We start from the raw sequence: 141,384 nt of genomic DNA, 5'->3' as shown, positions 1-141,384 counted from the left end.
TGAAGTGTTGGGGTGTATTATATGGGACAAAAGGGTGTAAGGTGATACCCTTTTTTTTTTTAAGTGTAACACAATTACATATCACAGTCACGAACATTCAAAAAGAAAAGATGGTTTAAAGAAGGCTGCTTCCAAGAATTACAGAATAAGTTCCTCTAACACAGAGCTCCACTGTAGAGCGAACACAGTGGAGGAGTTCAGTGGAGAAAAGGTACGGCTCTGTTGTCTAATCTTCCCACATTATGGCAGACTCAAAAGTATATAAGACGACAGTTTGAGATGCGCCTTCACGGCAAAAAAGAATTAATTTCGTGCAGACACCTTTTGTCAAGCAAGGAACGCAGTCTTTACCATTCAGTAACTATGTGGTTCACCGGGGCTCACATGTTTTTATTCGTTTCTTTCAGCGGCATTAATGATAAATAAACAGTTCGGGACAGGGGGAAGTACATAAAATGACACAAAAAGAGGAGCACAAGCATACATTACCATTTGCACTCGCCACGAACTACACCCTCCCCACGTTGCACCGTTCGGGAACAAATGTATTTCTATAAGTATACCTGTATCTTTATTCCGGAATTCTTTTTTGCCATTTCTACAGAAGTATCTCAGGGATATCCCGTTGCATAAAAGATAAATGTATCTCAGTACTTTTTGGAGTATCTCTGCCGAACCCTGCTTTTAGGAGGTCCCCATGTTGGGTGACAACTGGCCAAAAAAAGTCAAAGTTGTTATAGTTAACCTTTACGTATACCTAGGAACCGGTAATTCTCAGAATTCAAATAGAAACTTCTATTCTTTAATATTGTTACCTTGCATAAAGTGAGTCATTTTCTATACCTTTAATGCTGAGAATAAATTAAAATACAAATTCTTGAATAATTGCTACATGACGCGAGTCTAATTCACCAGCAGAAAAAAGGAAATGCATAGACGGCACACCTCTACAGGGTGTTCCCAAGCACTATTCCCTCGTAGAAAAGTAGTATAAATAAGACAATAAAAAAAGTGAATTGAAACTTCACAAAAGTGTCTTTAGGTCGTGCATGTATCATACCCAAATCCTGTGAGTAGGTGTCCTTGAAAAATTCAAGAAAGGAAAGACGCGTTATTTTATAAGCACGTTGAGAAAAGAAACACACCGTCTGGTTGACATTGCTACTCATAGTCGGTACCACGCTCACTTGGATTTGCTTTCGGGGGCTCATCTCAAAAAAGGCTTTCAAGCTTTTGTTTCGTCTGGTACCACGGAACATGTGGTATTGTAGAAGATGTTGAGTTTTTCTCTTTTTGTCAATTTTCCCAAGAACCGGCACTCATAAAACTTGAGTATGATAGATGCAACACCAAGACACCTATGTGAAAAGTTTAATTTCACTGCATTCATTTGCGTATTCGTATGGCTTATTATGCCTGAATATTGCTCGAGAGCACCCTGCTAGGACATATTTTAAATTTCTCGGCGGTACATGAGGCATGTTTTGTGGACACTGTGAGTTCATCCCCTGAACGTTTTGTGGATATCCACAATTGTTCAGACGGCATGTCTCTAGGATGTTCCTTGGATGTGTCTCAGTATACAAGACACGTCCTGTGGAGATCGGTAATTCATCGTCTCAACGTTTTGTGGATGTCCACCCCCAGGCAACAGACAGGTCCTGGGATATGCTCTGGACATAAATTGAACGTTTGTTGACATAGCCTGGGCGTGTAATATTTTGCAGGGGATATTTGCTGGATGCCGATTAGATGCAACATGGTTGTCAGGGAAGCGACGATCACGAGCTTCCACCGTACTCACATCACCATACTCGGCTACTTATCGTCACTTGCGAACGACGAGTTTATTTGGCGGCGTGAATACGGTGGAAGCTCGTGGCCATCGCTTCCCAGATGCACCGTGTTACATCTAACGGACCTCAAGAATCCCCTTCAATCGCCTGTTACACTTAGCGTCCTCACCCTACCCTTTCCATAGTCCCCTTCCCCCTTCCTGATTCGATGGCTTTATCAAGAGATCGTGATGTACCCATTCTTTCAATGAATGCGCTTCCGCACTCATCGATCCGTTCCTTCAATAAATACGCTCTCTCACCCACTCGCCCATTGCAAATCCTGGTCGTGACGTTACGAGCAAAAACCTAAAACAAATTGTATCTTGCACGCGCGTTCGTCAACGCTTTATTCTGGTTATTTATTTCGAATCTTTCATACGGGGAAGGCGTGCTCGTGTGGCGCGTGGAACACCAGTCCCTGCATTCTCCTTGATGCTTGGGTAAAATAGCAAATGGTCTCGGGTCAAGGGGCTTTATGCGCCGGGAGTCTGCCTGCTGCGAGCGTCCAATGTGAAACAGGTGCTTCGAAGAAATGACGTCAGGTGCCTGCCATCTACAGGGTGTCACAAAAGAAAATTTGCAGGGTTTTTTTAAGCTCAAAAATAAACTAGGCATCGCTGAACGCTCATTCTCCGCCCAAAGGTAGAGCTAGAGGTCACAACCAGATGCCAAAGTTTCAGCCCGATTCGATACCTTAATCAAAAGCTATAAGTGATTTTATGAAAATTTCAATGGGAAAATGGCGGCCGACGGAGTTTTCGAATACATGGGGCTCTATGGCGCCAGGAACTGAAAACGGGCAAAAAGGGGCTCCATTTTCCATTGAAATTTTCAGAAAATCACTTATAACTTTTGAATAAGGTATTGCATCTGGCTGAAACTTGGGCATCTGGTTGTGATCTCTAACTCTACCTCTGGTCGGAGAATGAGCAATCGGCGATGCCTAATTTACTTTTGCAATATAAAAAAAAAAAAAAAAAAAAGATTTTTTTTTGTTTTTTTTTTTTTGTAACACTTTGTACAATGCGGTCACCGTCACAAATAAGGCTTGGGATCTCGCACTTGCTTCCCGTTTTTTGTTTGTTTTTTTCGTATTTTTTGGGAAAGATGTACAGCTCACCGATACGCCGTACTCGGGGACCATCCCGGAGAGGCCACCGTTCATGCATCAAGACGTAGGCAAGGCAGGCGAGGCCAGAAACGACCGGCCGCTTGGTACTGCTGCGGCACTGCTGAAACTTCCTCTTCTGCTACACTCGGAGATAGCTTTATGTAACTATGCCGCCTAAAGCCCTTTGATAAAATTCACATTTCGCTTATACCGCCAACCATTGTTGCGCAAACGTGCAAGACACGTGCCGCAACCGAGTTCGTGTTGCGCTGCCATTTGCTTCCAACGACCGCACAAGGACGGGCTTTGTACATTGGCATATATGACGTTACTTGTCAAACACGAACACATCAAAGGACTTTAAAGGTGGGCGGTCAAAGCTATGAGCGCACGGCCTACTCTGTGCTTACGACCACACCATCTGGAAACACTCCAGCACGTACCTCTCGGAGGGCCGAGTTTCAGCGGCGCCTCGTGGCGGGCCTGGAACTCGGTATTTTTTGTTCGTTTTTTTCGCGCTCCACCAGGTTGTGTTGGCAACTATGGTGTTGGCGGCGCGCGGGCGCAGCCAACACCATAGTTTGGTGTTGGCTGCGCCCGCGCAGCCATTTGGTGTTGGCTGCGCGAACTAAAAAAAAAAAGCAAACTAATTAAGGAATTGGAACCTTTCAGTATGCTTTACATAGAGAAAAACATCTTAGAAAGTTAACGCGCTTGAAACCAGAAAGCGAGATCAGCCGGTACGCACCCACGGATAACAGAAGAACCCGACGAGGTAGAAGGACCGAGTTCTTGTGCCGCCTAGTGAAAACGCCTGTCACTAGGCGGCACTAAAACTCGGCCCTCAGCCGGCAGCAAGCTCTTCCATAGGGAGCGCTCAGATGCCGTGGTCGTAAGTATAGAGCTGGTCGTGGTTATAACACCTTTTCAAGGAACACTTGACCCCAAAGGCAACAAACCGTTTTCCAGCCCAGTCAGCCCAGTCACTGGGTTTGAGGCTGGACTCGCTGGACTCTCACCGGCGTCTTTGCTAACCCTAACCGAGTGGACTGTTTTTTTTCGACAGGCAGAGCCTGTGTAGACTTAGTTTCAAACACTCCTGGCGGCTAAATTCTCGTCGTTTCCAGCTGTATGTTGTGTTTTATGGTGTGTATATTTTCCCGAGAACATTGAGAAAGCACTGTACCACATTAAAAAAAAAAACGCATCTCCACGTGGTGAATGATGTTGATTGGGGCGAAGCTCTGGTGGTGTTTGTCTGCGTAGACGCTGAGCCGCAGCATGCCGAGCCTTTCGTTCGTTTTCATCCATGCCACGCTGCGGTCAAATGCTCAAATGCGTATAGGAAGTATTCACTGGCGGCCATAGTTGTGTGCGCGACTGCTGAGCGCGTGCTGATGGCGAGCTTTCACAGTTCTTTTGTAACGTGCATTTCGCACCCTCAAGATTGCCGGTCTTAGCAGCCTATTAATGTGGGCTCGTTCTGAGCATGCGCTCTAAAGAACGGCGGTAGGACGTGTTTCTTCGCTGCTCCCAAATTTTCAACCTAGCGCTCGCTTCACTATCCTACGGGACCCCTGCGGTTCCGGCCCTGGCCTCGGGCCACCCCTGCCCGGGTGGTGACCCACCACAACCACCACTGGATGCCTCCAGTGCCGAAATAACCACCATAAACCAGCAGCAGCAGCCACCCCGAGCCCACTGCACCTATAATGACAGAAGACTGGAAGGGACCTCGCACCCGCAGCACGTAAGCCTTCCACCATCCTGTGGACAACCACAGAGGATATCATCATCGGTTATGGAGCATACCCTTAATGTTCTTGCGACCATAATTGAGAGGAACCCGGCATTTCTTGTGGCACTGAACCAGCTTGTCGCGCAGTTCATGCCACCTCCGCAACCTGAGAGCAGCCCACCTCCACAGACGCGGCAACATATCCCACGACTGCGATGTTCATCGAGAAGCAGAAATGAAAGGTCCCGCTCTCCTAGATCAGCGCCTGGACAAAACGACACGATGCCTACTCAAGGTCACCGGCAAATCCAAGATGGCGACCATTCCACTCCGGCCCACCTGCCGGCACAAGATGGCGGCTGGCCCTCGCAAGGAACGCCCCAAGACAGCACGTCGGGGAGTAATGGCGGCTCATCTACAAAACACGGGATGGAACAGCCCGGCCTGCGGAATGCTGAAGATATAGACTTCGAAGAATGGTCACTCCTGGGTGCAACACCTAAGAAAAGAAGGTGGAATCCATTAGCTACAGAAACCGCGGGAAGGTCAACACCCACCTCACATCCAACGCATACTGTCGTGCTGCGCTCCGTTGGAAAGAAAGAGGTGAACTCTTTCACTAGAAAAGAAATACAAGAAGCAGTCAAGAAGGTTGGAATACAAAATCTAGACGGCTATGCCGTCCATCGCAATGAAAAAGCGAACACAATCGCCATTACAACACGGGACCCTCTCATGCTGGAGAAACTTCTGCAAGTGAAAGAAATAAGGAAAGGCGAGGATACACACGCACTACAGCCGTACAAAGCTTTGGCGGGAAACCAATGCCGGGGAGTTATTTACCTCCTGGGCCAAGGAAACACGGTGACGCCTGAATCACTACAGGCCGACATCACCTGCAAGGGTCGAAAAATTGCATCAGCGAGGCCCATTGGGACAAATGGCAACACCGTTCTAGTGACATTCGAAGGCAAGATTCTTCCGAAGAAAGTGACCTACATGTGTGAGGTCCTAAATGTCCGCGAGTATCGCCCGCGTCCGTTGGTGTGTTTTCGTTGTCACACGATCGGACACAAAATGGATGTATGCCCACGAAGCGCTGCGCGCTGTGGAACGTGCGGCTCTGAGCACGATGCTATGGAAACATGCTCACGGAGCCCACAGTGCGTGAATTGCAGCGGAGCTCACCTGGCCACGAGCAATGACTGCCCGAAAAGAGCAATCCCAGAACGGCGCAACAAGCGGCCAAGGGCCAGACAAGAACAAGGAAAGGGTAAGCTCCCGCCTCCCGAAGCACATATGGCACCACCGATGCTGCAAAGTGGTGGGACATCGTATGCAGCGGTAACCGCAGCAACTTCCGAGCCAGTAGCAACACCTGCTCACCAACAGGAACAACACGACATCACGCTACAAACCTTGCAAGCTCAGCAAGCAAGTTTTGCACGAATGGAGAAACAATTGGCCGCGCTCACGGCGGCAATACACAGGCTCATTGACACACATAATGATAAATATTAATACACAAAACATATCCGGAACCACTCAAAAGACACCATCCACACGTACACAGAACAAACGCTGCTCAAACACTTCACCGTGGATCCTACAATGGAACTGTGGAGGGTTGCAACAAAAGCTACCAGAACTTAAAGTTCGTCTGCAAAAACTTAAAAACCGCGCACCCGACATTATCCTCCTTCAGGAAGCTAATGTCAATAACATCAGAGTACGGGGATACAAAACATTCATATATCCAAGTATTCAGAGACAAACAAATAACTACGGCATCGTAGCCACACTAATTAAGAAAACACATCCACACACGCAATTCGATTCCGAGTCTGCGTGTTCAGGCGACCGTGAGGTCGTCTCTACACAGGTCAAGCTCGGTGACACTGTAATTACAATCCACAACATATACACACGGCCGTCCGTGGGCCCCAACGAGGCCGATTGGATCGAGGGACTCGTAACACCTGGACAACATACCATCCTGGCCGGTGATTTCAATGCTCGTCACACTGCGTGGGGGTACCCAGACGAGAACGCCCGCGGAAGGAACATCAAGAAAGCCTGTGCCACAGCCAAGCTCAAGCTATGCAACAACCCCTGCGTTCCCACCCGGTTGGCCCAGTCCACCAGCCAAAATGACACGTCACCCGACCTAACGTGGGCATCCCCGAGATTGAGACTTCAATGGCAGGTCCAGTCAGATCCCATGGGTAGCGATCACCTGCCCATTTATCTCAAACTCGGCATCCGTACTTCCCCAAGACGGCGAGTAACCCTCACCAAGTGGGACAACTACCGCACGGCGATGAGCCGGCACAGTGACATTCCATTCACCGAGAGAATTCAGCGCGCCTTGAAAGAAGCACGCACGGAATACCAGGTGAAAGAAGACACTCCTCCGCCAGATCTTCACCTGACCAACCTATGGGACAACCGTTTAGCCTCCCTCCAGCACTACAGAGTCCGACGGTCACTGACCAACAAGATCCGCCTCAATCAAGCTACAGCCGAAGCTAAGAAGTATACAATAGAGCTCTGCCGAACAACATGGCGTGGCCTGTGTGACTCTTTCAACTACAGAACGGGCTACTACAAAGTATGGCACGCATACAAAGGCCTTTCCGGGAAAACGAAAACACGAAACACGGGAAGCAACCTTGCCCTCCGCCTCAAAATAAGCGAAGAACGACTGGCAGATGAAGCGGAAGAACATTTTTTCCCACAGCAACCCAACCCTCCGCCAACCGAAACTTACACTCGACAGCCTATCTTGCACGAACAGCCAGCAGACGCACCATTTACTCTTGCGGAGCTTGTTGACGCTCTTAGCTCGGCGAGCGCGAAGTCCGCGCCTGGCCCAGACAAAATCACTGTTACGGCGCTCCGGAACCTTCCCACAGACGCCATGGAAGAACTCTTAGAAACTTTTAACAAGATATGGTCCGAAGGGGAAATTCCCGCTGATTGGAAACGATCGACCGTGATTCCCATCCCGAAGGCCGGCGAAACACCACACACGGTCGCTAACCTTAGGCCTATCTCCCTCACCTCTAATCTGTGCAAGGTCATGGAACGTATGGTCACCACTCGCCTTTCATGGATCCTCGAGACCTCCAAAGCATTCCACCCCACACAAACTGGCTTCAGACCACACATGTCAACACAAGATAGCCTCCTCATGATACACTACCACATGTATGAGCGACGGCTATTCAAGAGTCAACCCCGCACACTTGTCGCCATCGACCTACGGAAGGCGTTTGACTCTGTTCCCCATCACACCGTGGTAGATGCTGCTAAGAAGCTCGGGATCCAAGGACGCCTTCTGAACTTCATTAAGACGTTCCTGCAGGATCGTACCTACCAAATAATGATCGGCAACACAAAAGGAAAATGGAAGCCCAACAACGTTGGAGTACCACAGGGTGCGGTCCTGTCGCCGCTACTCTTCAATATTGTAATGACGGATCTCGCTCGAGCCCTGGATAATGTCCCACAAGTTCTGCACACCATCTACGCGGACGATATCACCCTATGGACTACGGCCGGGGGAGCTGAACAACAGCAGCACTACATGCAGCGAGCATTGAATATTGTCACCACCTTTGCCTGCACCACTGGAATGGAAATATCTAAAGATAAAACTACCTACATGGTCATCCCAAGCAGGCGCAGGAAATCTAGCATCAACATCAAACTTCATCTCGACGGAGATCCTATCACACCATCTAACAACGTGAAGATCCTGGGTGTCCCCTTTAACCAGAACGGGGGCGCCACTACATGGATTAAGCAAGTCAAAGGACAATGGAAGAAAGGTCTTGAACTCCTCAAAGCCATCTCCAGCAAGTCTTGGGGGGCACAAGAAGAACTACTACGCCGCCTAGTCCGAGCCCTGCTCATATCCAAAGTGGTTTATGGTATCAATTATCTTCGATTAACGCGTGCACAGGAAGCGACCTTAGTTACAATGAACCGAGCAGCGATGCGAATTGTCACTGGCCTGCCCCGCTTCACCACCGTGGAACAGCTCGAACGTGCAGCGCAAATGAATACCATCCAAGAAATCGCACAAGAGATGGCCATCAGCCAGGAGCGCCGACTGGCGCGCACACCCCATGGACGAGTCATTCTCGAAAACAGCGGGAGAAGTCACCTAGCGAAAGGCCCACTAATGCCCATCACACCTCCCCCGTGGGACACAGAACTGGTCACCTCAATCAAACCTACTCCCAAGCACCAAGGAATCGACAACTCGGGACGTCGCGGCACACAGGTCAAAATGCATCTCGCAGAAATTGGCTCCCTCAAAGTGAACGTTGAGGTGTTTTACACCGATGCGGCTCGCGACGAGAGTGGCCGCACAGCCATCGCCTGGCATTCCACCACCAGGAAAGAAACCCAGCAACAACTAGCCGCACGCACGCGAAGCGCTTCCGCCGCAGAGCTACTCGCAATACAGATGGCAGTCCATGCATCGACGACAACACGCCAGGCAGGAATCACTGAATCTCGAATCTACACGGACTCGCAAGAAGCATTACGCGAACTTAGACGCTCAGACGCTTGCAACACCACAGTCACAAAAATTCGAACGCTGGTCCGCCAAGCGAAACCACTACAGACAATCACGGTCTCGTGGATTCCGGGCCACGCGAGCATCCCGGGGAACGAGCGGGCGGACGGGGCCGCGAGGGCGCAGCTACAAGCAGAAAAATTGCCCTCAAAAGGTCTCGTCTTCTCGCCCGTTCAACGGGACGAGCAAGAGGAAGACGACTTCGACATCTTCGAAGTCAAACGAGAAGAAAGAATTGCAAGAAAGGCAAGACTCGCCGCCCTGCTGCCACATAATCCCCATCCGATCCCTCGCGGATTTCCGCGCTGGGAAAAGGTGGCTCTCCACCGTATACAAACGCTGACGATGATGACCCCCGTGTGGAGAGCCAGGATACACCGTCCAGCTGACACCCAAGATATCGGACCAAACCCGAACTGCGTGTGCTGCAAAGTCCCTGCAACGTGCCAACATGGATTGTAGGGGGACCTCGCGGGAGCGGACTGCCGTCATCGCAGACCTCCCAAGCCACTTACGCCCTACCTCCTTTGAGGAATGGACCCAGCCGGCCACGACTGAGGAGGTGGAACTCAAGCTTATATACTCATCCGTCATAACATTCCTCCGATCCTCCGGGGTCAGGACTTTCATTTGACATAATCACCCCATTTCCCTCTTCCCTTACCCCCGCCCACCTCGAGGCCTTATCAGCCAGAGGGCGGTTTCATTAAAGACGTGTTTAATCAATCATGCGCTCTAAACAGCACCCACGAATATGGCGCCCAGTGAATACTCCTTACATAACCACGTTCCATACCACATATTCTCTTTCTGACATCGATGAAAACGAACGTAAGGCTCGGCATGCTGTGGCTCACTGTCTACGCAGACAAGCACCACCAGAGCTTCGCCCCAATCAACATCATTCACCACGTGGAGATGCAATTGGTGTTGTTGTTGTTGTTTTGCCCTACACGAGCACGGGAGCACGTGCTCACGTGCTCGTGAGCACGAGCACCCGACGCCGGACATCAGACGGACATACGGACATGGCTAGCCCCTAAAATGCTTCGCCCCTAAAAAGTTTTTTTTTTTTTTTTTTTTTTTTTTTTTTTGGGGGGGGGGGGGGGGGAACCTCCTTACAGGGTGACAGAACGAATGCAGCTAAAATGTTACTTGTCTTTTTTTATTATTATTACGATAAGTTTCGACGGTTTCGCTCGATTAGCCGCGTGTCAAGCGACAAAGCGCTTAGTTGTCGCAAATAATTTACAACAGAAGATAGCCGAAATGAAAATCATGCATTTTTCGCGATCACAAATAACGTGTTTACCGATGGACAGGACACGGACATACAATTTAGCAAGTGTTAACATTTGAACAATATATTGTACGTAGTACCTCACGATGCAGCGTTATCTAAAAATAATTTATTTGACAAAAAATTTCGAACAACACAGTCACCGCCGACGACAACTTGACGATCGGACGGAATCCAAGCTGACTTCGTTTTGGGACACGTTCTGGGGAGAGCTTGCTTTTTTTCACATTAGCACCAAGGTAAAGGAACGGGTGCGACTGACTCCAACCCGAACAACTATTTTTGGCTATGACTGAGAAGGACTGTACGCGGATTATCTCTGGGAGGGGGGGGGAGAACAGTTGTCATTGTTCTCAAAATCGCGTCGAGGGCCATTCGACGTGCTTGCCCTTAAAGCGCCGTTCACACTCTTGCGACCGAGTAAGACCTAGAGAGACGAGACCGGTTTTTAATCCTTTTACGACTTCTTAGCACCGGATAATAATAATAATAATAATAATAATAATAATAATAATAATAATAATAATAATAATAATAGTGCCTTTATTTTTTCCAACAAAAACAATGTTGAAAAGGTGACTTGGGAAAAAAGCTGTAGAAACAGCTTGACGAGCCCCAAACCACCTACACCAGCAGTCGCGATGCAGGCACTAAAGATTTATACAAAATTGAAACATGACATGTGTACTACATGTTTGAACAACTTTACAAAGAAAGAACTGACGCTAAACAAGATAAGTAGCATATTGATACAGTTTACACAATAGTGAATACACACACAGAACGTTAAACACCACTGAAATAAACGCGAAAGAAACCATCGATTCAAAAGATTTTAGCGCTTATCACGGACAATTTGGCTCGAAATAAACATTTCTCGTAAGATGCTCACCGATATATTGCTAAGCTCAATGCCTTGCCCACTAAGCTGGTTAAGGGTAGAGGGCAAAGTATATTTTAAACTTTGGTGGCCGTAGTTTGTTCTAAAAAAGGGTACTTCCCAAGGTTCTTTAATTCGTGTTGGGTACCTATAAATTTTATCTGTTAGCTTCGCTAAGTTTTTAAGGTGACATTGGGATAAATTTGTTTCTATTTTATACCTTGCACATAAACGATATTTATATAAATCAAAAATTTTCATCACACCAATCTTACAAAAAAGATCATCGGTTGGATGTTCTAGTGGCACATTAGAGATACTTTTTAATATCTTTTTTTGTAGCATAAAGATTTTGTGGAGGTTGGTATAGGTAGTAGTGCCCCATATGAGTTGACCATAATTTAAATGTGAATAAAATAATGAATTATATAATATTAACTTTGTTCTAAGTGGTAGGATGTGTTTATGACGGTATAGAATACCGACGATGCTAGATAACTTTGATACGATATGATTAATATGGTCGTCCCATAACAAGTTTTCTTGAAAAATAACGCCCAAAGTTTTAAACACGGGAACAATTTCTATTTGAGAAGAATTTATAAAAATATCCTTGGTAATATTAATATGTTTATTCTTAGGTCGGAATATAACTGCCTTTGTCTTACCGGCGTTTATTTTTAATGCATTATGTCTACTCCATCTATTAAGCTTTTCTAGTGTTTCGTTCGCGTTATCAATGAGCTCCGACACATCATTACCATCAAACAATAGGCTTGCATCATCTGCATAAATAAAAAATTGAGTTGAGTGACTAATATTTACGATATCATTTATATATACATTGAATAAGAATGGCCCGAGAATGCTTCCCTGCGGAACCCCCGATTCAATCGGTTTTATTTCAGATGAGTGCCCGTTTATATGAACATACTGTCTGCGGGAAGATAAATATGAACGTAGAAGTTTTGATACATGACCACGGAATCCATACATATCTAATTTCTTTAGTAGCAAATTATGATCTAGATAGTCGAAAGCTTTAGTGAAATCTACAAATAAGCCGAGAGTGAGTTTCTTTTGTTCAAAATTTCTAAGTATATATTCTTTTTGCGCAAGGAGAGCAAGTTCTGTGGATCGATGCTTTCGAAAACCAAACTGCGACGAGCTAATCAAGTCATGATTATCAGCAAATGTTGTCATTCGAAGTAGTATAACCTTTTCCAAACCCTTAGAGAAAACAGGAAGGATTGAAACAGGTCGATAATTGCCCAGTTCGTTTTTATTTCCTTTTTTATATAACACTGTTACCTTCGCTAGTTGCATTTGACAAGGAAACACACCGTTTATGAAACAGAGATTGAATATGTGTGCTAAGGGAAGAGAAATAAGATAAATTACGTATTTAACTGGTTTGATCTGCAATCCATCGGAGTCGCAACTTCGGCTATTTTTTAGTACATTAAAGACAGATATTACCTCTGAAGCCGTAACAGGCATAAGAAACATAGATTCATTATTTCGAGCATTAATATATTTGCAAGCATCTGACTCTGGACGTTCTTTAACTAGATTTACATAATAGTCATTAAACGCATTTGACAATGCTTGTCCTGACAGCTCTTGATCATTGTGGCTGATCTTTAAAACTTGCTTCGTGGCGCACGAACGACCCAACACAGAGTTTAGTTTTTTCCACATAACGTCGACTCTGTTATTACAAGAAAGAAAAAAAGTCACAAAAATAAATTTTCTTAGCATTTTGGAGTTCTTTGTTTAATTGGTTTCGATAACGTTTAAATACTATTAGTTGTTCCATTGATTTTGTTTTTACAAATTTTTGATACAACGCGTTTTTAGTACAAATTTTTGTGCGCAATTGTTTTGTAATCCACGGTTTACGACTTTTCCTATGGGTGCTTAATTTTTTATATGGAAAGCAGCTTTCATATATTTTTTGAATTTGTTCAAGAACAAATCATATGCTTTATCTGCGTTCGTTTCATGAAGGACATCGTCCCAATCCACACAAGATAGTTTTTGTCTGAATTCGTTCATGCTATCAGGCGTTATATTTTGAAACTGTATAGCTAACTGATCATTATATTTTATCTTTATTGTTTGATTTTTCTTTATACACAAAAATATACCCAAGTGATCGCTTATATCAACTATCACTACGCCAGATTTGATATATGATGTATCGTAGCTTGTAATGAATAGATCTAATAATGTCGATGATTCCGTTGTAATTCTTGTAGCAGTATTTATCATATTTTCACATCCATTTTATTTAATTAACGCATCAAATTGTAATTTACATGTCGTATCAAGTAGCATATTAACATTAAAATCGCCTCCCAAAATTACGTTGCATTTATTTTCATTCGCGAACTCAAAAAAAGACTCTAAGTAAGCAAAAAAGGAAGACAAGTTCCCACTTGGTGGGCGATAACAGACAGCTATAATGCTCTCTCCTATCAGTAAAGACAGCATCTCGTAGTCATTGTGAACGCAGCAACAATCAGATAGCATCTCACAGGAAATGTCAGCCTTTACTATTAGGGCAACGCCCCCGCCACGACATTCTATGCGGTTTAAAAAGTAACTGTTGTACATTGGTAGATTTAAAACGTTAGTATTGTCCGTGAACCACGTCTCTGAAAGCATAATTATATCAAACGAAAATTCGAACTGATCAAAGAATAACTCAAGCTCATCTGTTTTATTTCGCGCTGATCGAGCGTTCAGATGAAAGCATTTAAGAGAATCGATATACTCGTTTCCTAAAAAAGATTTCACATTCGAAGGAAGAAAATAATCACTGGACATAAAGTTCCGTTTATTCAACACACTATCCGTGCCATCCATTAAAAAAAAAAAAAAAAGACTAACATCTTAAAACTGAGTGCGTGTCACATGAGGCATCACACCAGCTTCTCTAAGTCATCCAAAGACCTGATCACGTGCACTTGCTCGCGATCCTTCTTGCGCACAAGGACGTGGCCATTTTTGTACCAGACGTACCGATAGTTCGTTGTTTTGGCCCATTCTTTTGTCTCCCAAAGAAGGGCTCGGTCTTGTTTGGTGAGATTTTCTTGAATGTAAGCATCGTCTTTTGATTTCCTTAGAATCTGCCGTTTACTGAGCCATTCATCTCTGATTGTCTGATGAGCGAAGCGAACAATGATGCCTGGTATTTTATCTGCTCGAGATGATAAGCGATGGATAGCGGCCACTTCGTTGAGATCTAAGTCTGGCACTTCAAGTTTTTTTGCAACCTCATTCACTTTGGCAAGCAAATCCTCGTTGTCAGGCTTAGGAATTCCGTGAATTTCTAGATTTTGTTTTCGGCTTCGCCGTTCCAGTTCGTTCACTTCCTGCCTAAGCCTTTTTATTTCCCCGCCGGAGTCTGTTTGTTCCAGAGTTTCTACTCGTTTCTTCAGAAGTTTTGTCTCTCTTTTCTGCTCAGCAAGGTCCTTGAGCACTTCGTCGTACTTGTCCGACATTACCTGCATCGATCTTTCTATGCCACTCACGGTTTCTTTTAGGCACATTAAACTATCTAGTTTTCTATTGATGGAGGCCAACATGACAGCTAAGTTAAGTTCGCATTCCTCCTTGGCACCCTGACTTTCACCTCGGGATTTTACAACTTTGCACGTTGGGCACCGCCATATCTTACGTAAGGCACTGGCTTTTGCCCTAAAAGTCGCTTCGGAGATGCCGGAGCAGGGACTGAGGTGATACGCGTATCCGCAATCCAAGCATGTTAACCCTGAATCAATATCTGACACTTCCCTATTACACTTTGGACAAATATCAGCCATGCTTCAGCTATTGAAAGTAGACAGTGTCAGCAGCGGCAGCAGCGGCATGCACCAGCAAGGTATGGACGTAGTAAAAAAAATTAGCCAACCTGCAACGATAGCAGTCACGATAAGTCTTGCAGTTCGGTGCGCTGCCGCCACTGCTGTGAGCCGCACAAGGGGGAAGCAGTTCTTTTTCACTTCAGCGGCTAGTGACGCAGTCTTGTGACGTGGACCAACCGCAGCCTGTCGACGAGAGCACTTGCAGAGGCGATCGCTGCACTTTTTTGACGTTGATGAACGGCCCGTGCTCCCTGTATGACGAGGCCTGCAACGATAGCAGTCACGATAAGTCTTGCAGTTCGGTGCGCAGCCGCCACTGCGCAGCGCACCGGATGCGCTGCAGCGCGGAGCTGGTCCTAAGAGATCGCAAGAGGCTTAAAACCCGGTCTGGTCTCTCTCGGTCGTACTCGGTTGCAAGAGTGTGAACGGGCCTTTAAGGTCCGTTCACAATCTTGCAACCGAGTACGACCGGGAGAGACCAGACCGGGTTTTAAGCCTCTTGCGATGTCCTAGAACCGGATGCGCCGCTACGGGGCTGGTCCTAAGACGTCGTAAGAGGCTTAAAAACCGGTCTGGTCTCTCTCGGTCGTACTCGGTTGCAAGAGTGTGCACGGGCTTAAATGTTGAGCAGAAACGCTTGAATGGCAGGCAGTTACCAGCCCTATTTCTCACAGTGGGAGATAACACAGAAAGAGTATGCAGTATGCATCAGAAAAATTAAGTGGAAACTTTCAAAAAGAACCAGAAAACATCGAATGCAAAGCCGCCAAACATGGGCAGAGAATCGCGCTGAGCGGGTTTCCATAGTCCAAGAGAGGCAAAACATTTCTAGCTGATAAGGGCGCGAGAGTAGCACCAGCCGTCTCAGCATCAGCAACATGGCGGCGGCTTAGGAGCGTTTTTTGGAAAAATGTATAAAGCTACCGTTAAAAAAAAAAAAAATGGGTGGGCTGTGATACCACGACGTGCCGAGTCTGGTGAAATGAAACGCACCTATCGAATGTAACAAATTTATTTGTAAGTCGTGGAACTAATTGACATAACTATAATATGCATGCGAGGCATGTCACAAAATGGCGGCGTGGGTGACGTCATCTCATCGTCGGATGTGATATAATTACCTTGTTGGGTGCATATAACTTGAACGGTGGAGATGTCTCCATGATTCTTTCACCATCATGACTTCATGAGTTCTATCTATGTTCGACATTTCGGACAGAGAACTCAACTGTCAATTTTTGGCTCAGGTTTCAGCTTTCACGCGGAATGAGTCACACAGTATTGTTACAAGTTACATGTTAGCACATATTGTGGAGAGTATGTCTATTCAACTTTGAAATGATACCAGAAACAAATCAATCGAACGACACGTCTGCTATTCTTGGGGACAACTTTTCTTGGCAAGGAGGCCAAAGCTATGGCATAAGGCTATGTGTACCCGTGCGCACGTGCGCATTGAGCGCCGATCACAGCTGTGTTTGCGCGATCTTCACTTCTTCGTCAAACTGTACCGAGCGAGCACTCAGACGGGCTCATCGAAAACGCCGTTTCACCTCGCGCCTGCGCGGGAGGGGAGTGAATGGGCGTGTTTCAAACGAGTGAGGCATCAGTAGCTACATTACATGACAACAACTGCTTTAAAGTTTTCACTAACCAGTCGGTTGTTATAGTGAGGTATCTTTCGTTTCACAATATGTCCAAACATACACCCCTTCGGGTGGGTCGTCACATCAATAAGCCTAAGCTCTTGTTCTACCGCGAGATACGCTGAACCATAGCCTCCTCTATAGACATTTTCATTTTAGTAGTTGCCTCACCGGCGGATAGAGGGCGCTGACGCACTCGGCGCCATTAGGTTGCTTCAATTTGATTGGTTTCGGTTTCAACTTGAAAGCGGCTATGTTGCTGTTTTACGTTGTTTTTGCTTAATTTTGTGATACGAATACTTTCCTTGTACCACACAACCAATGAAACAGCGGCATTGAACCACTTTGTGGTCTGCGAGGTGTATTGTAGCCTAAATTTCGGGCTTTGTTTTACCAAATCCTTTGATGTATCTGATTATGGTCGGCTGCGAAACGCCTGACTGATGTGCAGGAGAGATTACCATCATCTACGGCCGTATCCGATGATACCAATTTCCAGAAAAAACAAACTAATGAAGAAACTAACACGTGAACGTAAAGAAGCATATCGACAGCTTGACTAGGAATGTGCTGAATCGGCCAGAACAGATGAACTCGCAAGTTTACTACACACTGTTTGGTTTTCGTGGGCACCCAACCTTTAATGAAATTCGCAGACTAAAAACGTATCCTGTAATGAGGCAGATAATTGATATAGGGAGTATTCACTGGACGCCATATTTGTAAGTGCTGTTTAGAGCGCATGCTCAGATCGAGCTTACATCAATAGACTGCTAAGACCGGCACTCTTGATGGTGCGGAATGCACGTTGCAAAAGAACTGCGGAAGCTCGCCATCAGCACGCGCTCAGCATTCGCGCACACAGCTATGGCCGCCAGTGAATGCTCTCTATAAACAAGTAGTATCGTCTCGATCTCTTTTTTTATTATTATTATTCAGTACTCGAGCATGTTTTGACAGGCCGAGTAGGAAGTTCCTTAAATTATCAACCCTGCTAAAGTATTCATAAGCAGCATTTCGCGATATTGGCCCTAGAAAATAAATTATTTTTATATGAACATCTGCTTACTCAAGATATAAGTGACAGGCCCGTCAAATTTGTCTTCCGTAAATTTTGCCATATAAAATTGAAGGGCGCAGGAGGAGAAATACCTCGGAAAGTTTGGCTGAATCCTAGCACCACTTTGCGGACATGTGTGAACAAACATTTATTTGTTTGTACATATTCGCTTTGTAAATTTCGGCGTCGCCAGCCACCAAAAGTAAATCTCTATTCGCCATCGACAATTCTTACATATTGCGGATTTCAGACACTGGCAATAGTTAAAACAGCATACATAAAAACAAACAATCTAAAATGCGGTTTTTAGATTGTTTGCAATCATATTTGCAATCTAAAATGCGGTTTTGGTTCGGCGCATGCGCCGAACCAAAACCGCATTTTAGATTGCAAATATAAACGACGTTATTTCTTTGTGCACGCTATTCTAAAGCTCGCTACTGTTAAGTTGTGTGTGGCAGTTTCTTACGCGGAAAGTCCCAACCTATGCGTTAAAATAAATGAAGTTGATGGAACTGGTTATCTGAATATAATCAATAAATCACTTAAATGACTGTCGAAATGGGAGCGAGCATGGTATACAATTTCTTATACTTCATAAGTAACCGACCAACCGAATTTTTACGTAGCAACAAAGATTGAGAGCCTCATACACATGTAGATGTGATGTTATGAACAAACAAATCGCCTGATGTTGACGTACCATTACTTCTAGCCACAGATAAAATACAAGCTAAACGTTCGTTGTCTATCTCCTCCGCATGTTTCCTCTTATAATAAAAAAAAAAACTGTTTTCGATATATTATGAATACAAAGAACGATGCTTTCAGGAAATACAGATAGTCTCCTTGCGCTGACTATTCTTAACGCCTTCCGATTCTAGATGCGCGATATAAATATACGCGCTTTTTACTGAGAATGTTCCGCCACTACTAGTAAACAAACCTCAGTTGTCATAAGGACCTTTCAACCCTTGTGATTTCTTAGTCGTCGAGTAGACGTATCGGACTACAGTTTCCTAAGTAAGGCCAAAAAAAAGCGCGGTGAAACGCGACGAAAAACACGAATACAACGCATCCGCTAAGGCGCGGAGGGGAGAGCGGAGCAGCAAGTTGAAGCAACCTAATGGCTGCCGCGTCACGTGATTCCAAGATGGCAGCGCCCATGCGGGGGAGGATGAAACAGTCCATACTGACAAAGCCTGGCAGATCGCCACGAGAAGCGGCCGCCGAAAGTGAAAAGGTAGAGCGGCAGACAATGGATGAGAGGAGAGCCATGTAACGGGCGCCCCGCTGCGGCGACACGCCGAAACACACTTCTCCCGAGCGATGGAATGTCCGCTCGTGCTCCTCGCGTTCCTCGAGCTACCGCTTGTTTTCTCGTCGGGTTCGAAAACCATCCCACGCAGCACGAGAACGTTCTGAGAACATTCCGGGAATGTTCGAAAGAACATAGGCAACATTCTTGGAATGTTGCAAGTTTACGGAAGGACATTCTATCAACGATGTCACCAGGGGCGGATGCAGGAATTTCCTGAGGGGGGTCAGGTGTTAGTCAGCGTACCATATGTTTAGGAACCCCCTACCCCTCTTCCTTGTTTCACGCCCTAAATTTTACACATGTAAAAAACAAGAGGGGGGTCAGGACATCCGGACCCCCCCTCTAAATCCGCCCCTGGATGTCACAATGTTTCGCAGGCACTTATCGCCACATTTGGGGAATGTTTTCTGAGGGACATTCTTAGAACGTCCTGAGAATGACATAAAACATTACCAGGGCGTTCAATCAACATTCCAATATCCTAACAAGGTTCTAAGAACGTTCTCAGAACATCAGAAGAACTTCTGTCTGTAACTCGATGAGCATCGTACCGGCGTGCGGTCGTGTATCACTACTGCGTGGTGAACGTTAAAGACCCCAGGCTAGCGGTTGTACCGCACTGGCTAAATTGCTTATCTACAGCTGAGCTGAGACATCAGACGCCTACTAAGGCAGACTAACTTCCGGCTGTATCAACACACACACAACAATTTGCTTTTGCTGTAACTTTCTTGAAATATTGCAAATTTATGCCAGGGACTTCCTTTCAATCTCCTCAGAAAGTGGCGTGGGTACGTCGCTACACCCAGGGTACAATCTATGAGGACTACTTACAAAGATTCTACAATTACGGCTTGCTTAGACTACAGCCCCAATGAGCCCCACTACATATGTGGATGTAATAAACCTCCTCACAGGGCGATATTATTTGGTCGAAACCAGCGGCGTAGACCTTCCATATGGGATTTAATTTCCCGTGTATTTTGTCAATAAAGGCAACGTGGTCGTTATTTTGTTTACATGCCGCTACTAGAAGCTCGTTACATGGCACGTAAACAGCATTTCGGTAAGGCCCGGGCCCGGGGGGGAAAGGGGGGGGGGGGGGATTGCGCTTATGGTCGAAACAGATTTTTAGAAGGCGCAAGCACAAGCTAGCCGTTTTCCCAGCGCACCAGCCTGAGCACGTACTAATGACAGTTAACTCCTACCTGTCACTTGTACACTTCTTTCATTCAAAATATGCTGTATACATAACCGATTACTCACTCCGAGCTTAAAGGGACACTGAAGTCATTTTTCAAAAAGGTCGTTCTTGACCTTATATTGTTTAAAAGGTGTTAGTTCCCGCATATACCAAGTCCTATGTCACAAAACCGCCTATTCATCTCAGGGCAATAGAAAAACATGTGGACTCTTTTTTCTCGCGGACTACATTGTGTAGACCAATGAAAGCCCTACAATACGTGCAGCTTCCACATGATTTTATTATAACTCGTTTCGAAGAGAGTCTGATACGTACGCATTCGGATAAGGCTCCTCTTTTTCTCCGCGGGTGAAGCCATCGCTTGCAACTCGCCGACAAGCGCGCTTCGTCGACCACTTCACTCGGAAGAAAATTCTTCCCAAAAATGGCGTGTTGCGATCTTTGAACACGCTTTTAACGAGGAAATGAGCTACGCACGATTGTGATTACGGGTGTGTTGTCATGCTTAGAGCGTCTAGATTGAGTTGTCACCACAAAACGACGAGCTCAGAATTGACTTCAGTGCCCTTTTAAAACTGATCCAAAACTCCGTTTCTTTTTCTTTTTTTTTTCTTTCTTTTTTTTTTTTGGGGGGGGGGGGGGGGGGCGGGGAGGGGGGGGAAGATTTTTAAGGATACTATTCTCTCATTCTGTCTCGTGCACCGGGGGTCCACCCATGTCAAATTGACCTCCGAGAAGGGGGGAGGGGGGGGGGGGGTCGACTTTGTTTGAGGGGAGAAGGGGGCGGCCACCCACATCGTCCCCCTCCCCTCCTTGGATCCGCCCCTGCTTATTCTAAGTTTCCAGAAACTCCAATTAATTTAGATATTTTTGGCACAAAGTGACACATAGTGGATGGTGTTTCGAACCACAGCTTGCGTGAGAGCTCCGTAAAGTTGGCTTCACCTGCGAAACTTCTAGGAAAGTTCGCAAGCGAACGTTCCAAGAATGTTGCGCATATGAATGTTCGAAAAGGAACGTTCCGAGAACATTGTCCATACGAAAGTTCGCCAACGAACGTTCCTAGATTGTTGAGCAGCTTACTTAGTAGGGAATGTTCGCATACGAACGTTCTTAGAACGTTCCCGAATGGCGTCTTAACATTCCTTCAACATTTAGAACATCCAGGGAATGTTCGCACAACATTGAGTGATTCTTGGGATGTTTCGGGTCCTCGGCGCTGCAAAAGCTGTCCGCTAAATACCATGTTCCCCCTGCAGCACATGCTTTAGTGGCGACCTCTCGAGCCATCGACACGGAGTGCGGCAGCCGTGAGCGCTCGCTGTGCTCACTACCCCTCCTCTAGTTCACGGCCACTCAAGCCAGGACCATGGACGTCATGAAGGAGGTTATTTTTTGCTTGTTTTTGTAATTTTTATTCGCCTATAACTTTTAAAATAAAGCGAAATTTGAGAAGTTTCATTAAGTTACTACGTTCAGTGCGCTCAGGTTCGGTGCAAATTAAAAACCAGTTAAAAGTCGTTCCAGGGCCCTGCTTCTGTCGAAACATACAAAAAAAAAAGCTTTTAATATTTCTTATCGAAAAGGTTAGTCAGCCAAGACCTCTTAACACATGTATGGTTTTTCTTTATTCAAGAGGCCCGGCCGCGATGTTGAAAGAACCCGGATTTTGCCCCGAAGCATTCGATGAGTCGAATTATTCGAAAACTCGAATACAAGTGTGAAAATCGAATAGAACTATTCGGACAATCACTATTCGATTCGCTTTCGAAACTAGAATATTAGCACACTTCAACTTTTTACTAAACGGTGTAAGCTGCTTTTCTCACGGCTTCTCTGAAAGGCAGGCATACTACAGCACCCCTTCTTTCAGCAGGACAATGCAACACCACGTTAATGGATCCGCTGACGCTAAAACAATTACCAGTGATGGAAGCGGCATTTGACTTTTTGTAGCAGGCAAAATGTTGAAATGGAGCAGGTATTGACCCTTTTGCAGCAGATGCAAACATATGTAAACGTATCAAAAGAAAAAAAAAAGGAAATGGCAATTAAAAAAATTACACCATCTTCCCGAGGGGAACCATGGGGTGATGCGCGGATCGTTATTAACGGTGTTATTAACGGTGTTAGTAACGTTGTTGAACTTCACGGTCCCGAACCTCAGGTTCTGCTGCTCAACGTTCACGAACCAACGCGGCTTCCCGTTCTCGAAGGTCGGGTTCCGCCGCTCGCTTCGTACGTTTACGTTGAACTTCACGGTCCCGAACCTCAGGTTCTGCTGCTCGACGTTCTCGAACCGCCGCTGCTTAACGTTGTCGTAGTCCAGCATCCGCCGCTCGACGTTGACGAATGGACGCCGCTTCTCGTTGCCGTAGTTCAGGGTCTGCCGCTCGCTTCAAGCGTTTGCGCTCAGCGTCGCGTGCCCTTCGCTGCGCAGCTTTGTCTTCAGTGTACGTAGCGTTGCTGTTAGTTTGTGGGGTGGTGCTGACGCTTGCTTGCACCAACCCACTTACTGACAGGACTGTTGCTTCCATCACACTTCATCGGAAGAACGGAGTGAAGTGGAGTCAACAGCGGGTGAACTGAACGCGCGCAGCGCGCTACCGCTGCTTATATTCACACTTGAAGGAGAGGAGACTAGAGGAGGAAAGTTGCGCATGCGCGCGCAATGTGAGTAGAAGCGAACGCACGCGAAGTGCACCCCTATTGAAAAATCTCATTTGTATGAGAAATTTCTTGTGTCCAATAAACACATATGAACCACACAAGAAATATAAGAACGTATAAGAATCATATAAGAGCCATATAAGAACTATATAAGAGCTATATAGAAGATATCAGAACATATAAGAACCATATAAGAAACTTGTAAGAAGTTTCTTATAAGTTGCTTATATGGTTCTTATATATCTTATTTAGTTCTTATATACTTCTTATATACGATTCTTGTGTGGTTATTATACGTTCTTATATATCTTGCATGATTCATATGCGTTTATGGGACACGAGAAATTTCTCCTACAAATGGATTTTTCGGTAGGGACGCAGCTGGTAGAGAGAGAGAGAGGAGAGAGTAACGCGCAGCTGTTGGAGAGAGGGAAGGAGGAGAGTTGCGCATGCGTAGTGTGAGTGCGGGCTACGACGCCGCGGGACATAGACCCGAGCAAGAGACGCTCCGCATCTAAAAGTACGAAATGGACACATAACTTTCTTTTTGGAAATAAGGCTCTGGTTGTGCTTTAAAACTGACTCCCCAAACTCAGCAAGAATTGGAGCTGGGGAACTACCTTCACTACCACAGTCATTTAAACAGAAGTCTGCATTTTTTTTTCTTTTTAGTGAATGAATTACCTGCTTCATCGAGCAAACCGGCGTTATCAGCTCCTGACTCCGCGCCAAACGGCACCTAAAATCCCCGTCCCATGGAGTAAAGCTTGTAGTACATACGTAGCAACGAATTGATGGATAAACTCGTATTTGCTGACGCGCAGCATGGTTCCAAGGAACGCCACCCCATAGAGAAGCCCTCTCCATGGTGCAGCGGCCCGGCCCCCGGCCGCTTCTAAGAGGGAGAGAGTGGCCGGGCTCTGGCAAAGCGGCCGTGGCAGCCTACGCAGAGGTTGCTCGACCGGTCTCAGCGCGGCGCGCAGCTGGTGGGAATCATAGTTATTATAATGTACGCTAGAGGTTCAAGCGGCGCTAGTGTGCTGACGTAAATTGAAGCAGACAGCAACCGTCGAAAATGGACTTCCGCTAATGCATTTCTATGGGAAAAATTGAGTGCATTTTCTCCTGGCGCTCAATCATAAGAGTAAATATCCCGAATAATTCGTGCGTATTAGGTAGCTTGGAACATTTCTCAGTCAGGCCGACGAAATAATTGGGTCAGTCACGGCGTTTTTCTTTCAAATTCATCACATTAAAAACGGTGCTAAAACGGCTTCGTACGTGTATTTATGTACACTGTCGGACACTGTTAGCGCGAAAACAACGTCAGTGTTTTTCAGCATGAAACATATACGTGTCAAACGAACGGAGCTCATCTGGAAGCCAAGAAAGACGGCAAGAACTACGCAGTAACACTGGATCAGTAAATACCCGTGCATGTACGATCAAAATAAATTGAAGGCCACGTAATATATTCGGATTTTAAATAAGTAAGTACTGCTTTATTATTTCTGCTCTGTGCGAATTTCTATGTTCAAAATGTTACCCGCACGCTCGAAATCTTTGAGAACAAGTGCCCGATAAAAGCTACCCGGCGGAGAGAACAATACTTTATTCTTTACGTTTTGTATGTTTTTATCCGCTCATGCACGACGGGGTCGTTTTCATATAATGACAGGACTGGCATATGATCAATATATAAGCGTCACCGTAATGCTGGCGGGTTTTGAACACACTCTGTATTCCTTTGGAATGTAATTTGGCTTTGAATAGCCGCTTATTTTTACAAGCCCGCTGCGGAACACACGTTTGGGACGGCTGTATCTCAAACGTCCTATTCGCATTTGAACATTGCACATTTCGACCCATTCTCATTTGGTCCTTCTCATTTGAACCTTCTCATAAGATCCGAATCGTGTTGTTCGCAACTGGACCCATTCTCATTTTGCCCGTTCGTGCTACGACCGAATGGCACTAGTTCGGCATGCTTCTAACGTCGTTATGCCTTCGCGGCTTTGTTGATGAGCCTTACCTTGCTTGGGCCCCCAACGTATACCATCAGATATATGTTATGTGTAGAGGTACGCACTGAGAATCGTACATTGTCGCCTACTTCGCTTCCTCTAAGCAAACGAGAAAAAAAAAAGCGATGAACATTCAATTTGGAATCTTTGTTTGAACAGAAATAGCACACATAATATAGCAGTGCTTCTCAACCACTGATGTTTCGCGGACGCCTTGTAGAAAGGCGGAGATGATGGAGGACCCCGTTCGGAGTGAGGGGAATAGAAAGGTATAGGTTAATCATTCTAATGATTTAATAAATGAATATAACTACTTCCTAGTGCGAAGTACACTTATCTCAATGACATACACATGAGACTACTCTCCCGAAAATTGGAACGTTTGTTCTCAACGTGAAGAAAGACAACTAATATTGCCGTGCCGGACTGATGAGACAGGGCTTCGCGGACCCTTAGGTTGTCTTCGCAGACCCCTATTGAGAACCATTGCATTATATAGAAGAGGTGGCATGGTCCCAAGTCGAGACACCTCAAACAACGTGACATTTCGGAATATGATCTGGCTGCGATAAATAGTTGGTCCGTTTTATTATCAGCTCGTAGTTTTTCACGACCACCTCGACGCACTGTTAAAATCCTTAGCAGAGAGAGTATGCCCGTAGTGTGGCACACACACACGCACACACACAAATTATATCAATGTAATAATATTACCCTTAAAAACGATTTTGGTATAGAAAGAGTCAAGTGCGACGGGTCAAAGCGAGATATTTTTGAAAATGGCTGTTTTGAAAATGGCGAAACGAGGACGGGCCCAAATGAGGCCGGTTGGAATGCAAAAGACGAAACGGGAAAGGACCAAATGCGACAGGTCCAAGAGCGATCTTTTTGAGAACGGTTGTTTTAAGAAAAGCCAAGTGAGAAGGCCAAACGAGAACGAGCTCAAATGATAACCACCGTTTGGGGCTGAAATGTAGTGAAGTTAAACATCGTTCACTGATGAAGAAAAATGCGCTAACTAAAACAATTACACTTTTACAATGTTAATCAAGGTGCATACTATTCGGTACGACCCAAATAACCAAAGTGTTCCGTGTTATTTTCCGGCGAACAGACAAAATGCACGCGCGTTTTCCCATAGGAATGCACAGGAGCACCGCAAAAGGAGACTGGTTGCTGTCTGCTTCAATTTGCGTCACGGAAGTCGCATTGACACTAGCGCCAGTTGAACCTCTAGCGTACATTATAATAACTCTATGGTGGGAATACGCTACGTATACGAATGCTTTCGCATTCCAACATGATAGCAGACTTAAATGGCCTTGTAGTTGCTGTTGTTTTCGCCAACGTTTTTGAAAGTTAGAGCAACATAATTTCCGAACCGATCGCGCTAACCCCCGCGTCAGCCACTGCTCCTAACACACCGATGCCAACCGGTGAAGCTCGACGCAGGCGCGCCTGTGCGAGGCGGTTGACGCGAGCAGCGCGCATAGTATCATGACATGGAGGCATGTGGTCTCCATGTCGTTGAACATTAGTGTCGACCATTGTTATTATTATTATTCCTTATTGAAGCTCATCCTGGAGCAGGTGTGCCGCAATTATGAGCAAAAATGGCATTTTGGTGCGACATGTAGCAGACGCGTTCACGGCGCAATAGACCGATCTCACCAGCTAGTTTACGCCACCGCTGCCGACATGCATCGTGGGAGCTGTAGTCTTTCTGCGCGCGTGACAACCCTGCTGGAGGTCTGCGCGAGCAGAGCACGACGCGGCATGAGCTCTCTCGTGAACTGGCGTCTGCCTCCTACGAACTAGGTAGTTATGGCGGCGTTCTCGCATGCGTGGAACGCTTGGTGAGATCGGTCTATTGGGCGCGACGCTTCCATCGAGGATTTTACAAAAGAAAAAAAATATTGGAAAAATAGTAGAGCACCATACTATTTGCCACTTTGTATCGTTGAAATGTAGGAGTCGTTGGAGATACTCCAAGGAAACGTTGAAACGGTTCAGGAATAATGCCGCACACAACCTCACGCAAAAAAAAACAAAAAAAAAAAAAACACGCAAGATTGCATTTGATATAAGGCTGTACCACTGGCCAACTGCACGTGACTCGTGACAGTTGCGAGACTCGTCAAGAAATTTCCTCGTGCGTAGCAATTTTTTTGGGGAAAACAGTCTTACGAACCGGGAAAAGCTGGTATCAGAACGGCCAGGGCGGGACTTATAATTGTAAATGTTTTCCGCAATGCTTTGGCTGCGCGCGCGTGCTTGAGGTGTACAGGACTTCGAAGCATTGTCGAGGGTAAAAAGCCCGCGCTGGAGACGGGACATATGAGGCACCTCCCCGACCCTCCTACCTTGCCAGCGACTATAGCAGCTCTAATGGAGCATTTGTATGCAAACAAACGCACCACTGCATAATGTGCATCCATTTTATTCGCTTTACACTGTTCTATATGGACCGAAACATCAATACATGGTTAACGAAGATTAACGTAAAGATTTCCATTCCAGCTTATTAAAGTACCGTCTTCAATACCACTCTCTCTGTAGTGATGGGCACTCGGCAAGCGACGCTTTCTATGACATATGCGTGCAAGCTTGAAGAAGACTTGGATGAGATAGGAACTGAAACAGCAATGCAAATAAACCCTCCATTTGAATACACCACACAGAAAACAGAACGAAAGAACGAGACTGTTGCACAAAAACCCGATGTAAAAAACTTAATAAGGCTAAAGTTTAGTTTTTTTTTTGTTTTGTTTAGGAAACAAGTGGAAGCCAGCGACACTTTTAGTTCTTTGAGGACTCTTTGTTGAGCCTCAGTTAGTATGTTATTTGCTACTGTTTCGCGAGAGTGCTGTAGCCTAGGTGTTTACACGGTACACCGTTATATAGCACACTGTATTCTCCTCCAAACTGCCAGTGCAGCGAAAGCTACGATCACGTCCTCCTTGCCTTGAATGTGCCACTGCTGAAAGTGTCCTCGACCACTGAGTGAACCAGTCAAAGCTATGACCTTGTGCTTGTAGCATGGCACCATGCCGAATGTGCGAGCTTAGAATATTAACAACAATCAGCAAAGCAAATCCAAGTAATTAAGAATGTCCCGAAAACGGTCACCGGAATATGAACACATCTGAGATTGCGAGTCCCGTCCGGCACATAGCTAAAGATTAGTCACTCAAACAAGAAAACATCTGCAGGAAATCTAAGTAAAATACAGCAAATCCTAGAACAACAAAAACAAAAAAATTCTGGTTGGCACTGACAGGACGGCAGACTGCATTGAGAAAAAGCTTAACTCACATTGCAACTCAACTGTCCAAGCAGCATAGCGTCTATGGTGCTTTGAAAATGTGACATTCCAAGCCTATAAGGCAATAATCATAAAAAGGTGTATTGGCATAACTGCTAAACCTAACTGCAACTTTAACAAAAAATTCACGTTCCTCAAAAGATGTGCGGTTGGTGCAAAGCGCGAGAAAACTACGATAATGCAAACCAGTCTGGCTTAAACCTACCCCAACACATTCCTACAAAAAATAATAAAAACAAAAGTTAGAACATTAGAGGTAAATTTTATCCAAACTTTCCAGAATAACACGCATCAGACTGTGGTCCGTGTACCTCTTTTGTCCATATCTTTAACATGGTATTTGAACAATAAATCCATACCTGCTAGCCCCAGTTGAAACAGTTCAAACTTTTGGGACCTTGCCCGCTTGAATAAAACCTTAAAACACATGCCCATAAACATTTAACAAATACTACAATTTGTACCATAATCCGCACAGATCAGTGAATAAATACAAGAGTGACATTGTATCTGTACTAATATGCAAAGTGCATATCCACCAAAAAAAGAAAAAAAAAAAAACATTCTCTCTTACATCTTAAATGTGAAGCAACGTGCAAAAATTCTGGGACTGGGTTCAAGTGTCCAGGATTCTTAGATATACAAAACCGAAACACATTCTCCTTCAGAACGTGCCCTTCCTCGACACACTGAAGCACTCGTCAAAGCATTTCTGGAAACTGATCTTTGCAATGACCTTTAGTTCAACCAGCCGATGTGTCTATTCTTTTTCTGCACTCGAAAACAGAAGACCCTGAAGGCCATGGGCTCTGGAAACAGCTGGAAGTCGCAGGCTGCGAGGTCATGTGAGTAATTTGGGTGTTGGAGGGCATATTGCCCTCCAACACCCAACTAACGTTCTCGCCTTGTTCAGACAAGGACGTAAGAAACCAGGAACGACCTGTGAGGGAGCCGTCACTGGTAGCCCGCCACGTTCGCCATCTTCTTTTTCTTGCCGTCCCTGAACCGTCAAGACTGTTTAAAGGCTTTTGAATGACTATATGTATTCGTCATAAGTAGGGTGTGCATTTTCCGGTTTTAACCGAAAAACACCGATAAACATCCGTCGGTGACTAAAATATAAAATCGGTTAGAACCGAAAAACACCAGTGGTTTGATATTTTCGCCCTGGTTAAAACCGAAAAACACCGGTCGTTGCTAGTTTCCGACCTAGCGAAACCCTTTCCCCGTAGAGGTTCGTCAAACATGTTATCTCGTGGATCCTGCATTCTTCCAGTGTTTATACATGGCTTGCAGGTGGCGTCAGTCCGCCCTCCTTTCTGGGGTCAAAAGCGTCTAGTGAACGCAGTGGAAGCTAAGCTCTCAATGCCTTTCCCCTATTGTGTCTCCCATGGCCCCCTTTTGTGGAAAAATTGACGCAGTGGAGGGTAGGCTCTCACGTGCCTTTTCCTCATTGTGTCTGGCCAAGTGATGTTGGTGCAAGCCATGTATTCAGAGGTTGCAGTGGTTCCTGGAAGACACTGCCAACGTCCGTGTCGTACAGGACCGTGCGTTTTCATAATTGCGGGTTGCGAACCGCAAGGAACGTGCTGCCATGAGGGCAGCACGTTCGTTGCGTGTAGTAGATGCAAGCATGAAAGTATGCTTGCATCGACCATAATAACCAAGTGTGAGAAATAGTTTCTTCCAAGAGAAGAAGTGTATGAACTATGTGAATAAAATTGGAACTCCCTGTCTCTGATCAATCGCCTTTTTTTCACCGATAATCACCGATTTTAGCCTCGTCGTGAGACGTTCCACCGAAATACGCCGGTGTTTTGAAAATAAATAAACACCGAAAAACATCCGCCGATTTTTCTCACAAATAAACACCGGAAAGTACACACCCTAGTCATAAGCCTCCTTCAATATGTTGTAAATTTCTGATGCATTTCTCCTTAAACAAACGCAAAGTTTAATGTTAATATGCTATTCAATAAATTATATTTTTTAGTAGTCACAGAGCAGCTCTCAACACCCGATGTACCGTAGTGACTGTGTGACCTAAAATCACATCTTTGTACAAGGGGAGTTATGTCGTAATCTAAATAAAAAGATTACCGTGGACGTGCATACACAAGTGTTGCCTTGGAACCCAGTCCTAGAACTTTAGGATCCTACATCACTTATTCATCAGATGTCACTTTGTTTAACAAAGTTCATGTTTAGGAGAAAAACCCATAAACCATAGAGATCTTCCATAAACTCCTGCTATACAACAGCAAAGGCAGCCCTTTAAAATAATAAGAGGCAAACTGAATCTCACAATACCATATTTGGCATTACATTTCTTTTTTTAACTGACAGCAAACGATTTTTAAGTAAGCAATCAAAAGAGAATTACTCTCTATATTGCTACATGCCTGTCCAAAAAAAAACACTGAACAAAGATCTTTGGTAAACCAATGCCAAATAAATGATCAATAAAGATTAAGCTCATACAGTGCCTATCTAGTGTACAAGAAAAATACGAATTGGAGCAGTACAAACACTAACAACTTAAAAAGAACCACCTATTGAAACAAAAATGTAACCCATCCATTGCAAATTTATGTACCATCATCTTACACTATACTTCGCACATATATTTGTGGCCCAACAGCATATTCCTAGCAAGCCACGAAGCACTACTGTGAAACTCAAGGATTCATGAGTAGGAAAACACTGTTTAATATTTACGACCGATGCATTGGCACAATGCACGTCGTGTTAAAACACAAAAAAGTGTATGATGGTTGCATTGATAAAAAAAAAAAAGCTACATGTCCCAGGCATCCTACTAATGCCCACTTTTACACAAAAACACACTTCGTGTTAACTTTGGAGGACACATTTCTTGGGTGAAAATTAAAACCCCATTCCGCAAAAACCTCTTTCCGCGAAAAAAAAATAAATTCCTTAGATAGTTTGCACCCAGTGTATAGTTCATAGTCGCCAATTTCAGCTGAGGGCGAGGGAAACAGTGCAACTATGACCCTGCTTTACTGTTCTGTTGAAACAGAAAACGAAAGCCCGGAACCAATGACCTCGTGTATGGGCCAATGCGCTGTTTACAAACAAGCCGACACGAGGTGTGGGCACTGCACATGCCTGGGAACCAGATTCGTGTGAAGTAGAGCGTCTGCACATGTGCCCTGCCAATACACGTTTGCAAGTACAAGCTCAGGGCACCGCCATCTTGCTTAATTGGAGTGCGCTTGGGCACGGCCATTATCGGATTATGGCCGCGCCCAAGCGTACCACAGGTGAGCACGATGGCCGGCGCCCTGACGCCATACTTACAAACGTGCACAGCAGCGCCACCGCAGCAGCCCGACGTCAGGGCTGCATGTTGGTGTATAGTCTGCAAGGCACGAAATATCAACATTTAGAAAAAAAAGGTTGTGTATAATCCGCACAGCATCAAACATGAAGCTTTAGAAGAAAAAATAAAACGAACCGTGTATAGTGTGCACCTGTGTATAGTTTGCGCAGCACAAAATATGAACCTTTAAACATGTATAGTCCGCGGACTATACACCAGAAAATACGGTAGTGTACAATACAACTCTTCACAAACCTACATTCCTCAAGAGTAGGCAACACATACATGACGGACGTAAATTACCCTTTCGTAACCCACGCACTTCTCTCCTCAAAAACACGCACACCGGCAGCCCAAGCAACCCCGACTCAACAGATACAACCACCCTCACACTCTTTGGCTCCGTCGGAGCGACTGCTCCCAACTCGCCCATCGCCCATCATTCACTCCAGCCACAAAAAGGCACCTCGCGCGATCCACACATGCAAACTTACACCCTCCTAGAGTGGAGCGAGGCAGTCGGAGATGGCGGCTTGCTGTACAGGAATATCGACCCCATCACCAGGCCGGCACCGACCACAAATTTGCCCGTGAGCTGGAACTCAAAGGCGTACACTGACACCACGCACGAGAGGACGATGGCAAGCGAGGTGGCAAAGCCCTTGAGGATGTTGTCCGCATACTTCACCACCACCGCGACGAGCAGCCCCCCCAGGGCCTGGAGCAGTATGACCGTCCAGATGAGAGCGTTGTAGCCGTGGAAGAAACCCCGCGTGTGCACCTCCTCGTAGTCGCTCACGAGCGTCGTCAAGAGTCCGAAGGGCACCGCAAACGTGCTGAGCTGTACGTTGCGCATCCAAACGGACACGTCGCTGCCCTTCAGGATCTTCTCGAAGTACACGCCCGCGAAGCCAGAAAGGCAGCAGGCGGCCACGATAGCGAGGAAGCCGACCATCGGGCGCTGGACGTGGCCTGAAGGGTTTGGGGCGGGAGCGCCGAGTTGGGCCAGCTGCACGAGCGCGACGCCGGCGAAGAGGACGAACAGCGCCGCCCACTGTGTTTTGGAGATCTTCTTCTGGAGGAGGGCAAGCGAGAAGACCGCCGTGGTCAGGATCTTCAGCTGGTACGTCACCTGCGGGCGGCGAAGAGGCGCAGTTGAAGGGTCATGGTCTGGTCTAATGGAGTCGAGGGTTTGTCTCGTACAACGTGGATCTCTGAAAAGCTCTTCGGATTAAATGAAAAATGCCGAACGAAGTCCCCAGATGGTCAGTCCGGGCACCTTGCAGCCAGGTGAAGTGCGACAACACCAGATAGAAACAAAAAAGCACTATTTGAGCCGATATAAAATTAGAAGAATAAATAGCTGAAATCAAGAGGCAAAATATTTCTACTGAAGGGAGGAGCAATATACAGTGTGTTTCATGACACTCGAGCTACAAGTCTACAGCAAATCCCGTGCGCTGCAAAGAAAAAAAGGTTTGATGTCACACTTATCACTGCCAAGGTAACTATTTATAGAGATGTACAGCATTCATACTTATTAAGCATTTAATTATTTTATACTTTTTTCACGATTATCCTTCTTAACACTTACACACATTAATACATAGTTTCAATTACAAGCATAATTGACATTGACAGAAACCACAAAATAAATCGCTTTTATAAATAATTGTCTCATGCAGCACTTTTTCGCATCCCTTTGATAAAACCAATTTGACTGAAATGCTGAGGTGCCAGTTTCCTCTTGGCCACACCTTAAAGGGGCAGTGCAACGATTTTCAGGCTTTGGCCAATTAATTGTGGGAATTAACCTATGTCACCTATGGAACAAAGGACAGAAAACCCTTTTTTCTCGTGTGCCCTAATTTCAATTTTAGAAAACAAAATAAATTGAAGGTCAGGGTACCCCTCAAATCTCGCACCGTTTTTTGAATGACCTCACTGATAGTACCACCCGCTTTTCCCATTGGGTTCTGCCTTCAGGGCCCCCGGAGTTCCTTCACTCAGCGGCTGCAGACTATTCAAGGTTTGGTTAGCCGCCGAACCTGCTTAGCATTGGCAAGGGCCACCGTAAGCGATCGTGGCAAAAAAGGTTTGCCGCGGAGTCAACCGGGAGGATAGTGGCGGAAAGGGAATGGTTGATATTTATTTATTCATCAATACTACTAATCCTTACTGGAGGATTTTCGTAGGGTGGTACAAAACAAAGATGTATAGCCATAGTAGAGATAAAACAGTTATACCGAGGGTAACATATATGAAACGTGAATGGAGTAGATGAGACATGGTATTTTCACATCATGAGTACTTCGACATCATTCATGAACTGTGTTAGCGAGCTACCGCAGAGAACGTGCCAGGGCAAACTGTTCCATTCCTGGACTCCGAGCGGAAAAAAGTGAAAATTTAAAGCAATTTTTTTTAGGTTTGAACTCCCCGAATAATTAATTCCCCATGGTTTGAACGGGTTTCTTTTCCATCGTAGGGAATAAGGTACTTGGATTTTTTTACTTTAGTCAAGTTTTTGGCTATTTGGTAAATTAGTTTCAATCTTGTAAGTTTAGCTCTTTATCCTAATTGCTGCTCGCCGAGCACTCCACACAGCTCTCCACATAGAGGGCGACTAAAGTATGCGAGAAGCGTACTTTAGTCGCCCTCTCCTCTTATGCACAATTTTGTTAGCCCTTTTTTGGTCACTGCGTCTATGCGCATGCCCCAGTCCAGATCACTTGTGAACAAGACACCCAGGTACTTGAACTCGTGCAAGTTTTGTATAGTGTTTCCGTTGATGTTATAAAAATGATTCAGTATGTTTTTCTTTCTACTCATGGAAATGGCTACTGTTTTGTCTGAGTTAATAAGCATCTGCCATTCTTCACACCAGTCCGAGATCTTGTCCAACGCGCTTTGTAATTTTAAGTGGTCCGAAGAATTTGCTATTTCAGAATATATCATACAATCGTCAGCAAAGAGTCTAATGTTGATGTCAATGTACAGTTATGTCATTAATATAGAGCAGGAAGAGAAGCAGGTAAAGTACTGAACCCTGAGGTACTCCGGAACAGACGGTCTTATCAGCTGAGCTATTTCCGTTAATTTCCACGAATTGAGATTGCCAGAGAGGTAGTCCTTAATCCAATTTACAACTTGTCCGTCGCCTAAGATTTTCGTTAACTTGAAAAGTAGTTTATTGTGGGAGACTCTGTCGAATGCTTTTGGCAGGCTTTCCGTTGATTTCCGTCGGACAGCGCCGCAAGAACTTGCGCACTCCCCAGGCATCGCACCCACGACCGCCATACGGTGCTGCAGATTGGAAAATAATCTGTATTTTCCTGCGCGACTACACAGCGGAATTGCAGTATGTTACAGGGGAAGGTGGGACGATTTCTCTCACTTGTGCCAATATATGCAATTTAAAGAAACACAAGCCGCAAATCCTTTTAAAGTCAGAATTGTTGCACTGCTTTCTTTAGGCTGGACTTCATAGAGCAAAAAATGTGACGAATCTTGTTCAGCGGCGGTGGCTGTTGTGTTGCGCGCAACGTGAGCGAGGTGCTGGACGAAGTTCGTCGGTTGCAAACAAAGTGCAACAAACACAACGCACGCAACAAAAGCAAAGAAAAACCGCCGATCATACCCACTCAACAGCCTGGATGAAGACCCCACCCAAGTTCAAATGCTACTGCAATACTATAATATTGTTGCTCACTCAGCCAGATACTTGACACACGTGCACAAAATGCCATGATCTAAAAATTGGCAGCGATCTTTACCTTTAAAATCCTATGATGTATGAAATGCATTTTAGGAAATTGGTGAGAGAATTGGCATGCCACGAGACGTATATTTTTCTGCCAAATCTAGCGGCAAAACTAAATGGTTGTTTAGGTCACGTAGCGCTGATTTCCCTCGCTAAACCTAGTAAGGAAACTGGATTAGTGTCTAGGTCACAAGACATAAATTTTGCCGCTAAATTTAGCGGGTAACTAAGTTGGTGTATATGTCATGTGATGCCAATTTCCCGCTAAATTTAGCGGGGAAACTGGATTGATGTTTTGACCACAAAACGTGAATTTTCCCGCTAAATTTAGCGGGGAAACAGTTCACGCATAGGTCATGTGCCATCAATTTCCCCAAGGTGTATGGGTCATATGACGTCAGGTGATGCCATTTTCCCACCAAATTTGGGGGGGGAAATTGAATTGGTGTATAGGTCCAGTGACATCAATTTTTCCGCTAAATTTGGCCAATAAACTGAATTCGTGCGTCTCGTAATGTCGATTTCCCCGCTAAATTTAGCGAGAAATGCACGGACAGACGGACAAAAAAATTTTGGGATTGGGTGGGGGGGGGGGGGGAAGGTAGAGTTAAAGAGCACTGCACGCTTTAAAAACTAAATACAAAGCCCAGCTGTTACTTTAGGGCATCGATGCCCTTCCTAAAAATTGACCTCAATATAGACTGCCACGTAGCATAGCTCATTCAGCCACAAATGGAATGTTTTAATACTATCTGTTACACACTTTCGAAATCATTTCCGTTTACTCTAGAATGCTACAACAAGCACTAGGCTTTGTCTAGAAATATTTGGTTGTGTCGTAGTATCCAGAAACATTTGATTGCATAATGAAAATGTAAGAGATGGATTTATAGACCCCACGGCAAGGCTTACGCGAGTTATACAAAAATGACTGCTTTTAAAACAAAGCATGACTGAATTTTATTTTCAACTGCATCATGATACAACCTTAGAAACAAAGGTAGAGGTTCCACCTCATTGGACTTTAGCCTCACGATATGCAGTAAAAATCTTGTTCGACCAATATCTAGAGACGACAGCTTTTGTATTAGCAAAAATTACAATATTTCAAATATTTTCAGACTTAATGTGAGAAAACAACAAAAAAATCTGCAACTTGACGTAACGGGAGCCTTTGCAGCTGATGACCAAAAAAATAAACGATAAAAGCGGTAAAAAAATTGTACACGATCATCCCAATAATCAATTAGAAGCTATCGCGCAATCGATAGATTTTTTATGTCGGACAGCGAACCACGCTCATGATGTCACTGCTGATCGACGTCATCGCTTCACACCGTGACATTGCGTGATCATCTGACGCCTGTGTTGGCACGTTGCCGCCACGTGGTGCATCTGGGTTGCCAGCGTCGCCTCCGATGTCAGGTGTCGCATCCGGTGCCGCATCCGGGTTTGCCGCTCGGGGAGCCGGCAAGGGGTGAGTAGGCTTACCTGTAACGTCAGACATCATGTGCCTGCTGCATGAAAAAAAAAGTTCCTGTCCTTGCCAGAATCGAATCGACGATTGTTTGTTTTTTAATCGGACGCTCTAACCGCTGAGCTATTGGGGCGGCTCAATTTCCTGATCATTACAAGCGCTAGGAATTCGCATCAGCGCCAAAACTGTGTCATATGAAAAGTTGGCTACATTTTTGACAATAACAGACCCTGTTAACTGAAGTGTGGCTCATTGCAGGTGCTAGGAATTTGCGTCGGCACCAAAACTGTTTAATTTTAAATGCTGGCTAAATCCTTGACAATGGCAAAGACTGTGTTAACCGAAGTGTGGCAGTAGCGACATCTGTTGTAGATGGTTTCCTTATGCCATCTCTTGGCAAGAAGTTCAACTAAAGATTAGGCTGCTGTGGCATCTATTGCAAATAAAAAAAAAAAGTTAATGGCAATTTTTGTATTTTTACACTTGAGATTATACTCCCACGATGCACGAACGTTTGAACCATTGAGGCAATGTCTCAAGTTCAGAGTTTGAATTTTATTCGAGTTCACACCAGGTTTCTTAGGATAGTCTGTTTTTGTCCAAACCCATATCACCACCATTGATTTGGGGCAAAGATATAGCCTGATGTCTTCGTTAAGCTTTAGTTCGAGAGTGCAATTTCCATACGGTTTCGGCTGCATCACACCAAGGCTGATGGCGAGCACAGACACGATTACAATGAAGACCACAATCATGAGAGACCCGAGAACTTGCCAACTTCATTCCATAATGACATTGTCTGCGAGCGATTCAGAGAACTACCGTATTTACTCGAGTAATAGCCGCACTATTTATGAACAAGGCCCTTGTGTCTACTTTTCTGAAAGGCACATATACAGCCAATCATTGTATTGCTCATAAATAACATAGCGAATAACCAGATGGAGAACACTATTCTCCATACAAATGCAACCTTCAAAGATGATATTTTCACGCAAAGACGTTATCTCTGTCCTGTAAACCGCCAGAATCATGCTGTCGATTGCGGTGATTGGCAATCTGCGTGCTCCGCAGAAAAGCAAACCCTCAGATTTTCTTCATAAACAGTACGGCTATCACTCGAGTAAATACGGTATATAAGCAAACATAGACTCGGGCAGGCAGGTATAGGGCTCGTCAAGTGGTTTCCTGTAAGACCCGCTTTAGGTGGGGCAACTTTCCCAGCAATTTCGGTGTTGCTGGTGAGTTGTTCCCTAGCTTTTCCTAAAGCAACATGAATATCTCGGATCGCGTCAGGGTTGAAACGGACGAGCAACTCGGACGGCTCGAAGATTTTTGAAGTGGCAGCAGCCAATCAGGGATGCAATATTTTCTCGTGACACCCCGTGCCGGTGATGATGACAACTAAAGACTTGGTTCTGGTTTGAAAATGATAGTCTTTGGGAATAAACTATTTCAGAAAGATGGGTTAGTAATCTCAACACCATCTAAAAGTATAAAAACGTGCTTATAACGCGTAACTGTGTGTCTACATAGTGCAAGGAAAATCAAATCAAATGATGATATGGCAAATTGTAGCAACTGGTTGCTGCACGTGTACGCGGGCGGCCCATGTTGCTGCTGCTGCGACGTCAAGTTGCTGGGAGAAATAGCCCTGTCTAAAGCGCGCCAAATAAGAAAAGCAATATCAATAAACTTGTTTCTGAGTGTTTTTCTTTTAGACGTTCCCTACCACTACATTTACTGCTCTCGTTACAGGTTGGTCGTAAAATAGTTTTGCAAGCAGGTCTGAGGCAAACGGTGAATGACTGACATGCAAAGCAGTTCCCAGTACTACTAAATGTATATAAAAAAAGAGTGTGATATTCCATTTTCATGCACATGTTTGGCGGCGTCATGATGGTCACTAAAAAAATTTAGATTTCAAATGCCAGCATCTATCACAATTTTTTTTTTCCAGCATCAGTTGGAATTACGAAAAATAAACCCTATTAAATGGTCTCAATAGAATCTCTATGCAAAATAGAAAATTCAATTCTTCTAGAGCCACCTTGTAAGGCTCATTTAGCTAGATATAATGGGCCAATTCTACTTTAAATTTCATTAGAGTATTATCAAGAAATATCTTATAGGAGGCATTCCAGAAAAGGTTCAGGTAAAATTTATCGCTCATTTTGCATGACCGATCTAGACCAGGGTCAAAATTACACTGAATACCTCGTAACAATGATCAATCTCTTCTAGTCAGATATCGTCTGCCCAATGCTATCCCAAAAACTTCAAATACATCTATGAAGCAAGAGTGTTCCGCAAATTCATTTATCTTCAACAGATGGCGCAAAACTAGCTGTGACATGAACGTTTTTGCAACAGATGGCGCAGCAGCCCAATCTTTAGTTGAACTTTCTACCAAAGAATGGTGTTAGGCTCACCATAGATTAAACACTCTACGTCACACGTTGCTACTGCCACACCTCAGTTAACATGGTCTTTGCTATTGTCAAGAATGTAGCCAACCCTCCAACTTTTGAAATGAAATTGTTTTGGCGCCGAAGCGAATTCCTAGCGCCCGTAATGACGAGCAAGTCGAGCCGCCTCGTTGTCTTCTTTCCAGGCTGCAGGTACATGGTGTCTGATATCACAAATAAGCCCAGTCGCTCCCAACCGGCTCCTTGGCGGCAACCCGGATGCGGCACTTGGCGTCGGAGGCGACACAGGCAACCCGGATGCAACACCCGGCGGCAGCGTGCCTCACGAGCACGACAACACCCCCCCCCCTGGTGCCGAATGCGCTACCTTGCGCCGACACAGGCGTCATGTGACTATGAGTATCTGACGTCACGAGGTCAAGCGATGACCTTGATCAGCGACAATGTTACAAGGGGCAACCGATGACCGACATCGATGACTGATCAATTTTCAATGATGCAGTACCTGTTGATCGATTGTTGGGGCAATCGTGTACGCCTTTCATACATATTAATGTATAGACCTTTTAAGTTTATTCTCGTCTCCAGCCACGTAGTTGATAAATCTGGTATGCGGGTGAAAAAAAAGCAAACCATAACAACCTTTAACAAGTAAAACAATTGATAGACAGTTGCGGTTAAAACATGAGCTTCTCCCAGAGGCGTGGCGAGAGCAAAATGACGATTTCCCGCACACAGGAAGGTCCGCGATTCAAGATGGCGGCACCAACGTAGAATCATGAAATAAATTATTAATATAATTTAACTATTTGTCAATTAATTATGTTACCTGGCAAGTGGCAGCATCAAGGTGTGTAGCACCTACATAAAGCAGGTTGTTCTGGATGTTGTAGACAAGAGAAGGTATGGCCACCTGCACAGATCACAGAGAAACCCACACGCTAGAACTTAAAATATTCACTGCCAAGCCAAGTAGAAAAAGATGCACACGAATCGCTCCCGAACTATCTAAGAAAATGACCTACTTCACAAGATAAAACGAAAAATAAAAACAAAGCCAAAATCGCAAAAATAAAAACTGAGACTGAAGCTTCCTTGTAATTTGTGTCAAGTAGCAGCTTCTATCAAGAACTGCTGCCAGCGCCAAGTCCTAAATATCTCATCTTCTCGCCAACAATGAAACTAATGAGATATTTTTACAATCTCCATGTAATTGAGTTTTTGTACCTGGAAACCTGAGAGATTTTCAACAGTGTAAAAAAGTTTCCATGACCATTGGAACAGCTGGTTATCCATAAAATAAAAGCTAATACTGTTTTTGATTTAGCGACAAGAGGCATCCAGGTAAAGGATGCCTCTTGTAAACTATGCACGATGACAGATGTGTGGAGCACAGATATGCAACGAGCGAGCCGCTCTATCAGCACTATTTTATCTAAAATAATGTAGATGATATGAAACGGTTGAAGTTAAAAAAGATGTAATGCTTTGACTAAATAGCCCATTTTTTGGCAAATAGAAAAGGTAGATATTCATTTTCTTATACTTACCAAATCTAAACCTATTCGTTCCTTCTTGCGTGAATTGAAACATGGTGGCGCCCATGCGAAAATATCTCTTTAAGGGAGTACTACATTAATTACTTGAGCTACCCCAACTAACTATATTTTCAGAATCACCAGCCGTTACCCTTTCCAGTATGCTTAGTATAGCAAAATTCACAATAGTTATTGTGAAATTGGCACATGAAATTGATGCCAAAACCAACATTCACATATGCCCATGCTTTTCAGTGCCGTTACCTCAGGGGAAGGCAGGCCTGCAGGTCTAGTGGGCATTCTAAAAATGGACTATGCTGAGCATTTTTTTCGTGCTGCTGCACTTTGCTTTGTGCTGCTGCGCAGGTGCTGAAGCGACCTTCCAAAGCATTCATCTGACACCACGAAATGGACTGTAATCAGTTGGGAACAAAGTCTACTGTCCAAAGAGTGAACCCCTGCCTTCCCCTGAAGTCACTTTTTTACTGTTGCCAATAGAGACTTTCCCTTTGAAAAACATAGTGAGGACCAAAATTGTAAATACAATAACCTCGCAAAAAAAATTTAATGTGACCCAATATTTGCGTTACTATTTCAGTGATGTGTGTTAGCCTGAACTATACCCAAAGTTTTCTAAAACCAGAAGCATTTCGTTCGCGCTGAAAGACACAGTGGAGAAAGAGCTGGAAAAGCAGGTTGGTCTGGGGGTGACTGAGCCAATTTCGAACAGTCCTTTTGCCTCACCAATTGTACCGGTGGTAAAGAAAGATGGCAGCGTACGCATCAGCGGGAATTATAAAGCATTGTTAAACCCCTGCTTAAACATTGACAGCTATCCCTTACCCAAGATTGAAGAAATCTTTGCGACTTTCTCGGGAGGACAAGTGTTCTCCAAGATTGACTTGAGTAGAGCATACCAGCAAGTGGTAATGGACAAGGTTTCCAGCGAGTACTTCACCCTCAATACGAACAAAGGACTGTTCGTGGTAAATCGCCTCGCATTCGGGGTTGCGTCAGCGCCCGCGATCAAAAGGTGATGGACAACATGTTAAAGGGACTGGAAGGGGTAATATGCTACCTAGATGACATTCTGGTCATGGGGCAGAATGAAAGAGAAGACCTTGAGAACCTAGATTCGCTACTAACCCGGCTGCATGAAAGGGGAGTGCGAATTAAGACAGAGAAGTGTGAATTTTTAAAACCGGAATCGCTGTTTCTGGGTCACGTGATCAGTAAGCGTGGAATACTATCAGCAACACCTGAGAAGGTGAAGGCCGTGCTAGAAGTTCCCGTCCCAATCGATAAAAAGCAGCTGAGAACGTTAACGGGCATGGTGAATATACTACGGAAAATTTCTGCCGGAGTTATCAACAGTAATATTCCCATTGAATCAGCTGCTCTGCAAGAATGTGCCACGGGATTGGAATGAACAGTGCGATCTGGCATTTAAGAAAGTGAAAGAGTTCCTTGTAAAAGTGCCGGTGTTGGCACGTTATGATCTGGAAGCCCAGCTCGAGGTAGCGTGTGATGCTTCATCACATGGGTTGGGTGCTGTCTTGGCAAAAGTGGAAAAAGATGGGTCCAAAAGGCCGATCGTCTTTGCATCGCGCACACTACCACCAAGTAAACGGAACTACAGTCAGTTGGAGCGAAGTTCCATTACTACATTTATGGCAGACAGTTCGGATTGGTAACTGATCACAAGCCTTTACAGACGATTCTCGGTCCAAAGAGAGGGATACCAAGCATTGCTGCAGCTCGTTTGCAGAGGTGGGCAATTACGCTGTCGGCGTACCGTTACAATCTTGTTTACGTTCAGGTGACAACCATGTAGAAGCAGACTGCTTGTCGCGTTTGCCACTTCCCGTGAGTTACAAAAAGACCACAACAAAGTAACCTCTTGTTATGCACTTCGGTGGAAAACCTTTCCAATAACAAGCTCGGATATCGTGAGAGAAACTTCACGAGACCCGACCGTACGACAGGTACTTCACTTGCTTACGGAACAATGGCCCGAGCGCGTTACGGATGAAGGGATGAAGCCTTTTGTTTCGAAAAGACTGGAGCTGTCAGTGAACCAAGGATGTTATTTTGAGGAATGCGTACTGCGCTCTTTACAGAAGAGAATCCTGGACGAGCTGCACGACGGACATCCCAGCGTGGTGCGGATGAAGGGAGTAGTGCCCTAGCATAGACACTTTCCGATGATCCAGCTATCAAAGGGGGCGGCACCCTAGCATAGACACGTGTCGATCATCTAGCTTTTTGTTTATCGGAATACCAACAGCACATTTAGTGTGTTTAACAAATTTTCTGGCAAATCAGAGATTATGAGGAAAACGCCAGAGTACCCTTTTCTTTTTTTTATTTACGATATTGAAATGAAATTTTTCCAGTTTACGGCACCTAATCTTCTTTTTATATGTCTGGTGTTAGATTTAATATAGCTTATTTTTTAGGTTCTCAATGCTATATACATGCAGAAAAAGGTGTGTTCTTGTACACACGTGAGGCATGGCAACACACTTGCTAGCAAACGTTTCTTAAATTTTTCCTAAATATAATAAATATACATTCTAGCCAAAGCTAGATTGTAGTTGCATTCTACATATTCTAAGGTACATGCATGCCAAATTTGGTTGTGAAAGGAAAATATGAAGAACATAAATTCTTGCACACAAACTCTGAAGATGCCCCCAAAATGACACAAAAAAATGTGTTTGAATGTTACCAGAGCTGTGCAGCTATACTCTTTCGCAGTGCAGAAAATAATTTTTTTTGTTCACAAATTTCCGTAAGAAACTGAAGCTAGAGAAGACTGTGATGGGGAGGAGATGGCTAGGCGTACTTGTAAACGTAAATGTGAAGGCGGGCGACATCACAACTTGAAGAACCATGCAGAGAAAAATGGCTCAAATTCATGTCGTTCTGGGTTGCCTGGAGGTCTTCTATTTGATCAATTTCATGATCATAACCGACACTAATTATTTTATACATAACATATAATAATTCAAAAATAGTAAAATACCATTAAACCAAAAATCGCAATTCCTGCAAAATATTGCCGTATTTCAACCCAAACTCTCCTCGAACACTTCCGCTTCTGAACAAGGTGGCGAATTTTTGTAGCATTTGGAGGATCAAATCCGTGCGCTGCCTTCGGGGAATGGTCGCTTATAGCACTGTAAGACAAAATTCACTCTTATGATTAAAGGATGAAGCGTAAAAAATTTGAAAATATGCTCGAACCAGAAGTGTGCCAAAGCTATCCTACAGGTGGTGCCACCGAGTTTGTTGCCAAGCAAAGAAGGTGCAAATACAGTATAGCCTCAACATTTTCAGAGCTGATGAATAGAATTGTTGTAGCCAGAAGCCTTGAAGCAGTAACAGCTTAGCGGGATACCTCCGAAGCATTATTCCTGATGATTAAAGGGATTGTCCGGTCGAAACCGTACATACCTAAGTTGTTGCGCTCGTTACGTCTAAGGAGCCTCCATATAGAAAAATGTCATTTTTATTTAGATATATGATGTCCCACTTTTAATTAAACCTTTCATGAGCGTGTGTATGAATCTACACCCTGAATTTCGCCAGTGTCAATGGTTGACGTCCGTAGCTGCTGTGCGACGTCACAAAACACAAAGGATGATCGGATGGTTGGGATAACAAGCGTTGGTCAATAGATGTCTTGCATTTTGGTTTGAATTATATCGCCTCCTAGGCTGTACCCTACTGAAATATTTCTTGTAATTCAGTTTCCAAGCATGTGCAAAAAAGTAGCACCTTTCAGCAGGATATTACTCGAAAACAGCCATTAGCTTCGAGCAAACGTATGCTGTTTCGTGCATACAGAAATGCGATGGCCACCAATCGGACAAGGAGCGCTTGCAAAGAGAAAGACGCAGATTTTTCCTCTGAAGCGGCATCTTTGTTCAGATATCAGCGGATCCACTGGATCGGTGATACGGCTGCGGGTCATCCCCTGGGAAGCGATGCCCGCGAGTTGAAGGCAAACAGCAAATTGTTCAAAATGCATGTAACATTTCTAGATCACCACTTGACTCTGGCGAGCTTGGTGAATCATAGCCACGCTCCATTTTCACACGCGTGTCACACAGAATCAGGCAACACGCATTCTAAATATAACTTTTGACTGTCTCAAAATTGCCTAGCTGCTGGCTTCGGTTTCGCTGCATAATCAAACCGATTGATCCGATTAGGGTGAGGAGTGGGTGGACGTAGTTACATATCATTGGCACAGCATCACACCACATCTTACGAGCCTTCTGTCAACTTCCAGCTCAGCTCATAGCTCTCTTCTGTGAAATGATTGCTGCATAAGCGGGATCTTGACGGGAACCATTGCTCCCTACGCATGGCGATGATCCATTATGCCCATCGCTACACATTTCGCAGATCGCAGGTGCTGCTTGGTGGTTGTGGCACCCAATCGTGCAACAAAATCTCACCTATCCATGAAACAAGTCGAGCACAACAACAAAATCTAAGCATGCTGCGGAATTCATTTGAAGGCAAACGACGAGACAAAAGTGCTCACTTTGCGTTATGTGACGTCGGAGCTTCAATGTTACCAACGAAAGCACCGTTTATGCTAGGGTGTGATTGGAGCAGTTTAAAATTCAATTTCTCATGCAGAGGGGCATATAAAATTCAGATATTGCACGGATGATGCGTTTCGAGGCCATAAAAATTATATTCAGTTGTTTTCTGAAACACAAAATTTGACTGGATAATTTCTTTAAGATAGCACATTTTTTAGCATGAAAGTCACACCAGTGAAATTTTTCTAAATAGCAGATTTGAATAGAAGGATCTCTCGACGAACGAGATAGCACAATGAACATAAACAGGCAAGTTGGACGACGGTGCTACCCACGAATGTTTCAGGATTCATACAGGTTTTGAGGAAAAAACTTCTAGGATTTTCAGAGACCTCCAAGGCCTTGTACCTGGTAGTTCATAATAGCTCGCCTTCTTTAACGCACTTTAAATGCTTTTTTTTTTAGAGCGCAGCTCTTAGGCGCTCGTTCCAGTGTTTTGCGGCGTCGGTGTTGCCGTAACCGAAGGATGAGGGGGAGGGTACAGATGAGGAAGGAGGCGTGTTTTCCGTACACTTTCCTCCTCCTATATACAGGGTGTTTCATGAAAGGTGGATAAATTCAATATTGCGAAAACTATGCGTCGCGAAAAAAAAAAAAGGCTTGTGTCGTTTTGGTCCTGGGCCAGGGGCCTATTCATGAAAATTATTAAAGTCCGGGATAATTAGATTGTTAACTATTTTTGTGTAATCAACTTTTTTAATGTTGTGTTTAAGGGCATGGTTTCAATCAGAAAATTGCTCAGCATCATCGAAAATCACTAAATCAACAAACTGCAGAACAATAGAAGGCACACGAAGCATTTTACAGCTTTCGGAAAAACTGCTCAAATTCTACGGGTTTTTAAGTTTCGGTTTGCAATCGGAGCGCATCTCGGTCCGGACGGTACTGCGCCCCGTGGAGAAATGGTGCAACCAACCTCTGCTGTGCTGTCCTCGCGCAACGTAGCAGAGGCTGGTGGCACAAGGACAGAAATAGAAAACAGTAGAGCAATATCGCTCAGAGGCGGGTTATCTATTACGATATGTGGCACATAGACGCTGCTTCACCTTGAGCGTGTCGAAGGGCTGCAGCACTACAGTGCGATGCAAAGCGGTCCGCCACTTCTGGAAGCTACCTTCGTCCAAGCGGACCATGACCAAGCAAGTGATGAGCTTGATGACCTCTGCCATGATGACCGCTGTGCTCGAGATGAACAGATCCTTCTGTGTGCGAGCCATTCGCATCGTCAGGTTGAGCGCTGCATTCTGGACTGTCAGCGTCACTAATGAGGCGTATTTCAGCATGCTTTGAGTTCCTGTAAGACCAAAGATAATAAAAATCTAGTAGTATATACATTTCTCAGGAGAACTCAGGGTTGCGTAAGCTACGCCCGCTTCTCACATATTAGAGAACTATAAATGTTTATTCTAAAAGTAATTTTTTTTTCTTTTTCAGCTTTTTTTAGATTTGTGCAAGTTTTCAGGATTCTGAGGTACAGCGCGAGTTAGCACGAATGTACTCGTCTGTGTTTCGTCCTCTCTGTTTTATACTTCTTGTTATCTAGTACATCGTACCAACACGCTCGTTAGGAATATAACGAACAAACACTTACCAGTTTTGCTCGTTTTTTTTTTTTTTTTTTTCTTTAATGAGTGGTTGTTACTGAAACAACCCGTGTGGTATGAAGTGCTTATATTGAGCACCAAGTTAGGTGATAAAATTTTATGTCAATCACTACCTCGTACAAACAAACGAAAAGGTGAAAAGCGCAGATGCCGTGTTCGTATTAGCTGTTGTCACGCCGTAGACACCTTTGGCGGTTTCATCGTGTGGGCGGGGTCTTTAGGGACGGCCGAAAGACCCATATTGACTTCCAGAAGCCACTAAAACAATCATCTGTGATACTCACCGCTTTTGAGCTGCTCCGCGATCATTGTGTTTGGTCCTATGTGGAGAATCTCTTCTTTGTTAGTTGGCGACATGGCTGAGCTGTTCTCGGTGGTATCGCCTTCACGGTATTCCCAGCCAGGTAGCTAGTTAATTACCGGTGACTTTAATCAACCGATATACTTGTAGCCTAAGGCTAAACATTGTTTACGAATCCGAAGTTGCATGACGAGAATACATCGCAAACGTGGCGAGCGATTGACGAATGTGACAGGTGGCAGGTGGCGATGTTCTTGGAAGTATGTTGAATCCGGTGTTTACCGTGGCATTAAGATCGTACGTAAACAGTAACCCGTACGGTTACTTCCCGAAATCTACAACGCTAACCACTGTGAGCTCAGTACCTGTTCCCTGGCAAACTCCGGTCCACGTGTACCGCCTAAAAATCTGTCCACCACAACTTTTCGAGCGCAAGCTGTACAAAAAAGAAACTAACATCGCCCCTTCGGATTTTCCGAGAATTAATGTGAGGCCCTCTTGTGGGCATTATGAAAATGGTAAATACAGACGAAATTATTTCGCTGACAAAATTATTATGATCATAAAGTTTCAATAAAACTATATTTTGCTAATTTGTGCTTGGTATAATATTTGTTTTACGTTCGTTATTAGTGAAATCTAGCCCCAACTCCAGCAACAATGGTAACATTTTGCTTTCTTTTTTGTGCATGGCAATGCAAAGCGTAACCTGCCGACTGCCGTAGCAAGCGTAACCAAGCACTGGCGCTCAGTATCTCAGTGGAACACGTGCGTAAGGAAGTTTGCCTATTTAAGCTCCACATTTATTGGCTGCCAGCCTTCTAAACTCCTGCACACTGAAAGACGGAAGGGCCATGTCATACTGTAAAAGTTTCGGTAAGCACAGTCCCAAGATTCGTGTTGCTCGTATCGGCGAGCCTCTCGGGAAAGTCACTCCAATGCCGGGTGCTGATACGGGGCTTTGGAATGAATGAACTCATCTTTCTTTCACACCCAATTTGTCCGGATATTTGTTTCATACCGAGTTTGTGTTCTTCCTATTTTTCCTTCTCGACTTTTAGGAAAAGACCGTGTGATATTCGTCACGAAAGAAGACCACGAAACTCCGAGCACGGTGACTCTACCTGAAGACCCCGAAGACGAGCGCGCCGGTATGAACACACCTTTACATCGTTCATGAAATGCGATGCATGCTGTACCAGAAAACCCAGCATTTCTCGAAACTCCGTGTTTGGACCGATGCAACGGCGCCAGTAGAGCATAATTGTGACGCGCAACCAAACTCTTCCGCTTTCAGAGTGGCGCAAGAGCAGTTCTTCGCGTAACGCTGAATCGCTTTCGTTTATCGCGCGTCGCATTGGCAAATGGTCACGCGGTAACCCCTCTTTTTTTTTTTTTTTGGCACGACAGTTGGTTAGCTTGCAAGTGCTGCGCTGACGCGTCCTTTAATCGATAAACAGGACGAGGACGATTGAAGACGACGTATAGTGTGTTCCTGTTTCCGCATGGGCAGCCGCGCTTGGAAACAACACGGTACATGTCGCACCGTTGTGTCACAGTCAGTCCGGTTATACTCGAAAGCGAACAACTCCTACGGGCACACCATTTACTTTCACGAAGGTCTGCTTTTGAGAAATGCCAGGTCACCTGTAAAGTGAACCCACCCCTCACAAAGAGAGATTATGGAAAGTTGGACCCACTTTACAGCCACGAAATTTAATTGTAAAAATCTTTGGTCTAGTTGGTTTGTTATTTGACAGTAGAGAGATTCAGCGCAGACGCGTATAGAGCCTTTTATCCAGCATCTTCTCCTCACAACTCGGCATTCACCAAACACTGAAATCACGTCGTCTGCATCGATTGAGCGCAAGGCACAGGTTGACACAAGTGCTGCGTCAGCATTTAATTAGGGCACTTGTTCAATCGGTGCTTCACTAACTGAACAGGGGTCTCAACCAGTGTTGCGGAGTTGCCACTCCGGAGTTGGAATGATTCCGGAATTATTCCGCATTTTCACGACCCCGGAATGGAATGGGAATGGAATGGCGGCAACGTTGAAGGGAATGGAATGGGAATGGAATTAGGTGCCTTTTGCCCGGAATGGAATGGAATCAACAAAGTTCTTCTTTTTTTTTTTTTTTTTTTTTAGTATTTACGTTTAGCTAAACCGAGCCAGTCAGTGAGTCAGTTGCTCAGAAATAAAATGAGCGGGAAACTGCTTGGTGTGACCGAACTGACTAGACCTGCAGAAAGACCGTCCCGCGCCAGACGAGGTGCGACCGTTGCTGTGAGGGCAACTGAGAAGGAGAGCTGGGTGCTAGCTGCCACTGAGGTTTTGGCTTCCGCGCGTCTCGGCTGTCCGGTCTGCATTCGTGCTCCTTGTCCTGGACCCTATTTGTGGCGGTGAGAAGTCAGTTGGACGGTGTTAATGAGGAAACACGGGGAATGTCGATTCGAACGGTGCGGTCTTACCCCGTTAATTGTATCTTCATGTGAAGAGCTTTGCCAACGCTGACTTCCCGACCCGTCGCCACAACGCGAACAACCGATACCGAGGTAGAAGAATGAATCGGTTGGTACCGTCTGCTGCCTGAACCCGCCACTCGATCAGCGCGAAGAGGAACATCACAATTCGGACGAGAAGACAAGATAAATACAGATTGAGTCATGGCATCGTAGAAGACATTTTTCTATATTAGTCGCGAAGAAAATAAACAAGCTGCACGCTGAAAGTTGTGCAACGAAACTACACACGGTGCAGTCGGCGTATATCATCGAACTTTATTCGCCGTCTGAAGAGGAAACACGAGAATGAGTATGCGGAGGGTGGAAAAAGGGCCCGCCACCAGCCAAAAATTGAATTGAATATGATAAGAAATATCGAGATTCGTAAAGCAAGCGTGAACTTATGCGTTTTAAAACAGGTTTTGTGACATGGTCTATGCGGTCTCTCGTGCTGCGCCGCAGAGGTTGCATTTTGTCAGAGGATGTGCTCTGCCGCTGTGCATGGAGTCGCTTCCAGCAGTGTACTAGCCGTGTTGCTGTATTTGAAGAATACAGTAATATGGCTTATTCCTGCGCCACGCACGAACTGGATATTTTTATGGTCTTATCAAACAAACACGCTGGCCGCGTATGTCTTAAAAGTCAAATGCAAAAAAAAAAAGTTAAAAAAAGAAAAGAAAATGAGTAAATTTAAGTTTTGCTGTTTGTTGCGAGCAACGTGGTCGCGAGACCGATGTCTTAAACAAGCATTGACATATCAAGGGGCTTTCTCGATGTTTGCAGTACGTTGTAAATAAACACTTTCCGCCACCAGTGGTCCGCTTAGTAAAAATCAGTGCTTTTTTGAGGAATTTAGTTTTGTTTTCTTTTTTTTTTTTGCAATTGTCTCTGCATTTGATAATGTCAGTTTTATGCTGCTTATGCCGGCAACAAAATGTAGCTGTCAAGTGCCAATTTGTACGTTTAGGAATTAAAGGAATGGAATAGAACGATTTAGCCATTCCAGGAGTGGGAATGGGCTCAGTGTCTCCATTCCTAGGAATTGAAAGGAATTGAATAATCGAAAACTCTAATTCCCCGGAATGGAATTGGAATGGAATGGGGGTGCCCATTCCTAAACACTGGTCTCAACCAATTTGACGCAGCATTCAAATGCTACATAAAAAAAAAAGCAAGTTATTTGTTTGCTGCACACACACACACACAGCTGAAATGAACTGACAGGGGGGGGGGGGGGGGGGGGGGGCATTTAATCTCTTGCCCAGTAGTCAGCATGTGGTATATAAAATAAGAAAGTAAAATTCAGCTTAAAAAAAATAATAATTTTGTGGGTTGTCTACACCTATAGTGTATAGTCAGCTCTATGCTTTGACTTGCTAGAAATGCTGAGTGCATTACTCAATTCCCGACAACATTCTGTGCCAGCTGTATACCTTTCCAGTGCTCTTGCCACCATGGTGAAAAATGCCAAGCCACTGGGCTGTGGATCCACGCGCAGTGTCCGATATTCCGAGCTACTGCGCGAGCTCGAGACACGTTCTGCAGCCCAATAGACAAAGATGGCTGTGCACAGAAGGCGTTTATTGAAATGGTCTGTAATGAAATGCAGACTATAAGAACGCACCAAGTAAACACCACCACAAATCGGCCACGGCATTGAATCCCTCCGCATACCCACCAGGAAAGGCTGTCGCCATGATGAACTAAGCGTTGTCAGCACGACGTGTGCCTCGGTAGCGGACTATTTGTGCAACATGGAGGGAATGGTAGTTGGCAGTTATAAAGATGAGAGAGGAGCTTCTTGCACAGTTTTTTTTTTTTTTTTTACTATAGCATTTGACTGGAGTAAAACAGTCCAAATGTAAGTTTGTATTATTTTCCTAATTCATATCGGGAATGTGGTTTTGAAAGACTCCGCTTTCACTTCATATGTATTAACGATTTTACAGCGGCAAGCAGTGGGTGTTTGGGCCATCAAGATCATGCGTGATCTTCTTCGTCCGTTTTTAGTACAGCTATCTTGCAGGGGCATTGGGGACGAAAGCAACATGCTGATAATTTGAACTCCTTTTTTCTTACTTTTGTCCAGCAATAGACAATGTGATTCTGATAATTGCACCGGGTCTGTCTGGTGATAACAAACAATCTTGAAAAACAAATCCTTGTATAGTGACCACCTGTAGGTTAATCTGCACAAAGTAAAATATCACCTTTAAACATCCAAAATCCAGAAAATACTCTGCAACAGGTTCCGACACCAGTCCTTGTTGTAAATCAAAAGTGACCCAATAAATGTGGGGACTTTTTTTTTTTTTTTTTGTAGTTTAGAATATAAGGAGGATTCTATGTTTTTGGACAAATGTAAAAACGCTCGCCGGTAAAACTTTCATCGACTCAAATTTATCCTATACACCAACATGCCGCTGCGGTGGTGCTGCTATTGGCAAGGCACATGCACTGACGCTCCACTTGTCGCAAATCTGGTTCCTACGCATGCACAGTGCCCACACCTTGTGCCGGAACTGCACATTTGCCCGCACCTCGTGTGGGCTTGTCTGTTAACAGCGCATTGGCCTATAAACTCAGTTCAATGCAAGAAAAAAAAATAAAAAATAAGGAAGACGGTATTAAGTCTGGTTAGAGCACAGGGTCGACAGTCCGGAGGAAATGTCACCCCAGTTGTTTTTTTTTAAATCTCCAATCATTGACAGAAGGGTTCCTTGTTTGCATGTTTTGTTCTGGGACATGTGAGTATTGCAAATGGCAAGGGCTGCAAAGCCAAATCCAACTGGAAAACTGTTACTTGTTACAAGCTGTTTATTTTTTAATCCAGCACACATTTACTTCCCAAAATTGTTTATTTTTAAGCTATTAAATATTGTAAGTAAGCTTTATTTCCTTAAACAATCGCACGTCACCGAAGCAACATATCGGTACAGCATTTACCACAGCATTCAAGTTCCTTTTTTGTTTGTCTAATCGGGCACATGGATGTACGCTGACGACACAAGTGGCATTAGCATGACATTAACACTCTTATGCCCTTCACTAATCTAGGCTAGCGTTTATTAAATTATAGTGCCCAAGTCGGCAATTCATATAAGCACTTTAAACTCTTTATATTCTTTTATGACTTCCTCTTTTTTTTTTTTTGGTGAGAAAGTAAAGAGAGAAAACTAGTTATTGCATATTGGTGCTAACTGTCAAGCTTGTACCATCACCATTTCCACATGTTCATGAATGCATTCAAAGCTCCATTATAAAATAAATATTTTCATTATCGTTAAAACTAAAACAAAACTTTTTTTTTTTTTTTATATTGAGGGACATTAGTAGCATGAGCAACAAAGAAATCTTCGAGTTGCTTCTGCCGAGATGGCAGATGGCAAACCAAGCTTTGGTGGTTGGAATGTGAATACAAGCATTGCAGAGCATTGGCAAAGCTGTAAAGCGAGCTAAGTAAAAATTACTTGTTACCTTAGTTAGTTCCAAATTCAGCAATGCAACTCTCTAAATAATAGTGAAGTTTCACTGATTGAAACTAACATTAGTTTCGAGTTATTTATTATTACTTGTCAGTTTGTTACTTCCCAAAAATATTGACAAATACACAGGTTCACAACGATTTAGTCTCAACACCAGCGCCATGTCTTCCGCTACCCCAAATTGTCATGAGCAGGACACCAAATCGAAGTGGAACCCTACCAGCCGTGACATTACAGTCTGGTCGGGTCGGGTCCCTGAAAGTGTGTTCTCATGTCACTAAAAACCAAAATAAAAATCATGATTTCCTTTTTTTTTTTATTTTTAGGTAAAGTGAAGGAAAATGTGTTTATTAAAAGTCAGATTAATTTGATATAAAGCACAGAAGCTAGAAAATAGCAAGTCTTTACCACAATATGTATTTCTTGACATGGCAGATTAATAGTTGTTCATCACTGATGACAGTGCGAGAGAATTACTGTAAATGTAAAGTACAGTGTAATTGACAACTTTTTTTATGTAATCCCTGCCATATTAAAACAAAAATAACTATTTTTTCAGTTAGTTAGAAAGCTTTATTGGCTTTTTCTTTAGAGTTCTGATTTGATTGCAATCAAATCAGAATCTGAGTTAATTGCGATGGGATGTGACGTAACTGACGAACAAAGCGGAAGGTCCGAACGAAGTGAAAGGATCCGATTTGCTCAGGAGAACACTTTTTGCTTGTGTTCAGCCTTATATGAATCTTTCTTGTCTGATGATTCTTTGAATTAGATAGAAAACAAATGCACATATACAACATTGAATGATGGTCAAATGGTAAATATAAATAAAAACTATTTTTAGAAGTATTTTTCTCGGAAAGGTTTAATTTAAATGGTCATATTAAAAGTGGTCAGATTTATTTTTATTCTCCACCCTGCTAAAATTCCTCAAATCTTTTCATTAAATATTTCTGCAAACCTTGTTAAATGTTGTCATAAGCTGAATGCCCGTTTATGTCTGTCTTTATTGTATCTTTTGCGATTACATTTCCTACTGATCAATGCCCAGAAGCCCAATGAAGGCTCTCATTTAGGTTCCGTGCAAACTTGGTCTCTTTCACTTATATGTATTTTTAGACAGTGGAAAGTAGGTTAGTCCCCGTAGGTGTCTGTTCTCTCTGCTATAGATGAGAAACTTAGCCAGTGCAGCTCTACTGTTAGTCTGGGGGTCTTTCAACTTGCATCGTGCAGTAGTGGCACACAAACACATGCCGGTACAATTTTCGTTGAGATTGGAACTGGCAGGGATGAGTATTGAACCCAGGATCCTTGGGTTTTGCAGCATGAGCTTTTGCTTCGCATGTTCAGAGCTGGAGCGCGTCAACACCTGGTCCCCCGGTCTCTCTCAGGTCTGATCCTCGCCAATGGAGACATCAACTGGAACTGTCCGTGCCTGGGAGGCATGGCCACCGGACCTTGTGGACCCGAATTTCGAGAAGCCTTTTCCTGCTTCCACCACAGCACGTCGGAGACCAAAGGCAGCGAATGCTTCGAGCACTTCAGGACCATGCAGGAGTGCATGTCCAAATACCCCACGCTTTATCCTGCGGACGACGACGATGACGACGACGACCGCAAGGACTCCAAAGAAGGAGACAAGAAGGCCATGGCATCCCTGGAGAGCACAATATCTAAAACAAACACCGGCGCAGTGGCCGATAGAGAAAACGAGCCTAGTAGACAAGAGAAGCAGGTTGTCAGTCAGTGATTCTGGGAGCTAGATAGATAGTATACATTAGGAGAACCAATTGGCAGGAGGGCCCAACCTCATGTAGGGGTTATTCCAGCTGCCTCACAACACTGTCGATAACAGATCTTAAACGATTAGGTGGCTTCTGAAGCTGCCAGCTTGGGGTGGGGGGATCGAGAATAGCTGACATTCTGCTCACAACTTATTCCATTTTGCGGTAGTTCTAGTTGGAGAGTTGTAAAGGTGCTACTTACGTCTGGGTGGCATTTGGACAAATAAGCAGTGCAGTTGAGAGATTAGAGGTGGCGTTTTCTAGGTTCAGTCTTGTCGCTTATGTTAGAAGGTCGCAGCTGGAATCCTATGTGTTTGTGGTGCTGGCTCTAGTTGCAGCATTTGTGCCTGAAAACCTTAGGTAGCGAGCGTATTTGGTATCGGAACGCTTCTGCAGAGCTATTGTGCCAAATATCTGTTTTAAGTAGGTTTCATTATGTGCAAGCAGTCGGTTCCATCTCCATCTGGCTTCTGCACATTTTTTGTCATCCAGCAAACTCTGCTTTAATCATGTGCACTTCTAAACAAAGTATGCTGATGGCTGTTTAGTGTCGCACTTTGTGTGCCTAGTCTCCACGAAATAAAGCACTCGCTGTCTATAAGAGGCAATATTTTCTAGATTCAACATTTCTTCACCTCGGATTTTGCTACACCAAACTACCTTTGAATATGAAAGCACTAACTGTCCATGGAACGAACCGGCATTCTCAGCTTTTGAAGCCACACCAAATGGCACCTAAATTTTCCTGTCTAATGGAGCAAAGCCTGTAGTCTGTAGCAGTGAATTGATGGATAAATTCCTATTGGCTTCGTGCCACACGTCCCCCATGGCTCGCGCTTGGCGGCCGTTCTCGTGTGATGCGCTGCTGGGGCTGCGGCCGCTTCTGCTCCTCTCGGCGCCGAGAAACATGGTGGCACCTGAGGCATCTATATCGTCGGCAGCCATAACCTCGGCAGTAGCGAAACGTGGCCGTCCACGCCAGTGCACCGCAGACAAACTAAGGGCGCGGAAGAACGACGCTCGTGCTTTCGCATTCACAACTCGTACAAAGTGCTCAGGTGTCCTCGGAATTTTCTTTTAGAACACCATCTTCAGATGGTTCTCCCAAAGGAACAACTTTCTAGAGCATCTCTGCATTGTCCTGCATTTGTTTTAATGTGCATTTCAGTGCAAACCCTTCCAGACAAGGAAGCAATTTCTTTAAAGTATAATAAATGCCTGATGGAGGTTTTTTTGCTGCATGCTGTAAAAGTTACTGATAACTGTCATGTTTGCAGCATTCAGTTGTAAATCACAGAGCCGCGTATAGAGAGAGTGTCTGGTCAATGGGAGGCACGGGCAGAGCCAGGGCATGTACCAGACGCGGAAAGAGGCCTTGGCATGCTCTCTTGGCCAACCAGAAGCCGAAAAGAATCCCCTAGCGGTGGTAGTGAGAAACAGTTTTAATCATAGGTATATGTTGGTATATGGTTTTTATAAGCGCGTAAGAGTGAAAAGTAGTTACCAACGTTACTAAAACACTCAGTTGGGAAACTGCCATAGAGCCTTATCTCAAAAAACGGCCCCGATCTGTCCTCGAGGACCGAGCTAATGACGAGCACAACGCCGCCATTTCTCCCGCAGCGGCCACTCGAGGAACTGTACGTTACTTCTATTTTGGCTTTAATCGGCCATTTTGGAGCCGAAACAGATACAGCGGAAGAGGTTACAGGGGTGCCACCCCCGGCGGACGTGCCGCGACTTACTACCGAAGTTAAAATGCGCCTAAGTCGGGACGCGCTACCTGAAAGCACCGCTGAGGCATGGTTGTATAAAAACAATATTGTTCCGCAAAACCCTGCAACCTAAAGATTTTAAAAACGTCACGTGCCCATCATTTGGTACTGAGCTCCAATAAATTTCATACAAAAAGAGTCTTTTCCGTTTGTTTTTACGCAAAAACATGCTTTCTAAAAGCTCAAGGTGACCACAGTACAGACAAATGATGAAGAGTGGCGCTGTTGTCGTATTTAGCTCGGTCTCGGTGGACGCCAGCGGCCCAAGTTTCGACGGCGAGTTTCCCAACTCGGTGTTGTAGTAACGTTGGTGGTTACCCTTCACGGTTAAACATAAGGTGCACGTGATGTGTCTCTCTAACTCTAGTTTACTCGGACAGTGTGTGATTGCTTGGACTGCAGATTCCCGGCCCTCGGCGCCTGGCATACGGATTATGTCCAACGTTCCGCTAGTCTTGCTCTTCCACCATGATTTTGGATGACCGTGATTGAAACATCACGTGCACCATATTTTCAGTCACCGAGATTTACTACGACGCACTTATTAATTTCGTTTCTCATGACCACTGCCAGGGTATTATTTCCGGCTTCTGGTTGGCCACATTCGTATCTGTGAAGACGCCCTGGAACACGCCGAGCTCGCTTTCGGCCAATGGCACCTCCTCATTTGCCTCCTACACTTCCCAACAAATGGCCAAACTCTCTACATATACAGCTCTGGTAAATCAGAACTAGCATTCTATGTATGGAATTCATGGATTAATGGATGATATTGGCTATGCTCTTTGTAACGGGCAGTAGCTTGTGCCACCTAGCCTAAAAAATGCTTTCCTTGCCCACTTAAATACCGAATTTCTTTCCCTCTACATACCTGCAACTACCACTGGGCCGGGGGAATGAACCACCAGGATGACCTTTGGGGGATCGGAGAAATGCAAAATAAAAAGGAAAACGCACTCCTGGCGAGGGACTCGTCAATTTTTCTCTAGTCAACCTTGTTGGGGTTCTTTCCAAAACCCAGACTCGCCGAGACACAGGGCTGAGACTTTGGGCCAGAGCCACGCGGGAGAGTCCCAATTTTCCTCTGTCCTCCCCGCCTCCAGTTGTGCTAGTTGCTTTTATCAATTTCAGCTTTCCTTAGTGTCCTTCCACCAATGCTCTAACCCCCCTTCGTTAGCTAAACCCTTTTATAATTCACCTGCCCATCTTCTCCACCGTAACCCAGGGCCCCCTCTATGTCTGTTTGAGGCGCAAGAGGTTTAAGCCTCTTGCGCCTCAAAAACAGGTGTTCCTTAGTTTCGCTCTCCATTCCAAATATGCAACAAACTATATCTATAGCAGGGGTGGCCAAACCGCGGCTCGTGAGCCGCATGCGACTCTTTGCTGGTCCAAGTGCGGCTCGCGGATCCCTCGTAAGGGGACCCCCCCCCCCCCTTTGCCCCTTTCCGCGTTTCCCCAGGAAAAAAAAGACAAAGAATTTAAGAATAAAGCACACTGCAGCTTGCAGTTTCGCAGCCTTGTACTCCCATACGTACAGTCGTACAGCCTTGTGCCCCTATACGTACAGTCAGACTCTAAACAAAAGTTATGTTTGCCCCCCCCCCCTTGCGGCTCTTAGAAGTTCCGTGGTTTTGTTTGCGGCTCTCAGGCCAGGCCAGCCTGGCCACCCCTGATCTATAGTCTAAGCTCGTTATGACAGACCTTGATTTTGACCAAGATTTCAATCTGTTGTAAGAGGAGTATGTTGTATGCCAGGCACGTAGCCAGGAATTTGTTTCGGGGGGGGGGGGGGGGGGGGGGGGGGCCGCCCATGACAAAATTCTGTATGAGGGGGAGGGGGGGAGAGGAGGGTCCCAGCAAAATGGAGGATTTCGGGGGGGGGGGGGGGGGGGGGGGGGGCCCGGGCCCCATGGGCCTCCCCCCTGGCTATGTGCCTGTTGTATGCAGATATGTAGTTGAGGCAATGGTATGTAGAGAAAATCCAAACGTCTGTTGTAATGAGCTTAGACTGTATATCTTCGAATTTTGCCCTATAAAGGGGTGTCCAAACAGGATACTACAAAAATCATCGGGCGATACAGCTCCAACAAATCGTGCGGCACTCCACTTCTGGCCGTTTTTCTTTGGCGGGGGGAACCTTCTTCCCGTCAAGTCTCCCCCTCGCTTCCTCCACAGCGGCCTTGATCTGCTCATCACGTGGGTGCGGAGAGCCACTCGCACACACTGTTGCCTGTCGGTCAATCGCTCAAGTCCTCCGCCGTTTTCCAGGTCCCGAAACCGAGAAAGAGAATGACACGAAGGTGTCATTTCCTTTCTCTGCGGGAAGCGAAACGCACGCTTCGACGCAGGAATCTCCCAAATCCACCTCAAGCTGGACCTCTTCGACCTTCCTGCCGAGGCGGTGGCGGGTAGCGAGGTCAACGAGCAGCGGGAGAAAACCAGTGGCAGGTGGCGTGCGACGTCAAATCTGACGAGCCTTGATGTCAAAGAAAAGTGGAGGAGGCGAGAAAATTTGTGTTGGCTTGTCCACAAAAATCGTCAGGCGGCACGACTCTTGCAAAAAAATGGTCAAAATTGAAGCGTCCGCTCCAATTTTAACGATTTTTGCAGCTGTCATGTCGCCTGGCGATTTTTGTAGTATCCTGTTCGGACAGGCCTTAAGTCTTCGTTCTTAGTAGCCCAGCTCTGGCCTCAAACGGTAAAGAGCTCCCTTGAGAATTACCACTTTCTTTCCTTATTTCCTGTTTTTTGTAACCTATACATAGTTAAAATTGATTTCTCCTGCATACTTCCTTCCCGCATATCTCTCTGCATCCCGAGTCCGTTTTGCCCAATTTGTGTTCAAGCTTTTTATGTATAGGAACTTATATACCTTAGCTGTCCACCTTATCTGCTCCATATCAGTTAGCCTTTGGTCAAACTTGTTTCTTTGTTCTCAAAGGATGCCCAACCCATATCTCCCTGTACCCCTTCACTTGGGGTCTAGGACTTTTCGGTGTAGGACGTTCCGGCGCAAACTTTTTGGTGCACGAACATTTCAGTGCATGGACTTTCCGGTGCACAGATTTTTCGCTCTACGGACTTTTCGGTGCATAAACAATCAAAATGCGATTTTCTTTCCCCGAAGTCTTGTGGACGGCGAAAAAAGTGACCTCACAAAATACGTAAAAATTATGCCGAAGTAATTGATTAATTTTACTTTTATTCCAAACTTTAAGGGCAGAAATACACATAAACGAATGAGAAGTTCACCCCTTTATTAATTTTTTGTGGTTGTCTCGTCATTTACATTTTGGTGAGTCTCAATAGCAGTTACCTTTTGAAGCTTACGACTTAGAAAAATGATGTTTTGTACTCGTTAATGGCAAATCTTTTGGTGAGTTGATCCGACAACGACATGCAAAATTAGTTTTATATATGGTTAATATAGTGACCGAAGTTGTGTGAGTTTGGCTGGTGTTGCGTTTTAGCATATTTGCAATATGAAACCATATTGCAAATATGGTTTTCTAGAGTTAATTCTAACTCTAGAGAACCATATTTGCAATATGGTTTCATCGAACTACTGGCACCAAATGTATGGCGAGTAAAGGCCCTGCCCGTTCACACTCTCGCAACCGAGTACGACCGAGTGAGACGAGACTTGTTAAAACCTCTTTAAATTTCTTAGGACGAGGGAACTCGCTGGAGTTCTGGCGCCATGTATGCGGTGACCCTGGAACTGCATTTCACTAGAGCGAACGTTTTGCGGGATTTCCGAGGTCAAATGTGCGAAATACCTATGAAAAAGGCTCGTTTATAACGTTGGCAAAAGTTTTTCGATCCAAGAAAGAAAGGATAACGCGCGAGAGAAATAGAAAATATGCCAGACCGCCAAGTTTACACTGCTGCCCAATAGATGGCAGCAGTGTGTCCTCTCGTTGCAAGAGGTTTCAAGGCATCCAGTTCTTAAGAGGTCGCAAAACTGTGAACGGGCAACTTCGCAACTGCTCACTGCCTTGTTCTCAACTCAGCCATGGTTTCAGGTTCACACTTTTAATGGTAATAAAAGAAACATATACGTTTCCGTAAAAAAAGAAGAGAGCCATAACGTTGCTTTAAAATTGAGAGTTGCTCTCATTAAAGAGCTTGCAAGCTGTTCAGAAAAAAAAGTTACATATATAAAAATTAAATTGTAATCCTAAAAATAATTCAAGGCACATATTTACGCCAAATGTCCGTGCACCGAAACGTACGTGCACCAAAAAGTCCATGCACCGAGAACTCTGTACACCGGAATGTCCGTGCACCGAAACCTCCGTGCACCAAAAAGTCCGTACACCATAATGTCCGTGCACCGAAACTTCCTACACTGAAATGTCCGGATCCCCTTCATTTGGTGTTACCCTGTCCCCGTAAAGCTCACCTGCCTACACCCCTTTGCCTTACCTCTGAGCTTGACTGTAGTTTCTATTTCATAAACAAGACTGCATTACCGAAAGTCAATCTTGGTACCATTGCTCCTTCCATACCTTCCCCCATAACTTCATATTTATTAAAGTTCCAGAGTGCTTTGTATTTCATAATAGCCGAATTTCTTTTCCCCTTCTTTATTACAATAGCTTCATGCTCATTTTGATATTTTCTTCCCTCATTTAACCATACACCCAGATATTTGTACTTTTCTACATGTTCTATCACAGTGTCTTCCATCTGCAGAGGTTCCCCCTTTGTGTCGCTATGAACTAGTATCCCTGACTGGTCCCTGGTGAAGTTTAGGCCTAAAGTGACCCCTTTCCCACCACAAATTCCAATTAGTCCCTGCATTGTCTCTCGGCTCTCTGCCACAAGCAGAGGTCGGCATTTTAGGTCGCCCTCACTCACCCTCACCCTCACAGCCACAGTTACCTAAGCCCCTCACTCACCCTCACCCTCACAGCTACACTCACCTTCAGCCCCTCACTCACCCTCACCCTCACAGTCACACTCACCTTCAGCCCTTCACTCACCCTCACTGAACCTCACGGCCCTCACGCACTCACCGCCCTCACGGCCCTCACGGCCCTCACGGCCCTCACGCCACTCACCGCCCTCACGGCCCTCACGGCCCTCACGGCCCTCACGGCCCTCACCGCCCTCACCGCCCTCACCGCCCTCACGGCCCTCACGCACTCATAGCCCTCACGCCACTCACCGCCCTCACGGCCCTCACGCCACTCACCGCCCTCACGCCACTCACCGCCCTCACGCCACTCACCGCCCTCACGTGCCTCACCGCCCTTGCGGCCATCACACCCCTCACGCCCCTCACGCACTGATGGCCCTCACGCCACTCAGGCCAGCTTCAGATGGGGCAATTTCGCCCAGAAACTTTACGTCGCAACACCAGCAAGACAGGCCGCCCGCGATCACACGCAGCAACGAATTGCTGCAATTTGCCATCGTCATCATAAAATTTTATTTTTCTTGCACTATTTAGACACAATTATGCGTTATAAACGTGTTTTTATCCATTTAAATCTCGTTAAGAATACTAATGCACCTTTCTGAAACAGTTTATTTCCAAAAAAAACGATCGATTTCAAACCAGAACCAAGTCTTTCGGTGTCATCATCACCGGCACGAGGTATCACGTGAAAATTTTGCGTCCCTGATTGGATGCAGCCGCTTCAAACGCATTCGAATTGCTCCGAGTTGCATGGCCCTCACGGCCCTCACGGCCCTCAACACCCTCACGGCCCTCACGGCCCTCACGGCCCTCACGGCCCTCACGGCCCTCACGGCCCTCACAGCCCTCACGGCCCTCACCGCCCTCACGGCCCTCACGGCCTTCACTCACCCTCACACTCATGAATTTTCCTGGTTCAGAAACTCACTCACCCTCACCTCACCTGTGAAGATGAGGGTGAGTGAGGGTGAGTGAGGGCCCTCATGAGTGAGGTTTGCCGAGGTATGGCCACAAGTACAGTGTCATCTGCAAACATTAGCCCTGGTAAAACAACTTACTTTTTTCCCTCTCTCCATGTAGGTCAGATCAAATCCTAATAAATTGCATTGCTCTAATTTTTTTTTTTTTTTCCATTTCACTAAGGTATATCATAAAGAGCAGGGGAAACAGTGGGCAGCCCTGCCTAAGCCCTCTTTTTATTGCTGCTGGTACTGTTGTTTTTGGCTTCCCAAGTTATAACTACCCTGTTATCTGCATATATCTGTTCTAAAAACTTAATCAAATTTTCATTTAGTTCATATCTTTTCAGTTGATCCCAGAGTTTTGCCCCATTCACATTGTCGTATGCTCCTTTGATGTCCAAAAATGCCAGCCATAACGGCATGTAATGACATTTTCCTGGGTTGTTGTTATTTCTGGCACGTGCTGTGAAATACCGAGCAATTAAGCGCCCACTTAAAAGTTGGAGACATAAAAATATTGGGATAACTGCTTGTCATGTCCAAGAGCAGAAAAGCGGAAGCATGTGGCAGAGTACGCCCGTTTGATCCAACGGAACGGTATAGAAGCAGTTCAAAGGTCTGGCAGAATTCATTGTTAAAGTAGCTGCGCTGCTCTCGTCAAACCTGCTTTGCACTGGCACATGAAAGTAGAGATTCACCACCTTGCACCGGAAGCATTTGATGGAGAACATTTCAATTAGCTCAGTGGGATCAGACGTTTGCTGGGGTACGGAGGCTTGATTTGTCCCTTGTCGATTATACTTCAAATGTGTCGAGAGTAGAGGGCGCGCACTTCTTGTGATATGGGCGCATGCCTGGTTTTTTATGATATGTTTTGAATTGTCGCAGTGGCCGTGGACATTCTCTGCAGAACTCCTACTTTGCCGGGGGAAATCACAATTTCACAGTCTCAAAAGGTATTTAGACTTGCAAATCTTTCAGGAAACTGCATGCTCTGGGTGAACACAAAGTAGGGGAACAAAACTTTAATTTGATATACTGCAAGCTGGGCACCACAGATCGCAGGTTAATTGGTGTTAAGGTGTTCTTTATTTTTTTTTTTTTGCTTCACTAAAGAATGCGCATAACTATTGGGCAATGGACGTAATGAGGCACCTGTCGGCTACAGCTTCGTTCCCAGGCTCTGGATCTCTGAGGGCCTCAAGAACGAGCCTGTCCGGAGGCTCCAAGTCCTCGGGGACTACGTAGTCATCCATCGTTGACACTGCACAGTTTTCGTCTTCCAGGGCGCACAACAGCTGGTCGTTCTCGTAGGTTGGGAAGTAGTACCTGGAACAATGGAAGCAGCAGAACCAGGTCTTGTATCGGATGATGTTGGGGCAGCTGGGGTCATTATGGGATCTGTTTTAGCTTTGCTGGCAAATTTGGGTCTTCTATACCCCATAGCCACAAAGTTATTGGGTGAGCACACTGGTTTGAATTATGCTTGTATTGTTTGGGCACATGTGCATAGCAGGCACTATTCGCTTGCATTGAAGGGTGAATGAATAACCAGAAAGAAGGACCCCTTTCTCTGATCCCAAATGAGGGAGTCCTTTCACCGAGCATCAGCTCCCAGATCCACGGCATTTGGGTACAAGAAGGAGAGTGCGTGAAAGGCAAGAGAAAAAAACAAGAGTGGGGCTGTCAGCTAGACTGAAAATAATTCTGCGTGTTGGCCTTTTAGGGTGAAGTAGTGTGCCACCCTGTGATATAGACCGTTCCAAGAATGGGCATCTGGTTGATGCATTTTCTGCACATGCACATGTGGATTGGTAAAAACTGGAATGGTGCACAGCTCTGTACTCCTAGCTCACAAATGCCAGTCACCAAGCAACATGCTAAGGGTATTATACATTGTTGAGAAAAGAAACGCAGTTATTTTCTACCGTGGCACTTTTTATAAAATGGCCCTTTTTGTGTGCATGAAAAGAACCTCTTGGACGCCTCCTTTCTGCCTTCAGTGGTGCTTTGGCCAATGTTCACGACTGAAGTTTGTACGGAACTCGTACAGGTCCAAGGTAGCAAGCGAGTGCTAGAAGTGGAACAGCAAAATGCTTCCTGTTGTGCTAGACCCGTTAATGACTATGGCACAAATTAAAATGCACACTCAACTAAGCAATTAAAAGAAAAACCTCTATTCACCTAGTCAGAATATTTTCACCGTTCAAGATGAGCTGGTTTTTTTCCACCAGTATCTACTTTGCCCAACTGTCCATTCTTGTAATCTACTTTGCTTTCACTACTAGTTGGGCTAGTGGATATATTGAGTATCTACTAGCCCAACTGTCTGTTCTTGCAATCTACTTTGCATTCACTTTTTGGAAAGTTGCAAATGCAAGGTCCCATGTGTGAACTTTAGCTGCTCCTGTGCACACACCTTTTCAAAAAGGTGGCAGCCAATTCTGAAGCTTTTCTAGAATACTGAGCAGCACGTAAACTGGGTGTTCTTCCAACACTAAAAGAGTTGATCAGAAGCAGCTTGTCTTTGGTACTAACGACATCTATGCATTTTTTCGTTTCGAGAACTGTAGTATAAAACGGTTTGGCTGCTCGTAAAGTGTAACTAATTTCCTCTTTTACGCCGCAAATTAAGATACTTGTATGTGCATTAACAGGCTGACAAAAAAGCAGAAAGGACGAAGTCGCTTCTTTCTGCAAGGAGGCTTTTTTTTGGGTGAGGAGGAGGGAGGAGAACGAGGTAATGCAGGGAAGAATTTTCCACCTGGCAGAAAGTGCGGCTTCTGCGTCGGCCTTTAAGATTCCCTAGTTCATTTGTTTTTTTATCGAAACGTTAAATCTCAAATGCTCAAACAATTTTTTCTCTGACAGCAAATCTTGTAAAAATACTTGTGCAACATATAAATTATACATGAAAAGTTGTCTTTTTCTTAAAGTGACTTTATTCTCGTTTGCTTTCAAGGCAGTGAACTGGCACAATGATTCGTTATAATCCAAACAAAACAGATATGTATGTGAACAATCAGTACACTCAAATGTCACTAACTGTGGCTGATCCCAGCGAGACTGCTCGATGCTGTTGTTGTCGTGGTCTCCACTAGACAGGTGAGACAGCAGCTCAGCACGAGACTGGAACTTGCTCCCACACACAAAGCAGGCATTTAAATACACCTGTCAAGAAGGAGGCAATGCACATTAATTCTCCACACTAGTCTAATTGACACGCTTTCTGCTGATCAAGCGACCAAATTTCAAGAACCCCCCACCTGCTTTCTTAAAAAATTTATAACTTTGATCTGCTGGTAGAAGCCAAGACCTTTCGTGACTTTCGAAAAGTCAAACCTGTGGGCTTCCTGAAATTAAGGACATTCATTAATCGAGGTTGCGAAAGGAAAGGCTGGGTCTAATGCGGTATGTACCTTCATGTGCTCAATTACAGAGTGCAGGTCTGTCCTAGCCTCGGTGCAGACGAGACAGATCAAGTTGCTTTCCTCGTCTTCCTGCCAATCCGTCCATTCTCTACAAGAGAAGGGGTATTTTTCGTTTTGCGGTGCATACTATTACGAAATTATCACACACAAGAAAAAAACAGCCACAGATCTTTTATCTTTTTTTTTTTTTTGCATACCTATTTTTTTCTATTTAGGAAAGTGCCCTAAAATACTGACTATTCACCCATGCCTGTGAACAATTGAAAACTGGTCAAGATGGTACTGCTTGAGCTAAAGCATGCACCTAGAGACTTGAACAAGCACCCACCTTCCTTTTAGTTAGAACTACCATCTGGTTTGCAAATGGGCTTACATTTCTTCAGACTTTCGTTGCACCAGATCACTACAGGAGCTGAGGATCTTGAGGCTGGCAATCTTTTGATTGCAACAAAGATAGGGTGGGCCTACATTTTGTGCCTGTGCTTTTCTCACGTTCATAGTGATGATTTAACAGATACTTTGAAGCCTCCCAGAGCACCTAAACGGGCATTAAATATTTATATGTACTAACCAAAAGATGTCATACTAGGAGTGCTGAAACAGCGTTAAGATGGCTCGTGGAGCAAAAGCTGTATTTGTTGCTGGGCATGCATGCAAAAGCTGGTTAAATTAGAAAGGGCAGACAAAAACATACACTTCTTCTGCATCCGAGTCTCTCAAATCCGTGAAGTGCTCATCTCCCGCAGCCTCATTGACTTCTGTATCCTAAACAAGAATGGTGCAGTAATGTTTTCCTCTTCAGTCTCAACAGAGAGACATTCTAACAGATACACTTTATTTATTACTTACTGCATAGTTGACAACATAGTATTTATCATAAGCTGAGTTTTTGGGGTTGATGTGCTTGTGCTGCTTCTTCCTCATGTGTTCCTTGAGCGTCTGCCAGTCTTTAAACGTCTTCTCGCAGTAGAGGCAGAGAAGCCTGCAAGACGATCATACAACCGTCTATGTATCAAGCACAAGGTTGGTTACAAGCGAGAAGTGGGGATAGGGATGATCAAATATACAAAGCAGAACATAAATATGAGACGCTTCAGGTAGCAAGCACGTGGGAATGACTGTGGAGAATGTTCTTTGTCCAGTTTCTGCTTTGTATATTCTATGTTCCCAGCATATTTTAATTAACTTGGCCACCTTTGAATGTCAGTAAGACGTTCGCTTACATCATGAGCTGGAAAGTTGGTAATAATATTGCTTACTTTTAATCTAAAGACATGTGGAGATGAGGAAAAAGAGGTAGATCAATATAAAACTACAGCTTTATAAATAAAGAAAAAAAAATGTATCTGTTGTTTATAGGGCATACCAGGATCATAAGTCATACCATACCTCTTCAGCTTGTCTTCTAAGATGTCCAAGAGCTCATCAATGTACACTGTAAGGCAAAATGTTTGTCAAACACTTAGAGACAGGAAGGAGCTTATAAGTGGATAGTGCGAGGAGAGAGACTAAAAACATGCTGAGAAAAATTAACAAGGAGACGGTTTTAACCATACTGGCTCTAATGGAATGCTCCCCCTTGGAACTAAAAGTAAGGATGCAAAGTTTAGAGACTGAAAATGAAAACTTTCACCTAAATTGTCAGGCCTGCCAACACTGAAGTTGTGGTCATATGCCATATGGTTGAGTAGAGTAGCCCTAGAAAAATAAAGACGTAAGATTTTTTAGCACATTCAACATTGTTCTGCAGTACCTGTAGTTATATTCAGGGAATGACAACAAAATTATTTTTGCTTCTGTTTCTCTTGACAAACAAATTAGTTACTATATGTGTTCCTTGAATGCAAAATTTGTTTCAGTTTCCATGCCGCTCTTGTCTTTGGGTAGTTGGTTCCATATCCATATTAACAATGTTAATAAGCTCTAGCAGGCTAAATGCCACTTGCTCAAACTAGGCCTAGTTTCTAGTGCATTTACTTGAGTAATAACTGCATTCTTTAAGAAAGAGACATTACATTAAAGGAGCTGTGCAACAATTTCAGAGCTTTGCTTATATAATTGTGGAAGTTGATGCCTGACACTTCTGAAGTGTACTACAGAAAACAGATTTTGCCTGGACACCCTAGTTTTGATTAAAAAAAAAATGAAAAAGATCCAGGTTTTTGCCGCCTCTCAACTCGTACATCGTCTTCCGGGTCACGTGCGCAGTGACATTGATAGGGTAGGCGCGGGGTTCCGGTAAAGTTCTCTCTTTAGAGTCATCAGTGAGCAGCGAGAACTCATCCGCTTGCGACCGCATGACCACATGCTGGCCGGCGCCGCGCAAACAATATGGTGAAAGGAGGAAAGTCTCATCCGGGTCCGGCCATACCCGTCCGGCCCTGTACTCCTCCTCCTCCGGCTTCTGGCGGCTGTTCGCGGTAGCACATAGAGCTGACGGTTTTGTGGGCCTAGGATAGATGGCGCCACTAAAACTCCGTATAATAAAAGTTTTGTCGATGATACCAGGTTTTTGACGCATTTATATATATGTTGGAACGACAAGATTTATAGAAAAGTTACCTTTTATCGAGCAGGTATTCGCACAACTTGCTATCTTTCTACAAGATTCCCCATTGACATCATGCCGCGTGTTTCTCATGGCCGCCGCTCGTGGCTGCAGGTCACGGAATATTCTAAGTTTTGCCTCGCTATTACGCGGCGGAATCGCAACATTTCGATGAAAGGAGGTGTGTTTTCTGTCATTTGTGACAAAGTGAACAATATCAAAAGCACATGCCAATTCTTTCAACATTAAAATCGTTGCACAGCTCCTTTAACTTTTCCCTTCATTTCGATATTCAAACCCATCCTAAGTAACCAAAATTACCTTCAGATTTTTATTAGGGCATGCCAGATGCCCCACGATGGTGGTGCATTTAAAGCATAAAACGTTAATAGCACACCAGAAAAACTATTAGCCCAGCAGGTGAAAATACAATGGGGCAAAGCCATGAAATGCTATCAAGGTAACCAGACCTGTTCTCTGTACAAAACTTCCTGCAAAACAGGCACATCCTCTTGGACAATGCATCAGCTCTTTCTAGCTCTTGCTGAGCCAAAACTGCATCCTGTAGTTCAAATGGAGACCATGAGCACGAATTAATACAGTTGGCTTTGAGCACCCTATAGAAGAAAAAAGAAAACTCACCAGTTTTGTTTTCTTAACCTGTCTTCGGATCGCAACGTCCTCGGGCAACTTATCGGACAAAAGGTAGTAGTGCTCGCTGAGCTCTAGTAAATAATAAAGAATAAGAATGTTCAGAAAAAGCACTGCGTTTTACGCCGTGTCTAGCGTTACGTCCTATGGAACCCGAAATAACAATTTAAGTTACGTTCAATTTCTTTACCCTAAGGTATCAAGTAACATCCGACATAACCCAAAACGCCCAACGGAACTCAAAGTGAAAATTGCAAGTTATGCCCGACGGAACACGAAATAAAAATTAAAGATACGTTCAATGGAACCCGAAATAAAAGTTAAAGTTATGTCCTCTGTAACTCATGCAACCTTATTGAATGTTTCGTTTTACGGCCGATAATTGACGTAAATGCAAAAATAACATGAATATTACTGTGTTAGGTCTGATTCAGCATTCGTTAACCGATTGAAATCGCATCTACATCCATGCCAACTGTTTGTGTTTGTTGGATTACGAAATCCCAAGTTTTGAAGTGTACCCAGTGGCATGCTCGCCCGGTTGTTTGTAAATTTGTTTAAAGTTTGTAACTTCCATGTAATAAAGATATAAAAAAAAGCTTCCAGGTTTGTTAAGGGAGCCGGGCAGGTTGCCCATCACATACATTTTTCCTTTCTAATTTTCCTCTCCTTTACGACAATTGTTTTTAACTCCCTTAAAGTTTGACCTACAGAATAGTCTTCTACCGGGAAAAAAACCAGTTCCCAGTTTCCTTCTCTCCATTCCCACTTGCCCAATTTTCCCCTCCTCTCCACACAGGAGAGGAGGGGAAATGCCAGCTTGTAGCCTTCGCTGGCTCTTGCTGAGAGCAAAGTTGATATGGCTAAGGACCGAAAGTCTTTTCATCAAGCACCTTGAAAAATGGGTCGAAGAGTAGGCGAAGTTTTCCTTTGCCGGCGAAGCAGTACCAAAGGCATTCGCAAATCCCTGAAATTGCAAAACTGGTATGGATAAAAGGTTTGTGGAGAGAAGGAATTAGGGAAGTTATATATCCAAAAAAGAGTGACATGACATGTCCTTGAAAAAAAAAGTACCTCAAGCCCGATGTGTATGCCAGCAACGCTTTCTGGGCATTTGCGGACGTTCGAAGCAATTATTAAGAGAAATAGAATGGCAATGTGATATGAATGTGTGCTGTTTACAGCAGCAGGATTTCCGGCAGACTTGTTGAAAACGCACAATTTTCACGTACCACTCAGGCCGCCACGCGCGCTAGCTTTGGCAGTGTTTTCTTTCAGACTGTCTTCAATAAAAAGCTGTTTCAAGGGAGCCACCCAGATGTGATCAACTTTGCTCTCAGCATGAGCCAGCAAAGGCTACAAGCTGGTGCAAAAAATGCAGCAAAGGGCGGGGGTCGGGGGTCGGTTCCAATTTGGTTAATGTTACTTCAATCGCAATAAATCGTCTTAAAGAAAGGGGGGGGGGGGGGGGGGGGGGGGGATTGTGCAACAAGCATTGAATTGTTCCCGGCTTCAGCAACCTCGATATGCGAGGAACACGCTTTATGTAGAAGCAATTCCAACCTGTTTACGAATGCTGCATCAGACGTAACTAATTCATGTTATTTTTGTATTTACGTCATGTACCGGCCGTAAAGCGAAGCATCCAGTAAGGTTGTGTAGGTTACACATGCTTAGGACATAACTTTTAACTTAAATTTCGGGTTCCGTCGAACATAACTTTAATTTTTTTTTTTTCGAGTTCCGTCGGACGTAACTTTAATTTTAAATTCGGGTTGCGTCGGACGTAACTTTAATTTTTATTTCGGGTTCCGTCGGACGTAACGCTAGACACTGTGTACTTCGCAAGCTGATGTTCATTTATGGGGAACAAGAAGCGATCGCTCACCCACATCATTTTCTCCTGTGTTCGTTCTTATCACGGCACAGATGTCTGTAAAATCTGAGCCCTGAAACCGCTTCTTCCAGTAATCAAAGTATCTAAAAACAAGGTTTGTTTGAATATTTAATACGGCTGACCCGAATGGCTGAACATTAAAGGACTACCGAACTATATGGCCGTACTTGGGAGGATCGGCAACTCCTGCGAAGTTGCTGATGACAAACTTGTGCTCGTCGAGAAGATGCTTCAGAACATTTTGGTAGTTGCCAGTTTTATCAATAAGGAACGGCTTGCAATCACAAAATATGCAGGGCACCTCTTTGACTTCCGACTTGACGCCGACATATTTCTTGGACGGTAGGAAAAGGGGCTCTGAAAATGGAACAAATAACGTTTGATAGCTCCATAGCGTTGTGTCGCCATATAAAGACGTGCACAACGATTATTAACAGTGAAATATTAAAAAAATATATGTTAGAAAAGTAATCTCACGTAAGCTGGAAGCCATTCCCAAACCAGGACAAACAGTTAGCTGGGCTCGACTTGACTTGACTTATGCAATGGATAGAAATTTGGTCAGTGTACATGGTTGCTGCTGCTAAAGCAAAATTTGTGCCAATTTTACTAAACAATTTTATAAATGTCCTAGTTAGAAGTACTAGGAGGGTAGGAGGGGGCACGTTGCAATATTGGTGAAGCCTAGTCATAAAAAGTTTAAACGATTTTGTGCCCAGCGTCACCGCGGATCTCTCTGGCGATTGGTGCGCTTGACATGTCACGTGTGAGATGGATGGTTGATTGTAGAAGGGCTCCTTGCAGGCTTGCGCGCGCTCCGTCCGGTAGGTTTTATGAGATCGGAGGTTAGACTGTGGTGTATTCTACGGTCACGTGATGTGGTCACGTTGGCATGGTAAGTGAGGAGGGTAAGGAGGAAAATGAGAAAGAGGCGAGGCGTCAAGGGAGCATGGCTTGTGGAGGCTACGCGGCCGACGTCATGCCCTCTCCTACCCTTCTATTCTCCATGGCATATGCACACTACTGTAAGCAACGTGACCTAGTGCTTTCTAAAAATTAAAAATTCCCTTTGGTCTGCAGTGGTAAAACTTTTGGTTCAAGTACTTGGTCCGTTTTGCCCAAGGAGGTAGAGGTTTTGCCTCTCTTTAAAAATGCATAAACTGAAACTTCTTACATTTTCGTCACCGTCACAATTTGATAGATTACATTACTGGCCACTGCAATGCTCACAAAAGCAACTGGAAACTATTTCAAGAGCATTAAATGGCCCGAGTCTACCACACAAACACTGTGCAACCTCCACGATCCGATCCGCCGCCATGACCTTGAAGTTGGCCTGCTATCTCCAGCATATCGCCCTTGTCTGCGTCTTGTCAGGCTTCCTATATCTCGAGTGTATGACTGTGCTGAATTGAATCGTGTCAGGGTCTCCCTATTCACTAGCAAAATATAAAACAACTGCACTTCGCGTGTTCTTTTTGTGAACTCGTTAATATTTTAGACGGGCGCAAATGAACGCATTTTAAATATTTTAATAACTCTTCAACAGCTGCATACATGACTAGTCAGTGCTTGGAACCAACTCAGTTCACGTATCAAAACAGTGCTAAAAAACATATTGCTATAATCATCTAAATTACCAACACTGTAAAATATGAGTGGCACCTCTAATCACAAAAGGTTAACAGAAACAAGTGCAATATGGCTCTGGAGACACTGCACCGAGAAGCAAAAGCGTAACATGGTGCAACAGTCTTTGGCATGCCCACAAGGGATGCAGTGCTCTCTACAATGATGAAAGTCGATGCCGGCAAAAATGATCTCTACGGTAGCTAGCCACTAAAACAGCTATGAATATTTAACAGCGACTTACACATCCTTCTTTCAGACAAGTTACTGCTCTTTTCCCAAAGTGTAGACCCAAATAGATTTCCAACCCAGTGGACCGAATAAACCGCCGTTACTTCTCGAAATCCATGAGACATATTTTGCGAGGCGAGATCGGATGGGTTCCAGACAAACCCTTTTCAAAAAGGTACGTCTGCTATTCAACGAACCTCGAATTCAGCATAACAGTTTACACAATCAATAACTATAAATCTTGCAAGGCCAGATTTCACCTTGCCCTACTTCACGAGCAACTTGGACACATTTTCGTAAACTACAAAAGTGATGGCCGTGGCCGGCGTGACGCGCAGAATGTTCGGCACGAGCCCCTTGTAAAAGCCCTTGTAGCCTTCGAATCTCCAAGTCCTCACGATGCAGTCCACAACACCGGAGTACTGATTGTGCTGATCCTGCAGCCTCGCACGAAGCACCTGGTATGGGTAGGTCACCGTGGTGGCGAACAACTTGGAAAGCGCTGCAAAGACTAGATACTCGAGCGTGCCAAGCTGTTTCAGGGCGTTGTCTTTGTAAAACTGCACGTAGAACTTCTTCATCTCTTCGTAAGCCATGAACTGCAACGCCCCGTGCGACACACCGAACACGCCGGGCACGAACCCTCTGTACAGGCCGCGGACTCCTTCGTGCCTGAAGATTTTGCTGAAGGCGTCCATCATGCTCGTGTACCTCAACGAGTCCGGGAGCTTGACCGTCGAGTACTGAAGGCACATTCTTGTCTTCACGACCCAGATCGGGTTGGTCATGAGCAGAGTGACGACGCCGGCTTCCGCGGCCGCCAGCATGTGTTGTCCGGGTCCCAGCTGCGTCGACGAAGACCGCTGGGACATCTGCGTCTTGATCGCGTTGTAGAAGAAGAAATACAAGCCCCACGACGCGCCGGCCCCGAGACAGTTAGGAGAGACGCCGCGATAGAATCCGATCAGACCTTCCTCCTTGAAGATGGTTCGGATGGCGTGCAGGAAGCCTCGGTACTGGGGTCGACTCGAGACGATGCCGTCGTTGACGGCCAGTCGGATCTTGAGCAGGTCGAACGGATGGACGGCCAAGGTCGAGGCGACCCCGCCGGTCACTCCGGCGATCAAGTGTCCTGACTGCACGTGCGACAGGAACGAGAAGACGTTTGCCCGGGAGTTGCCGCCGTTGCCGCCGCCGGTGTCGCGAGACATTTTCACGGTGCTAGACATGGCTTCGGTTTCGAAATGACTTGTGCGCGGTCTTCCAAATGCACGCAAGATTTCGCGGAAAAGGTCGAGAACATGCGCTGCACTGACCGGGTAACATGCTGAATAATGCCCTTCAAATATCGAACCAATCGAGCTTTCGGATAAACATCCCGAACAGCGCAATTTAATTTCTAATGATGATGATGATGACGTCTTGAGGAGCACAAGACCGTAAAATGCACAAAACAATGTCCAGTAACAAACTATAAGCGATAAAATTAATCTCATTGAATTTTAATCCAACAATATTTATTTTATTTATTTATATATATATATATATTAAAACGTATGTTTACTTTCATTCAAAAAATATTTTATCAAGCTCGAAAGCTGTCGGCAAAGCAAACCAGAAAGCCTAGAAAGCAAGCCAGGAAGTCAAAACAACACAAGCGTGAAATGTATGTGTCCGCCCAGCTCTGTGTTAAAGTATTCAAATGATTCAAAGTTCAAAATGCATTTGCTTGCTCCAAAGTTATTTTACTGCGCCCAACATGACGCCGTCTGTCGTCTAAAAGTCTTGCTTGAAGAAGAACGCCAGAAATCCCGTGACCCGTCCTCGCAATGGCTTTGTGGCGTCTGCTACGACAAGTCAGGGGACACTCTAGCCCACGTTGCGTGCAGACACGGATCTGTAAACATATTGAGGTGCTTTACCGCGCATATCGCGCGTACGTTTCCTAGAGGACTCTCTCTTTCTGTTCAACCACTCCCTCGCGCGTACGTTTCGTGCCAATACTTTATGTCAACCTCGCAGGTTCCTGGTTGAAGAAATCGGGAGTACTTCTTTCCTCGAAGCTCCCAACCTTGACGGGAAGAGGCCTCTCCATGAAGCTGCTCAGAACTCGCAGCTCGAATCCGTACGATTCCTTCTCGAAAAAGGCTGTCAGGTTGATCCTCTCAAACGGGCTGACTGGTAAGCGGCTACGGGAATACTCAAGTATTGACCTTGCCCTGAGAGTCACACAGGGTACCTTGACTTTCTTTAATAGATTATTAATATTGTTATTATTTGCAGGACCCCACTCATGCTGGCATGTACGAAGCACGACCTGCAAGTTGTTAAGCTGTTGATTGAAAAGGGCGCAAATTTAAAGCTGCGTAACAAAGATGGATGGACGCCTTTTCACATTGCTTGCAGGTAACATATGCTGCTTTAGTGCAATGAGTTCAATATCCTAAACCTTTTCCACTCATTTGTTTCAGGGAGGGTCATGCCAGCATCATAGGATATTTGTTAGACACCTGTGCAGACGCTTTTGATTGCTGTAGCAACAACAAGAGGACACCTCTTCATACCGCAGGTCCGTGTCATTAACTATATCCATTGAGCTTTGGTCTTTGGAAAGAGTGCAAATAATCCGTATATTTGTATATACCTTCACATTAATTCTGCTTTTGCTTATTGGTATGTGAACTTCGATAGTTTTTATAGATCTCCTGCATTGGCTTGATTCGCTCCTTAGATCAGCATTAAAGCTTGTGAAGTTACTTTACATGATAAAGCAATAGGCAGCTGTAATGGATAAGATTGGATGTGCTAAATTCACAAGATATTTCTTTAGTTATGATGAAATAATTAGTTCTAGAAACAGATCTTTCTGACGTTTGGAATGTTGACATTATATGGGGTCAAGATGAAGCTGCAAGAAAACCACATTACCAGTCCCAGATTACACCTTTGATTGGGCCTCACAGCGTCTGCCATGTGTCACGGGGTGGCATAACTATTAGGGATGTCACGAACCACCCTAGGTTCGATTTCGAAAGGTTTCGATATTTGCGAAGTGAACTGAGGTTCAATTTCGAAAAATTTCTATATTTTCGTATTGACTGAGGTTCGAATTCGAAAAATTCACAACTTTCGATCACAGTAGAGTTTCGAATTCGAAAAGTTCGAAGCTTTCACGGTTTCTAAAATTTCGGGTTCGAATATTTCAATTATTTTTTTTACTTGAGGTTTGATAAATTCGAAGATTTCAAACTTTGCTAACTTGAAATTCGAGATATTTGAAAAATCAGAATTTCTTGGGATCTGAAGTTCGAAAAGTTCGAAGATTTAGAAATTCTTTGGAAATAAAATTCTAAAACTTTGAATGCTTCAAATTTTTATTGACATGAAGTCCGAACAATTCGAAGATTTAGAATTTCTTTCTGAATAAAGTTCGAAAGTTTCGATTCCCTTTTAACGCTGAATTCGGGGAAAAAAACAAAACAAAAAAAACTTCGAAGATTTTGAATTCCTTTCAAGTCCAAGTTTTCAAAGTTCGAAGTCCGGTTTTCAAGTTCCTCCACAGTTTCAGTTTCAAACAACGTTTTCAGGACTCACTGGTTTTCACGAAATCAAGTTTAGAAAAGTTAGGGTGTGATATCTAGACTCTGCGAAGTTGGTCAGGCAATTAAACGAGACGACAAGTGTCCCGGATGTGCTGGAATATTTGCCAGTGCAGAGTGGCGTGCGACCATAGATCAGTAATTGTGACCGCCAGCCAGGGGGGGGGGGTCTTTAACGTGCATCACGTAGTAGTGATCACACGAACATACTGTTTTATGATACTCATCCAGTGTGAAATGGCCAGGGGCGGGCAGGAGGTTGAGGCTCAGAAAAACCTTGAAGCGACCTGGCAAACTACCTCCCCACCCCTTGCACGCTGGTAGTAATCCGATCGAACGCCGCCCGAGTGACACTGGCATATAGTAAGTTAAGTTTGTAATTGTCCTGAAGGTTTATTTTCTGGGACGGAGGAATCGCCTCGCAAAAAGCACAGAAGCCGACACAACTTGAGGTCGAGGAGCGTCTACCTTACAAGTGGCGTCTGAAGAGGAAAAACGGGGGAGGGAAGAGGGGAGAGGGGGGCTTCAGCCTTCAGCCCCCCTTCCCCCCTTCCAGATATTTCGGACTGTTAAAGAAAACATACAGGGAAAGAGGGCGTGGTCGAGCTTATTTTAATCTGAAATTATTTATGCATATGTATAGCTACTGTCGCTCTTCACTGCATAAAAGATTGCGTAGATGGTCATTGTTAGAAACTCGTCAGAAGGCACTACTCGTCACATGCTTAGTGGTTCGGAAGTTCAGAGCTATGTCTTTACGACCTAAATAACTGTGCCAATGGTAAAAGAAAAAAAAAAAAAAGAAAACAACATTAATAAATGCAAAAATAAAAATCTGGAGAAAAAAAAAAAAAAACTATCAAGAACTTGCCGGAAGTGTTGTAATCTTGAATATTCAGAGGTTCAGAACTTCGAAACAACTTTCTCCTACCAAAATGTGTACAGGCTAAAGGAAACACGTCCCAAAAACGTGAAGCAAAAAAAAAAAAAATTGTTTTCTTTTAATGACATGCTGAACCTGAACAATATTAGAAATCTTCTTCCATGAGTTAATTTATTCCTTAACGTGAAAAAAACAATAAATACATTATTTTGTATTCTGCAGATGGCAATGATATGTACTGTCTGTGGTGTTAATTTAAATGTGATACCTCAAACAGCTTAGACGAAAATAAATACCAAGTTTAGGGCATAATTGCATGTAGATACAAGTTTGGACATTTCTTCGAAACTCACCTTGAATAACAATAATCATATCTTAAGACGACACTTACCTAGATCATTCTTAAAAAGTTTAACATCTCTACCATAAATAGCTTCAGCTACATCGCGCTTCAAATCTGGCACAAACGATAATCGTCGAAAACCCGTCGTCCTTCCTCGCTCCTTCGGGAATTTATTTCTTTAAAACTAAGCATGCCAGAACATTGAAATAAACGGCATTGTCTTTCATAAAAAACGCAACACCGCATGTAAAAGTTTGAGAAAAAAAAAATTACGAAGGTACCTCACTACTTGAATTCAAATAAAACCGTCCGCCGGTCTTTCGAAGTTCGACGAACGTCGAACTTTTACCCTAAAAGTTAGAAGTTCGTCGAACTTCTGACTTCACAGGATTCGAAAGTTCGAAAATTTTCGAATTCTCCTGATAAATAAGTTCAAAAGTTCGAAAATTATCTAATTCCTTAGCATAGGAAATTCGAAAGTTCGAACAGCTTCAAACTTTTTAGTGCAAGAAATTCGAAAGTTAGAATATCATCGAATTTTTTGGTCAGTCAAGTTCGGAAGTTTGACAAGCATCGAATTTCGCAGTGTGATAAGTTCGAAAAGGATCGAATTTTTTAGCGTAATAAGTTCGACGGTTCGAAAAGCAACAAACTTCTTAGCTTAACAAGTTCGAAAATTCGACTTCCGTCGAATTTTACAATATAGAAAATTCGAAATCTTTCGAAGATTCCGAACCGCTTGATTCGATCGTCGAAACTTCGATTTGAAAAAAGTTTGCGGCATCCCTTATAGCTATGCAGCACATAACAAAGCAGCTTATCCGACTGACACCCAAAGTCGCAGGAAAGTTAAAGCTTTTCTTCACCTCAGAAACGTTGTAGATAAAACTAGGATGTGCTTATGCCAACCTGGGTTCTTCTCCATGATCTCATCTCTAGCTTTGCAGGGCCGTCTGGAATGTGTGAGTATCCTCTTGGACAGGGGTAACTATCCACCAGATGTAAGGGACAACTGCAAAAGCACCCCTTTCATGGACGCTGCACAAGCTGATCAGACAGACATTATGGAGCGTCTGGCTACCTACAAGGTGTGTTTGGGTGGTAAGGTGCCGCAGGGTGTCTGAAAAGAGAGTTGACAACTCTCTTCTATAATGTTGCTTGATTTCAGCTTACAGTGAGTGACAGAACACACAAACCCACCATCAGTAATCTGTTGCCATACTGCTGTTAATGCAAGCCGTTAGAAAACATAAAACCAACTAAAGTTACGCTATGCTGTGTTGAGCTGAGAGCAGGGAAAAACAAAGCTTTATCAGGGTATCTTATACAGTGTTGCTGGCTTGTGTCTAGATTTCTTTACTGCAGTATCTTAAAACAGGGTGTTAGAAAAGGTACATGTTCTTGTATATTTGTTTTGCTGTGTGAACGGGTGGCAGTTCATTTTGCGGAAGTTCCTTTGGTCCATGGCCTTAGACCCGTGTACCAGGACTAGAATGGCCCTTCTGCTGCAGGCAGACGTGGGTGCCGTAGACGTTCTGGGACGCAACAGTCTGCATCTGGCAGCTCAGGCAGGGGCCGTTGGTGCTGTTCGTCTCCTGGTCGACAGGTACGGCTTGGACCCAAACAGCACCGACATGTGGGGACAGACAGCGCTGCATTATGCAGCCAAGGTGAGACACATCCTCGGGACATCCTCTTAGTGCTGTGTGCCAGAGAAGTGCAAACCTTTCGGTCAGCAGCCCCCATAGTCTTACAAATGTCAGCCAGCACAGACAATCCTTTAGCCCTGCGGGCACACCTTACTTAATGTAACTAATTATACAAGACAAAATTTTCAACATAAAGGTAGATGTTAGAGAGGGGCCTTTGTTTACATTCTAGTATTTGTGTTTCACAACTTATTATCCCGGCTCTTGGAGTATTTTTGCGTTTCACAACTATGCATCACTTTTTGTGGTTGTGGTGACACTGGCGCTAATCTACATCAATAGAAGCTGCAACTTACCATGAGGTCTCCACATTTATCAGCAGTGCATATTTGCCTCAAGTTATCAAGTAGAATGTTTCTAAGGGCAGACCTTTAAAAAAGTGAGCCATCCGCATGCAGTCCGAGGTGATCTGAATTTAAATTACCTATTGGGTATCCACTGTGAAATTGAATGTGATGCCTATTCTCCTGGGAACTGTAGAGTGGCAAATGTTCCCTTCTGACATCCCCTAGCTGAGAGGTCTGATATGGTGACCTCTACACCTAAAGCTCTTACGACCTCTCCATGAGTCGGGACCCACAATTCATGCACGCCTACCGTAAAATACCGGGCAAGCGCCCACTCAAAATATAGAGATAATCACGAAAAAATGGGGGATGGGCGCTTGTCCAGTCATCAAATTTACATATAAATGTAATGTGCATATTTTCTCAGACCTTACAAATTTGGGAATGGGCGCTTGATGGGGAATGGGCGGATGCGCAATATTCTACGGTAGTTTATAGTATGCTGACTTTGCAGGCTATACAAAAGCTGCAAGCATTTGCCGTTAACTTGAAAACAGTGTCCCACTGGATACTCCCTCGTCCAGTGTGAACAGCTTAGAAACTTGGATTTAAATGATCTAGGGATAGTCCCCAAAAAGGGAGAAGGTTTATGATAGAATATAAATTAATACTTCCACCCAAGACGAAAGTGCACAGCCTACTCTCTTGACAATGGGTTTGCCCCCTGCAAAAATTCGCTTGGTGGTTGCAAATTGCACTACATCTTAGCTAGAGGTGTTCATATGTTCCTTCATAAATATTCTCTTCCTCAATCATTGCGTCTATCCTTTATGTTGGTCGCTCACCCCCATGGTCTAGTTCGGGGTCAGACCGGTGGCAGCCAATGGCATCCATTTGCTCTACTGTTGCCTAACTCCTAATTAACACAGTTTGGAGAGTACTTACGTTGGTCCAAGGATTTATTTTCAGATTTTTCATCTTCGGTGAAACGAGTAGTGCTCCACTTTCTCATGCCCTCTATACTTTGTTTCACCACAAACGCGAACAAAGTTGGCGCTGCAAGCACAAGCGTGCAGTCTTGGATGACCACCCTTTTACCTCAGGAGCGCGCCTGCGTACCAGGCTCGTTCAGTACATTGCGTTCGTCCTCAGTACTTCTCCTTTGCTCGCACTTGTGGTGAAGCTATATAGGCACGACTCCTGTTTCATCTTGGGTGAAAGTAATAATTTATTTCCAGTCCAGAAAGTGGAGGCATGGATCTGTAGACAGGTCAAGTTAGTTCTTACCAATTTTGTCTTGCGTGGTGTAATAAAAATTTTGAGATGTTTCCCACCAATGGTCATGCTGCGACATGCCTATGCCAAGCTCCGAGAGCACCAAAGTTTCATTGCATATGGTATTTTACAATGCCTGATAAACAATTGCAGTTAGTTTGACTGACATGCAGATACTTATTCTACTATTGTAAAATACCAGAGGAGCGCCCATCCCACTTTCAGTGAAAACTGGGTTAATTTAGGCATGGGCGCTTGTCCAGTCAAATCGGGCGCTTGACGTATGTTTTGCAAAATTCCCAAGTTTGGGGAATGTTAATAGTGGGCACTTGAACGAAGTGGGCACTTCCACGGTATTTTATGGTACATGTATTTTATGATTATTGCATTGGCTGATCTTTAACACATCTAACTCCTCGATGCAGCGAGGCCACAGTCTCGTCATAGGACTCTTGTTGACCTTTGGAGCCCTCCACGGACTAAAAGACAACAAGGAGCGTACCGGTGAGTGTTTCCGTTCATAGAAACACACACTTTGAGCAGCTTTTATAAGCACCTCTTTCCTTACAGCATGTGACCTAGCGAGGGATGCCAACCATCAAGACTGTTTCACGCTTCTGGATGCCCACATGTCTTGATTGAGGGGAAATAAATTATATAAAACTATTTCGCTGCACGCTTATACTAGTATACACTTAATAAAATGGCGGGATCAATCTGCCATATTCAATTTTCGTCTACAAGAACTGAATTCGCTGGACTTTGCTGTAATGTACATTGTCTTCTGAGGGTGGACTAACCCTCGAGATATTGCCGTAACATTTTTAAAACGTGGCTGCATACAGGGGATAATAGGCCATTTACTCGACAAAAAGACATTTTGGCCGCTTGTCGAGCAACGGCGCAACGAGAAGGTCTGTCGTTACTCAAGAAAGATATCTACTGCCGAAGGTCTACATGTAATAGTCATGCACATTCAAGCGGCAAGTTCCCAGAGATGCCCACCATTCGTGTGGCATGTGCGTGAATTCATCAATATGTAAAAAAAACTATCCAACTTTGCACAAAAGGGGTACATCATGTACCACTTTTGTGCAAAGTTGGATATATATTAATTTTTTAGAGGTGTCAGTTAGACATGTAACATGTTTAACTGGCACCTCTGAGAATTAATGTATAAAATTGGCATACCTTTCAAAAAAAGCAAGTTCAATATCACTTAAAGTTTTGCTTTGAGAAACAGTAGTGTGGCTCTATTTAGCCCACCTTCAGCAGAGACGTTCTTGTATTGAGCTATATCAAACCACATTCTTTCTTGTCCATCGCGATTTTGGAATGGATATGTCCATCTTGTTCAGAGCGCTTCCGTCAAGTTGACTTTTGTTTTGTCCCACTTCACATTCTACCCATTGTGCTCTATACTCGGAGATAACCTTTTTGACATTTCAAAAGGGGTAATGCTATATGCACAACGTAAAGATGTGCTAGCTTTTAGCGAGTTCCAGATTCGATTACGCACTTGCTAAAAAATGTCATACCTAAGGCATGTATAAAGGAATTCTCACAGCTTTGGTATAGCTCCGTGGTAACGTGCCCACTTCACACACAGTGGACCCAGGGTCAAAACCTGACGGCAGCGTGCATTCTTTTAGAAGCGTTTGGCAATGTCGACGATGTATGCCTGTGCTGTCGATAACACATTTCTTTCTATTTCAACTATTGCTGTAAAAAAAAAAAAATACTTGGCGATGAAACAATACCATATGATGGGAGGCAAAATCCACCACTAAATTAACTAAATAGTGCGAGTTCTTTGCATCGTGCATATAGCTATTTCCGGTTGGTTTGCGATCGTGCCAGTATTTTAAGCGCCGCGAGCGTTCGGTTTACCCTGTTAGTTGCACACCGCAGAAGTTGTAGTTCGATGAATCCAGCAAGTAGAAATAACTGTCGGCATCCAGCAATGGCAACACTTACAAGCCATGTAAAGCATCGCTCTTTCAGAAGTGAAAACAGCGTGTGTATGGCTTCGATCAGCACTCAAGATGCATGGGCGCTCAGGTACTCATAGCCTTGGCTTATTCACTGGACACGATATTTGAGTGTTTTGCTTACAGTTCACACCTATGCGGAGTGCAAGTTCGTCTGCTTCTTTTGCAGGCGTTGTGGCTACGTAAGAATGCCCAGCTCCAATTGAAGGGCAGTGGGTAGACCTCAAGGCAGCTTGCTTTGAGGTCTACACCCATCTTTCAGTCGGAGCTTGGCGTTTCGACGTCAACACAACCCCTGCAAAAGAAGCTGACGAACTTGCACTCTGCATAGGCTGCTAAGACTGGCAATCTCGTTGGTGTGGAATGCATGCTGCAAAAGCAGTGTGAAAGCTTGTTGTCTGCTTGCACTTGGCAGGCATGGACTTGGCTATGGCCGTCAGTGAATACTCCCCATTCAGCATTCCCGACTTTATATACATATACACAAGGAGCAGCTGTAGCCCGGAAGCCTCGCTGCCCGCTCAGACGCACATCTGCAGCATGTTTGTCTTGTAGCACTCGAGGCTGCACAGGGGCACGCCTGTCTTGGAGCACGAGTACTTCTTCGGGTTCCGACAACCCTTAATGCCGCACGTCGTCTTCTCGGGGTACCCCTGGGCCACGGCTGCCGACAGCGGGAACGCAACGCCGACGGGAAACGAGAGCAGCGTGCCTGCCTGCGTGTTGACCAGCGACACCTTGGGAGTATCGCTCTTCTTGGCCAACTTCTTGCTGGCCCTCAGCCTCGAGTCGGACTTCTTGAGCAGACGCTCAATCGTCTGCTTCTTCTCCTTCTCTTTCTTCTCTTCGGCCTGCTGCTTCCGCTTTTTGGCCCGCAGCATCCGCCGCTGAATCATCTCCTCGGACATCTCTTTGACGGGCTCCGCGGACGCCGCCATCCCCGTCGCCGGGACCTCGTCCTTCTGCGACTTGCTCTCGAGCAGGGCCCGCTGCCTGGCCGTCATCAGGGTCGGGTCCTTCATTTTGCGGAGCTCGTCGTCGACCTCTTCGAGCCTGCCGGACTCGAGGGCTTCGAGCCAGGCTTCCTCTTCGTCATCGCTGTCTGCGCTCGTATCGCCCGAGTTGGGTTTCATCAGGAGTTCGGCGAGATCGGCTTCGCTGGGGTCCGGCGGCGGCGGCCGCTGCTGTTTCAGCTTGGTCACGTTCTTCTCGACCGTCTGTCCGCCGATCTTGATCTTGAGCTTGAGCGCGGGCTTGCTGCTGCTACCCTCGCCACCGCTCTGCGGGCTCGCGGCGGGCGATTGGTCTTCGTCTTGGTCCGTGCCTCGCTTGCGCTTGTGCTTTTTGTGCTTGTGCTTCTTGTGTCGTTTGTGGGAGGGCAGGCCGATCACGTCGATCGGCGCGTCTTCTTTAGAGCTCGCGACTGATTCTTTCTTTTTCGGCATCATATTCGACGCACTTGGCAGCTGGACAACAAATACGGCTTGATCGCCCGGGACTTTGAACAGCAGATCCGAGACGTTAGTGTCGACTAGAAGATAGCCACGCCATTGGTTACATTTCTAATTTACAGAAAAATTGATATTGCCACCATTTCTCAGATATTTTCGAGTAAACTCGGCACTCCACTACCGTAACGAGAAACATAAAGCGCCTGACGAGCTCGACTTGGCTTGGCCGTTGTGTGACTTCTAGCGAACGTTTGTTTCTCTCGGTATTTAATATAGTTTATTTTAGATCCGTTAGTTTTATAATTCAATTATACATTTTTAAGCCCAAACATGTCTGTTCTTAAATGTGCCAATAGGAAATACTGTTTTCTGTTTTTTTAATAATGTGTGTTTGTTTTTCGGCTAGCAGTGACTTTTAATTCAAAACCAATCCAAGCCCGCATTGCCATGGCAACGCGCGACGCGTTGCGCGACGCCACTTTTGTCAGTTTTTGGTTCTGATCACGTGAAGTAATCTCGTGCATTCTTTCGCCTTTCTCGCCTTCGTAGGCGTTTTTCAGGCGTGCGGGAGTGGCGCGGCGCCGGCGCAGTTCAATAGAAAGAACGAGCGAGCCAGTCAGGTGCTGCCGCCTTTGCCGCGAAGGACGACCGAGCATTGCTCTCCGAAGACCGTCTGGCCTCGCTCCGTTCCGCCAGCAACTGCCGCTCCATGGCTCGCGACTACAGGGTGCTTTCCGTGCAGAGTCACGTAGTATCTGGCTATGTAGGCAACAAATGCGCCTGTTTTCCGCTCCAGGCAAGCGTGAAATTTTTACCCACATCCCAAGGTCTTGCTGGCCTTTCTAATCACGTGCACTGACCGTACCTCGATCACCGCAATTGCAGACCCTGGGCTTCGAAGTGGACTTCATAAACTCCGTGCAGTTCTCGAACCATACAGGTAAGTGTGGCCCGGGCACACTCCATCTACCCGCTAACCTTGTATCACCCGGCAGATAAAACAATGGTTAGTGGGTATGTCAAGGGTGACCTCTCTTTCCAGGCTATCCGGTATACAAGGGCCAGGTTCTCAACGCGGAGGAGTTGGTGGAGCTTTACGAAGGTCTCAAGCTCAACCGGATAAACAAGTACTCTCATGTATTAACAGGTGATTCGTCGAGATCCGCAACTCGTTCATTTCTTCATGGTTATGTTTATTTGTGGTATCATATGCCATTGAAATCTTGTAGGGCATGAATTGGTTATTGCATGTCCTCTACCTCGCTATTGGTTCTCTGCGTAACTGGTCATATGAGAGCTGAGCTCTAGCTCATAGGCTGTCCCACCAAAGGTGCCTCAAATGGAAGCGTGTCCCATTGAATAGTCTTTGTCGCATCATTTCCACAGGTTACGTTGCTTCAGAGTCCTTTCTCAATAAAGTGGCAGACATAGTTCAAGAACTGAAAGAGGACAACCCTTCATTAATGTACGGTAAGTGCAATGCATGCTATGTAGGACGCCGGACGTTCTCAGAGTACCATATTCATCTACTGGATATGAAAAGGAAAAGTCCACGATTCAGGAGCTGTTAGTTTGTGCAGCCACACAATGTTCTAGTGCGAATAGTGGTTTGAGCTAAATATTACTGTGCCACTGGCAGAAAGCCTGATTTACTTTATACCTTTCTTTTCTATGTTGAAGTCACGAGGGATGACAGGGCTATTTGATTTAATCCACTATTCACACACACCTCCAATATAATCACAAAAGCAAAACCTTCCAAGCTAAAGGAAAGCAGAGTGGTAATATAGCAGTACGTATCAGTGGCATAGCCAGGAATTTTTTTTTTTTTCTGGGGGGGGGGGGGGGGGGGCTGAAGTGGCTGCGGAGAGGGGGAGGGGGGGGAGGTCAAAATGAATGTGTATATTATAGGGTCGGCTGGATTTCGGATTTTGAGGGGGGGGGAGGGGGGAAGGGAAGGGAAGGGTTGAAGCCCCATAAGCACCCCCCTTTCTACGCTTCTGGTGCATATGGTTGTCTCATAAACACTTGCTAGCACTGTTTTGCGTTGCATCGAAGCGTAGTGTTTTCCTTTATTAATGAAAGAGGTCCAGAATAGATGGGAAAAAGTCAGAGAAACTCACAAGACGTGCGATCCACCAACTAGCCCAGCAGACGTGTTGTTTTTCTTTCACTGGTAGCTTTGCTCATTTAAATTGCAACCTTACAAGCTTGTTTAATGGTTGCAAGCCAAAAAGCTTGTAGGTGCATACATCCTGTTTCTTGTTTTTATCAACGATCTGACCACGGACATGTCGGTGCATGCAAGGCTGTTTGCGGATTACTGTATTTTGTACAGCCCAACGTAATAACTGCATCTGATTAAGTAATCTAAGCATGTGTCTACATAAAGTCCAGAAATGGTGTAGGGAACAACTGACATCTCTTAATATAGGAAAAGCTATCTATGTCCACCACACAGCAAATATAAACCACTAATATATCCTACATGTAACAAAAGCTACATGTAACAAATACTGGTAAAAAGACTAATACATGACTGGCATTTCTATGGCAGTGTTCAAGATTAGTAGCCATTGAAATCGGACTGCTTGTTTATTTTTCCGCTGTCAGAATATTTCTGAAGGTTGGGACCCGCACACAGAAAACCTTGTCCTCGGTCTTGAGCATGTCCAAGGACTGGCCTTACATTCTACCTCTTTTAAGTTATCATAGATTAGGTTCGCCAACTCAGGTGTGTGCTCTATCTAATCTTCTCTCGCTTGAGTCTAGACGGAAAAAATCGCTTTTCCGTCTAGACTTTTTTTCGATACTTTTTTTATTCTCTCGGGTTTACTGCTCGTCAACCAGTCAAGTTACCTAACCTTTCATCAATCGTGTGTCGTTCATAACAAGCACCCACATTACTTGCAGGAATTTTAGTTTAATAAAGGTTGCTTCAAGTTTTCTTTTTTTCCCACAATACATAATAATGGTATGTCTTTCTGGATCATGTTGTTTCACTCAGGGCCGTACCCAGAAAAAAATTTCGGGGGGGGGGTTTTCGGGGACAACGGCGGCCATTTTGAAAGTGTCTATTGTCTTATTTTCGCCTATGAATCATGTGCATCGGTGGTATATAATGGAGAGTTGCAGCAAACCGGAGAACCGGTCCCGGTTTGGTATCCGGTAGCCGACCGCCGCCACTGCGCGTGCGCAGAGGTGGAGATTAAAATCGGCTGGCTGCAAGTGCACCGACCAGGGCCGTACCCAGAAAAAAATTTCGGGGGGGGTCAGAACCCTCTATCCCCCCCCCTGGTTACGGCCCTGGTTTCACTCCATGATTCAGATTTGTTTTTGTCCCATTTTTTCATGAAAATTATTTTATATGCAAATTTATGTTCTTTTTTTTTACTTTGGATGCCACTTTACTATTGTGTATGCCTATTTACAGCATCTTTTAAATGCTACTGTTTTGCATGTGCTTCGCTAGCCATTATTTCATTTTTCATACTTCTCGCTTTTCATAGTGTGGTTCTACTCTCTACTGCTATCGCAGGTTTTGATCTAGACTGGTGGCATTTTAAGTAAATAAGAGATAAATGACAGGCTTCATAGGATTCAATGACAGCAAGTAAAGTCTCCAGAGTTGAGGTACTCTGCGAACGTCCGGTGAGCGTGGCTTTCACGAAGGCATGGCATCTGGTTTCTTGTTCCACTGACCCCTCCCTCCCCACCCTGCAGTGTGCGATCCGGTTATGGGAGACAACGGAAAACTGGTGGGTCACTCTACACCTTTGTGAATGCCTTGTAGAGTGCTCACGGGGACGTGTTGTACGCACTGCGCCGTGCCCCGTGCCACGGTGCAGTACGTGCCTCCAGGTCTGGTGAGCATCTACAGGGAGCGGCTGGTGCTCCTGGCTGACGTCGTGACTCCCAACCAGTTCGAGCTAGAGTAAGTGGCGCTTGCCTCTCGCGGAGAGGGCCGGGGATTGTACAGGCCCAAAGGCGATGCGCGGACAACCGAACGCTTGCAGCACCCAGTCTCTCGCCGTTTTTCGGCTTGCAGATGCCAGAGACTAATGTTGTGCTCTGGGTAAGATGGCAAGAAAAAGAAAAGGGACTAGTTTGTTGTAGGTTAAGAATAGCAGGACAAGCTTCTCCTAGGAAGCCCTCCACTCTTAACCACTTTAGCAGAGTGAATGCTGGGGGGGAGAAAACCTCCAATCGTGGCTAGCAGAGCTTTCTGGAAGGGGCTATTCTAAATTTGATCCAGAGACTACAGTTATGCAGAAATTTAAACACTTTCTCTTACTTTTTTTTTAAATGATAATCTTTAACTTATTTTAGATTACTTTAAAAGGGACACTGCATGACCAGAATTTTTCCTTTTAACTGCCTGGATAGGCAATAATACTATGTCACACAGTCCATTTTTCCCTGAAAACAAATTTTCGTTAATGCAGTATTTACGCCACAAAATGCAATTTAGATTCAGCGTATAGGCCAATCCCCCTTCTCACTTCTCTCTCGCACACACTTGCAGCAAACGGAGGCAAAGCACAGGGTGGGCTGAATACCTCTTTTCTGTGCTCCTTTCAGCCAATGGGAGGCTAACAAATAAACTCGTATTTTGACGTCTCTGCGGCATTGACCTTGGTGTAGGAGTCATTCTTGAGCCATTCTGTGGGAACGGGTGACATCATTTCAAACTTAAAATGCTTTTTTTGAGACGTAAATATTGCATTAATATCTATATACAGGGTGAAACAAGGAGACGCCAGGCTCTTTAAATTGGCCGAAAATTCGGTTTCTTAACCTATCGCGCTACGACTTTGTGCAGCGTTGCCCACAGATGGTGCATTTGTTTTGTAAAATTTGCGAAGAGCGAACTTACCTGAGGAAAAAGTAAAGAAAAACAAGGCTTAGCTCCAGTGGAAACGCAGCGACTCCACCGGTCTGCAAACAACACGGCTCCGTTTTGCACGGGAGACAAGAGATGGCGCAAGTGGTCGCGACGCCAACTGCCGCCAAGGAACGAGCAGACGACGCCGAGAGCCGGCCCTTTTGCAGACAAGGAACTGCAGTTCCTTGCTGTTACCGCGCCTGTCTTTTTTGTTTCTGCGACTGTCGCCGCCTGCGGAACGCGCGCCGCTTTTCAGTCGAAAAGATCGTCTGCTAAAAAGGCCTGCTCTCGGCACCGTATGCTCGTTCGTTGGCGGCGTTTGTTGCGCCATCTCTTGTCTCCCGTGCGAAACGGCGCCGTTTTGTTTGCAGACCGGTGGCGTCGCTGCGTTTCCATAGGAGCTAAGCCTTTTTCTTTCTTTACTTTTTCCTCAGGTAAGTTCGCTCTTTGCAAATTTTACAAAAAAAATGCACCATCTGTGGGCAACGCTGCACAAAGTCGTAGCGCGATAGGTTAAGAAACCGAATTTTCCGGTCGATTTAAAAAGCCTGGCGTCTCCTTGTTTCACCCTGTAGTTTTTTTTTTTTTGTGTGTGTGTGGGAAGTGTATTTTGTGAAATATTTAACCTATCAAGGCAGTTAAAAAAAAAATTGTTAAGTGCAAAATCTCGTTTTTATTGCTAATTCGACTTCTTTTCTAAAATATTTATCCAAAATGTTTGTGGTTGCTAATTTTTGCTGTTTGTCCACTTTCCACTCACTGAAGTGTTTGATACTTGTGGCTGCCATTCATCCACTGACCTGTTTATTTGCATGGATTCAGTAAGTAAGAACCAAAGAATGGTTTGAATGCAAATGGCATGTGAAACAGAATATGAGACTCTCACTTTCTTATTGGATCCTGTCATTTGACAAAATGATGCTGCAGCATGCACATGCATTGCAATTTGACCGTGTGCAATGTCTGCTGAAAGCTTTTATTAGAGGCATTCTTTCAAAAGCAAGCCCCTGTACAAACTCTGACACACTGTTTCTTTTCTACTGGGTGTATAAATAAATAGAGCAAATGTGCTTCACTAAAATAACGTTTCATGCTGGGGTATGTGTAAAAATTGCCAAAATTAAATATGTGTTTATCAGAAAATATTTTATACACAGAAATCGGGTATGGCAGAATACAAATCCTAAGAATGTGCAAGCAATGATCTTGAAGCCTTTTTGACATTTGGAAGCTTTCTCGGGTAACTTCTAAGTTTTGAGGGTGGTCTTTGTTTTCTAGTTTACATTTTTGTTTGGTGGAAGTCTATCAAAATTTATACTGAGCAAACGATGGCAAGTAATATTCTACCAATATGTTCGACAGAGTAGTGAAATCATCTGATTAAAAAACGGGGCAGCAAAAGCAGTGGTGCATAAAAAATGCAGTGTGACCAAAGGAATTTTTATGTGTCAGCTCAGTAATTGTTCTGGAAAAAAAAAAGGTGATCATATTGCAGCTTCTTTGCTCTTGGGTAACACCTTCAGAAGAAAGAAATTGATCCAATCTTTCACATGCTCCATCTAAAGCAAATTTCTTCTGAACTGCTTCCTCTTCAGATGTTGTTGCAGTTACAATTGGAGACCAGGAAAAAAAAAAAAAGAAAAGGAGAGCATATGGCTGCCAAAGCAGGAATATGAAGTACACGTACAGACTCTCAGCTTTCTCTTCAGGTGTCATTTCTCTTGCGGATGATCAATTGGGCTTGCCTATATTATACTCCGAGATAAATTTTCCTTTCATTGCACAAAGGGAATATGTAGGAGCTTCTGTTTCTACTACTAGCTCCAATTTATTAGAGAAGCGCCACCTTTGAAGGTTCCCTGCAGATCTATCAAATATTGTACAGGGACTGCAATGAGGCTGCACAATTGGAATAATGCATACTGCATGTTTTAAACTGTACCACCTATGAAGCTTAGCTTGCTGGAGCCTTTATTGCTTTTCTTGACCCTGAAAGTGGTAGTGTTCCAAATCTACGCCTGGTTTTTAACATGGGTAAGACAACAGAAGGAAAGAATGCCTACCAGTTTGACTTGGGTGATGATCAGTGAAACATAAGTGCACTAGACCAGCGTATCAGATTGTCATTTGCCGTAATAATTAGTTAATAGACACTTCCAGTCAATTTGACTGCACACCCTCACTGTGTCACATATTGTTGGTGGCAAAAAAATGAGGAAGTTGAAGATGATGCTGCAGTAGAAGATACCCAACTTCCCGTAGGTAGTAATATAGTTAAAGAAAGCATAGAACAAAGCGGACAAACCACTGTCCATGTTTTGACATTAATGCAATGTTCATCCGCATACGAAGCATTGTATTTTAACCAGGCCTGTATACTCTATAACTAATCAGATTACTAAAAACTGAATGCATTTATTTCTAGCTGTTTTTTTACCTTTCTCTCAAAGTAATGAACTGGAAACCTGATTACTCATCGAGGTGACTAAATTACTGGCAAATATGATTTAGGCACTCGCTTCGATCACTTTTCTCGTTGGGCCGTACACAGAGAAGATGGAAAGGCTCACATAATCAAGGAAGACTAAAAAATTAAGGCTTCGGGCAGCACTGCTCACATTAATTAAGAGTAACAGACGAAGGAGGACGACGACACTGGAGGCCTATTTACACGGTACTGTCCGACTGCCCACTTTGTGCGGGATCAGATTTCAACAAGACTGCAAGTCACGATGGTAGCCACCATGGTTACTCACAGTTGCATCCCAACGTAAGGCGCTTGAATGTGTCTGTGCCAGATTACTTTCTTCGGCGACACGTACCAAGAGCCAAGCGCGTTCTGCGGCTTCTGCCGACACAGGCTGCTGTCCAACAAGACCATCACGACGGAAAGCTCTGTGCTGGAGGCGATGGACGTGCTGCACGAGCGGGGCATTCCCATCGTGGTGCTGACCTCGTACCGTCCGTCGGAGAGCTCCAAGGAGATCCTGTTGTATGGCAGCAGCAAGAAGGGTGGCCAGCGCAGCGCGGTCAAGATAGAGATCCCGCTCATTGGGGCCAGCTTCACGGGCACGGGCGACCTGCTGGCGGCCTGCCTGCTGGCCTGGATCACGCGCACCAACAACCTCAAGGAGGCCCTCGAGAAGGCCGTGGCCACCGTGCAGGGAGTGCTTCTCAAGACCTTCAAGCACTCTTCCGGTGAGTCTATAAATGCGTAGGGACCCGGAGCAGGTGCTGCGGCTCTTCACAGAGCGAGCAAAGGGAGGTCTCAAGGTGGACCTATAGCTGCCAGATTCAGGTAGAAAGATTCCACTCGCTTAGCTGTCAATGTCAAGTGAGCCAGGCAGTTTTATTGGGTCTCGTTTCGTTTGAGCGAGGGCATGAAAGAATAGTTGGTTTGCAGCTTGCATCTTTATTAGTCTACTGCAGTGTTTCTCAACCACTGATGTTTTGCAGACCGCCTCTCGATCAACGGAATTGATAGGGGACCCCATTCTCCAATGGGGGAGGGGGCTTAACTAGGTGATTACAATGACAAAAGTCAACTTCGAAGCCGCTCTGGAACGGAGAATAATCGACCCTTCTCACTGGGCACAATGGGCACACATGGTTGCGTCTAAGTACACACTCATTAATTCAAACTCCAGGAAGCCACGAATTTTGTTTAAAATAACAGAAATTCATCTAAATATAATGCAAGAGAAAACTATGATTTGCTATATGAATGGCTACACACAGAGCAGATATTTTATGATTTCCTCTACACAGGCAGGCATGCCGCACATAAAACATTGGTAAAATGTATGACAAAAGTTTATTCATCCCTCAAAAATGTTGTTTATCGTGTATTGTTTAGACAAAACATGACACCTGAAAACAAAATTAAGTTTGTTCATCCATGCTACGACGTGGCCTCGAGCCCGTCGCTAGCAAAACAGGTGTGTGGTGGTGGCTGAACAAGGACTGTGTTTATTTCGGGCGCTAGTAGTTATGTATACAGCGGGGTAGGTGATAAGCTCTTATCACGAAAGAACCGAACACGAATAACAAGAGTAACGAAATAACAAGCGATGCAAAACAGCACGACACTGCGTTTCTACAATCTACCAAAAAAACTTGTCTATTGTGGACTATTAAGCAGGGGACACATGAGCAATGAAAACGAGTGTCGCGCTGCAGCTTCCATAGCAACTTGCGCGGACGCTGTGACGTGGACCTTGTTAGGGGCTGGGGGACGGACAGGCCAGAGACCGGGTTTCGGCTATAAGATGATGTTTTACCGAGAGATGATTTGATGGTAGCGTTCAATAGCTTAAGTCCCATCTTGCTCCTGCCGCGCGTGTCTGCAGGTCCCCCTTATAAAGCCCGAGGGGTGGTCCAGTAGCGCAATTAGTGCCATTTTGATCAATTCCCGCTTGCCTGCACCTTGCTGTGCCCAGAGGGAAAAATTGTGCCAAACTGCACCAAAGCGAACAAATTTGCGAACGAATTGGTTTTTGGAAGAGTTTGTTTTCATGTGGCAACTATAGGAATTCAGTGGGATTCGGTCATCACAATCCAATCCAGGTTTCCGGCTGTTTCACACCAATTTTACCGACATTCCTAACATGGTGCAGTTTTAACACTTTAGTTGCATTTTGAAGCACTCTATTGAAGATTAGCAGGAACAAGTAATTTTTTTTTCTGTGTGCTCATGTTCAGAAGCTTGGCACTGTTTTATAGGAATGTTCTCGCACATGGTTCCCATTTCGTTGGCATGCTCGGTCAGGACCATAGAGTTATTATAATTAGAGCACTATATAGGGGGGCTTCTAGGAGCAGAGTAACGCAATCCTTTGATCTGCATGTCTTGCCGACAACATAGCCGACAGAGCAGCTCGGCACAAGTCACGAGGTGCCCGCTCTATGGGAGAACACATGAAGATGGACGCAACATGACTGATTAAAAAATAAACTATGAATTCACACTTTTCGAAACAAGTCTGTCGTGAAGTTGGTAAAGCACTAAACACTTTACCAAAGTTTTCATAATATTGGATGCGTGTAGAAATTTTGAGAAGGCGATTTCCAAGAACACATGAAGATGGACGCAACATGACTGATTAAAAAATAAACTATGAATTCACACTTTTCGAAACAAGTCTGTCGTGAAGTTGGTAAAGCACTAAACACTTTACCAAAGTTTTCATAATATTGGATGCGTGTAGAAATTTTGAGAAGGCGATTTCCAAGGCGCTTGAAGCAGACAATGTTTTTACACAGCAGAGACAGACTTTTTGGGTTGGCCAGAGTGGATCACGTGAATGGTGTGACATTTTTTTGCGCGTTTTCCGAACATGAATGATCATTTTCGACTGCGCCGCGTCATCTGCTGCATGATGCCGCTCAGACAATTTTGGAAAAAAATTATGTTCTTACGTGGCACACAACTTGGCACAAATTATTATCAAATGTTGCTTTATTATGTCAAGAACTATTGTCATTCCATACATCCCCAAAATATTGAAGAAAAAACTATTTTCTCATGTCCCCATTGCATTTGTGACCGGAGTTGGAACCTCCGGGCATTTGCCGCTATTCGCCGAGAGATGGCGTTCTAGATTGCGCTACTCTGGTCCGAAGGAGCTATATAGTGCTCTAATTATAATATATGCTAGACGTTCAACTGCCGCTAGTATCTATGCGACTTCTGGGACGCAAATTGAAGCAGGCAGCAACCAGTCTATTTTGGCGGTGCTCCTGTGCATTCCTTTGGGAAAACACGTCTGCATTTTGCCTCTTTGACGGAAAATAACATGACACCCTTTTGTCATTTGAGTCATACTGAATAGTATGTACCTTTATTAACATTGTAAAAGTGTAATTACTTTAGTTAGCACATTTTACTCCATCAGTGAACAATGTTTAACTTCGCTATATTTCAGGCCCAAACCTGTGTTCCCCAGCAGTCGTTTAGAAACAAGCAATGATTCTAAGCAAAATAACAATCAAAAGGAATATAGAGTGTGTTCATGGTTTGCCAGCATTCCGGTAACGCTTATATATTGCTCATATGCCAGTCCTCGTCTTGAATCTTTACGAGCGGTTAACAACTTTCAAAACATAAAAAATAAAGTATGTGGGCTATGAGAGGTGTCTCTAAATATTATATTTTGTGTCGGGTAGCTTTTATCAGGCATTATTCTTAAAAATTTCAAGCGTGCATTGATGTTTTGAACGTTAAACAAGCACCTTTGCACAGAGCAGAAAGAATAAAGCAGCAGTTGCGTATTGAAAATTGGACTATATTACTGGCCTTCAATTTATTTTGACCGTATATGCACAGGGAGTTACTGATTGAGTGTTACTGCATAGTTCTTGCAGTCTCTCTTGGTTTTCCAGATGTCCTTCGTTCATTTGGCCTGTACATCCCCACGCTGAAAAGTGCCGACATTGTGTTCGTGCTAACAGAGTCCGACATTGCACATAAATACATGTATGAAACCGCTTTAGCACCGTTTCTAATGCTATTACTGAAAAGAAATTGCCGTAACTGGCTAATTATTTTGTCTCTCTGACTGAGAAGTGTTCCAAGCTACCTAGTATGTATGAATTATTCGGGATATTTACTCTTATAATTGAGCGTGGGGAGAACATGCACTGACTTCTTCCCATAAAAATGCGTTACTGGAAGTAATTTTTTGACTGGTTGCTGTCTGCTTTAATTTGCAACAGCACACTAGCACCAGTTCTCCCTTACGCGTACGTTATAACGTAACGTTATAACGGCCTGTCTGGCCTGCAGATGGCCGCGGTCTTTCCAGAGACGCCCGGCCCACAGCCCACTGCTACAAATGCTGAAATAAAAACTCATAAAAGAAATAAAACGGCTGCGTTCAACGCGCTTTGAAAGCGCTAGTGAAGATATAAAAAGAATGAGTAAATCTGCATCAAAACGCAGGTTATTTCGCCATAGTATTTGTTGTACATTGTCATCAACAGCATCACTATAGTCATAGTTCCCTGTTTCATATCTGTGTAACTATGATGTGTGTCATATACTAACTCTTGCATAATCTCATCATCAAATTTAGCATTCTCGTTTGTCTTCTGCCCTGTGTGAATATATGCACTTTGATTTATGCCTGGTAGGTTCTGTTGCATCACAATTATTTTGTAATGTCATAATTAGCAACATATTTTACTTAAAAAAGTATATATGTATTCAACCACCTATTTTTTTTTGCTCTATTTTTAGTTTTTGCATTTAAATGCTTATTAGGCTTATTTAGTATGTCCTCATTTACTTAATCTTATCTATTTTTTTTACCCTGGAGACTGCGACAGGTCCTCAATCCGGCCCCTTAGCCAAAACATTGACGCCTCATCTAGAGAGTAAAATTGGTACTCTACATTGACTTCTCAACGGTTATAGTTGGCATGCTTACATCAATCCTGCTAACCTTTGTCTACTACCACTAATGGAAACAAAACTCGAATTTGACTGTTTATGGCTCAGCTTCACAGCAGTCGAAGGACAATTTGACTATAGTCTGTGACAGGTTAAGAGTAAAGTGGAAGGTCCTCCCTCCTCTGTCCACTTCAGCAGAGTGAACGCTGGAAAGAAGGTCGCCTCCTCTCCAGCGTTTGCTCTGCAAAGGTGGAAACAGGAGGGAGGAGCTTCCACTTTACTCTAAAGATGTCACCAACTATAGTATGGTATAACTGCTAACTTTGGTTTATTAATGGGCATCACGCAACTGATCGCATGGGTGCATGCCAACATCACGAATAGGGAACTGCACCGAATTGCTCCAAAGCTGCTCCAAAAAGCAATCTTCTCTGATACAAAAGTGCTCAAAACGAGATTTTTCTGCTTCAAAAATTGCTCCAAACTCAAGACTGGCTGGACCACCGCTGTAGCCTCAGTATGCGACGACATTGCATCACCGGCGGGAACCTGGTGTGATTGGAGATAGCTGTTGGCATCAATGAAAATGAGGTCCACCAGACCCTATCATTGGCCGGAGGTTTAGATATTTGCAGCAGCAGCTTCTGTCCATGCTAGAGGAAGACGAAGACCCATTGATGTTGGTTACTTCGGCAGATGTTCAAGAGCCTTGGTTCAAGTCTTCTAGAGAGGGTCTGTTGAGCGATAGTGTTGCGGACCGCCCCTGTAAGTGTGCTGTATTTGGAGAACTGCCTGGTCGGGATTAGGAACGTAACGACCTATGCCACGCCGCCACGTAACAGTATCCTCCTAAGTTGCTATAGAAACTGCCGCGCGGAGCCCGTTTTTTTATCGCTCATGTGTGCCCTGCTTTAGCCCCGTTGAGCGCGCTTCGTCCCGAGCACCGGTGCACTGCGGAGAAGCAACACCTGCGGAAGCGAGCTCCGTGGGTGTTGTTTCTCTGCAGTGCACCGGGGCTCGAAACGAAGCGCCCTCAACAAAACCACAAAAAAAAAAAAAAAAAGAAATTACACGAAAACGTTGTTCGAATTAAGCGGCTTATAAAGACATTGAAAACAGCTGGATAATGAAAATTTTGAAATTTGTTTTAATTAACCAGAAAAAAAGAAGTATGAAATATCCGAGTTTGAATTATCGGGAGCCTATTATACAGCTTTGTGGGACAGCTCGCATCAATAAAACAAGAAAGATTTATTGTTCAAATTGATTGATTGTTGGTGGCTTTGGGAACCTAAGGAGGCCTTCAGGGACCCCAAAGGGTCCACGGACCCTCATAGGGCAACCACTGGTCTACTGTCTGTATATTACAGTTGGAGTTTTGTTTAGACTTGTTTGGCTTTACAAAGACACTAACACCCCCGAAATTTTTTTTTTTTTTTTTTTTGCCAGGCGATTTAGATGGTGTCAGAAGACGGCCCAATCAATATTTTCCTACAGTGCCACATATATTTTTAATGAAGTAAAAAAACTCATCTGCCTGGAACTGGACTAAGGTTGTGTTTAATTGTGCAACTTTTTTTTTTTTTTTTTTTTAAATCAACGTATTTGCAGTTTTTAGAAACCAGAAAAAATGGGAAAATATACGAAAGAGTCAGACGAAGAGGACGAACAGGACAACTGTATATTGTTGTTGTTAATTTCTAGTATTGAGTGTATGCCTTCGATGACCCACAACTTTAATTATCTTTGGTGGTTGTGTCTAAACTATAGAAAACGGCATGTGACCACGAAGAAGAGAGCGAGCGCGTCTCAAACTGGCCAGTTCTCGATTGGCGGTTTTCGGGTGTAAAGAAAACAAATTTCAAGCAGCAAATTGTGTTCTAGGTAGTTAGGTTCCCATATGGCATGTACAAATGAAAACCTTGGCGAGCTTAAATACCCTGTCAGTGTCCCTTTAAGTAAATCAAAATATGGCCCACAGAACATTGACAACAGCTATGAAGTCAACCTCGACACCAAACTTTTAAAAAATTTTCCATATTAAAAAGAAAAAAAAACAACTAACTTCTATAAAACAAAACAAAAATGTAATTAGTCAGTTTTCCTATAGGGCGTCATTCAACAACCACCACAGCCGTGGGCATTGTTGTTAAGAGCCTGTCAACAAGCTTCCACAGTGTTTTTCTGCCCCATGAGTTATTTTCCTTGGGAGAAATCTGTAGTCATTTCTGGCGTGTCTGTTGTCATGAGAATTTGTGCTTGCAGGGAACAGAAACTAGTGATAAAAACATTGGTGGACTTTCTTCTCTACAGTGCACATCCCGAACAAAGCTTTTGTTGTTTGTGCAGAAAAACAGAAGGAAGCCGAAGGCAGCGTTACGAAGGCAGCTCTCGAGCTGCGTCTGGTCCAGAGCAAAGAGCACATCGAGAACCCGCACTCGGACATCAGGGCAGTCAAGATCTATTGAAGATCCACCAGGCTGCCTTGCTCCATTAGTGCCTTGGCAATAAAGATGTCTAGCAATATTTGGTGACTCCTACCCGAACAAAGAGAGTCGCCTTGCTTCTTTTTAATGGTATATTTGGCCAGTCATTTTTCAGCATTCCAATCCTCTGAATTGGATCTGGGAGATACGGGAGCACCTCCAAATCCGAGGTAGAAGACATACATGACATACAAAGAGATCAAGTGCACGCACAGACAAAAGAGGCCATCTGTAGGACACCTCGGGACATGGCAGTGACCTTGATAAAATTGTCGATGACAGCACACATGAAACGAGGACACTGCATGGCATTGCAGTGACCTGAACAGTAGCACCAAAACCGCACATACCTTTCTAAACAAAAAAAAAGAGAAGAATTATTTTGGGGAAACACATCTTGGTGACCTCTAAACCGTGGCGACTGACCCTAACTGCATATTGTCTCCCCCTTTCTTCTTTTTTCCTTTCCATCCCTTTTCTCGCGAATCGATGTGTTTGTTTATAGTATCAGAAACTTTTTGGAGTTGCTTCCAAGTTGCATTGACGCTTGGTTTGTGCAGTTTCCCATCGATTTTATTCTTATCGTTTCTTTAATGACCCTCTTGATATCACCTTGCTCTTTATGTAGAACTGTGTTCTGAATGTTGAAGGAATGTTAAAACACCATTCGAAACGTTCTAGGAACGTTCGCATGCGAACATTCCCTACAAGGTAAGCTGCTCAACATTCTAGGAACGTTCGTTGGGGAACATTTGCATGCACAATGTTCTTGGAACATTCCCCTTCGAACATTCACATGCGCAACATTCTTGGAACATTCGCTTGCGAGCATTCCTTGAATTTTCGTAGGTGAAGCAAACTTTACAGAGCTCTCACGCAACCTGTGGTTTGAATCACCAAGCACTATGTACCACTTTGTGTCAAAAATATGCAGATGAAGTGGTTTCTGGAAACTTGGCGTGAGGGATCAGCTTTATCTTATATGAGTCTACCGAGGAATGTGATATAAGGAGTAGGAGAAAAGCAGTGGTTTTCAAAACTGGATAATGAACTTGGCACTCCCTGCATATGTAGAGGGGCAGTTTTGAATAGACCTGATTTTTAGCATCTGGGGTTCATAACTTTGAAAAAGGTATTTTCCAGTTGAGTGTGGGATGCCATGTGTATCTGTTCTTAAGCTCAGAGCGAGTAATCGGTTATGTATGCAGCACATTTTGAATGAAAGAAGTTGACAAGTGACAGGTAGGAATAAACTGTTGTTAGTAAATGCTCAGACTGGTGCGCTGGGAAAGCGGCTCGCTTGTGCTTGCGCCTTCTAAAAATATCTTTCGAATAAAAAATATTGATCACCCTGTGAGGAGCTTTATCACATCCATATATGTAGTACGGCACATTGGGGCTGTAGCCTAAGCAAGCCGTAATTGTGGAATCTGCGTAAATAGTCATCGGAGAATGTTCCCTGAAGGTAGCGATGTACCTACGCCACGTTCCGAGGAGATTGAAGGGATGTCCCTGCATAAATTTGCAACATTTCAAGAAAGTTGCAGAAGTTCTTTGGATGTTCTGAGAACGTTCCTCGACTCTTGTTGGGATATTTGAATGTTGAGTGAATGTCCTCGTAATGTTCTATGTCGTTCTCAGAACCTTCTAAGAATATCCCATAGAAAACATTCCCTGAATGTAGCGATAAGTGCCTGCGCCACATTCCGACAACGTTCATAGAATGTTCTTACGTAAATTTGCAACATTCCAAGAATGTTGCGTATGTTCTTTTGAACATTCCCGGAATGTTCTCAGAACGTTTTCGTACTACATGGGGTATAATTGTTGCATTCCTCAATGTGCTTTGCAATTTCCTGAGTTCGGCGCTTTCGTGTTTACATTTCTCTTGTGTTCTAATAACCTATGGTTGAGGCATCTCGAGGTTTGTCCCACGTACTTGCACCTGCATTTTAACGGAATTTCATATACTACGCTTTCTTTGCACAGAACCGAAGGTTCCCGATGAGCCTTCTGACAGCATTTGTGGTTTGACAGAAATGGCGTCAACCTGCTCATTTTGAAATCTGGGGAGAACACTACGCCTACTCCAAACTTTTTTGGCGCAAGCCTTTAGGCTGTGGGAAATGCCGTGGAAATATGGGATTACTGCTATCTTTTTCCTTTTCCTGGTGTCCATTTTGAAGTTTTATTTCTAACTGCCTTTTGATGAATTCCTCTTCATATCCGGCAGATTCCAGCTTCAACCACTGTTCTTTGACCGCATTACCTATAAAATGAGTGCACAATTTACGCAATGCGTTCGCTACTAAGGACTTCACTACCCCTGCTTTAACCGATTTGGTGTGGCAACTCTTCCTACTTAGCACAGGTTTTGCGGCTTTTTCCCGTACTCCCAACAAAGAGCTTGTTCAACATTTATGCGGAAATCAAGCTGCAGGACCCCATTTTCAGGTTGTTCGGTTGTAAACTTAAGCTCCAGAGCTGCTGTTCTTGCACTCAATTCCAAACACCGAGCATCCTTCTCTCGAAAAGTGTGAATAAAAATGTCATCAACATACCTTTTTACCATAAAGAAAGGATACCACAGATAAGGGCCTCTTTTGTCTGTGTGTGTGCTTGATCTCTGTGTGTCATGTATGTTCTCTCCATTTGGAACTGTTTTCAACAAAGGAGATTTCTGCATAGTATTTGGTTGGGAGGGCTTCGTGGGTATATATAGGATGGTCGAGAAATAAACCGTTAGCCGAGTTAGAGACGTCCCTTTCTGTGTCTGTTCCTTCTACTAAAGAGTTTCCAATTTTTTCCTCCACAGTATCAGGTGTTATATGACATGATTAGCTATCCCCAGCTCGCCTGCACACTCACTGTCTTTTCACTTTTGGTTATTCATCATTTCGGAAAGACCGTGATTATGCTGCCACAGGACAGCGATATGGGGGAAGTGTTTTAACGGCCATGGACACTTCTTTGTGTGCATGAAGAAGATATGATCTTGAGTTGTACTTGGAATGTGAATGGATCGAGGTGACTTGCCTTGATGAGCTTAATTATTTAATAGGGAAATACTATTTTTCGCCACACCTTAGCTCGGACGTTTTTACACATCATTTTAAAGATTTGGGAGGTAAGCTAGCAGACTCGACAAAGTTCCGTGTGCACATTAATGGGGATTTTAACCTACCTGGAGCCGACTGGCTGGCTGGTTATAACTCGATGAGTGATGTCACCAGCCTGAAAGCATTGAGGCTGTTTGAATTTATTTATTTTAATGCGTTTGAACAATGTAATATCCAGAATTCAGTGGGAAATATACTCAAAATCTTTTATTAGTGTCTACTCTAACTGTAATTAACTATATTTTGCCAATATCACTGACCCCCTAACGCATGTTGACCATTTCCGTCCGCCTTTTATTGCGTCATTTTGTTTTCCACTACGTCGATGGGCCCTATGCAGCTATGAATACTTCCTGTACAGCAGTGGCGATTACCTCAATATGTATAGGGTAAGTACTTCCAATGCCATCACTGGAAACCGATCCTGAGTGATAAGTGCGCTGATTCAGCTGCCGAGGCTCTTACAGTAGTGTCGAGTGCGATAAATGTCTTCGTGCCTAAACGTGTTTTTAGACTAAACAAGCACCCCTTTTAGATTTCGAAGGAACTGAAACATTGCTTGCGATGTAAAGTACATTATCACCATCCTTTTAAAAATCATGATTGGACAAGTGGCACACCAAATTTAGTGAGTGCTGTGCTTTGGCAAAATAGCTTTTTAAAAAAATTACGAACGTTTACAATTTTCTGTAACGCCGAATTAGAGTGCAGCTTTTGAAGAGGAGGAAGAGGGGAGGGTATGCCCCTCTTCCTTTCCAGCTAAATTTAGTGAGGAAATTTTGCCCTTGTGACGTCACATGTGATGCCACGAGGGTAAATTTAGCAAATATTTTTCTGACAAATTTAGTGAAAAAATTTTCTTGCTAAATTTAGCGGGAATATTGGAAATTCTAGATGCTTGCGACGTCACGTGCTGTCATATCTCGCATGTTTCCTATAATGACGTCACGTGTGACGTCATGAGCGCAACATCGGGATGTAACCCTCTAAACGCTCGTGAGGGTAACTCTCGTGACCCTTGCAAGGATAACTTTCATGACCCTTGTGAGGGTAACCCTCGTGACATTACACGTGACGTCACACATATTGCAAAGTGCAGCTACACTGACGCCAATGGCAACAACGGCAACACCACTCAAGCCGGAAATGGGCGCCTAAGAGCTGCGCTCTAAAAAGACGAGAGTGTGCAATCGACTGGGCTTGAGTCCGATATGTATGCCAAGCAGTAGTGTCACTAGGGTCAGCAACACCCAAGGCGGCAGCCCGCCACGATCCCGGCCCCGCTCTTGTGGCCTGCCGCGACCACTGCGACCCCCCCCACTTTCACTGCACCCGGGGCAATCTGCGCCCCTTGTGACGCCACTGATGCCAAGCCTAAAAACTTTTGGAAATGTCTACCGAAAAAAAAGAAGCGAAATAGTAGCATAATTCCAATGCAAAATACGTATCTCTGGTTATACGGCTGATTCAAGTGAAATCGCCAACATGTTTGCTGAGCATTTTAAGTCATGTTTTTCACCAGGAGGGCTATGTTGCGCTTTTTGCACTCCCAGGAGACTTGGAAGAGGGAAGTGACGTCGACGACACAGCAAATGCAGATTGGATGTTGACAGAAGAAAACGAAATCAGCACCCAATCTGCGTTTGCTGTGTCGTTGACGTCACTTCCCTCTCCCTAGTCTCCTGGGAGTGCAAAAAGCGCAACATAGCCCCCCAGCATCAGCCCCTGATGGTAGCACAATGTGCCATAGCACAGCTGATTTACTTTCTTTTATCGCAATTGATGAACTTGAAATTAGGGAAAGCATTCATAATATGAAATTGAAGCTGTCTGCTGCTGCAGATTGAATCCCCAGTTTTATTGTGAAAAAGCGTGCTGAAATGCTGACTCCTGTCTTATTACACATACTATTTAATTCGTCTTTACATTCAGTAATATTTCCTACTATCTGGAAACGCTCCGTTGTTGTTTCGATTCATAAAGCAAGGGATCCTAGTATTGTAAACAACTATATCGTCTGGTTTCATTATTGTACAGTTTTTCCAAAGTTTTTAAAATGATAACGCATAAACGACCTTAGACATAAAATGAACCCGGAGCAACATGGATTTCTGAAGGGCAAGTCAGTTGAAACCAATCTACGCTCTTTTTTAGATTATGCCGTTTTTCCTTTGGTTCGCGATCGTGAGCAAGTCAACGTAATATACATTTGGTACGACAAAGGCATTCGACAAGGTTAAGCACAATACACTTCTGATTAAACTAGATAGCTATGGTTTGTGCTTGACTTGCTGCCACTGGTTCAAAAGTTATCTTTCATGCCATACAAATTATGTCTGTGTGTTGGGATCCGTATTCGATTATTTTTCATCACCTGTCAAAGTACCCCAAGGAAGTAACCTGGGTCCACTTTTATTTTTGATATTCGTGAATGACATTCTGCTTTGTGAGAAATTATAAAGTGCTCTTGTATGCGGATGATATCAAACTGTTTCGACGTGTAAAATCTCACTTCGATTGCGTGCTTGTTCAGGAGGATCCACTAGTAATTTCAAAGTGGAGTTTAAAGGATTATCTTTTGATGAATGAACAAAAAACGAAAAAAACGTCTCTCACTAGAAAGCGAGTTTCTCTAGTATTCCCTTACACAGTAGGTGGAAGTGTTATTATCCGAGCGTCCGTCATTCGTGATCTTGACATATTTTTTTATTCATCCTTAAATTTTAATTATCATGTTTTAACTATCTGCAACGCCTGTTTTGAATACCTTGGGGTGATATCTCATTTCACGAGAAAATTTTCTTTGTCTGTTTGTCTTGTGTGATTATTTTGTTGCCGAGTGTGCACATAGCTGGAGTATGCTTCTTCTGTATGGAATTGCATTAATGTCACTGCATCATGCTCTACTAAGCATGTCCAAAAATGCTTCATAGGCATAGTTCAATTACCATATTTTCCGGGCTCTGCCTTCGGTGTTTAGTTTGCAAGAAAAAATTTGGGGTCAAAAATAAAAGTTTTTTCTTAGATAGTCTGTATCCGGTGCATAGTCCGCACCTGGTGCTTAGTCGACACGAAAATCTTCTCACAGACGGCACACCTCGATAAATGTCTGCTTTCTTGGCTCACAAGGAAGCCTATAATATACATAAATCATCATTAACATACTCTTTCATTCACAAAATATATCTCGTCTCATCACAATCAACGATATTGAAAAACAAAAATCCTGTATAGTCCACACACATAGATAGTCCGCACAACCTGAAATTTCAGCTTTTAAAGTCTGCGGACTATAGCCCAAAAATATGGTACTTAAAAAACTCGGGTTGTGTACTTTGCTTGCTTGATAGAAGACGATTACATGATTTTGTTTTCACATAAGCTTGTGAACACTGCTGTTGACTCACCGATTTTGTTGAACACTGTCGGTTTTCATGTTCCCTTGCGGTCCGATCGATTTCAGAGTCCTTTTTACCCTTCTGTTTCGAATGACACGTCACCACTAACAAGAATGCAACTTGAATTCAACAAGCTGGATCAATCTGTTGTAGACACTTTTAGCAATCCGATTGTTTTTCGACATAGGCTCGAGTCAACTATTTGTATGTATAGTTATGAACTTGTTTTGTTGCCTGCATATATTCTTGATGACGAAGGGTGCACCACAGTTTAGGCCCTGTGCTGTTTTTGGACACCCAACAAAAATAAAGATTACTATTATTATCTTTATTACCGTTCGTTAGCCCTTCGTGCAAGGTGCGGTTCTTGCCAAATGCGCGAGGTCTCTCGACGCGGTGCCATTCCCGATGCAGCCAGTGCTTCGCCCAATGTTTCGGCAGCCATTTGCCGTGCCTTGAGGGCGCCCTCTTCGAGCAGGCGCCACAAGCGATGACGGTCCGACAGGTGCGCTCGCATTCTGTCCTGTATGGGAGCCAGGAAGGAGACTGCGGCCTCAGCGAGCCTAGTTTTGAACTGTCCCGTGTCGAGGTCACTGGCTGCCAGGCACACCTGGTGGAAGAGGTGTAGGGACATGACGAGGAACTCGGTGCATTGCAGCTTTTTGAAAGCCCACTTAAAGTTGCGTGCTTTGAAAGTAGTCCATCATTTAAATGAAACAACTTTAACTAATAAATAATAAAAGTATGGTTAGGCAATCTGGTGGAAGTTTACTATGACAAAACTAACCTGAGAGTGTGGCATAGAAAAAGTAGATTTAAAGTGGTAGAAGAGGAGGAAAAAAGGTAGCAGACAAATTTTGTGTCTCAGTCTCGGGTCGATAGTGTCGTGGCTTGACTGGTATTGGTTGTGTTGACGTCCCGACAGTCTTAAGCCTCTTCAGTAAGCCTTGCTTGAAAGGGAGTGCTCCAGATGTGTCGCTTATAACTGTGGGCATTGTTAATAAGGTGCACTGTTCCCGAAGAGTAGGTAAGTAAACCATACACACACACACACCTCCTCGGGGTTCTGCCCCGTGAGCAGGCTGTGCATGGCTACCAAGTTGGCCACCGCGGGCCGGGAGTCCGGTTCGTAGGCGACGCGCGAGGTGCAGTCCGTCAGAGCCTTGCGGAATTTGGACCGCACCACCTCTGGAGGGTCATCCAGGGCCACAAAGGTCCGAGGGTCGTCCCCGGATTTGCTCATTTTCTTGGACGGATCGCGAAGGTCACGGAGTCTCGATGCCACGCCCGACACTGCGCAGTCAGTGCATGCAACGACGGTTCAAAGAAGAGGTGCTCAGGAAGGATATACCTTTACAAATTATGCAATACAAAAGTATTGCGTAATTTCCAAATATTAAAAAAAAATTTCCCAACTTAAAAAAAAAAAAAAAAAAATTAAATACATTAAACTGCAAAGGAGTGTAGCTGATAAAATTGGAGAGCAAACACCATTCATAATTTATTCAGTTTTAAAATATTTGAATAACATTAAACAATAGTCACTGCAATGAAGCATTGCAAACAAAGAATTCCATATGTAATATTAAGTCCTCCGTCATGGCAAGAACCAAGGTACAACAAATGCGGAGGTGGGAACACCCAAGATGTGTATTACCCCGCACGAATGCAGACAAGGCTTAATAGCCTGATTGTGTCTTCGGTGTTCATTCCATTCGGTCATTTTCAGACCAAGCGTGTGCGTGACCTTCAGTACAGGGCTGTTCCATGAAACGCCTTTTCATTTCCGGTAAGCCGCGTTCTGCCATGTTGGTGAACAGCGTCTGCGACTGTCCCTATTTGTTTGCAAGCTACGGTAATTGGCGTCGTTTTTGGTGTTAATGAAATGCAGAAGCATAGCAAGTGGCTCCGTCGATGACATGACTCAATAAGTTCAACCACAAACGTATTTGGGCCGCAGAAACCCATGCTCACTATGCTTTTTCCCTTTTGGAGCCATCCTGGCAGCATTTATTTACTAGGGCCATTTTGGCCACTAACGAGTGACCTCTTAAATGCCGGCTCGTCTGCATTTTGAATTAAGGCCGGTACGTATAGAAGTCAAATACCAGACGATGCTCTTTTGTGTTGCCGGCCCCTCTAGCAGCAGCAGTCGATCACGATGCAAAAGAACTCGAACGAGCTGGAAAACACGGCCTCCGTGTGTAGGAAGATATATGGCATAAGTTCATCAACACAGAGACTGGCGAGATTTCGAGTCGGACGTATGTCACGTGAAACTGCCCTATAATAGTGTTTGATCAGGTTGGGTCATTAGAACTAGCAGAGCTCACCCAGCAATGGCTCGGGACGAGGGAAGACAGTCCCGAAGCGTTTGTTGAACGCCTCGGCGGCGTCCTGAACCAGGTAAATGTGGGGCAACTGGTCGTGGCCCACAGGTACGTCCGTGGCCCTAAAAGAGGCGCAGGGACACTGTGACATCCCATCTGCCGGCAATGCCTGCCACTCACTTGTAGAGCAGAACGTCTGCACATTGCAGCACGGGGTACAGGTACAGCCCTAGCGGAACCTCTTTCAGACCGGCAGTCTTCTCCTGCAGAAGGAAATCGCATTGCACGAAGAACCGACAGCCTATGGAGGGAAAGGTTTAGGGGAAAACGACAGTCTGGGACAAGTGAATATATTGTCATTAAAATGTTATTGCAAACTGCCGACAAAGGCAAAGGTCTAGAAAAAACAATAGTCTGGGACAAGTGAATCTATTGGCATTGAAATGTTAATACTCTCCAGCTTTAACTAGCTCATTTGCTTTACTTCACTTTTTTCGACAACAGTCAGTTGCTCGACAGTGCAGGTTCATTTCCACAAAAACAAAAAAAGGCAAGCACTTTTTTGTTAAAAAAATGAATGCCAAAGAATGTTTTTCTGACATATGGAGTGTTGGCAACCCACTACTAATGTTTTCATAACAAAAATTGAAAAAAAAAGGCATTATAGCCTTGACTTTATGTTTGTATGTGTCCCTCCCAAAAAATTGAATTGTTTTTGTAGCGTGAGCTACACTGGCCGAGGTTGAGCAGTTTCACGTGGCTCGCATGATGAGCCGTGCTCTGTGCTGCGCAAGTGCGAGGAGCAGTGATGTCACACGGCACACAGCTGGTGCGCCAGAGACGCCGCCGCCGCACGCTCCACTGTCGCCGCACGCGCCTCGTTGGTCTGCGCATGCGCGAGGAGCAGTGACGTCACACGGCGCACAGCTGGTGCGCCGGAGCCGCGCCACACGGCGCGGCACCGGCGAGGTGAGGTGTGCGCACCGGAGCCGCCGCCGCCGCGCGCACCTCACCGGTCTGCACATTCCAGAGGAGTGACGTCATAGCCGCAGCAGACGAACTGGTGCCGCCGTGTGCCCAGCTGTGCACCTCCGTTGCGCAGTAGCCAAGTCTGACGCTGCACCAGAGCCGCTTGATAGCGCCTCTCATTTTGTGCGCATAAGCTCACGCTACATATATCCTGGCATAGCCGAGCTAAGCCACCGCAATTTTTTTTCACCGCAAAAATTAAGCTGAGCATAACTGAACGTTTAGTTCCCCCCCAAATGTACCACTAGCGGTCCAGACCAGGTGCCAAAGTTTCAGAGCTAACCGTGCTACCTTACCCAAACTTTGCGAATGATTTTTGGAAACTTTCAACGGGAACGAAAATGAGGCCATTCCCAGCAGTTGATGCCATTCATCTCTGTGTATCCCTAGAACTTGCTCAAACACCATTTTCCCATTGAAAGCTATTTTTGCAAATAGCTCACAGCTTTTTTTAGTAAGACTAGTTCGTTTTGAGACTTTGGCAAGTGGTCCAGACTGGTAGTGCTACATTTTGGGGGAGGCTGAGCATTCAGTGTTACATAGTTTATTTTTGCTGTGAAAATAACACTTTCTTTTTGAAGAGGAGAACACCTGTTCTTAAAAAAATTATAACTTTTTCACCCTTCATGGAGCTCATTGTGCATGCATGTCCGCCACCTCATTATGTCTTTGGGAAAGGTTACAAGGCACTTAGTCGCAGTGCTTCAAGTCTCCCGAAAGTGCAGGGGGGTCTCTGGCAAAAGGGAGGGGGGGTTCACATGATGTTCAAACAAAACAGACTTGATTGTATGCGTAACCAGGCATGTTTCCCATGAAACAAAACCGACCAACAAAGTAGATTCCAATTATTTTTCTCGTCAAGAATTAAGAATGTCTCTGAAACATCTGCCATTTTGTTCCAAATGAAATCAACATGGCTACTCACAACATAGTTTTTGCTCTCTCTCTTGAGATTGCTACACAACAAAACTTGAATAGAAAAAAATCATAACATTTCTGATTACAAGATGGATCACTCACGATTGTGTTTTCACCAATGCCAGAGTTGTGGCGGTGGGTCTCAGACCACGCTTCGAAATCGGCGGGAGCCCAAACCCCTCCGAGACCCCCCCCCCCCCTAACTATAAGCACTGCCCAGTCGAGAAACCAATAGAACATGGTAAATGTGCGGCACAATAAAATGGCTACCCTTGTAGAATCCAAGCTGTCGGTACCTTGTATTGGGGAAAGTGTTGCAACCGGGCTGTAGTATGTAGGCAACTTAGAATCCACGATAGCTGACCATGTTCAGGTACCTGTAGGATGTAAAAGAAGTCGCTGCCTCAATCTGTAGACCTGCAGCGATCGTGCGACTTCAGTTACGCTCACCTGAGACTGCAGGAACAGCAGGGACTTTTCGGGATCAATTCCACATGCCAGAAGGGTGGCTGTCATCACTTCAATGTTATTTCTGAAATTGTGGTTGCAGCAAGTTAACCATGCATGAAACTGAGACTGCAATTAACAAATTGGGTGAGGCAAGTCGTAGTCACTGCAACATTGTATGGTTAGCGATGCGCCCGAGCGCCTTCTTTCTCGTGTAATGTAGGGAATAAAATATATAAAATAAATTAAGCTCTTTATTGCCAGCGTTTTAAATTGCTTTACACGTTTCAATCGTTGGCATCTTGAGATTGTCAATCACTGCGCGATTCTCTCTCATCGAGCTACCACCAAGTGTTGCTGATCTTCCAAATTGTTATCAAGTAGCTCACGCTACTTGATAACTATGGAAAGGTCAAAGCCTACAGACGAGCCAATAAGAGCAAAGAAGCGAGGCACACTCTCCTCCAGAAGAAGAGCGAACACCGGTCGTACGATGTCATGAGCTTCGCTCCGGCGCCCTGATTGGATGGCCCGGGTCGTAGCTTTCGTCATTTGAAGAAGTACCTGAGCACATTGGGATCGTAGTGCGGCCGTGTGATGGAGTGCAGGTCCACGACGCTGAAGACACACTCGACGCCAGAGTCTTGGAGCTCGGTCCACTGCCGGATCGCGCCGAAGTAGTTGCCCAAATGCGGCACTCCGGTCGGCTGAATGCCGGAGAAGACTTTCCTGGGAAACACGGCCGCGCCTTTGGAGCCGGGCGACTTCTGAGCGGCCGGCGACTGTTCTTGCGAATGAAACCTTCTGGGAGAGGTCCACGCGTATCTCAGCAGCGCACGAAAACGTGCGGGTACCCCTAGTGTGTGGACGATGCCCGTGAAACGAGCGGCGGTAGCTAGCACAGGTACCTCCATGTTTAGTGTTCGGAAAATCAAGCTATGACTCAAATAGCCTTAAATCATGCTTTGTTGACCGCAGCTCGCTCCGCAGGCCCGTAGTCGCAGTCGCACCTGCCGCAGGTAGCAGACGCACGCAACGCACGCTTGTAAACAGAAATTTATACAGATAGATGAACAAACGAATGATGACGATGATGCACTTCCGTTAGACAAACGTTTATTATATGCTATTTGAATTGGTCTGTATAACGCGCCATCTAGTGGATATATTTAACTTTGTAGAATTTTTTTTATACTGTACATTATTACACCATTAAGGACTGCATTTATATACTTCAGAAATTAAATTAACGATTTGGCTAGTCTTCTGCCTTCCAGGGTACTACTGGCCCTACTACTACCAACACCCCATTATTAAAAAAGAAAAAAAAATCAAATTTTATATTTTCGAATTGTTTCCTTACGTGCTTTTCATTAATCGAGGTACACATCCTGCTTCCCTTGACACAGACGAATAACAACAAAAAGTATTAAAATGACCATTTCGTTGCCTTTAGTTTTACTCGAAATATGATTCATATGCATATATTCACCTCTGAAGCCATCTTCCACAATGCATTCCACTGTAACAACAAATTTCTAAGGAGTCAAAGTGCGCAATACACACTACAGCAAAGCCTTCAGTTTCTTTCTGGTCTGCTGCACCTTTGTTATCTGAAGAATATCTTTTTTCTGCCTAATAGTTTGGCAAGGAATTGACCATTGCACTTCCAGTGTCTGGGTGGTGCCCACTGCAGCACACTTTCAAGTTCCCCATTTCATCTAGAAGCCACTAAGGACGAGAGGAACTTGGCCTTATTATTCCAACAGTCAGTTTGTCCAAAGCAACACTTGCATGCAACACAACATTCACGGCATAAGGCTCAAAACTTCTGGTCCCCTACTGAAAACTTCTTTACCATAACGTCCATCCTTGCCTGGAGCTTCCTGCTGCCAGTGACCAGGTTTTCGGCACAGGCTTCACAAACAAGTCTCTCTATGGCGGCATGTGTGCGAAATCCAGCGATGTACGAGATGGTTGACATTTCGCGTTCCTTGTAAATGTTTTCTCGGGAGACTACGACATATTGTACAGCCTTTACTCTTCTTCCGTCATTGGAGTGATGGCCTGAAGCATTCCTTGGATGCTGAATGAGGAGAAGCGAGTTCTGGAATCTGATCCTTTGACTCAAGGACGTCTGTCACAGATGCATGGTATTGCAGGCTAATCGAATGCTCGTAACTTCCACAAAACTCCACTACGCCCTCTGCTTGAAGCTTTCCCATGAGCACATAGTTTAGTCCCAACTCTTCAAGGCAGTATCTGCAGAGCTCGATGCAGGTGTACGAGGTCAACCGCAGTGCTGCACGTGTCATCTCTTAGCAGGCCAGTGTTGGCACCCCGATCTTGCCATGCATCAAGCCACTTCACAAATGCATCTAGGAATACAATCTCATCCATCCATACATGTCACAAACTGTTTCGGATCGTTGTTCAGGTAGCAACCTTTTGCACCTGTCTTAGGGATAAAGATGAAACACCATTTGGCCATTATCTCGATGAAATTGACAGTTCCTTCGGCATGCGACAGGTCCAGAGTGTCACCAGATGTCCCGGCTGCTTCTGCCCCACTGCTGCTGAACACCCTGAGGGCCAGTCTTATGTTCCCTTTCTCTGCATTAAATGGGTTTAGTGCTTTGAACGGCAGTTTGTGAACAAGCTCGATGAGGTTCTGTTCATTGAATGCATGAAAATGTTGCAACGCAGTGAACGACGCAATATCAGAACAAGTGGCAGTGCTCATTACTTCAAATGGGGAATAAAACAAACTTGTCTGGGTTCTCTTGGTTCATCCAGTCATTGAATTGGTTGAGTGCAGGTACACAATCTCAAGTTGTTTCTGGGTTGAGAAAGAGGACATTGTAGTCATGTACACGGCATTGTTGTCGGCAATGACTGCTACGACGGTCCGACTAACTTGCTCCAACCTAATGATGAGTCATTTCAGAGCCTTACGCAGCTGCTCGACATCTTTAGCAACTGGAAGGGTATGAGCAACATCTTTCCAGGGCGTCAGTAGTCATCATATCATGAACATACTAGAACTTTTGACAACACCTCTCGAACTGCAAGAGCAGCTTGTTGGCCCGGCACTTTCGCGAGCAGAATATTGTTCGATGCAAACTTCGTGCACTATGACAGAGCGTTCATGAGGTTTCATCGATGTTATTTGCCTCGCAATGCAATTGAGAAACCCATCTTCATTTTGATCGGTTGCAGGACTCGCATTAATTGAACAACAGGCACGCAAGATGGTAAACGGAAGTGGAAGAACTATTCTCCCAGAAGTCCGCACAAACTCGTATGCACGAGCACAAACTGTGTACAGGAGACAAGCAAATACTAAAATATCAGCGGGGTTCTCGACTGCCTCCTTCCTTTCTTGCATGACGAGTCGCAGCTGCCCCTTCAGGGGCTCGAGTGCTCCAAGTTTGTCTGCTGGCACGAGATCGTTGCCGACGAGATCCTCAAGAAGTTAAGATAATCACCTTCATGTTTGCTGCAGTTCTGCGTTCTTTTTGGTCCTGCGAGATTGTCCTCGAATGACTCCATTTCGTTGAGCAGCGTCTTCAGATCGGTGAGGCCAGGCATGTATCCAGGGGGGGCCGATTGGGCCAGGAGAGCCTCCCCCCCCCTCCCCACGAAATCTTCCATTTTGCTGGGGCCTCCTCTCCCCCCTCCCCCTCATACAGCGTTTTGTCATGGGTGGGCCGCCTCCCGAATCAAATTCCTGGCTATGTGCCTATAAAAAAAAAAAAAAAGTGAGACACTCCACCTCCTTTTGAACAGAAACGAAGCCAGCTTGAGATGATAATCTTCCAAGAAACACAGATAGACAGATCTTCCGAAACGACGAGAAATTATTTTATCGTTGTTTGTAAAGGGGCAAGAATTAAATAAAAGGCAGTTGTGTCCTCAATGAAGAACTCTGTTAAAAATTAATTTTATGTTGAACCCAACCCAACCCCCCCCCCCCCCCCCCCCCCCCCCTTTCTACTCCCAAGGTTTATGAAAAGCCGGCATCAACTTCTTAAAATATCTCCAGAGTTTCAACATTTACCAAACATCTTTTACGGTCATCCTATCCTATGGATAAGCGTGACGACTGACAGCCAGTTACCGACACCGAGACTTGGTGTCGGTGCAGTGGGCCTCTATGGCATGGGCAATAGCCTTTTCACTGTCGCCCGGGTTTTAGAAACCGAATAAAGCATTATTATTATTATTACTCAGACCTCCAGCTACAGAGCTACAACTTACAAGTGTAGTCTTTCTTCGTACGCCAGTCTTCTGCTGTTCGGGAGAGGCTACGTTTCAAATAGACAGAACACTTCCGCTGCTTGAGCCTTTACACACTTTCAGATCCTTGTGGCCGGGCGGGACGCCCACAAGGATCCGAATCGACGCCGTCACGCCGTCTCGGCCCATCGCTCGCTTCCACTGAGATCTCCGTGCCTATCTCGAGGAAAGGAAAACAAGCGAACCCTCGGTCTCTTGCCGTAATTGCCGCGGTAGTTTGGAACGCTTCTACGACCCACGGTCTGAGAATTCGCGTTGTTCTACGTTCGCGAGGTCCAAGTGGCAGCTGCTAGAAGTTCCGCCAGTTCCGCGGTCTTCGGACAAGGTGGATGACGTTATCACCGTTATCACGTTATGACCTTACGAGAATGAATGGATGTTCTATCCATGATATGACCGAATTGATGCGTGTAGAAGGATTCGGAACGGAAAGGAATGAAAGCGTGATTGAGTATGGTGGTGTTATGGTACTGTCTTGCAATGCAGAATGCAGATAGCAGAACAAAATGCCCCGGCGAAAAAGGCCACAAAGATGACGTCATGGTCAGGCACGTCCATAGCCGTCCGAAGCCAACCGAAGCCAGTAGCGGACGGCCGAGTAGCCGGTGTAGCTGCGCTACCATGAGCGTTGCGTAGTCCTCCGACTGCCCGTGCATTTTTCTTCACTGTTTGCCATCGTTAGGTGGTCTGTCTTTTGACCCCCGGTCAGCCGGGGCTTGAAATGACATTCCCCGCCTGGACTTGTCCTCGACCGAGCCCCATCTGCGCCGATCGTGAGTACACCGCCTCTCGTGGAGTCGTGTGTCGGGCGTGCGCCTCTCGGGCAAGGCCGCCCAGCGCACGGTCTCCGGGCGTGCTCGTACCCAAAGCGGGCGTCGCCTCTTCGCAGTGGCCGTCGCAGCATGTTGAGCCCGAGTCCAGGCGGCGAGTGCGCTCCCCCTGGGCCGGACAGCGCCCCGGGGGACCAGCCCACTGCGGCCGTGGCAAACAGCAAAGAGAAGAAGACGCCCATGTGCCTGGTCAACGAGCTGGCGCGCTTCAACAAGGTGGCCCTCCAGTACCGGCTGGTCGAGGAGTCCGGGCCGCCGCACAAGAAGAACTTCACCGTGGTGCTCAGGCTCGCCGGCAACGTAAGTGATCCGGCCTCGCTGCACGGACGCGCTTCGGGGCTCCCGATCGGAGCCGCAGGACTGTCCCCGAACCACACTCGAGCCCTCAGCTTTCGTTACCTTTAATAATGTACATGTAAATGTCCAACCTAGCCCTCGAGTACTATCAATCCTTTTCCGGTGGAGAAGAAAGTCCCGGTACCAGTTTTCTGCCTATGGTACAATGTGCAAGATCGCTTTAGAACCTGGGCTTCACTCTATTTCATCTTTGATCTGAGTGCTCAGAAAGGCTACAAGCACCAGTGTGGGGCTCTAGGGTGGCTAGGTTGAACATTTACATGCACGTTTTAAAAGGTCACGAAATTGACGTAATGGCATTTGTGACGCCATTACGACACTTCCGTGACCTTTTAAAACATACATGTACAGTCTCCGGCAATATGAAAGACCCACTGGGAGCGCGTGGCCGAGGCGGTGGCTGGCGGGGGCGCTGCGAGCGCTCCGGGCTATTCCATTCTGCTTCGAGGGGAGGATGCTCACTCGGGGCTCAGCACAATCTGATAAGCGCATTTCGCTTTAGCTGAGCCCGAGTGAGCAACCTTTCCTCAAAGCAGAATGGAATTGCCCGGAGCACTTGCAGCGCCCCCGCCATCCACCGCCTCGGCCACGCGCTCCCAGTGGGTCTTTCATATTGCCAGAGAGTGTACCTAGCCATCCAGGATGTGCTTTCACAGAATGAGCATGCGTGCTGCCGAGGCACACTTGACATCAAGGAATTTGGGCTTCCAGCCTTTGCAGTAGGTTCACATAAGAATGGAACGGAACATATTCCATCTGCATGTTTTAAAAGGTCACAGAAGTGGCATAATGGCGTCTGTGACGCCATTACGTCACTTCTGTGACCTTTTAAAACATACTCATGTACCTAGCCATCCAGGATGTGCTTCCACCGAACGAGCATGCGTGCTGCTGAGGCAGGGCCATAACCAGGGGGGGGGGGTTAGGGGGCTCTGACCCCCCCCGAAATTTTTTCTGGGTACGACCGTGGTCGGTGCACTTGCAGCCAGCCGATTTTAATCTCCACCTCTGCGCACGCGCAGTGGCGCCGGTCGGATACCGGGTACCAAACCGGGACCAGTTCTCCGGTTTGCTATAACTCTCCATTATATGCCACCGATGCACAGGATTCATAAGTGAAAATAAGACAATAGATATTTTCAAAATGGCCGCCGTTGTCCCCGAAAACCCCCCCCCCCCCCCCAAAATTTTTTTCTGGGTACGGCCCTGTCAGCTGAGGCACACTTGACATCAAGGAGTTTGGTCTTCCAGCCTTTGCAGTAGGTTCACATACAGATGGAACGGAACATATTCCATCAGCATGTTTTAAAAGGTCACAGAAGTGGCATAATGGCATCTGTGACGTCATTACGTCACTTCCGTGACTTTTTAAAACATACACATGTACCTAGCCATCCAGGATGTGCTTCCACTGAATGAGCATGCGTGCTGCCGAGGCACACTTGACATCAAGGAGTTTGGGCTTCCAGCCTTTGCAGTAGGTTCACATAAAGATGGAATGGAACATATTCCATCAGAATAAATAAATAAATATGCTTGCTATGCTGCATTCATACAGCAGCAAAGGTGACAAGTTAGCCAGAGCGTTTTCGGGATGTCCCTGGCTCATCGAGAGCAGCGACGTTTTCTTTCTTAATTGGTGTTTCACCGTCATTGGTGGCTCTAAGCTGCTGAACTGGCAAGACTGATTGACGAGAAAGTTCAGATTTAATAGATGCTAATCGTCGAAATGCGGTCCCAAGCCTCAAGGGATATTACACGTGATAATCGTGTAATATCCAGAAGGAGCACATAAAATATATATCGCTAGAAACACCTCTATTCCAAAAAGAATAACATGCTATTTCATGTATGACCTTTCACCCTCATGAACAAGCAGCCCATTAAAAAAATTTAATTGCAAACAATAAATAAAAGTATTTAGGCTTCTACTCCAGGCACACACAAAACACCTAATTGCTAGCCTGCAGTTACTATTATTTGTGCCTACATAATTTACAACCCTGCAAACCAGTATACCGTAAACCCCCGAGAGATAGTCCACCTAGCATCGAGAGCAAATTGGGTGAAAATATGGAGTAGGCTAACTTTCGGAGTACAATCAAGAAAAGTAAACAAATTGCTATATTTAGGTAGTGTCCCTTCCGAGCTTGTTATGGGGGCGAGGGGCAACGAAGCAAAGATGACTGTACTTCTCAGTCAGCAATGTTCGCTCATATCCCGCCAAAGCTAACTAGCCGCATCTACGCCTAGGCTATCATTGATCACAACACTACTATTACTAGGGGTGGGCTATCTTTCGGTATTTAAAACAATATAGTAAATCAAGCCAAAAATAGGGGTGGGCTATCTTTGGGGGTGGGGCATCTCTCAGGATTTTACATACAGTCGACACTCGGAGAGGTTGGCAAAAACAAGCTATTGCCAGGCCGTCTATCACTCATGCTGAGGAGTTGAGGCCCGGCGCTTTTTGCAGTACACCTTGAGAGCATATCCAGCAAGTCATGCACCCTGTACATGTCGCTCTCTATGACACAGCACTCGCTTTGTCATACATGTGATCTGCGTGCGACAAAGCGTTGTCGCACGTGTGAAAGAAGTGCTACATAATTTGCTCTTACTTTTCATAGCTCGGTTCTAAAATGAACAAGTGCCGTCCTGTGTCCAGCGTTCATTGAAGGTTTCTTCCGTGCATATTATAGACCAGTGGTCCTCAACCACTGATGTTTTGGGTACACCTTCCGGATCAGTGAAAGTGATAAAGAACCCCATCCACGGGTGGAGAGGAGGGGGTATTGGGCAATCGCAATGATAAAAGGGTAAACAAAGAAAAATAATTGCCTGCAAACCAACTTTAAAGCTTTGAAACAAAATATAATCAACCCTGCTTATTTGGAGCCTGTGGTTTGGTGCAGTATTTAGCTCCGTGGGACAGCAAACATCAATAAAAAAGAAAAAGTTGTAATGGTCGGCTTGACTGACGGTTGAGGTCTTCGGGACCCTGAGAAGGCTTTCAGGGCCCCCACAGGGTGTGCAGACCCTCATTTGAGAATGACTGTTATAGACTAAATCAGGCATCATTTTGTTGTTTCCTGAAAGTCGGGAACACCACCGTCGTCGTTACTGATAGTTTTGCGTGTCGCTGAGTTGATCCAAGAACTTTTGCCGAAATAGTTGGGGAGTTTGGGAATGGGATTTGCTGTAGTCTCCTTCCGGAACTCCTGTTAATCTGCTTGTCCGGAACTGCCTCGGTGGCTCCGAGGCAAGGCGCTGGCCTACGGATCCCCAGGTGGTCGAAATTAATCCTCAGTCCTCTGCTGGGCTGTGCCAGGCACCCTTTGTTGGTTGGAAGCATAAAACCCCCAAATTCATTTGTCGCTTGTTTGGCAGGAGGAGTACCAGGCTTCGGGGACCAGCATCAAGCGTGCCCAGCACGCGGCCGCCCAGCGCGCGCTCGAAGAGACGTCGCTGCCGCGGCCCGTAGCACGCCCGGCAAACCACGCTCAGGCGCCCCTGACGCCGACGGTGGAGCTGAACGCGCTGGCAATGAAGCGGGGCGAACTGGCCACCTATCGGGTCGTGGAGCTTCCGCAGCTGGCCTACTTGCCCCCCCTCAACTTTCAGGGTGAGCGTAGCATGCATGCCCTTTTGGGAAACCCCAGATTTGCTGCTTTTGTTATGGGGTCACAGCTCTCGGGTTCTCTAGAAGGATGGAGTGTATTCACAGATGAGGCTAATTTGTCAAGGTATTGTTCAATGAGGGTTTTGACCAAAAAATACTGAATAGAAATTGTGCAAAACGAGAGGGTGTCAGGTACAACTTAATTACACCCCTTTTTTTTAATTGTTCTTACATTGTACGGAATGCCAGTAGACATATTTGCTTAACGATTTTGTATATATACTAAAGTGTTACAATCCTATCTGTCTTGTGTCCGAGGTTGACTTTTATAAGTGTTTTTACTTTTTTCGAACCCTATTCAAGTTATATATAGCTGCGCTATTTTTAACTCGAAGAAAACTGACCTCAACTGAGGAGCAGTGCAACACGCAGCTACCAAAATTTGCCAAGTGTGAAGAAAAATTTATTTAATATCCAACAACTTTTTTGGCGATGGGCTGCAAATCTCTGGTTGAAATTTGCCTGCTAAAAACAATGCTTAAAAAATAGTTGGCGGATTTTACTTACCGTATTTACTCGCATATTGGTCGATACGTCGTATAGGTCGACCCCCTAACTTCGGGACCCCCGAAAAAAAAAAAAAGTTGAAAAATATAATACCGGGATTCGCGTATTGGTCGACCCCCCAGTTTTGATGAGGCGATTTTTGAAAGACAGGTCGACCTGTACGCGAGTAAATACGGTAATTAAGCCATTAATTGGTGATTGGTGCTTTATACTCGTGCTCTGATGTCCACCGCAGTCTATTACGTTATTCTGCAGGAATAATTTTTTTATTCCCAATGTCTTTTTTTTTCTAATATTTTCCATCTTAGAAAATACACCCTGCAAATGCCCACTCCCTTGTATGATGCCTGTGCGGGACCTCAAGAAAAAATAGATGATTTGATTGAATTGGATCTTGCTTTGTATCGGGTGAACTAGACCTCTAGGGTGAACAAAGTTCATGCTCTGGTCCAGTCAAAAATAAATGAGGTTTAACTACATCACTGCTTCTTGCTTTGATGCCACCAGTCCTCTAGTCTTCTCTTAACATATTCTGTAATGTTTTCGGTTCTTTACGCTGCATCAGCCGAGCCCACGTTGGCTTCTGCCTCCATCCAAAAGCCAAGGGCCTCTGGGAACAAGTTTGTTTCTGGCGTGATGGACTGCCAAGGTCTATCATGTAGTGATGGGCCTTGGCAGTCCATCGCCACGTGTTTAAAGGCCTGTTCACACACTTGCGTTTGATTCCGACAACGACAATGGTGGTTATGATGACGATTATGATGATGATGATCCCCCACCTACACCCAGGGATGTACCCCCCGCGCTATCGGCCCCTGGGCCCGGTCCCCACCAGCTTCTCGGCGAGCCTGGAGGTGGGCTCCCGTCGGTTTCACGGGGAAGGTCCAACGGAGCAGGCGGCGCGCCATGCGGCGGCGCAGCAGGCCCTGTCCCTGCTGCGGGGCCTACCTCCCCGGCCGCCCCCCGACCCCGTTCCCGCTGACCTGGGGGAGGCCCCCGGGGACCAGCTCAAGTCGCCTGTCAGCCTCGTGCATGAGCTCGCTCTCAAGAGGGGACTCTCTGTCTCCTTCCAGGTGGGTGTGAAATTGCTCCGAAGTTTAGCTTATTCGGTGGTTATGGAAAGAAACATGGTATTCCCTTCAAGTTTGGCAAAAGTGTCAAAAACAACAGGGACAAGTCAGGTTGAATGGTACAAGGTGCACTTGCAACTGAAATTAATTGAAAAAACCTGTGTACCTAAGAAAAGCCATGTACAGGGTGTTCCAAACAAAAATTTTCAGTGTTTTCTTCGCCGCAAAAATAAACTATGCAACGCCGAACGCTCATTCTCTACCTAGAGGTAGTGCTAATGGTCTAAACCAGATGCCAAAGTTTCAACCCGAACCAATATTTTATTCAAAAGTTATAAGTGATTTTCAGACAATTTCAGTGCGAAAATGGCGGCCGATGGTGCTCTCGAATACATGGAGCTCTATAGCTCCAGAAACCGAAAACGGCCGAAAATGGGCCCCCTTTTCCCATTGCAATTTTCACAAAATCACATAACTTTTGAATAAGATGTCGGTTCGGGCTGAAACTTTGACATCTGGTTCGGACCTCTAGTGCTACCTTGGGCGGAGAATTGGTGTTCAGCGATGCATAGTTTATTTTTGCGCCGAAAAAAACCCTGTAAGTTTTTTTGGGGGACACCGTGCAAAAAGTGCCTTCCTAGTCGTTTTTTTGTGAACCCCAATCAATATTCGCAATTCCAGCAAAACAGACGGCACCAAGTGGGAAACCACTGAACTGGCCGGAACAGGTCCTTTCACAATTTATGCTTATCACTTTGTTGCTTCTGTCATTGCATGTTGTCAGTAAAGCGTGGGAAGTAGCGTCAATTGCGTCCAAGGCAGCAAAAACGGCAGCAATGACAGGGCCGCAGAGAAAACATAATTCGTAATGGCCTAAGGAATTACGTGCTCCTTGCATCGCTTCTGACGTAGTCTAGGGCAAACAGTTGTCCCGGCGACTTTGTCGTTACTGTCACATCGATATGTACTTGCCTAGGTTGCTTTGAACGCGACCTACGCAACTGCATGAACCGGACGTTGCGCATTTATCGACGTTCCTCGATGCAGTAGAAGGATCGTAGATGGTCTCTCTGTCGCTTCCCCCAAGGCTAGGCCTGTGGAGGCTCACGTATGCCAACGCACCGCCGCAGGTTTGGATTGTAGCGGATAGAAATCGGGGCAAACCATTTTGAGGCCAATGCTTACCTACTGAAACCCGAGCTTGGCGCGTCGAGCTGGCGCACGGCACGGCACGGCTCGTTTTCAACCACCATGCTTGCCCCCGAGAGTGACGACCTCTATAGGTCGCTGGAGTCGCATATTGTCTTTTCATCGTGCTTTGAAAGATATTTTGCTGGAGACAAACCAAACCTTAGGTCTGTTCTTCACCCCCCTCCATTATTACTTTGGTGCAGCCTATCATATTGGGCAGTGTATGAGGGATTTCACGGAGCATTCAAGGAGGGTAGTACGCAGCCTTCCCAGCATTGCAAGGAAGTGTGCCAGTAGTCGACATCTTCACAGGCAGTGCTGCCAAGGTAGCCATTGTAGCAGATGCTCCCAGCAAAATAGAAAATTATTTAATGCTCCTCTGCATGCCTTATTCATTCATTCATTTTAGATAGCCATGAAAAGTATTTTACATACTCAGGAAAGCTTGGTATCCTATTCCCTTCCCTCCTCTAGCATCAAATCAAATCAGTTTATTTTTACCAGAAACAATACATTTGTCACAAGGGTGCTGGAAAAAAGCTGCAAGATTGCAGCTGGACGAGTTCCAGTGCCCCCATTACGAGGTTGCGGTGGCACTGGCAAGAGGAACATGCATATACATACATACAGATAAATATATAGAAAAAATGCATACAAAAATATACCTTTTATAATTAGTATATATTATACACAATAAATGATGCTTTTTTATTTTAATATTTCTTAGATGGTGTGACTATTTACCGATGATACTATTATAGCACGAGAAAACAAAGTGCTTAAATAAAGCTGGTAACTTATAACGGTATCTTTGAGTACCAAAATTACTTCAAACGGTGGTAATATGGAAGGGGCTCGATAACCTGATGGTTACAGAGATTAATTTTTTTGGAGCTTAGCAAGATCTAAAATAATCCTAATATTTTCTTTTACAGATTGTTGATAGTGGGAAATTAACCTATAACAATGCGTATTTTATATATCAACGATTCTTTGTTTTTCAAAAAGAGGAAGAGTGATGATCACGAGGAACATTTTCAATTTTTCTAAGGAATTTTTTCTGTAGTAGTTGTAACTTGACTAAGTTACCCTTTGTGGTCGTTCCCCAAACTAGATGGGCGTAACAGATAAGGGCATAAAGAAGTGCATTATAAACTCTTTTTTTTTTTAATGTTTGCTGGAAGAATGTGTCTATAATTATTCATTTCTCCCACAAGTTTGCAAAGTTTTTAATGAATATATGTTACATGAGCATTCCATTAAATAATTATTCAGAAAATAGTCATCTAAAAGTACAAAAAGAATTACACCCATAGTCTTGATTCTCTCAATGCACTCTATCGTAGATGATCCAAAAGGCAAATGGCATGTAATCTAACACACAATCCCTGGCATTGGGGACACAAAAGAGTGTCCCGAGAGTGGCATTTGTGCATCACACGAGCCAATGTCTTTTGATATGCATTGCCGCGATGCTGACGGATGGTTGTGCAAGTACTATCAAGGAAGAGGAACAGACAAGCACCACTCTTGTCTCAGCTTACAAACCCATGACTGCAGCCGTTTAAGCGTGCCAGGCACTGTACCTCGGGGCATAACTCGGCCACCGACGGTCACTGCCGCCCATCCCTGGTTTCTGTTTAGCGAGCGACTCATTCTTTGGTGGCAGGTGGTGCAGGAGAGCGGGCCCCCGCACATGCGCACGTTTCGCACCCTGTGCACGGTGGGGGAGCTGAGTGCGGAGGGAGAGGGCAATGGCAAGAAGGCCTCCAAGAAGCGGGCTGCCCAGGGGCTGCTGGAGCAGCTGCGCCAGCTGCCGCCCCTCGAGCCGCCGGCTGGGGCCCTGCCGCCACCGGGAACGCTGCTCCGCCGCAGAGCCCCGCCCAAAAAGAGGGCCCGCAACCTGGTGCGGGAACAGCGCGTCGCCCCGACCCCCTGCGAGGTGGGCTGCTCCTCTTTGGCTCTTTGTCTGAGGCAGCGGTTCTCATCATTCTTAGTGTTGCAAAACACCCGTTTGTCTGGGCTGATGGCCGAGGAATCCCTCCGGGCCTTGGGATAGACAAGATGAAATGTTAGAGGAGCCTACAGATTTCTCAAGTGAATCGAGAGTGTTTTGCACATGGTTAGGAGCTTTTCAGTTGACTTTGCATTCAAAACAAATAAAATGAATAAATGCACAAAACAGCCAAGGAATGGACTTAAACTTCTGTTTAATGAAAATTCTGTCAAAACAGGGCCAGGCCAACTACATCCAACAGTAATGCATGGACTAACTATGAAGGCGGGACAATTGTTTTGCGACGTGCAGTTAACAAAAGAGCTAGACCCAAACCATGGGCTGACGCTTGTTGTGCCCAGTGGTGTCCGCCGACAAATCGGCGTACCTGGATGACCTGCTGCAGTTGCCCAAGTCCTATGCCAATTTCCTGCAGACTTGGAAAGCTTCACCCGGTGCGCCGTATCTTATGTCCGATCGGCCTGGGGCTTTCTCCCATTACCACCTGGGGCACCGAAGCACATTCTCTTGTTTAGGGGGGCAAACGGAGGTCAGGAGTCTGCTTAGCCCTCCCATTTTGCTGCATGGCAACACGACCGCCCGATTCTGTCTGGGGCAGGGTGGCTAGTTACCCACCCAACAGACATGAAGCCAAAGAGATGAGTGCCTTCACCAAATCAAGGGTGCATTATAACGTTGACCCAATTCTGATGTCCTGATGAGGTTATGCATATGGCTTGGTTTTAAAAACGTTGAAGAAAAGAATGTGCTGTTGGGCTATCGTCGGTTCCTTTGCCATTATTCTTCGATCGCGTTAAAATTGTGATCAAAGGTCATGACACGCCACTTTGTCTGCACAAAAGGGTAATTTTTTGGGACACTCTTAGATTGAGTTATCGCCGTAAAAAGGCAAACTCAAAGACCCCCATGGTACCTCTTAAGCCTCGGTCGTATTCCGGCCCGGCCAGGACTTTGAGCCTACATACCTGGCGTGCCCACGGTGCCCGCAATCTGACGGAAGCTTACTGTGGAGAAGCCATCGCATAACCGAGATTTTTGCTGCACGTCAAAGAATCCCCCTGGTGGTTGGAATTCATCTTCGGTCCTCCACTTAGGTACAAAAAATCGCAAAATATTTTACGAGTGTGTCGGGCCTTGTTTGCAGGTGAACCCGATCTCCCGGCTCATCCAGATCCAGCAGGCGAAGAAAGAGCCCGAGCCCAGCTACTCCCTTGTCTCCGAGAGGGGGGATCCCCGCCAGAGGGAGTTTGTGCTGCAGTGCGTGCTGGGTGCGCTGACCACCCAGGGGGCCGGCCCGAACAAGAAGACTGCCAAGCGACTGGCCGCCGAGGCCATGCTCCAGAAGCTGGGCTACTCGAGGCCACCGCAGGTGCGTGCTTGAGCGTGCGCCATAGTCACTGACAGGCAGAGGCGCACTTGGCATTTTGTGTGTGTGTGTGAAAGGGGGGGCGGGGAGGAGGGAGGGAGGGAGGATGAGGAGGGGGAGAGGGGTAGCTAATACGGTTGTGCGAATATTCAGAACTTTGAATAATACACTATTAAAATTTTGCTTCGAGAAGAACTGCACTATTTGCGTTGATTGCGGCGAGTTAGCCCAGTTGAGTGCGCTTCTTACCGAGCACCAATACACTGTGCGCTTCTTACTGAGAAGCAATACCCACGGAAGCGAGCTCTGCGGGTGTTGCTTTTCTGCATTACATAGGTGCTCAGTAAGAAGCGCACTTAACGGGGTAACCAGCCGCGATACACACTTGGAAAAGTATGAATATCGCAATTGCATGTTTGGAAGAAAAGCACACATTCAAAGCGGGATGCTGCATGCGTGCCGGCTGTATATGAAAATGAATGGAAACTTTCGGAATGTGTATGTCTACATTGTAGTAAAAGTTTCAAAATTAAACGGACTGTTATGCAAGAGCATACTCTGTTAGGCAGAAATGCCCTTACAACCTGCGTTCATCATGTGCGATTCATTCTGTTTTGAGTCTCGATTAAAGGAAGAATGTTTTATATAGCAATATTTGTAAATTCACTCAATTGGATATAGTTGGCCATTTCTATAGGATTCATTTGATGTTAAATCCGTCGTTTTCTTGCCATCCCAAGATATCAGACCTTCTGAGGTCACAGTTCATAAATATAAATAGATTAAACTTAGACTTTAAATGAACAAGCGGAACAACCTTCACAAGTTTAGCTGGGTTTTCGTCTAAGCATTATGCAACGGTAGTGAAAGGTGGGAAAAAACTATTCGATATTCGAATCGAAAATATTCGGCCAAAACCACTATTTGCTTCAAATTCGCTTCGAACTCAAAATCCAATATTCTCACAAGACTAGTAGCTAAGTTTGGAGTTAAAATTTTAAAATGTAGCTATATTTGGAGCTAGAATTCCCAAAATAGCTAGATTTAAAGAAAAGAGCGAATTAAGTTAAGGGCATATACCTACTCTGCCTATTGGTAAGCCCACCCCAGCTGACAGGATATTTTTCCTTGCCAGCACGGGACTGGCGTTGCGTGTCTCAGTGTTTCACATATAACGTGAGAAGTTCAATGATCATCACCATGATAATGAGCCTTATCATTGCTACCCGATCACCCTCCTGTCTCTTGGCCGTGTGCGTCTTTCACCCTTCTCTTAACCACGCCGCAGGGTTGCTAGTTAGCGGGTCGTAGCTGGGGGGGGGAGGGAGGGGGGCTTGTGGGGCTTCAACCCCCCCCCCCCTTGAAATCCAGCCGACCCTATAATATACTCATGCATTTTGATTCCCCCTCTCGACACCCCAAGTCATAGACATCCCAGCCACATCAGCCCCCCCCCCACCCCGCCCCGCGAAAATTTGCTTGCTACGCCACTGCTAGCTAGAACAAACGGTCAGGCTAAGATTCTCTGTCATATGGTGCGACAGTATAAGGGTGACGGAGATGTCGAAGTGACGTTTTAACATTTCCCTGCATATCTGCTAAAACGACTGTAGTCACTGACCGACTTGGAGATGGCACGGAGGTCCATCATTCGTGCCACCTTCAGTGTGAGGTTGTTGCCTTCGCTAATGTTTTGGTGTCTCATGATCCCTGAGCATGCGTGTGCAGCCAAAGCCCAGCAAAGAGATACCCTGCCGTTCTCGACTTGCCAGATGCCCTTCGACACTTTGACACGTAAAGCCCAGAGATCTTACTTTTGCCATTTTCACCCTGTCGGTGACCACTATAGCGATTCAAGTTAAATTGCGTTTGTGAAAGTCAAAGGGGGCTAAGTCACTTTAAAAATATCTAGAAATGTATCTTATCCATACGGATAAAGTGGGAAGACGGATCTGCAGCGTGTTATGAGCTACACTGGGTGTCTATTCACAAGCTTTTCTGAGCTCGGAAGTCCGTTAACCGCGGCGGGCACGCCTGTCAAATTCAGTGGCCTTGTGACAATTTGCAACACTCTTTTGCAACGTCATGCTCATCTCATGGTAAGCAGCCAAGCAAAAAAGCGCCGAAAAAATACAGGGACACAGACGAAGGGAAACAGGACAAGGCGCACTCTCAACTGATGTTTATTGAAAAATTCACACGTTATATAGCCACACACACACACACACACACACACACACAGCCAACTGCTTACCATATGATAACATGTGATGCATCACTTGCTGATAGGGGGGACAGATGGTGCGTGACACATTGCTTTCAAATAATGTATCGCAGATAGTTTTCTAGGGCTGTTCGCACATTTTGTGTTGAAATATCTGCAAATAAAGTGTTTTTCGCTTTTTGTCCGGCTGGGAACGTTACCAAAGGTTTTGCAGAGTCATCGGCTAGGATGCAAAATGATGCATGTGAAACCAGCAGAGAGCCCTGAAAGTGAAACTTGTATTACGAATCCCAGAGGGAGATGATGCATTGCCTATCTGTTGCCACCAATGCAGGTGGCAAGGAATTTCTTTTTATGGCTGTTTCATACAGCGTTAGTGATAAACTGTTTCTGCCCATTCATTTACTGACTGGTTAATTTATATCTAGGGTAAAGGATAACCTGTTTATACAGTCTGTGAATTATAGGATATTTTCACTAGTACATGTTGCAAAAACAAAATATGTATTTTTTGTCAAGCACAATTAACTATCTTTGGGTATTAAAGGGTCCCTGTAATCATATTTAAGTTTCTGCCTTTTTGGTGGTTTCCACCAAAAAGGTGCGAGTAGCTTTAACTGGAGGTTTGGCCGTTTGGCGGTATGGCAGCGCTAAGTGGCCCTCGTTCTGAACTGATCTTTACCCCGTGTTTGCTGTCGTTCGTGGCCAATGAAGTGTCATGCCGAATTAGTGTTTAATCGCGCAGCAAATGCAATGCGAGTCGCCCTGGCTGCCCGCTTCATACAGCCTATCCAGAAGATGCTTAAGTGGCGCCCTCTTGAGCCGTCGACATGAAGTGCGGCAGCTGTGAGCGCTCGCTGAGTTCACTACCCCTCGTCTAGTTCACGGCCACTCAAGCAACCAAGGATGCATGAAGGAGGTTATTTTTGCTTAATTTTTGTAATTTTAATTTGCGTATAACTTTTAAAATAAAGCGAAATTCGAGAAAAGAGAAGTTTCATTAAGTTACTTTATTTAGTGCACTCAGGTTCGGTGCAAATTGCAAAGTAGAAAAAAGTCCTTGCAAGGCCCCTTTAACAAACAAGATGTGTGCTCGTTTTTACTGAAACTCTTATTTTATTTTTAATGTTATACTATGTAAATTACAGTCAGTGCAGTGATGTGATTGCTGCGCCATTTGCGCCAAACTGCGCCAAAGGGCTAACCCTGCTACATCCTGCTACATTTTGCCAAGATATGGGTAATCTGTGCCAAGCCTGCGCCAAAGTACCAATTTTGGTCTCCTTTCTAAACCGAAACTAAACTGAGTACCGTAATTAAGCACGCGGTGAGCTAGGTGGCGCAAGCGGCCGCCCGACACAAAGTACCCTGCATCAATCGTTCATCCGGTCTTGCATGGTTTTCCCGTCATGTCTCGTTCCGCGTCCCCATCGTCTCGTGTTTTTAAAATTTTTTATTATTATTTTTTTAACGATAGACGACGGACGTGTGCGGCGCTCCGACGCTAACGTGCTAGGGTGCCAGCCATGTCGTCATGCTATGAAACGAAACCACGTTTTTGCGTGGCGGGAGTTCCTTAGTGAGCTGAAGCACTCGCTCCTGAAGGCAACGGCCATGGGAAAACTATATTTGGTTCCTGCCTGCCAGTCACCGTGGTCGCGCGACGTCGGATGTTGCCGTCCCCACGTCGCTGCAGATATGCCGCTTTCTAAAATGAAACTAAATATCGCCGAATGTTCATTAACATTCCTGTTCTTGTTTAATACGCTACTACAAAAATCTCTTTTTAGCTCAGACTTCTGTGTCGAAGTATTGATTACCTAGGTTTCTCTCGGTGGGCTTTCTTTCGGGAGGGACCCTGGTGCGTGAAAAATCTGCCGAGAAAGAAAGTTAGTGAAGGGAAGTGAGCCAAAGAAAAGAATGCAATGTCTGCAGGCTGAACCCGCTCAGCGCGCTTGTTTGTCTCGCGAGTTCAGCCGTTGCACAAAGCTCTCCAAGAACTTTTTGACCCTGGCTCGTGATGTCTTGCATCGATGTGCTCAGGTTATTTTTTTTTCTGTGTGTTTAGCTTGTACCTTGCCTGCCGGCCTGGCAAGCACGTGCCGCTGGACAGTCTTTTGTCGTATGCTGGACAGTTACATTTTGCATGCAATTTTGGGAACCAGTTGGCGACGGAGCGGAGTGGCATGGTTTCGATCGTACAGCCATCTCGGATCGTGCGACAATTTCGTATTGCACTGCAGTAGTTACGTCACATGTTTCATCAGTTGGAGACTGCTTTCATTTATTTTATCACTAGTCAACCTAATGCTGTGCTATTTATACTGAGCTGGTCATTTTCAAATAAATGTTAATATGTGCAATTTGGTTCTTATTTACCTATAGCGGGTACATATATACGTATAATTTAACTGAAGCATTGCAGAATGTGTCATGTCATTGGCATTTCAGTTACGTGTTTAGAGACTCCAAGGTGGTCTAACTGGACTATAATTTGTTTGTTGTGGCGAGCAAAGTGTCCTTGGTTTGTCCAGCACTTGAAACAATTTTTTTCTCTAAGAATATCTGTTCCAAAAGCCACTTTTGTTGCTCCGAAACACTGCTTTAGCTGCTCCAAAAGCCACTTTTGTTGCTCCGAAACACTGTTTTGGCTGCTCCAAAAGGTGCTCCAAAATGGCTTAGGCCAATCACATCACTGTCAGTGCATAAGGCTCCCTTTTCTATATTAAAAAAAAAAAGTTATTTGCTCACAATGGTTATTTAGAAACAGCCTTTCAGAAGCTTCTGCTTAGCTGTAAGAAATTTCCTTGAAATGGCAGAAACACAAACTCTTAGTTGTTTTGAACTGAGAACTAAGCAGTGGTTGGTTGTCTCAGGATGTAGATTCCAAGAATATAGTTTTTTTTTCCTCCATCGTTCAGTTATTTTAGGAAAGGGGTAAAAAAGACAGCCAGCAGGAAAACACGCCACTTTCTTCTGGTGCCCACCCTGAATTTCCCATCGTTGCGTCCCAACCAGGGGCCGCAGCCGCAGGGCCAGTCCCCGACCCCTTCGAGCGGCGGCGAGGCCCCCGTGCGGCCGGAAGAGGTGCCCCCGAACCCTCGGGGGGGCCGGCAGCTGGTGCCAGGCCTGCTGCTGGTCCCCGCCACCAACCAGGGTCTGGGAACTGCCAGCGACGGGGGGGAGAGTGCAGGAGACCTGCAGGCCAGCTCGGCCATCGCCAAGGAGCTGCTGGACCAAGGTGGTTCTTCGTTCTGCGTCTGCTGCATGAAGCGAGGCTTGCATGAAACCAGTTTGCTTGATACCAGGCTTACGTAAAACCAGCCTGCATGAACCCAAGCTCCCATAAAACCAACCTGCAGGAAACTGGACTTGCATGAAGCCAGGCTTTTGTTAAAGATGGTGGCCATTTCCACGTCCACTTTCAAACTAATTTTCAACATTATTTTGACGTCTGTGACGCCACTTCCTGAAGACATGAGAATATTTTCAAAAACATTTTGATGTCCCCCGTTAAAATATTTTTGTAATTATTTTGGCGTCTCAAACTTGCTACTCTGGAGCTTCCGAGTCTGGACTGGTGAGCGATCGATAGGGGCTAGGGTGACCACCTTCCTGCAAGCGTAATGCGAGACACGCAGGGCAGGGTGGGGGGGGGGGGAAGAGGAAATTTATTAACACGCGCACCACGAACCGAGGCTCTGTTAAGGAACAAAAGTGCCGCCCCTCCGTGCCGGCTCATCACGAACAGACTTAACACATTTAATATCCTGTGCTGTTTATACACCTGCAAATTGCATTGCAGCAATTAAGCTCAAAGAATGTTCACACTCAGTGATATACAATCGAATCTCGTTAATTCAAACTCTCTTAATTCAGACTTGTGGATAATTCAAGCTAACCTGCAGGTCCCATTCTATGCGTCTCTGTGGGAAAAAAAACTTCCCGGTAATTCAAACTTTGCTTTATTCACACAAATTTTCGGTCCCCCTCGAGTTTTAGTTAACGAGATTCGACTGTATTTTTTTAATGTTATTAAATGTGTCGAAGTTGAAAACATAAAAATCGACTGCAGCAGAACTCAATGCATCAAGTGGAAATAGGAAACAGTAAATCTTTTTCGGATTATTTGCTTACTTTTATCAATATGGTCCTACATAAATTTTTAATATGTTATTTTTCGACCGTTGTGAGTTGCAGGCATTTCACCTTGTGTGGCTGTCTTCACTAAAAAAAATTTCCACAGCAACCCTTTCACGTTGATTCAGCGATTTAGAAATAATTACAATAATTTATATTTAATTTTTGGGCGAGTAATTTTCTCTTACAATATTTTGCCACCAAGGGTAGGATCACAACGGCACATGCCCGTCGGTTCTGCTGCGAGAACGATGGTCGCTTCCTGCAATGCTTGGATAGAAAATGACGTACTATTGCAATTCACACGATTAACTGCGACATCCGCGCTTCCTCGTGCTCCATTGTGAATTTTACGGCAGTGTGAAATGCGGGACATTTTGAAGATTTGGGAATTTCTCGTGCGACGCAGGAGACGAGCCCTCAATGTGGGACAGTCCCGCGAGTCGCGGGACGGGTGGTCACCCTAATGGTGGCGGTAAAGAAAATATGTTGCTTCAGGCAGCGTTACAGTTCGACGCATATTTTCCTAAAGCAAATGTCATGCAGTCGACGGCTGTTTTTATCACCTTTTAAGTAAGGCTGGGCGTCATAAAAGTTTTAGCCTGATAAATCTCCACGCTTTAATTGATAAATTAATTGGTCTCTTTTATTCCTATGCATAATTTAAAAAAAGTATAAAGGGAAGATGGGGCACTTCTACATTCGAGAAAAAACGCTTGAATTGCGTTCATTTGGCCTTTAGAATAACAGATATCAAAATTATATTTCAATGCGACGCGCCGGAGAGCCACAAGAGCAATTTCAAAATAGGGCTGAAGCCCCCCTAGCCTTGGGCAGCCAAAAGAGCCGTCGATGACGTCATGGACAGCGACTGTCTTTCGCGTTTTTCTCGCGTTTAACAATACTTACGCAGCAAATGGTTTGGATATTCGGGTTCACAGGGTAAAAATACCCCAAGGCTAGGGGGGCGGGGCTGAAGCCCCGCCCCCCTAGCCTTGGGCAGCCAAAAGAGCCGTCGATGACGTCATGGACAGCGACTGTCTTTCGCGTTTTTCTCGCGTTTAACAATACTTACGCAGCAAATGGTTTGGATATTCGGGTTCACGGGGTAAAAATACACTAGAATTCACTTCTAACTCATTTTTTCCAAGAAGCTCCGTAGCTTCCCTATAAATTAATATTATTTGTTTTGCTTTTGCTGAGTATGTGCAAACGGCACAATATAGAACTTGGATTATGAATCAATCTCTATGTGCAGTTAAGAATAGTTTAAAGATACTCTCACAGATTCTTACCTCAGCTGCATGAGACAAAGGGGTTCGTAGCTATTCTCCGGCAAGAGGGACCTCCTTTGATTGCTTACAATAGCCCCTGCTGTGCTAAACGGACACTCAAACGGCATCGAAGTAGCCGGGACACGTGTAGCCTTTTGCACTTGTCTGCAATTACAAATCTCACCCCTACAGTTTACTTTATCCTAAAGTTTGACCTAAATGTTGCCCTTCATCCAGGTGTACTCTTCCAGGTCTGCGTGATAAAAGCATTTAATTTTTGGCAATTAAAAGCATTTAATTGCCCAGCCCTACTTCTAAATGATGTGGAATGCGAAAAAAATTCTCAAAGTACATCAGCTATCAGACCGCACATAATGTTTGCTTGGTTGTGCCCAACATTGCAGAATGTGGCACCGCTGCTCTTTATAATTTATTTCATGTGTTTTATATAGATAAAGGCACTGAATGTCGTGTCATAACATTTGCGGTTGATTGGAAAATGCTTGTGTCTCGTACAACCGTGCCAGAACCTTTGTTTGTTCGCACCGGTCAAGAAACATCAAGGAGACAATGTTTGCATTTACACTCTTTTATCTACATCTCATTTGTTTCGTAGTTAACCCGCTCATTATACAGAAACCAAACAGAAAATCTCAACTAAACAACAAACTCACGGAAAACGGATAATAACGGGGCGGGAGCCCTGTTTTTAACCGTTTTAATTGTTCTCGTCCGAAAGGATCAACTGTTGAGCCAGTCCCACACACACTCTGAATAAGACATTTCCACTGCCAACTAGGACTGAAACTTCTTAGGCATGCAACACATGAATCCGTCAAAACGTCAACACAACACCGACAACACCAACAACACCATCAGAAGCTAAACAGAACAATACCATGAAACAGCTACTACTCTACCACGGCTGCATTGAAGGGGACGTCAAAATAATAATATATGATGTCTTAGGGAAGTGACGAGACGTTGAAAGAATTTGTGAAATATTTTTACAGTGGACATCAAAATAGTAACTGCCTTTGTTAAACTGGGCTTGCACAAAACCAGCATGCTTGAAACGAAGCTTACATAAAACCAGCCTGCATGAAACCAGGCTTGCATGAAACCAAGGTTGCATGAAGCCAGCATGCTTACAACCGGGCTTTCATATAACCAACCTGCATGATTCAGGCTTTCGTTCAACCAGGGTTGCACGAAACCAGCATGCTTGAAACCAGGTTCTCATAAAACCATCCTGTGTGAAACCAGGCTTACCGTAATATCCCGAGTCATCGCCCATCCCCGAGCCATCGCCCACCCCATTTTTTGGGGCAAATATCGATTTCCGAAAAAACACCGAGTCATCGCCCACCCCTTCAAATATCCCAGCGCGGACTCTGCGATCCGCGAACACTCATCCTACCCGAATGACGCGGTCGCGGACCTTACAGTTGGAGGACGTCTGTGACAAAGTAAAACGAAGGAGGGAAAGACACTTCTTTTTGTTTACGCATTTCCTCCCTGAGCGACCCCAAAGTGGTCGTGTATCCGTGCGAAAACGATGGAGATAACAAAATAAGAGTTTGTTAACGTAACCGCGGAGTGTTAGGTCAAAGCCTGTCTCCGCCGAAGTAAGGTCACCGCGAACCCGCTCCTTCTTCCCGCCCGTCGCGACCGCGGTTGTGCAATATTTTAGGCAAAGCCAAAGCGTAAATAAAGCTTTGCTGGAACGTCCTACAGAGACGTTTGCAGAGCGTCCCAACCGTGCATTGATAGCCCGCCGTGGACGGACGCACGTATGTACGCACCAAACAAGTTGCGCAAGAGCTTGCAATTGACAAGGCGCCCGACTTGGCCCGACGCCAAAGTATTTGCCAACGCGACCGCCGGCTTTCCCGCTTTCCCAGCATTGCTCTTGGTCGCTTCTTTGGTCCGCTCGCTCGCTCGTTGCGCCTGGTCGGGTTTTCTATTTTCTTGTAGACTTTTCTTTCTTTCTTTTTACTAACTAGGAGAACATAATGGTGACATTCTTTCACGGAACAAACGTTCCCGCTATATGCAGATCGGCGGTGTTTCTAGCGCGTATGCAAGCAACGGACTTCGCTATTGTAAAATATTCTTTCGTGAGCATTTCTTCTATAAAACAATGAAACTAAATCGAGTTTTGAGTTTGATGTATCTCTTGTGCATCAGCGCTAGATACGCAAAGAAAAATAGGTGGTTTTTTCCGCTTTTTTTTTTTCAAGTGTTTGTGCTCACCCACCGAGACATGGCCCACCCCACTTTTTTAACGAATTTCAGGTGGTAGGGGGGTGGGCGATGACTCGGGATATTACGGTAAGTGAAACCAGCCTCCATGAAATCAGGCTGGCATGAAATCAGGCTTGCATGAAACTAGCCTTCCGTGAAACCAGTCTTCCAGTGATGCGGTTTTGCATCTCATTCTTTCTGAGTGACGTCGCTTAGCTAAATGCATTACTTAATAAAGACGACTGGTGAAAACGCTCACAAAACAAAAATTGTAAGACAGTAACAAAGTCCTAAAGGCATAAAGGTTTGGTCGGTGAAATTAAGAAAAACTGTGCTGAATGTAAACTAGATTGGTGCTTGCAATTTGTAAAGAAAGACTGCTGCAAGAAATTGCTGTGGCAAGCAGCAGTTAGGCAGACACAATGTATCTGCTGTTGGATGCTGTCGGCAAATGAAACGACGGCATATTGCTTCCTTGTTCCAGAAAATGTGGGTATATATGGGACGACAGTGTAAGATCACATTGAATGTGGATCAGATGCACCAATCTAGTTCAGCCAATCGTAATGAGCTTCTTTAGCAACTATAGTTTACTTGTTCATGCCATATCCCCAGGCTGATATCAGGCTGTCTGGCTTACCTACTTTTTGTGAAAAAGTTGTGTCGGTAGAGCAAACGGACTCTCACCATTGTCGTTTTGGCCACCCAGGGGTGTCCCCCACGGCCGAGGCCCTGCGCCAGGCGGCGCCCTTGACTGTGGCCCCCGTGCGTCCGAAGCAGCAGCTGCTCTACCTGGCCGAGGTTTTGGGCTTCCAGGTGACCCCTCCCCCTCCTTTTCGCCAACAGATGAATGTTCATTTGCACCTCAAACAAACAGTATGAACGATACCACTCGATCTGGCCTTCTGCCACGACTGCAGTTCCCAGAATCCCATTACTTCTCGATTTGTCATATGGTTGAGAGACTGGAACCAAAACTTGGAGTTTTAGTCCCAGTTTAAACCAGAGCATCTCTAAGGATTGGGCAGTGCACCAGATAAGTGTGACAGGCCATTCACACTCGTATTGTTTGCAATGGTACACCTCACGTTTCCCGCTTTAGCCGTCGAGTTATGCACGTGGGCCTGCAGATTCCCACATGGTGAGTTTGAATCCCAGCCGAGGTGCCGGCTATCTGGCAGAGGCTTATTGCAGAGAAGGCGGGATTTTGGTTGCATGTCAAAAGGTCCCTAGGTGATATAAATTAATCTTCAGTCCTCCCCTATGACCTGCCCGATGCCCTTCGTTGCTTTGGCACATACATCTTTCAAATTTGACTTGGGGCCATGCCAGCGTTTGCCGCATTTTCGAACAGCTGCGAGCTCCCCATTTTTTTTATCTTGCTTGTCGATTGTAATATGTTGTCTTGTCATTTGGATTTGTTAATGTGCAGGTGCACTTCAGGATGCCCTGCCCCATACTTTTGGTTTGACTCCTAATATGCTGGAAAGGTACACTACGTACCGTATTCACACGGATGTAGGTCGACCCATTTTTAAATTTTTGAAAATCTGAACTTTGGGGCCGACTTATGATCGAACCAAAGCATTCCACCGCCGACAAAAACGAAACAATCGCGATATCAAGAACACCTTGGCTTGTTAAAATTCAGCCGGCTGTACCTATAGCATTGTGCTATTTCGTGTTCTCATTTTACAAGCTTTTTATTAATTTTTTTATTTGCAAACGAGAATTATTGATAGCGATTTGCAAATTAGCCCAAATCTACAGTGGTGAACAGTGCCCAACGTGCCCAACTTTCGGGGGGTGGCGGCACTTCTTGCAAGAGCCACTCCGGAGGCCGCTGGAACAGCCTCACACCTCACTTTCCGCGGCTTCTTTTCGCAGTTTTTCACACGATTCAGAGTCGCACGTTGTTTGATCGAGTGTCGAGGTCATGCTGGAGCGTCAGCTATGTTTTTTTGTATTGACACGCGTGATCCGGGCAGCTTAGGTTTTTGGTGCTTGTATATGGCCATTCTTCACCCAGATGCGACCAACTACTAAGCTGCTGGATGCAGTTTCGACCCATCAGAGCGGGTGGTGCTCCAATAGAGTCAGCAATGGTGCGAGATCTTAACTGTGACGGCAAACGAAGAGGCTTCCGCGGGCCAAAGTCTGGATAGGTGGGGATGCCTTTCGGAGTTTGAGGTCAGGCTTGCAACGTACGCCACTAAAGTGCACAATCGGTCCCTAATCGTGACGTGCAACGCGATCACCGAGCAAGCGCAGAAGATGTGGTTGATACGGTATCATTGCGAAGTGCGAGATTTCGTTGGACGACACTGACGACTTGCTTTGAGAACGTAGCAGTGATGACGATGGGACTGACATCACCAGTGCGGACGAGTCATAGCCTCTAGTCACAGACAGAGTGAGAAGGACAGGGAGCAGCTTCAGCTGTCCTGCCCTCAGCGTGAGCTTCTTAGTTTCGATAATGCCTTGGCCTCTCATGCACATCGCGCGTGCCTGCGCCATTGCGCGTGCCTGCGCCGCTAAAGCACGCCAGAGGGCGTTGATGCTTGCTGGAGGCTGGGCTTTCGAAAAAGAAACTTTGCCGTTCTCACATATTCGCCGTAAAGTGTGCCTCTAAAGATTCATTTTTTCTTTATTCTGCTGATGTGCAGTGTGGAGTGGTCCACTTACAATCGTGTAAATAGGGTAGTTCTCGGTGCCACCTCCTCAGGAATGTGGGGCAAACGGAAGGTTATATCTGAATTTGACGAATGAACACGCTCTTACACTGAGATAACGTATGCAGGTGCACTTCACGGACTTCCCCAAGGGTAACAAGCGGGACTTCCTGTCGCTGGTGACACTGACGACGTGCCCGCCCCAAGTGAGCCACGGAGCAGGGTCCTCCCTCGAAGCATCCCACGACGAGGCGGCCCTGGCCGTGCTGCGCACTCTGGCACGCCGGGGGCTTGACGCGCTGGGACAGCCTGCCAAGGAACAGCAGGAGCCGCTCAGACTGCGACAATAAAGCTGGGGAAGTGCCCCGCAATGAAACTGCTTCACTGCCTCAAAATCCATCATTCTCTTTCTCACTCTTTTGTACATGCGTCCAACGTGGAACATTTAGATCTAGAGGGACGCAACTCTTAATTTCAAGCTTATGTTTGCATATCGTAATGAATTTGTTATGTATTGAGTTGTACGGTGTCACCATCTAGCAAATAGATGGCAGACCATAAACACCGTGCCACCCTACGGAGCCGGGGCGAGTTATGTTTGGGCGCGCTCACGTTTATAGACGTTGCACAGTCAAGCCATACATCGTTATTCTGTAACCGTACCTCTTTCTGTTTATATAATAGTTATGTAATCCTGTTATACATAAGGTCACAGCCAAGACCTAACAGAATTTATGGTAATCGTGGTGATTCACCATAAAATATTGGGGAAGCACCCACCCCACTTCCAATGAAAACTGGGTTAATCTAGACATGGTGCTTGTCCAGTCAAATCGGGTGCTTGACATATAATTTGCAGAATTCCCAAGTTTTGAAAATGTTAATAGTCGGTGCTTAAATGAAATAAGTGCTTCCGCGGTATTTTTCGGTACTCGCATCTTGTCTTGAAGTGGACTGCAACGATTACTGTGAGCCATCCAAGCCAATTCAAGGCTGCGGTGTGCTGTGCAACAACGCACCTTGCGAAAGAGTTCCTCTTATAGAGACCATTGTCGTGTGTTTGTCCTTCGTCCCTCTTGTTCCCCCTCTCCAGGGAATATTTTCGTTGTGTGGTTCTCTTGTGACGCTTTATTCTCAGTTGTCTTGGCGTAAGCTCTCAGGGGCTGACTGTCTTGCACGTTTTACGGCGGGCCACGAGAGGGTGGGGGGTGGAGCGGGGGGGGGGGGGGGGGGGTGGGGGTTTGAGGCGTGTCACCACAGGTGCAGCTGACCCTAGTGATGCCACTGCTGCAAATGCTTATACCTGATTCATATGGTGCAAACTTGCTTGCAATTTTGCAGCTGCGACGCTGTTCTCGTATGGCAGAGTCACTGCAAAATCGCACTATGTGCGATTTGCAGTGACGTCTCTATTTTTCTCAGAAAGGGAGCTACGCTTTGTGATTTTACAAGAACAACGGACCTGTGACATGCACCTTTGACGAAAAGTTTAGATTGCTTCCTGCAGGAGTCGATTTTGTATGGTCAATTTTAGATTGAGCCTTGTGACTTTCCTGCACCGGTGCAGAAAAGTGAAGGGCAGTGCACTTCTGGTGGTATCTCAATAGAGATACTGCAAGTATACTCCCCTCAACGACTGCCCTACATCGGCATCACAAAAAGGGGGGGGGGGGGGGGGGGGGAGGGCAGCGTTTAGGGAGGTGCAGCTGGGCAGTGAAAGGGGGAAGGAGGGATGTCGCGGTGGCATACCGCCGAGGGTGCCGCTGACTGACGCCTCTGCCCTAACCTAACTATGACAAACAAACAAGTAAAAAAATATCTTGTCTTCATGATGTTAAAATCCTGAGACTGGGAAGGACACTTGAAAGAAAAAGTGTAAGAAGAAACAGAAATAAGGGGACAGACAAACGTCTCAAACATTTGTCTGGAGTGCCGGCCCTACACCATCAAGCGCCCTGGGCAAACACTCCGACTGTGGCGCCCTTCCCCCTTTCCCCCTTTATACGCCTCTAGCTATCGGCATCAAGCGCTGTTAGTAAACATCAAAGTTACTAAAACTCTCAGTTGGGAAACTCGCCCTTGAAATCTGGGCCGCTGGCGTCCACCGAGACCGAGCCAAAGTACGATAACAGCGCAACCCTTTAGCGACGAGTTGAAACGTGAAAGTTGCTTTACATAGCTACTGCGAATTGGCCCTGCGAGATGGCGCCACCGGCCCTTGCCCGACTCGACGTGCAGCTGTGCAGTTCCCAGAGTGGACGCTGCGGGAGAAAAGGCGGCGTTGCAATCGCCATTAGCTCGGTTCTTGAGTATGGATCGGAGCCGCTTTTTTAAAGCAGGCTCTATGGCAGTTTTCCAACTGAGTGGTTCTAGTAACGTTGGTAAGCGTGTCATGGCCCACGGTGGTATAGCCCAACACGAGCATTTTCTCAGACGAGAACCGCATTCGAAAAACGAACGGCGATCGAGCATATAGCGTCCTGTCA

General features: G+C 45.1%; 9 protein-coding genes across 12 annotated transcripts; 4 read left to right on the top strand and 5 right to left on the bottom strand.

The window, feature by feature from the left end:
• Positions 1-30,421: 30,421 nt before the first annotated feature.
• Positions 30,422-48,120, bottom strand: LOC115324718 (UDP-galactose translocator). 2 transcript variants are annotated; one of them, XM_029985353.3, is made up of 4 exons: positions 48,023-48,120; positions 46,799-47,046; positions 40,422-40,505; positions 30,422-33,055 (listed from the first exon to the last, which is right to left on the bottom strand). In XM_029985353.3, exons 1-4 carry the CDS (start codon positions 48,114-48,116, stop codon positions 32,414-32,416), a joined length of 1,068 nt encoding a protein of 355 aa, XP_029841213.2. In that variant the 5' UTR covers positions 48,117-48,120; the 3' UTR covers positions 30,422-32,413. The 2 variants fall into 2 exon arrangements, with proteins under 2 accessions (XP_029841213.2, XP_029841214.2); XM_029985354.3 differs by having other exon boundaries at positions 47,641-48,119.
• Positions 48,121-48,318: 198 nt separating this feature from the next.
• LOC115324666 (mitochondrial intermembrane space import and assembly protein 40) lies at positions 48,319-56,039 on the top strand. Its single transcript, XM_029985285.4, has 3 exons — positions 48,319-48,533; positions 48,719-48,808; positions 55,039-56,039. Exons 1-3 carry the CDS (start codon positions 48,512-48,514, stop codon positions 55,395-55,397), a joined length of 471 nt encoding a protein of 156 aa, XP_029841145.2. The 5' UTR covers positions 48,319-48,511; the 3' UTR covers positions 55,398-56,039.
• Positions 56,040-64,105: 8,066 nt separating this feature from the next.
• LOC115324664 (zinc finger protein 277) lies at positions 64,106-72,209 on the bottom strand. Of its 2 annotated transcripts, XM_029985281.4 has the most exons (13): positions 72,100-72,179; positions 71,790-71,979; positions 71,614-71,705; positions 69,717-69,799; positions 69,545-69,636; positions 68,160-68,224; positions 67,916-67,961; positions 67,376-67,508; positions 67,221-67,291; positions 66,515-66,614; positions 66,362-66,448; positions 66,142-66,266; positions 64,106-64,424 (listed from the first exon to the last, which is right to left on the bottom strand). In XM_029985281.4, exons 1-13 carry the CDS (start codon positions 72,113-72,115, stop codon positions 64,223-64,225), a joined length of 1,302 nt encoding a protein of 433 aa, XP_029841141.3. In that variant the 5' UTR covers positions 72,116-72,179; the 3' UTR covers positions 64,106-64,222. The 2 variants fall into 2 exon arrangements, with proteins under 2 accessions (XP_029841141.3, XP_042147751.1); XM_042291817.1 differs by lacking the exon at positions 71,614-71,705 and having other exon boundaries at positions 71,924-71,979; positions 72,100-72,209.
• A 927-nt stretch (positions 72,210-73,136) lies between these two features.
• On the bottom strand, positions 73,137-74,889 carry LOC115324717 (mitochondrial folate transporter/carrier). Its single transcript, XM_029985350.4, has one exon. The coding sequence runs from the start codon at positions 74,709-74,711 to the stop codon at positions 73,749-73,751; it is 963 nt and encodes a 320-aa protein (XP_029841210.2). The 5' UTR covers positions 74,712-74,889; the 3' UTR covers positions 73,137-73,748.
• A 235-nt stretch (positions 74,890-75,124) lies between these two features.
• Positions 75,125-82,244, top strand: LOC115324715 (ankyrin repeat domain-containing protein 16). 2 transcript variants are annotated; one of them, XM_042291815.1, is made up of 8 exons: positions 75,125-75,395; positions 75,505-75,663; positions 75,766-75,888; positions 75,954-76,051; positions 79,247-79,395; positions 79,819-79,977; positions 82,004-82,082; positions 82,149-82,244. In XM_042291815.1, exons 1-8 carry the CDS (start codon positions 75,151-75,153, stop codon positions 82,214-82,216), a joined length of 1,080 nt encoding a protein of 359 aa, XP_042147749.1. In that variant the 5' UTR covers positions 75,125-75,150; the 3' UTR covers positions 82,217-82,244. The 2 variants fall into 2 exon arrangements, with proteins under 2 accessions (XP_042147749.1, XP_029841209.3); XM_029985349.3 differs by having other exon boundaries at positions 75,160-75,418.
• A 1,778-nt stretch (positions 82,245-84,022) lies between these two features.
• LOC115324714 (INO80 complex subunit B) lies at positions 84,023-85,017 on the bottom strand. The gene has a single exon (XM_029985346.4). It carries the CDS (start codon positions 85,015-85,017, stop codon positions 84,091-84,093), a length of 927 nt encoding a protein of 308 aa, XP_029841206.2. The 3' UTR covers positions 84,023-84,090.
• Positions 85,018-85,560: 543 nt separating this feature from the next.
• LOC121832855 (pyridoxal kinase-like) lies at positions 85,561-99,821 on the top strand. The gene is made up of 8 exons (XM_042291816.1): positions 85,561-85,816; positions 85,906-85,960; positions 86,063-86,167; positions 86,407-86,490; positions 88,744-88,778; positions 88,869-88,954; positions 92,766-93,103; positions 99,645-99,821. Exons 1-8 carry the CDS (start codon positions 85,730-85,732, stop codon positions 99,761-99,763), a joined length of 909 nt encoding a protein of 302 aa, XP_042147750.1. The 5' UTR covers positions 85,561-85,729; the 3' UTR covers positions 99,764-99,821.
• Positions 99,822-106,611: 6,790 nt separating this feature from the next.
• On the bottom strand, positions 106,612-112,108 carry LOC8051243 (tryptophan--tRNA ligase, mitochondrial). The gene is made up of 7 exons (XM_029985345.3): positions 111,587-112,108; positions 111,026-111,107; positions 110,872-110,952; positions 108,809-108,891; positions 108,632-108,750; positions 107,353-107,591; positions 106,612-106,908 (listed from the first exon to the last, which is right to left on the bottom strand). Exons 1-7 carry the CDS (start codon positions 111,934-111,936, stop codon positions 106,630-106,632), a joined length of 1,233 nt encoding a protein of 410 aa, XP_029841205.2. The 5' UTR covers positions 111,937-112,108; the 3' UTR covers positions 106,612-106,629.
• A 3,785-nt stretch (positions 112,109-115,893) lies between these two features.
• On the top strand, positions 115,894-139,278 carry LOC8051244 (double-stranded RNA-binding protein Staufen homolog 2). Its single transcript, XM_029985275.4, has 9 exons — positions 115,894-116,094; positions 116,211-116,451; positions 119,899-120,133; positions 121,487-121,770; positions 124,628-124,900; positions 126,120-126,344; positions 131,584-131,806; positions 136,936-137,042; positions 139,027-139,278. Exons 2-9 carry the CDS (start codon positions 116,224-116,226, stop codon positions 139,246-139,248), a joined length of 1,797 nt encoding a protein of 598 aa, XP_029841135.2. The 5' UTR covers positions 115,894-116,094; positions 116,211-116,223; the 3' UTR covers positions 139,249-139,278.
• Positions 139,279-141,384: the final 2,106 nt, after the last annotated feature.

This window comes from Ixodes scapularis, unplaced genomic scaffold, assembly GCF_016920785.2.
Source record: "Ixodes scapularis isolate PalLabHiFi unplaced genomic scaffold, ASM1692078v2 PGA_scaffold2__306_contigs__length_199485367, whole genome shotgun sequence".
Taxonomy (NCBI): Eukaryota; Metazoa; Arthropoda; class Arachnida; order Ixodida; family Ixodidae; genus Ixodes; species Ixodes scapularis.
The sequence above is the reverse complement of the archived record's forward strand: the minus strand, read 5'-3'. Positions and strand labels throughout refer to the sequence as shown.

What these genes read in the sequence shown, in the direction of transcription:
- LOC115324718 (XM_029985353.3), bottom strand. Translation starts at nt 48,116, where the DNA reads ATGTTAGTTTCTTTTTTGTACAGCTTGCGCTCGAAAAGTTGTGGTGGA. An exon ending in AGCCCTTCGACACGCTCAAG is followed by an intron (nt 40,506 to 46,798) that starts GTGAAGCAGCGT and finishes TGATCTGTGCAG; the next exon opens with GTGGCCATACCTTCTCTTGT. An exon ending in TTGATGCTGCCACTTGCCAG is followed by an intron (nt 33,056 to 40,421) that starts GTAACATAATTA and finishes CGCCGCCCGCAG; the next exon opens with GTGACGTACCAGCTGAAGAT.
- LOC115324666 (XM_029985285.4), top strand. Translation starts at nt 48,512, where the DNA reads ATGTCATACTGTAAAAGTTTCG. An exon ending in GTCATACTGTAAAAGTTTCG is followed by an intron (nt 48,534 to 48,718) that starts GTAAGCACAGTC and finishes CTCGACTTTTAG; the next exon opens with GAAAAGACCGTGTGATATTC. An exon ending in CCCCGAAGACGAGCGCGCCG is followed by an intron (nt 48,809 to 55,038) that starts GTATGAACACAC and finishes GGTCTCTCTCAG; the next exon opens with GTCTGATCCTCGCCAATGGA.
- LOC115324664 (XM_029985281.4), bottom strand. An exon ending in GGAGTTGCCGATCCTCCCAA is followed by an intron (nt 71,706 to 71,789) that starts GTACGGCCATAT and finishes CCTTGTTTTTAG; the next exon opens with ATACTTTGATTACTGGAAGA. An exon ending in ACTATGTTGTCAACTATGCA is followed by an intron (nt 67,292 to 67,375) that starts GTAAGTAATAAA and finishes ATTCTTGTTTAG; the next exon opens with GATACAGAAGTCAATGAGGC.
- LOC115324717 (XM_029985350.4), bottom strand. Translation starts at nt 74,711, where the DNA reads ATGTCTAGCACCGTGAAAATGTCTCGCGACACCGGCGGCGGCAACGGC.
- LOC115324715 (XM_042291815.1), top strand. Translation starts at nt 75,151, where the DNA reads ATGTGTCCGCCCAGCTCTGTGTTAAAGTATTCAAATGATTCAAAGTTC. An exon ending in GGATCTGTAAACATATTGAG is followed by an intron (nt 75,396 to 75,504) that starts GTGCTTTACCGC and finishes TCAACCTCGCAG; the next exon opens with GTTCCTGGTTGAAGAAATCG. An exon ending in GACACCTCTTCATACCGCAG is followed by an intron (nt 76,052 to 79,246) that starts GTCCGTGTCATT and finishes TCTCATCTCTAG; the next exon opens with CTTTGCAGGGCCGTCTGGAA.
- LOC115324714 (XM_029985346.4), bottom strand. Translation starts at nt 85,017, where the DNA reads ATGATGCCGAAAAAGAAAGAATCAGTCGCGAGCTCTAAAGAAGACGCG.
- LOC121832855 (XM_042291816.1), top strand. Translation starts at nt 85,730, where the DNA reads ATGGCTCGCGACTACAGGGTGCTTTCCGTGCAGAGTCACGTAGTATCT. An exon ending in GCAGTTCTCGAACCATACAG is followed by an intron (nt 85,961 to 86,062) that starts GTAAGTGTGGCC and finishes CTCTCTTTCCAG; the next exon opens with GCTATCCGGTATACAAGGGC. An exon ending in CCCAACCAGTTCGAGCTAGA is followed by an intron (nt 88,955 to 92,765) that starts GTAAGTGGCGCT and finishes CTGCCGACACAG; the next exon opens with GCTGCTGTCCAACAAGACCA.
- LOC8051243 (XM_029985345.3), bottom strand. Translation starts at nt 111,936, where the DNA reads ATGGAGGTACCTGTGCTAGCTACCGCCGCTCGTTTCACGGGCATCGTC. An exon ending in TGCTGTTCCTGCAGTCTCAG is followed by an intron (nt 110,953 to 111,025) that starts GTGAGCGTAACT and finishes TACATCCTACAG; the next exon opens with GTACCTGAACATGGTCAGCT. An exon ending in TCGTCCCGAGCCATTGCTGG is followed by an intron (nt 107,592 to 108,631) that starts GTGAGCTCTGCT and finishes CTGACTGCGCAG; the next exon opens with TGTCGGGCGTGGCATCGAGA.
- LOC8051244 (XM_029985275.4), top strand. Translation starts at nt 116,224, where the DNA reads ATGTTGAGCCCGAGTCCAGGCGGCGAGTGCGCTCCCCCTGGGCCGGAC. An exon ending in TGCTCAGGCTCGCCGGCAAC is followed by an intron (nt 116,452 to 119,898) that starts GTAAGTGATCCG and finishes CTTGTTTGGCAG; the next exon opens with GAGGAGTACCAGGCTTCGGG. An exon ending in GCTACTCGAGGCCACCGCAG is followed by an intron (nt 126,345 to 131,583) that starts GTGCGTGCTTGA and finishes CGTCCCAACCAG; the next exon opens with GGGCCGCAGCCGCAGGGCCA.